General features: G+C 37.3%; 2 protein-coding genes across 2 annotated transcripts; both read right to left on the bottom strand.

Moving 5' to 3' along the window:
• Positions 1 to 7,264: 7,264 nt before the first annotated feature.
• On the bottom strand, positions 7,265 to 27,907 carry ADAMDEC1 (ADAM like decysin 1). Its single transcript, XM_012435339.2, has 14 exons — positions 27,605 to 27,907; positions 21,393 to 21,511; positions 20,414 to 20,490; positions 19,351 to 19,429; positions 17,047 to 17,123; positions 15,704 to 15,893; positions 15,419 to 15,481; positions 14,605 to 14,676; positions 14,121 to 14,290; positions 13,647 to 13,728; positions 12,824 to 12,954; positions 11,792 to 11,969; positions 9,175 to 9,260; positions 7,265 to 7,956 (listed from the first exon to the last, which is right to left on the bottom strand). Exons 1-14 carry the CDS (start codon positions 27,690 to 27,692, stop codon positions 7,950 to 7,952), a joined length of 1,419 nt encoding a protein of 472 aa, XP_012290762.2. The 5' UTR covers positions 27,693 to 27,907; the 3' UTR covers positions 7,265 to 7,949.
• A 38,388-nt stretch (positions 27,908 to 66,295) lies between these two features.
• ADAM28 (ADAM metallopeptidase domain 28) lies at positions 66,296 to 133,381 on the bottom strand. The gene is made up of 24 exons (XM_021665131.2): positions 133,333 to 133,381; positions 127,505 to 127,611; positions 118,027 to 118,103; positions 117,756 to 117,834; positions 116,572 to 116,648; positions 114,471 to 114,663; positions 101,749 to 101,820; positions 100,779 to 100,850; positions 97,144 to 97,313; positions 94,517 to 94,601; positions 90,415 to 90,545; positions 89,198 to 89,375; positions 87,784 to 87,873; positions 84,661 to 84,856; positions 81,041 to 81,143; positions 77,717 to 77,876; positions 76,032 to 76,112; positions 75,624 to 75,702; positions 71,263 to 71,371; positions 69,923 to 70,001; positions 69,218 to 69,283; positions 68,361 to 68,423; positions 67,099 to 67,161; positions 66,296 to 66,545 (listed from the first exon to the last, which is right to left on the bottom strand). The coding sequence occupies exons 1-24, from the start codon at positions 133,379 to 133,381 to the stop codon at positions 66,525 to 66,527; spliced, it is 2,400 nt and encodes a 799-aa protein (XP_021520806.2). The 3' UTR covers positions 66,296 to 66,524.
• Positions 133,382 to 144,179: the final 10,798 nt, after the last annotated feature.

Raw genomic sequence — 144,179 nt, 5'->3', positions numbered from 1 at the left:
GGGATTACATGTGCACACCAGCATGCCCGGCTAATTTTTGTATTTTTAGTAGAGACAGGGTTTCACCATGTCGGCCAGGCTGATCTTGAACTCCTGACTTCAAGTGATCCACCCGCCTCAGCCCCTCAAAGTGCTGGGATTACAGGCATGAGCCACCGCACCAGTCTCAGCCGAAGTTTTTATCTTCCTGTGCTCCTGTGCTTAGAGAGGACTTTACTATTGAATACTCTCTGGACTTTTTTTTTTTTTTAAGTAATTTACTATTCAGTTTTTCATATAACGTATCTCTGCACTCAACCCTGGGCCTTCCATTTTAGCTAAGATTATTACATCTGTTTTGGTGAATATTCTTTTGTAGGGTGAGGTCTATGTCTCCTTTGTCAAAAAGATGTCCTCAGAATAGCAGAGCTGTAAAATTCCCAGACACAAGTTCATCTTCCTCAAATTGAATATTTCTTCTGTATCTCCCTTTAACCCACAGGGGAAGGAATATTACCCTAAATAATCAAATGAATAAATAAATGATATTAAAGTTAAAAAAGTATTGATCTTTTAAACTCTCAGTTACCAGTGGATATGGGATTCCCCACCCCCCAGAGAGATAACCCCCTCCAGGGTAAAAGCTGAAAGATTCATTTGCTAAATTGAATTTCTGTACTAAAGCTGTTGTCTAAGCAAATATATATGATACCTCTGACTTAGAGGATGAAGAAGAGAAAATGACATTCAGGACAACCTGGTACAGGGAGGAAGCTATTGAGTATGGGACCAGAGGACCATCACATGGCAGGGTTTGGGAAGAGCTTCAGGATACAGAACAGGACACACGTGTAGGTCCAGATCCAATCCAGGTCGTTGGAAACGGAACTGGCTGCACAATGTGATTTAGGTATAGTCATCAGTGTCTTAATAATGTGACAAGTCAATGGAGAGCCCTGCATTTACAATCCTGTAGACAAGGTATACCAAGAAAAAGCAATATCAAAATCCAGAACCTACATAAAAGCTATTAAAATAAGTTAATTTAGCAAGGTTACACGATCGATATACAAATCAATAAAACAGAATAGAGAGGCCACGAACTGCTTCTCACATATATGCTTATTGATTTTTTTTACAAATGTATCAAGGCAAAGCAATAAAAACAGGATACATTATTTTCCAAGAAACAGTGCTGGAACAACTCATCATATATATGGAATAAATGAACATTGAACCTTACCTGACACCGTACATGAAATTTAATTTGAAATACATCATATAACTGAATGAACATCTAAAAGAATGTAAGTTCTGAAAGAAAACATAAAATAAATTCTTATCAACCAAGAAGGAATGTAGATGTGTTAGTACTGAGCAAATATAAAGCATAAAAGAGAAAAGATAAATTGGATTTCACCAAAATTGAAAATTTTTAACCTTGAAAAGATGACAATAAGAAAATGTAAAGGCAAGCCCCAGCCTGGGAGGAAATGCTCTATCTATATAAATATATGTGACATATCTGGAATATTTGCAAAACGCATATAAGACAAATAACTTGTGCCTAGAATTCTAATCCTCAAAAATGACAGTAGGTGGGCAGTCATGACCCAATATCCGTTGGATCCATTTCTCATATTGTCTAAATACGAGAAATGAGGCAAGCCTGCAGTTGCAAGTAAAATCATCAAGGAAAAAGCAAATGAACAAACCAGGAGAAGGGAGGGAGACTGTGTTGAAGGTGTGCTAGGCCACTTTTTGTGTTGCTGTAAAGAAATATCTGAGACTGGGTAATTCATAGAGGCTTAATTGGCTCATGGTTCTTAAAGCTATACAGGAAACATGGTGCCAGCATCTGCTTGGCTTCTGGGAGGCCTCAGGAAGCTTACAATCATGGTGGAAGGTGAAGGAGGAGCAGGCATCTCACATGACAAGAGGGGGAGCAAAAGAGCCTGGAGGGGAGGCGCCCTACACTATTAAACAGCCAGATATCAGGAGAACTCACTCATGATCACAGACAGCACCATGCCATGATGGATCAACCTCCATGACACAAACACCTCCCACGGGGCCCCACCACCAACACTGGGGACCACATTTCAGCATGAGATTTGGGCAGGACAAGTATCTAACCATATGAGAAGATAATGAGAAAGTAGCTTTTTCTTTGAGTAAAAGGAGATGGAAAAGGTTGATTGAACTCTAGGATAAGAGACACTGGTTAGACTAACTGTGATACTTCAGAGGAACAGATGGTGGTGCCATCTTGCCAGTTATTGCCCTAGTAATGAAACTCAAGGAGTTGAGCCCTAAACTCCCTGAAAGTCCCTTACCTGGAAATCCACCTGACAGGCCTGAGCAGGCTTCTTTCTGGCCATTTGCGTTGAAGTTACCTGCCTGGCCTGTTAGTCCGGGCAAGGGGTCTGTATCTGTTGAAAGACTGGAGCAGGTGATCTGCCCAGAAATCTTTCACCTGGACCCTTGATTCCTCGAATCCCCTTTTCCTTCTTTTCATATCCCTGGACAATAAGCCAGAATCTCCTTCGTGTTTGGCCTTTTCCTTTTGCACTCCTGAGTAGAGACAATAAACCTGTGGTCAACCATCCCCTACACAGACTCCAGGTGACAGCTGGGTGGGTCTCTGTGGAAGCCGTTGGTCACTCTCTGGAGTGACTTGGTGTGCTCAGCTTGGCTTGTGAATATGCGTGTGCCTGAGGCACATTAGCAGTGCCCCAGAGACACCGTTTCCAGAGCATATGTGTTCTTTTCTCCTTCCAAGATTCTTCCCAGGCAGAAAACTGGCCAAATCAGCCATGAATAAGAAAGGAAACTTGCAAACTCTGAGTCTCAAATTCAATTTCAAATACAAAGTGGAACGGAGATGGAGGTCGATTATTTTTTCATTCAACAGGTAACAATAGGGGGGTTGGTTCTGCTGAACTGAATGCATGAGGCTTGGCCAGGGATGCAGTTTTCAGCCCAAGAAGGTCAGCTTTTGTGCAGATGAGCTGAAGGGCCTGCAGATTGGCTGAGGGTAGAGGGTGTGGGCAGGCTGTGGTTCAGGTCCGGTAGAAGCTGTCTGTGAATCTGGGTTTCTCCTCTCTGCCGTGGTCACGTGCTCACAAACGGCTGGACCCGCACAGCCAGATGCCTGCAATAAAGCCATTCTCTGCGGCTTGTGTTCAGTTTTAGGATTAACAAAAGATGGAGACCTGGGCTCTGCTGCTGTCAACAATATGGCCACACGAGGGCGTACGAGGTCCTCGATTTTGCCCACAAAGGCCTGTCTGAGTCAGTTCCATACACCAGGTTTCAGGGATCTCCTACTCTGCCTAGCTACAGTACACCAGTCACAGCCCTTCTGATGCAGGAAAAATGCAGACGAAATGCAAAGGCAAAGAAAGGCCAAGAACCCTTGGTCCTGAAGGCCTTCTCCTCCCGCGCTGCTCTGTGGGCACAGAGACCTGTGGGGCTGAGGCAGTGGGTTCACCTTCCCTGTCACCTGCTAAGTGGGCTCCTGGTGGAAAGCCTCCATGGATGTCAGGGGCTCCTTGCAGACGGTTCTCAGGAGGGAATTTTAGGAATGAACGGGATCAGGAATTGAGGAGGAAAGATTGGGAAATCAGTAATAAAATGCAATTCCCTACCTGGAAATTAAGGAGCTGAAAGGGAACCGGGCATGATACGTAAAGACTGGCCAGTCCTTTGCCGTGAGCTTTGTCCTAAGGTCGGAGAGCTGCACCCTGGAAATGTGACTCTATTTAAGTTTGCGTGTTATCACAGTATTGATTTTTTGTTTTTATTAAGGATAGAATAAAATTATTTTTCTGAAAAGCCCTTTATTTGGCTTTGCTTTTCTTTTTTGTGACTGAAGATGCATTTGTAAGAAGGAACTCTATCTCAGGAATCGGCGTGGTGCATCCCCAGACCATGCTCAACCAGCCAGTCAGGGGCTCTATTCACAATATTTGAAAAGTTTTGCATTTTTCTCCTAAATGCCTACCTCTAATTTAAATTCGTTGGTACTGAATTTTCAAACCTTGGCTCTTACTCTCAGCTCCTTCCCATCTGTCCATGAAAACCTTGTTATGTTCCCTTTCCTCTGATTTCTCACTGTTTTCTTGTGTCCTGGGGCCCTTATTATACCTGAGCCAACAGCATTTTGGGTTTGTTTTTTTTAACCTTCGTGATGGGTGGGAGGACTTCCTTATTTTTGCAGGTTTCTCTCTTCTTGCCTCTTATTTTGTGTAGTTGGAGATACTAAAATATAGGTTAATGTGATTTCGGAATGAAAAATTCTGCCAATTTAGGGTTGTTACTAGATGGTGGTGGGTTTGTGGGTGGGCAAAGCTAGAAAGACATTGTGTGCAGCCCTCTTCTCCCGTTTTCTCATGATGCATTAGTTCATTCATTCTTTCATTTTTCTGGTGTCTTTCTGAGAGTTTTATACAGTGTGCTAAGTGGTGAGGTACTGGGCTTGTGGACACCCTTTTCCTTTTTTCTCAAACCCTTATTCTTTTGTTTTGTTTTGTTTTGCTTTGTTTTTTGAGATGGAGTCTTGCTCTGTCCCCAGGCTGGAGTGCAGTGGCGTGATCTCGGCTCACTTCAACCTCCGCCTCCCGGGTTCAAGCAATTCTCCTTCCTCAGCCTCCTGAGTAGCTGGGACCACAGGCATGTGCCACCATGCCTGGCTAATTTTTTGTATTTTTCAGTAGAAACAGGGTTTCACCGTGTTAGCCAGGATGGTCTTGATCTCCTGACCTCGTGATCTCCCCACCTCAGCTTCCCAAAGTGCAGCCGCCATGCCCGGCCAAATTCTCATTCTAAAGAAACCTCCAGGAAGAAAGTCCAGTTGAGGGATATTGTCTGGCACAAGATTCTAAATGTTCACTTGAGAATGCCTCCCTTAAAACATAGCATTTGTTCCATGCTTTTCGTCTGTTCTCTATTTGAGTGTATCACAGCAGGTAAAGTCCTCTCTAAAATGTCCTTATTCGTGGATATTTTTCATTTGGTATTGACTTTCTTAATCTCAGCCTGCAATGTTATCTTCTAAACCATGCCTTTCATACAATGATCTTATTTTTAAACTTTTTTGTATTTTTTAGTTGATATATCATAATTGTACATATTTTGGGGTCCATGTGATATTTTGATCCATGTATAGAACATGCAGTGATCAAATCAGGGTAATTGGGGTATCCATCACCTCCGACACTTATTTTGTGTGTTTCTTTTAAATTTGACTTCTGTAAAAGCTCAAAATACTTGTCTTCCTTTTTATATGGCCACAGTTTAATTTCTTACTTCCTTTTCCAAAAAGCATTCTACTACAGGACTTCCCTCATGAAGGTCCTTTCTTTGTTCTGATTTTGTTCCCTCTTCCACCTTGCGATGTCACTTTAATCAGCAAACTCTTCATCAGTTCTCCATTGCATCTTCATTTGTCACCATCCACAGCAAAGCAGTCTGATCAGTGAAATTTTCCATGTGTTGCCTCCTCCCTTCCCGTAGCCCCATGCCAACACCTGTGCTCTTCTTGGGTCTTCTCTGGGGTGACTGAACTCTGCATTGACCTTATCTAGCATCCTCACTCACTGACGTTCTAGGGAAGCTGGTTTCTCAGACTTTTCTTTGGATGTGTCATATCTTTCTGGGTTTGAATGGAGTCCTCTGAGTAAGTACACACATGCACACACGTGCACAGATGCATATGGGCATGTATCTGACATATCCCTTGGTTTCTGTGATGTCTAAGGCTTAGTTAGATTGGTCTTTTCATCTAGTCTAATTATTAGAGGTACATATTTTTTTTTTCATTTTGTTTCTAGATCAAGATAATAACCACATTTAAAACATTATGGCATGACCTCTGGAGCACTTCATATATATTTTTCTCTTGGCCAGTTGTGAATGCTGTGAGAGCTTCCAGAGAATCCTATGTGCTAGGATCCAGTGTGCTTAAATCCCAACACAATGTTGGGATTGTGTTAGAAACCTAACATCTTTTTTTTTTTTTAATGATAAAGTCTGGGATCTTATTGTATTCATCACCTGAATCACGTACATTGTAGCCATTAGGTAATTTTTGATTACCTACCCCTCTCGCACCCACCCACCCTTCTGCGTCTCCAGTGTCTGCATCCCATACTCTACGCCCATGTGTACACGTTATTTAGCTCCTACTTCTAAGTGAGAAAATGAGGTGTTTGGCTTTCTGTTTCTGAATTATTTCACTTACAACAATGTCCTCCAGTTCCAGCCATGTTGCTGAAAAACATGATTTCATTTTTTGTTATGGCTGAGTAGTATTCCATGGTATATATATTCATTTTTTTTAACTTTCATTTTAAGTTCAGGGGTACATGTGCAGGATGTGCAGGCTTGTTACATAAGTAAACTTGTGTCATGGGGGTTTGTTGTACTTTCATCACCCAGGTGTTAAGCCCACTACCCATTAGTTATTTTTCCTGATTCTCTCCCTCCTCCCACCCTCCACCCTCCAATTGGCGCCAGTGTGTGTTGTTCCCGTCTATGTGTCCATGTGTCTCATCATTTAGCTCCCACTTATAAATGAGAACATGCCCTATTTGGTTTTCTGTTCCTGTGCTAGTTTGCTGAGTGTAATGCCCTCCAGCTCCGTCCATTTCCCTGCAAAGGACGTGATCTTGTTCTTTTATATGGTTGCATAGTATTCCATGGTATATATGTACCAAATTTTGTTTATCCATTCTATCACTGATGAATATTTATGTTGGTTTCATGTCTTGGCTATTGTGAATAATGCTGCAATGAACATACACATACCTATGTCTTTATAATAGAATGATTTATATTCCTTTGGGTACATATCCAGTAATGACATTGGAGGATCTAATGGTATTTTAAGTTCAGCGTGGTCATGAAGGGGGAGACAGGGCATCCTAGGAGGCCCTTGGTTTCAAAGTCCAATCTTTAGAAATAGGTCTAAGTTTCTAGTCTCCCAGGATCAGCGTCTATGGAAATTTAGGTGACTTTTATCAATTGTTAAAAATTATTTAGAGAAGGAAACCTCAAAGAAGCCTAGTCTTCCTGTGTGAGTGGCCTCACATCATTCCATTTTGGGCATTAAAAGATGATGCGACCTCCTTTTACCAGCTCCATATAGCATTGCTTGGCTATCTGTGGCAATATTACCGAATTACCAGAGCGACAATTTCCCAGTGATGTGAGGCTTCAACACCTAACACAAACCTTCAAAGAAGCTTGAAAATATCAGTTTTGAAAATGACCACACAGAAAAGCCTCAAAAGTGCTTTTATTGACATTGCAGTTCATTAAATCATTAAGCCTTCTTTGCTGGCTCAATTAAATGGTAAGAAATGTAGACTAGTCAAAATAAACTTCATATATGATGGTGAAGGAAGTGTATATAGGATTATACATGATAAAATAAAAAATGTTTACATTTAATCATTCTTAACATGAGATAGAAATATACTACACTTTCAAGCAAAAGGCAAGGTGAACACAGAGGAATAAGATAAAAGCTGAATTCTGTTCTTTCTATTGCCAAAGCCTTCACCCATCAAATGGTATTTTTTTTTATAGGCCATACTAGTAAAATGAAAGAAGCATTAAAGCCCAGTACTTGTAATTTAAAAATTCTGGATTAACTGAATAATTCAGCAGTGCGTTTTAAGGTGCTTTGATCAAAGGCTACTTTCTTTTGCTCCCCAAAGAGCAGAACTAAGTCCCAACTTCATGATCTTTAAAAAAAAAAAACATGAAAGATTAGGCCTAAACAAACAGCCAAGGTCTATAAGTACATCTATTTACCTGTTTCCTGAACCAATAACAATATAGAAAGTAGAATGACAAGTGAAAGACCGATATGTCTAAATACAAAGGTGAAAATTCACAAGATTCCTGCACAGTTAGAGATCTTGGTCCTTGTCCTGGCAAGGTAGCATCTCAGTGAAGTAGATTCACTCTCTGATTAAAGGAAAAGTAAAGTTTGGAAGCCAGGGTTATTATAAGTTACAAAATATTATGTAAGAATGATAATGAAAATGTATAGAATTTAAATTATGTGAATAACAATTCATATTATTTGAGACAATATCATTAACTGTATCTTATAAGTCAAAAAAAAAAAACAACTAATTTAACTGGATTTGAAGTTCCACAGCTAGTTTTTGGCAGAAAAGACTAGAATTTTAATTTCCTGAGTCCACCTTCAATTTTCTTTCCATGGTTTAAATTGCTTATCCTGCACAGTAAGGGACATGTTCACCTCGGGTTCCAAGCCTCTAAATAGCTGGATGATTTTTTTATTTTCATTTTAATTGCTATGTTTCTGGCCTGGGCACAATTTCCAGAATTCCCTGGAGAGTGGATTCATTCCTTGATTCCCAGTGGGCTGTATTAAATGGTGCTTGGTAAATAAACAAGGCTTGGTCCTTATCTTTGATCTTGCCAACTCGTTCCCAATAAAATGATAGCTGATGGTGCTTGAGTAAATTATTTTCTTTGTACTCTCTCTACCGTTTCAATTTCAGAAAAGATTAAGGAAAAAGGAGTAAAAAAATGTGTTGAGTCTTTCCCCTATTTTTGATTTTTGTTGTTGTTGGCATTTTTATATTTAGAGATTATTTTTCACTGAAACAAGTACTATATTCCAAGTCATTGGGTTCTCTAGTCCAACTCACATAGGAGATGTCTAAGACATAGAGCTAATGCCTGGATTGTGACTCATTGAGATAGTTTAAAGGAAATAAAATTGTCAAATCTTATAGCATGTTCTTAAATGCTATTGATTTTCTGACAGCATTGCAAATTAAAACTATCAGCTTTTAACCAAGAATAAAATGAGCTCATCAACTGAGGCTGTTTTAAAATACACTTTTCTATTTTCATTTTAGTTTGTATTAAACTTATCCCTATGTAATAGGAATTTAAACAGTTTTGGGCATGGATTCCAGCAGCCCTAATCTCACAGATGTCAAAGTAACTACTTTCTCATGAGTGCTTGTCCACACATCCTTAGTTATATTCATAATGGTTGCTAGTTTTAATCTCCAAAATTGAGTCATTTCAAAAATATAAAATACATTGTGTTTTAGTGTATTATAGAACTCAGTGGCATATCTTTCTCAAATCTGAAATAAAAGTGAGAAAACATTTTGGAACAAAGAAAACAAAAGGTCTTACATGGTATGGTTTGAAGTGTCTCCCTCACAGTCAGTTCCAGACTTCAGTTTACAGGTCAGGGCTTCGCAGCAGAGATTGGTGCATTCCTTCAAAGCACAAACACAATGGAAAAAGGTGGTTCAGCATTATCTTCCCATAGATTAGGTGATAGAATTCTGGTACAAGATGGCAATGAAGTTTTATTTTTCAACTAAATTACTCTGATAGACAAATTCCAGTGAAAATAACCAAGGATATTGAAAAATAGAAAAAATTATTATCAGCAATGAAGACTACCCCTTAAAAGGTGAGAAATAGAATTGTTCAAGAATTCTTCAAAAATAAATTTTGTCTAGATATATGATGTGTAAGTCCAAAATAATTAAAAAAATGAACGTACTCAAAGGAGAAAGAAAGTTAAGAAAATAATTTAGGAAAACTTTGAAAAGTGCAGGAACTGCATGAAGAACTTTGTATATAACTTGCCTCATAAACTTCAAAGGCAAATTGTCTTTCAAGGCAATACTTAATATTGTGAAAATATCGGTGCCCTTCAAAGTTAAATAGATGTTTAATGCATTTCCATCAAATCTCAACTGCATTTGCGGGCAAATTTGCAACAACAACAGTAATAAAAAACAATGAAGAGACTTGACATTAAGATGCATTGTCAAGTTGCAATCTTTAAAATAGTCTGATGCCTAGGAGAAATATCTAGACAGAATGCTTATTTTTAAAATCTAAAAAAAAAAAAAAAAAAAACCCTAATTATGTACCTAGGAATAGCAAACTGGCAATCATATCTGTGAGAAATTAGATAATTCAATAAAAGTTACTATATAAAGCATATATACTACTTTTTAGATAATAAAACAGTTATTTAGATATTCAGTTGTTCCTAAGCCTGAACTCTCTAGTTTTATTCAATTACATAAGAAAAAATATCAACGAGGTATGACAGTAATACAGGAGTTGACTGATATGCTTCAAGAATTTTAGATCTTACATTTTGTGTATACAATGGTTCTCTCTCAGCCTCTTCCTTCATCCTTTCCCCCTTTCCTCTCTATAAATACATACCATTTGCTTGCTGAAACCAGAAGTACCTAGGGTTATGAATATCTTCTGTTGTCTTCCACCCAAGAAACCATAGATGGATGGAAGCAAATAAGAACGAGACAAACGTAACTCTAATTTATTATCAAATGTCAAATCTTTTGTAAAAATCCATGCCTCTTTATAATAAACAGAACATTTACAACATTCATCACAAATGATTAAGTTATGCTGTGTAGTCTTCAGATGTAATCTAACCACCTAAAATTTCTCAATAAATAAACTGCAGCATAGAGAGTTTTGATGCTACGTTCATTGTCACAGAGCATCGTAAATAATGGATCCTTCTTGTCTGCATCCTGCTCCACCAATGATTAGCTGTGTATCTTTGAAACTAGCAACTTTTCTGAGCCTCAGTTTGTCTCTAAATTTGGACAATGACAATATTTATCTTGTATATTTCTGAGTTAATAGAAGAGATGGAGTATATGAAAGTAATTTTCAGATTTTCTTATATGTGCAAATCTCTTCAAATAGGAATCCTCCTATTTGTCTTAAAAGAAACTTGTTAGGACAACAGAAATATCTTTTAGAAAACAATCGGATTCCTAGTGATCAGCATTCTTTAGAGTACACAAATGCCTTGAAGGAGTCTGATTTATATAAATTAGCAGAATCATAGTGCTTATTCTGGATGTTCTATGTTAATAGTCCATTTTTCTACAGATTTTTGTGATTGTTTTTTCTTTTCTTCTTTCTTCTCTGTTTTGTTTACCACATGGTTTACACACTGGCTTGATGTGAAAAGACCAACTCTCTCTCTAAGTAGAACTTACTTCTGGATCTCTAATTGTTACTCCTCAACAAACGATCAACTGTGACATTACGTTTTGGAAAGATCATAAGTGACATTTTATAGTTAACAATTTACTTCTTTACATTCAACTTTATATAATTATGTTAAAATCACGTCCTGGTTTTTGAAATGCCTTTCAGAAGATTACTAAATTAACACCCATCAATGATAGACTCAATAAAGAAAATGTGGCACATATTCACCATGGAATACTATGTAACCATAAAAAAGGATGAGTTTACGTCCTTTGCAGGGACATGGATGAAGCTGAAAACCATCATTCTCAGCAAACTGACACAAGAACAGAAAACCAAACACTGCATGTTCTCACTCATAAGTGGGTGTTGAACAATGAGAACACAGGGACACAGGGAGGCGAACACCACACACGGGGGCCTGTCGGGGATGGGGAGCTATGGGGGCAATAGCAGGGGGTGGGGGGTTAGGGAAGGGATAGCATTAGGATAAATACCTAATGTAGATGATGGAGGGATGGATACAGCAAACCACCATGGCACGTGTATACCTATGTAACAAACCTGCACGTTCTGCACATGTACTCCAAAACTTAAAGTGTAATAATTTAAAAAGTGAAAAAAAAACCACAAGTGCAAATCTACTTTTTACTATGATGCCAAGTTTGTCTTTAGAAAGAATTCCCAAAAGAACATTGAAAAACAAAAAACTGCACAATTCTTCTGCCCCCGTAACTCTAATAAATAATACCTTAGGAGAGCCACAGTCACAGTCTTCTCCCACTTCCAGAAGGTGGTTCCCACACACTGGTGTTGTCATTATATTTGTAGGAATAGGCGCTTGCAGCAGACACTTTGGTTTCTGAGATAAAAGGTATCTTTCAAAATGTGAGCGGCAAGATGTACTGAAATCCTTTGGGAATTTTGAACTGTAATCAGAAGAAAACTCAAATATGATACACAGTGTGGTGCCTTCTGTGTGATAAAGGAACACGAGACTCTGACTTATCTAACTGTATTACTGAGCTCAATGGAAATTCCAAATTTAGCAACCATTTAGGACTGCATTGCATTAAATGTGGTGGGGGGTAGGCCATGCATACTATGATATCTGGAGATTTTTTCATAGAGCTCAAGTCATAGAGCTGGAAGGATTTCAATTTCCATGTGGCCATTTAGTATTGTTCTAAAGGACAGCAGTGATGGCCATCACCATTTGTTATTATCTACTCATTTTGCATTGAGAAATGAGGGGCAAGAGATGATAATAATGAACCAGTGAAGGGAATTAGTTGCAGGCTTCTGGACTCTATGGAAATATTTCTCTTCTTCTTTGTAAACATTTCAAGAACAAGGTATGTTTTATTTATTTTTCTATCCCAAGTATTTGCAAAGTGCCTGGCGTTCACAGGCAATTCATAAATATGCAAAAATGGATTGATTGGCTGATTGATGATGGAAATATAAGAAGATCCTGTCGTCATCTTAATGAGATTAATATTTTTAGAAACTATGGTTTCATTTTAAGTTGATATTACTTTAAGTTAAAATTGTAAGGTCACCATACTTGCAAGCTCTATCTTGGCATATTTGGAAATCATTCTTTAAGATTTCCAAATATGCCAAGTTAGTTGTTAAAATTTGTGCATCGTGAGACTAAAGGTTGAATTAATGAGATGCACAACCTTTGGGAAAAATATGCCCATTCAACATCTCTAGACTGCATCTGAATTCTTTAAGATTTGGAGAACAACTTTCTTCTTCTAGGATGGCAAGCTCTCACCTCAGATACTGATTCATCACACAACTGCCGGAGGGACACTTGGTGGTGAATGGAACATCAAGCATACCAAGGACATGGCCCAGCTCATGTGACATCACTCCTACAAGGGCCACATTATTCTTTCTTTTAGCCTAGAAAAAAGGTAGACACATATATTTCTTTTTTTATCCAGTTCTTCCCAATGTGCAGTACTTCAAAAATGGCTCGAGTGATGAAAACTAGTAAATCGTTAGCTCCTTTGCCTGTCACTATGTATTGCAAAATGTTGAAAGAGCATTTGAAGTGGTTGGGTCCTATGAATACAATACATTTTATTCAATAAATATTTGTTGCACTAATGGATACTAAGTTCTCAGTAAATCATGGTGAAATTAATTACACTTTTCATAGGAAGTACTCATAGGCACCATATCAGAGGTCTCCAAAACTTATTGCTGTGATACCTATGACATCGGAATGCTTGGCCATATAACACCTGTAAGCACCCTTCTTCCTTGTCTAGCCTCTCTGGCCATAGATACTGGGGATGACTAGTGTTAGTCCAGGCCACAGAGGGTACCTGGATTCCCTTTCTGTTCCAATATTCCTACTCCGATTTTCTAACATGAACTGAAGAAGGACAGGGAACCTTCTAGGAAGGCTGATGTAAGGTGATGTTCTGTTTGATAATCCAAGGGGTCTTCAGTGCAATGACCTACCAGTAGTATCCTTTCTACTTTCATTCATTAAGGAAATGTTCATTTTGCTAATTCTATATAAGGTGTTATGGTGGCCTTCATAGAGAATATAGAATCACAGGGAGCCCTACTATGAGTTTACAAACCTCAATAACAGCAACTGAAGATGGAGAACACAGGGAATTTGAGGCTGCCATTCCCACACGCTGATTGCTGAAGCCAATCCCGCTGTATGAAAGTTACAGATACTACAGTCACAATCTGAGCCTTTGTAACCACTAGCTTCTGTTAATTATGTTAATGAATCGCCTCACTGACCTAGCCCTTTTATATTCACTGAGCCCCCCAAAAACTTCTATTCCATAGTGTTATAATGACCACAGATGGTTATCTTATATCCATGGGCTTATTCCATCATCTGATTACTGATCCAATAATCTTACAGGTGAATTGCTACTGGTAGATTGTCAAATACTCTGAAACTTGATAAGTTGCTACGGTGGAATGTCAAGCACTCTGACAATTGATCAGGGAAATATTACAGAGAGGAAATCCCTGCTAAGGAAGCTTGGGTATAGCTATCCATTCTTCCTACATTTACCTGGCCAGCATGTGCTCACCTGAGGAGCTGAGCATGGTCGTGGATCTTCTTCTTCCCCAGGTTGGAACGGTGCCATATCAGGAAGTTGTTAAATGTGGTGCCTGTGCTAGGCACCACATTTATCTTATCCCCATCAGACCAGATTTCCATACCTACCAAGGCCACGTGAACATCTATGGTGTTATAAATCTGTGGAAAGAGCATTTATCCTCATAAAAACATTCAGGATTCCTTTCATGTTTGAGAGCTTTTGCTGACCACAAGTGATAGATAAAGTGGTGAATCACAAGTAATGAATTTTCATTTTGAAAGTAAAAATTTTAAAAGTTGACTTTGTTGCAACATATGTGATTTCACCTTGATGAGGATCCTTGTTCTGCTACAATTTCCCTGAACTGTTGAACTCAAGGCATTTGTGACCTTTGTAACTTCTTGTTGGTGAAATCATAGGGAAGTTCCAGGTGTCTATGCAGAAACATGAGGTTTACATGATAAGGTCTTACCACATTGAGTAGGTTCATCACATCAAACACAAAGCTTCTTATGAGAGTTAGATTCTCCTTATAGCTCTTATACTGTAAAATACAAAACACAAACTATAGTAAAACGGCAAATTAGTCTGAGAAGCTGATGGCATAGAGGATTTCACATTTTGAGAAAATTATGCATTTCGATATAATTAATATCTATTCATTCCATAATTAAATTATGTAAGACTGTGTTCTGGCAAATTCTATTTCAAATGTTAAGAGTTTTTGATAAAAGTTAGACATACATGTGAAATTTTAATGTTCTTCATTTTTAAGTTGAATAAATCAAATTAACAATTTTAAGGTTTTTAAACCAAATCATGTGACTAAAATTTGATTACAAAGCAGTATTTGCTAGATAGAAATGTAGATTCTAGCATTTTCCTTTGAAAATGCTTAGAATCAATATAATTTCTAAGTTATATAGAGTTTTGTGTTGATTTTATATTTACATACTATTTATTTAAATATATATTTAATTTATATTAAGATATAAAATATTATAATATTTTAATGATACATTCTTTTCATGTTTCATTTCATGGTTGATTTCCTGTAGCTATCTGGTATTCAGTATATTGCCAATATCTAAATATTTTGGTGGCAAATGGATATTAAAGGGATGAGGAGATAATAACTATTGCTGGTAAGGCAAGTAAACAGCCAAGACACCCAGGTGGACAAATGCCCCATTATTAGCTAAAATAGGTTATTGCTTGTTTTTGCTTGATAAGTAAACTTAAAAGTTGACTTAACTGGCTGAGAGGCCCGCATGTTTCATACTCACAAAGGCATTATCCAGCACCAAATACAGATCAATGTATTTCTGTGCCCGAAGAAAGTCTTCTTGCTTTACAAAGAATAAAAGAACATTGTTAATTATTATCTTTATTCTAAAAGATTCCAAAGCTTAAAAGGAGGCTTTTATTTTCCTAAGAGAGAAGATAAATAGAAAAAGAAGTAAATAAATTATAGGCTCAACACATACTACTCATTTCTAAGAATAGTATTATATTGCCTATCTCTGCTGAGACAGTTGAAGTCAGTGATGAGGTTAGGGAATGATATTCACCTCTGGGCTTTTAAGGGATCTAGACGTTCGAACTGGGCCTTGTTCCCTGCCAGTGCTCCTCACACTGGCACATGTGTGGTTAGCTGGGTCTCGTTCTTCCTGGTTAGATGTAAAGATGGCATGTTCTTTCTGGTCTGTGCTTTTCAGAGGTTTTATCAGGTATGTTTGATGGTGATGTGTGAAGTATCCTCTGGGAGACATAAAGACTTTTATTTCAGGATTCCTGACACACAGAGTCATATTTGCTGCCGAGAATGGATTAATGTCTGCACCTCCATCACAATTTCACACACAGCCTTGTCATTCATAGACCTCTCGGCTAACTTTTGTTAATCTAAGTTATAATCAGTATTTGTCAATATAAAATGAAGCCTAAGTTATTTACCAAGAGAAGTCTGAACAAGAATTATGAAGATGAAGCAACCCCAAAGAATTTGGAGTTTACACCATAAGCTTAGTAAATATTTTTCCTTAGTTTATTGATTGACTTAACAAATATTTATTGGCAGATCCTAGGACTGTAATAGAAAATAGAGTAAGAAAATATTTAGATAGGAAGAACCCCAGAGGGAGGTATGAATGATCAGGTCAGCCAGAGTAACATGCTGGGATTAGAAGTAGCTTAAGGAATCCCTCTTTCTATGATCATAATAGTTTGATAATTTGTTCATAAATAGAAGGTGACTCCATATAACAAAATATTACAATGCCAGCATGACTGTTAAAAGTTATATCCCTGAAGGTATTTCATGACGTTAAAACTTGTCACGTGTATGAGCCATGTGGGAAGAACAATGTGTTTTATTTTTTATGTCAACCCTGTGAAAGAAACATTTGTCTGTATGTATATAAGGGTGCACACATGACACAATGTTACTAACAGTGATCACTGAGAGGTCGACTTTTGTGGTAGTTGTTATTTTCTTATTTGTGCTTTTTTAACTTTCCAAACTTTCTCTCATTGACAAGAATCATCTGTGTAAACAGAAACACATAAACTTCTAAAATTAAGTTCAACTGTGACAATTTCAGTGTAGAATCTTAGAAAACAGGAAGTAACTGTTTTAGAGAGTAGGGTGGATACACACGGAAGTAGATTCAGATATCATCAAGGTCCAGAGTGTAGCATTCTTGTTTTACATTGCTAGGCCTGACTTCTCCTAGAGCGGCAGATTATAAAATGATTGTCAGGGCAATACTTTGTTCTTCACCTAAACCGCATATATTCAGCATTCCAGCAGTGAATAATTTACCAAAATAGTAAGAAGACAATATCCAGTAGCACTTAATTCTGTGTAATAAAAAGCTGCTTGATCTTGAGTAATTTTGATAGTAGTTCATACCTCAATCCATCGCAAGTACTAATGCTGGCAACAGAATTCTTTTCATTTAGGATGCTTCCTTTATAGTAACAGTGTTCCTGGAGTGGAAAAAAGAAATTATGCTTTAGAAATGTGTGTGTGTGTGTGTGTGTGTGTGTGTGTGTGTGTGTGTAACTATGAGAATACATGTAGTGCAGTTGCAAGGAAGTCTACCATCTTGAATATGTAAAAAAGTTCTTCAAGTACTGACTGTGACCAGACCAATTCCCAGAAATACAAAGAGCAAGAACCTCAGAGCTTTTTGGAATTGCTTCACTGGAAACTCTCTATATTTGGTGGCTGAGCTATTTTTCTGACATTAATTTACACTACGAAAGAGTCCAGGGAAGTTAAACCTAGGTAGGCTCACAGTGGAAGTGGATGAGTTTTCTGAGAAGTAGCCAGTCCTCTTGGGATGTATAGATCCCAGTGGGCCCTCAGGTTTGGGAGCCAATGCTCAAGGATTTGGCTTCCCTGTGCTGAGTCCCAAAGGCATTGTGCATTACAAATAAGTAAAACGAGACATCTATTTTTCTAGACTGGGGAATCCTCAAGATTTGATACTGTCACTCCTGAGCGCCTCAGACTGATTTAATCACTGTTTTATGTTCTATTAGTAGAATCCCTTTATCAGCCTCAAAGACCTAAAATTATTTGCCTGCACATAGAGATTCAGACATGACTGTTGGCCCACATCAGCAAAGTTAGGGGGCCACTTTTGTGGAGTGATCTAAAAAAGATAATGAAAAAACTGCCGTGCAAAATAAGTTCACCTGCCTCGGGGTCTGAAATTCCAGCTGTGGTCTTTTCTCCCTTTTTGGAAGAGATCTTGTCAACATAAACATTTTCTCATGGGCTGGGCGCGGTGGCTCAAGCCTGTAATCCCAGCACTTTGGGAGGCCGAGGCGGGTGGATCACGAGGTCAAGAGATCGAGACCATCCCGGTCAACATGGTGAAACCCCGTCTCTACTAAAAATACAAAAAACTAGCTGGGCACGGTGGCGCGTGCCTGTAATCCCAGCTACTCAGGAGGCTGAGGCAGGAGAATTGCCTGAACCCAGGAGGCAGAGGTTGCGGTGAGCCGAGATCGCGCCATTGCACTCCAGCCTGGGTAACAAGAGCGAAACTCCGTCTCAAAAAAAAAAAAAAAAAAAAAAAAAAAAAAAAAAAATTTCTCATAAAAGACTTGAGAAGATTCCTCATTAATGTATCATCATCAGCTATTAACAATTGAGCATGAATTAATTTATCAGACACTGTCTGCTGAAGATAGTGTTAGCAAAATTTCAGATGTTCGTGAAATAAGTTTTGATGAGCATAGGGAACTAAGAGCCATTTTGTGGCAGAAATCTTTTTTCTTTTTTATAGAGAAATACATGTTTAGGGTACCTTGGAGGATGGCCCTGAGAAACTTATCATGAACATGAACACCTCTTGATTGAGATTTGTATTTGCTTCCTGATCCTCTATTCCATGATTCTTAATGTCTGACATTTGGCCCTGGTATTATCTACAGGATGATGGTTTAATCAGATATAAAAATATTAATTATATAATTGATATTCCATTGCTAACCTCAGGATAAATGCATATACCTCCAGAAAATAATAAGTAGTGATGTGAAGTTTAAGTACCTATAGAAGAGAATTCTTCTAACCTATGGATAAGATGGTCTAGGGATAAGCGGACTTTCGGTTGCTTTTAAAAATGTGACACTTGGAAGCCTTCTTCTGCTGCGCCTATGTTTTAAAAGCCAAATGTGATTTTCTTTAATATTGTCTCACTGGTCACAGATGAGCACCTTGCTTTCAAGTCCTTTGATTATTATTTGAAGTTGTTCTTGGACCTCTGAATTTTATAAAATAGTTGAGTTCTTTTGGGATCCCTTGCACCAAGGACACAACTTCCACAGAACCTCTGAAGGATGCTGGGGCACAAATATGCATAAAGGACCATAGCATTCAGGGAGAAGCTATTAACTGCTGTGGAAGTAGGATGAGCCCCATACCCTGGAATTTACCTCAAGGCTATGCATCTTGAATCAGCCTTGGACATATGTTCTTATACAAGTAATGAAAAGCTACATCAAATCTTTGAGTTTGTCTGAGTAGAAAAAGATGTTTAAGTTATCAGAAGGTCAAGGAAGAAAGTCATTTATATGTACCATTCTTTTTATCTTACACTTTGTATATAATTTCCTAGGAAATCAACCTTCTTAGGTAACATTAGCACAAACTAATAACATCTAAAACTCAACAGAGTCCCACACAGTGTTTGGATCCTACCATGTTCTCAGGCTTCTTGGTGATTTCCTCTCCTCTGGGTGAATAAAATGTTTCAGTGTATTCTGGCCCCAGGAGATGCCTGTAGAGAGCAGAGAGCTGAATGAAACGTTCTTCATGCAGAAAGGTGGAACTTCCTGACATGAACTTCAGCACTAAAAGAGTAGTAATGTCTAAAAGTTTGAGACCACCCTGGCCAACGTGGTAAAACCTGTCTCTACTAAAAATACAATAATATTAGCTGTGCATTGTGGCAGGTGCCTGTAATCCCAGTTACTTGGGAGGCTGAGGCAGGAGAATTGCTTGAACTCTGGAGGCAGAGGTTGCAGTGAGCTGAGATTGTGCCACTGCACCCCAGCCTAGGAGACAGTGCAAGACTCTGTCAAAAAAAAAAAAAAAAAAAAAAAGGTAATAGTGTCTAAAATAGCTAAGATTCTGACCCACTGATCCTCTTCCAACATTGGAGCTTTCCTGCTGAAGCAAATCAGGGAGTTCTTCCTATTAAATCTGAGATAGGAAGTCCCCTCATCTCCTTCTCATCTGCAGATTCCCTATCATCTTCCAATTAGTCATTTTGAGATTTCTTGCACCAAGGACACAATCTCCATAGAACCTCTGAAGAATGCTGGGTCACAAATATGCATAAAGGACCATTGCATTCAAGGAGAGGTTTACTAACTGCTGTCAAACTAGGAGGAGCCCCATCCCCTGGAATCTATCTCTAGGCCATGCATCGTGAATCAGCCTTGGACATATGTTCTTATAAAGGAATGGAAAGCTGTATCAAAGTCTTGAGTTTACCTGAGTAGAGAAAGATGTTCAGGAAGTTCCCAGAAGGTCAAGGAAGAAAGTCATTTACATATGCCCTTCCTTTTGTTTTACACTTTGTACGTAATTTCCTAGGAAATCAGCCTTCTTAGGTAACCTTGGCACAAACTAATATCACCCAAAGCTCAAAATGTCCCATGTCTTCTATGTCAACTCACATTAAATGGATCCTCAAAAGGATTCCTCCCCAATTTCACAATATAATCCCCTGATGAGACTTGTAGGAGGTAAAACTTACTTGGTTTTTTGTAGGGAGAGAATGACTTCTTCTCCATTTAAGATCATCTGATATTGAACTTCATGATCATATCTTTCCTGCAAACATTTAATTACATCAAACAATTTATATTTCTGAGAATAACTAAAATAATTATAATGATATATGTAGTATGTATTAAAACAATTACAAATGCATATGGGATAAAAGCAGTTCTCTTGTGTTTTTAAAATATGTAAGAGAAAACATAGGTTATACACTAAGATGGACTTCCAAAAAGTAAAGTAATGTAGTAATAACACCTATAGATTAAACTAACTTTAATACATGAGATAGGGATTTATCATTTGCCCTAATGTTTAGTATATGATCCCGGGATCACCCAGGGAATCAAAACAAGGTGTATATTTTTCTCACTTTAAAAACAAACCAAATACACTTTAAAAAAAAAAAAACAAACAAAAACAAAAACTCACAACCCACTAAGAATTAGGTAAAAATTATGAAATGAGGGAAATATTTGCAACAATGTAATAGTCAAAGAATTAATATCTTTAATCAATAATAAAAATATTGTGTTAACTACTGATACAAAGTTTAATTCTTCACTATTGACAAAATGGCTGAGGGAAAAGACAATTCACTGGAGAAAAGGGGTGGTGTGAGGGGACACCATGAGCTTGGTGAGGCTGGCGAGGAACAACATCTCCATTAAAGATGGCTGACCTTCCTGGGCTGCTCTCCTCACCCTCAGATTTGGAGACATGTCTAAGCAGCTTTATCCTTTCTTATCAAGTGAGGCTGTTGACTCTCTGCTGCTTAGCCATAGAGGCATTCTGAGAAATTGTGTGTGGTCTCCTGAACCAAGGGGAGTTGTATATATGGGCTTCAAGGTGAAACTATTAGATGTCAACTGTCACATCACTTCTGTTAGTAAAAAGGCTTTTTATTGTCTCTTCGGATGATTGTATCATCTCCCACAGTCATTCACCTTGCTTACCTCTTTGCCATGCTTCTCTGTATGGTTGTTCTCAATCTCCCTTTTATGTAAAATGTGTAGTTTTTTAGGAGAAACTATTTCATGGAGCATTAATTCAGGTGTCTGCTTTACGGCTATTGCTAGAGAAAGAGAAATAATATTCACATGAAAGATGTCAAGGTTTCAGTTTTAGTTGTGTTGTATTTTGTTTTTATTTCTTGGGTTGCTAAAAGGGCAGTAAAGACTGAACTCCTATGTAGACAGCAAACATTACCAACAACCAGCTGATTGTCCTACTTCAGCTTTGATGACAATGACTTTTGTGTTTTTGCTCTCTCTCCCCCCATTCTGAAAAGACATGAAGATTATAAAACAGTTCTTCAGATGAGCTCTCAGTGTATGCAAACTCTGGACCACCATACTCAGAAAGGACAGGTTGTGGATTAAGAACAGAGGTTGTGTGAGCCTAGAATTCTGCCTGTAGAAATCCATTTTCTTCTTGCTTTAGAGTCCTCTTAAAAATCGTGAATTTTTCTCTCAATGCCCTCCAAGACTTTTTATTTTTTTCTTTTTTATGCCCTTTTCCCGCTGAAGTACAACCCCTGACTATACACTCTAAAAATAAAGTTTTTCATTTGTATATAAGCCTTTATTTTTAGGCAAGATGAATCTACTAGCAGTTATTTTATTCCTCAGTTTGACAATAAGCTATGATGCTTTTTCTCTCAGCGTGCTCCCTTAAGACTTTTGATTTCAAAGAAATAAAGATTTTGTTGTCCTCTCTTTGAAGAGTTTTAAAGCCTCAGAGAGGAAGTAGGAAGATTGTTTATAGACACAATGTTCTTCTTGATGTACTTGAAATTACATTATATAGACAGATTTTCATTGTTTACAAATAGTAGAAAACAAATGATCTTGGAGCCAAAAGATGGGGTCTTATGCTTTTAGCCAAATGACCTCATAGAAGTCACTTTAGTGTTTGTTTGTTGTCTAAGGTATAGGTTAGTGTAAAACTTGAATAAGATATAATATATAAAATCATTTAGCACCCTCTTAGGAAGAGGGCAGCATGCTTCTTCTCTTTTCTCTTTTAATTATTCAATCATTCATACAAGTTTAGTCTTATTTCTGAATGCTCACATTTTCACACACAGATTGTGTAACACCCGATAGACTCTTAGAAAATTTGGGTTTTACTCTGTGTGAAATGGGGGCCACTGGAGAGTTTGGAGCAGGGAAGTAACGTCATCTGACTTTTGTTTAATAAGATTGCCCTGTCTAATTTGTCAAGAATGTCATGCAGAGAGGCAAGAGTAGAATCGGAGAGATTATTTAAGAGGATATTGCAGTAATCTAGGAGAGAGGTGGTGGTGACTTAGATGAAGGTGGTATCAGTGGAAGCAGTGAGGTGGTCAAATATTGGATGTATTTTAAAGATGAAATCAATAGAATTGGTGAAGGATTGAATATAGAACATGAGGAAAAGAAGGGAATCAAGGATGACTCCATATATTTGCCTTGAGCAAACAGAATTGCCACTGACAGACATGGGGAAAGGTGAAGGAAGAACAGATATGTGGAAAAGGTTCTGGGTTCCCCTGTGTTGTTTTGAGATGTCTTCTAGGCATCTGTAGAGGACAAAGCAACTCGATCTTGGATACTAATCTGCCAAGTTGGCTTCTGATTAATCCCTGTTCTGGGAGCCCTCCAAGATTTCTAGTGTATCTATTGTTCCTTGTGTAAGAGCAGATACTTACCATAAATCTTGCCCTCAGGTCAAACAACTGTGATGTCATCACATCTCGACTGTCCGGTACATCTCTTCTGAACCACCCCTCCCCTACAGTATTAATGCCCTGGATCTGGAGAGTAATGGAATAGGGGTCTTGTCTCGTCACCACCCAGGACACAGACATGGCTGCTCTTTGTAAGTCCCTATTAAAACTGTTTTTCTAAGAACCTGGATTTTTTAGCCTTTTTCTTTGGCCTCTCATTTTCCTTCAGCTTTGGGGCAGGTTTGCACAGACCTGCCCCCACATAACAGCATCTAAGTGGATTTGTTGAAAATAAAGTGTACATTTTAATGTGAAAGCAAAAAGTTGGGAGTTGTCCTCTTGTGGATGGTACTTCAAGCTAAAGATTAGTCACCAAATGAGTGAACGCTGCTACGAAAGAGCATCAGGCAGTGATCCCTGGGGTATTCCAACGTTAGGAAATTGAGAAGAGGAGGAACCAGTGAAGGAGGCAGTGTGAGGTAGGACTTCTCCAGATGAAATGGTGTGTTTCAGGCCATGGAAAAGCAAAGAAAGAGGAAGGAGAGAAAGAAAGGGAAAAAATAAATGAGAACATGATGCCCCAAAAATGACCACTGGCTTTCACATCCTTGAAGCTTTAAGAGCAGTTTTTGGTGGAGTGTTGAGATGAAAACACTGTAGAAGCAGGATAGAAGAGAATGGGATAAGACTAGAGAGAAAGTATATAGGCAGCACCTTCTGAGAGGTCAGAAGGTTCCGCAGAGCCTGCGGAAGACTAGCTAAAGGCAGCTTGTTCTAGAACCCTGAGGCAGAGGGCAGGGGTAGGTATAAGGGAGTGTGGGGGAATTTATCTTAAACAGGCTCGTTTAATTATGTTGACCAGGAACTGACTATTCGCGTGCCTGACGTTTCCCGAAAGGGGAGCAATAAATGTTAATTACCTACAGGTTGTGTTTGCTCCAGGTTTTCGGCATTGTGCCTGCACTGAATAAAAGCAAGCGGCTCCAGCTTCTCGGAGCTGCTCTCTGGCCCCAGAGCCGGGCAGTCGCCTCGCTGCTCTTACGCTGCGTACCTGTGGATACTCATTTCATCCGTCAGTCAGGGTCTCTGGAACAGACCCTGCAGATGGAGCCCCGTTTGAGGAACGCTGCAACGAATCACGACGGAACCCTTGAAAACTGAAGTGACTGCCCAGTAAGTAAGTGGCGCCCGCTGGGGATTTCCAAGTTTCGGGGGGATTTTCAAGCTAGGGTTTCATCATGGGATGACAGTTAGCAGCTCAACAGCAACACTATATAAAAATATTAAAACAGCTGCTTAAAGCTATCAGGGCATTGGTCTTGGAGGCTCAATTAAGGGACTTAATGCAAACTCTTGTCTTCCATAACCCGTGGTTCCCAGAAGAAGGCACGTTAGACCTAGAGCTCTGGGAACAAGTGGGAAGAAATCTTAAACAGCATCATGCACAAGGGCAACAGGTCCCAGTGACATCTTTAACTTTATAGGCCTAGTTAGGGCTGCTTTGGCCCTGCTCTACACGGAAGAGCCCATAAAGGGAAGGGAGAAAGAACCATCATCTACCTTATAACCCACCGCCTCCTCCTCCCTCAGCACCACCGTTACGGGGTTAAGGTGCCATAGAGGAGAGAGATTTTCCCTGAGACCCCTGCCCCAGTAAATTGGAAAAAAGACAAGGGATACACAACAGTTACGAGACCACATCTTAGGCAAGTGGTATTAGAAGGAGAGCTCTTGGCCTGCCCAGTGATGCAAAGCCAACCAAGCAATTGGGTACATGAATCCATTACTTTCCACACTTAGAACAAAATAAGAAAATGCATTTAGGGAAAACCGAGCTGCTAGCCCATTTATGAAAGGATTGATTGAGGCCATAGCAAACAACTTCCATATGACCCCATGGGACTGGTTAGTGCTACCTAAGACAGCTTTACAGGCCAGTCAGTACTTCTCTGAAGGGCAGGATATGATGATTTCTGTGAACAACAAGCCAACCAGAAGCAACTGTCCAGGCAAAACATAACAGCTGCTCTCTGGCCACTAAGGCCAGGCAGTCACCTAGCTGTTCTTACACTGCATACCTGTGTCCCAGTACTCATTTCATCTGTCGGCCAGGGTCTGCGGGACAGGCCCGGCAGAGGAGAGAAAATTTAGCATGGTAACTGGCAGAAGAGAAAGAAAAAGGATATTCATTTTAAGTTGGGAGAATTTTTGTATGCTGGTGGGAACGATTCCGTAGAGAATATGGAATAAAGTAGGAAGGAGGGGAAATACTAGGTCAGTGTCCTTGTATGAGGAGGGATAAGATCTAGAGGACAAATGGAGGTGTTAAGCCAGCACAGATAGGTCACTTACGGGAGCAGAAGGTAAGGCTGATCATACAGGGAAAAGGGCAGTAGATTGGTGAATATGGTGAAACACCAGCTGAAACCTCTGGCAGTCCCTCCCATTTCCCCCGGAAACTTCTTGCATCGTTTATACACATAATGCAAAACAAATATAATGCTAAAGTTCATTTTGTTTAGCAGTTCAATGAGTACAAGTTTGTTTGAACATGATGGTTTTATGCACTATGAACAATAATGAAAAGATTTTATGGAAGTTCCAGAAAGTTGTGAGCTTCAAAGAAGAATGATTAACCAGATAAGATTATTAACCTGATAAGATTGTATATGGATAAACATAAGAACATTACCAGGTATAAAATTATCTAGCTAACTGCAATCTAATGAATATCTTCTAAAATAATAGCTTTTATTGTTAACTGTTGGGTTATCTAAAGTAATGGTTTCCAAAGTAATAGGGAGAAATATTTAAAAATTCAGGGCTACTTGGGCACTATGGGCTTCATGGACTATCATCAAATTCAGAAACATTTTAGTGACATTTTCAGCAGAATTTTGAGAGAACAATAGTAATACAAACAAGTTTCTCTTTCTAGAAATTCAGCAGTGAGTATTTTGAGGTCTCTGTGAGGAATGAGAGAAAAAAGATGTGTAGAATTTTTTTAATTTCAATTAAACAATTCTATTTCATTTTATGTTGTGTGACTTTTCTTTAGGCACAATTAATTCTCATCAGACAGCACAGGCACAGCTGTTCAGTTGGTCAGTTACTGTTTTCTTTTTTTTAATAATGCAGTTATGATGCATTATATCTGATTTTCATTTAATAATGCAATTATATAGGATTTAGCCCTCATTCTATTTTAAACTCTTCCCTGTCATTCATCCTGGCAAAGTCTTTGACCAAGACTTTGTGTCTTTGGATAAATGATTGTTTCCTCATGCGGTAGAAAGTATCAAAGGATTCAAACTTTATTCAAGATGATATTGGAGATGATTAGGAAGTTCTCTTAAATACATGAATTTGATTTTTGGCCAGGAAGTTAGTTCCATGTTGTCATTGGGATGGTATGTTTTAGAAAAGAAAATAATAGATCTAGCAGGATTATTAAATAAGAAATACAATTCCAGAGACATCCTTGCTAAATTATTATGCAAATCGCAAAGTGTTGACTATAAGCCTGTCTATATGTTAATATGGATTGAATAATTGGATTTGAAAAGACTTCAGTGAGCTGTGTGTATACATGGCATAATCATTAGTTTAGTAATTACTCTATTTTATCTTTCCTTTGGGTATATTATTGATGTTGGACAATGTGAGAAATGAAAGAGAATATAAAGGCTAGAGCCAGCCCTTTGTATGCAGCTTTTGCAAAGCAACATTTAGGCAAGTGATAATTTTGTGGGGAGCTTGGACAACTCCTCAGTTACATACTTTACCTTTTTCAATATAAGATTTAACACAAATATGTTCATACATGGAAATGTGCAGGTTTACAGCTTGACTTTTAACATGCTTATCATGTGACTACCAGTAAAATAACCAGTGACTTGAAAATTATTTGTGGCATAATAAGAGTGTATATAGTGGTCGGCAAACTGGTTCATCTAAGAATAATCAATCTCAAAGGGTTATTTTTCTGTAACTAGTCATTTTGACCCTGTCATTCTGCTTTTAGGAATTTTTCTCAAGGAAATATCCCAAAGTGTAGATTTTTTAAACAGCCTTGATTCATGAAGATGTTAATAAAACTTTATTTACTAGAGAAAAGACACAATGAATGGAACAATATGTAGCTTTTGGTTCATCTATTTTGGAAAATATTGTGCAAACATAAAATTTATTGCTTATTAAAACATATAAGATTTTGAGAAAATATGACAAATTTTAGAATGCATGTTTCATATAGTGGGTTAAAATACCTTCACTCAAAATTATATATATATATGTATATATAGTTTGCTTTTGCAGAGAGAGAGGTAGAAAATACATCCAAATGCCAATGGCAGTGATCTTTAGATCACAAAAACGTGTGCCATTTTTTTCAAAGGCATTTAAGCATTCATCAGATAATTTGACTTTTATATAAAATGCTGATGTTATGGTACTTACCTTGAGTTTGGACAATGAGCCAGAGTACAGACAGCAGGACCCCAGACATGGTGGCTACTGCAGGTAGCTGAGAAAGCTCATGCAGCATGAAGCTGTGGTTTCCCCAGTGTCGTCTTATCTTCCCCAATTTATCTTTAGAAGTTGAACAAGAAAATGAAAACCCCCGCTTTTCGTGTGAGATTGGGGAATGTTCTTTAAGAGTGTTGGGAAACTGTCAAAAAATTGCAGTGTCAACATCATGAGGATGTTCCTCATTGAGAAATATTTATGGCTGTGGTTATAGCTTGTTAAGGACTCACATCTGGACAGTGTTTGCCCTTGGCGCTCCTATAGCAGTGGGAATGTGTGAACTGAGACTGAGGTGCTTGCAGGCATTTCTACATACTCAACAAACTGGACCATCACGATTGCTATTCATTATCCTTATGGAAATCAATCCACATATTTAGAACATATATCAGTATTCTGTACATATTTTGAGAAACTGTCACAGTGAACACAGAATCTAAAAAACAAGTACCAGGCAAAGTCCTACAAACCAAGATAGTGCAAATATCTCTAACGTTCTGTCTCCTTATGTGTCAAAAGGGAATGCTGATAACATCAACTACCTCAAGATTCTTATAAAATTCATGAGTTTGCACACACACACTTAAGCACAGGTATGTAAAATTGTAAAGCAATGTGCATGTATTAAGAAACATGTACAATAAATTTAAATTACCTTGACAGTGCTAGCCTTAACCAAACTATACAATGCATGAAATACGTTTGAAGTGTACTTTATGAGTTCTACCTTAGAAAGTAACAATGTTTCTCTGACCATAATATTGTACATTTTCCCGATCATAATAAAGTTTATTATGGAAAAAGAGTTGGTTGTGCAATGACCTAACATCAAGAAATAACTTCTGTTAATATTTTTACAATTTATTTTCATCTTTTTATGCAGGAAAGAAGGAAAGAAAGCTAACCTTATTATACAAAGGGCTTAAGAAACTTACTTTTTTTGTGGAACTATAACACAAGCATTCTCATGACGTTTAATATTAAGACATCATTTTAATTCTTCAGAAAATATCATAATTTGTACATATGCATGTGTTGAGTGTCCATGTAATATGTAGTTGTATATAAAATAATTGACTTTTTAATTATTTCTTCAGGATAAATGTCTTGAAGTGCTATTATTTAGTCAAAAGGGTTAATCAACTTGAGCTTATTGATGTACATTGACTCAGTGCTTTTCAGAAAGTTAGGGCCAAATTAAATTTTCATGTGTAGAGTTTTCCCAATCCAAAAACCCATACCTTCTAACTGCTGAACTTACTTTTCACTGATACATTTAGGAATTTCCTAGCATCTGATTGGAAGTTTAAAAATCCCCTCTCTATGTCTATTCTTCATTTAGCTGCTCTTCTGCCTTCTGTTAAAATAGTAGCATTTTCTCTATACTTTTGCATTTCTCTTTCTGGTCCAGAAGATAAACCTTCTTCTTATATCCTTTATGAGCCACCATTAATATTTTAACAAAGTGTAATGCTGATTATGTCTCTATCATCAAATAATAAAAGAATCCTGGAATGGTGAACTCTTATCAGTGCCCTACACTTTGCCACCTTACATGTTGTTGTCAAGTATTTTAGTTTATCATGATTTACCATGATTTTAGTTTATCATGTTAATAATGATTACACATTGTTGTTATTTTCTTGTGTGTTTTCTACAGATGTTTGAAATTACTCATGTGTATCAACTTCTTTTATCGCAGGTACTTTTAGCAGTAGTTCTTTTTTTTTTTTTTTTTTAATTAACTTTCTTCTTCTTTAAACATGTTATTATTTCCATAGGTTTTTGGGAAACAGGTGGCATTTAGTTACATGACTGCGTTCTTTTGTGGTGATTTGTGAGATTTTGGTGCATCAACTGAGCAGTATACACTGAATCCAATTTGTGTTCTTTTATTCCTTACCTGCTTGCCATCCTTTCCCCTGGAGTACCCAAAGTCCAATGTATCTTTCTTAAGCCTTTGCATTCTCATAGCTTAACTCCCACTTATGAGTGAGAACATAAAATTTTTGGGTTTCTATTTCTGAGTTACTTCACATAAAATAATAATTTCCAATCCCATTCAGGTTGTTGCAAACACCATTAATTCATTCCTTTTTATGAATAAGTAGTATTCCATCACATATATGTATATGTATATATATGTCCTTATAAATATATATGTGTATAAAGAAACTGTTACATATATATGTATTTGAATATTGAAATCATATTAAAGTTTTGTTTGTGTGTGTATATGTATACATGATATATATATATACATATATATGATAGACATATATTTGTGTGTGTGTGTGTGTGTGTGTGTGTGTATATATATATATATATATATATATATATAAAATACTTGCTGACTGATTGGATGTAGCCTATCCCAGTTGGAAGAGAGGCAGAAGAATCTGGAATGAGTTCTAGGGTTCAGCTTGAGCCACTATATAAATCTTCCAATTTGGTGTCTTGATGGAAGTTGCAGTTTGTTAATCCATTAAAAACACAAGATACATATCCTGAGGCTGAGGTACCCCTCAGAATCACAGCATCTTGATGATAATAGATGTTTAAAATATTTGAATACAAGAACACCATGAAAAAATTTTGAAAATTAAACTCTCTGCGTAAAATACAGATGCTGTTTATTAGATAGTTGAATATCAGCCTATAAATTAGAACCGTGGGAATAACAGTGAAGAAATTGTTTACCCAATGCATCTGGAGGGAATAAGAAATAAAAAATATACAGAACCTTATGAATACAATATCCAAGTATTCACTAAACCTAGGATTTAATTTATGACCCTAAAACTAAGAAATCATGACCAAAATCCTGATTACAGAAATTTTTATTCCCATAAAGCCTGTGACTTACATTGTTGCATAATAACATTTTTGATGATTTGGGGCAGATGTTTAAATGTTGTCTAACTACGAATGAAAATAGAACAGCAACGTGGACAAAATTATATCTATATCTACATTTATACATATATCTCAGTTGCTTTATCTAGTCACTGAATGATGGGCATTTGGGCTGGTTCCACATTTTTGCAGTTGCAAACTGTGCTGCTATAAAGATGCAATACACAATGCATTACCACCTTACTCCCTCAAGAATGGCCAATATCAAAAAATAAAAAAATAATACATGATGTTGGTATGGATGCAGTGAAATGGAACACTTCTATACTGCTGGTTGGAATATACAGTAGTATAGCAACTATGGAAAACAATGTGTAGATTCCATAAAAAACTACAAGTGGAATTACCATTTGATCCAGCAATCTCACTACTGGACATCTACCCAAAGAGAAAGAAGTCATTATATGAAAAAGATACTTGCACACACATATTTATAAATAGATTATCTAATATTTCATTAATGGTTTCTTGGAATTAGCACTTTCATCTTTTTTTTTTTAGATTTTTCTGAGAGCGTATTTATTTCATTCTATTTTTTAACAGTAGCTTAGCTGTAAGAATTAGAATTGTAATAGTAGTAATTGTTCTAACAATGGTAATTGTTAATAATTAAAATACAGCCTTTACTAAATAATAGTGAAATATATTTTCTTAGCTTCATGTATTCCGGAAAGTGCACAAAATATATAATGGTACAGTTCAGTAAATATTTACCAAGTGTATGTCCCATGCAAATACCAGTCCATTCAAGAAATTTAACATTCATAGTCCCCTAGAAGCATCAGCCTTGAGGCCTTATCTTTGGGTAGATACCCAGTCGTGGGATTGCTGGATCAAATGTTAGTTCTGTTTTTAGTTCTTTATGGAATCTCCACACTGTTTTCCATAGACTCAGCCATGAGGCTTCTAGTTATTAACAATAGTAACAGTTACTATTGTTAGAACAATTACTACTGGGGCACTTTGGAGATATTATATGACTATCTTTCAGTGTCTGTTGTTGCTGTGAATAATTTTGCTTTCTGGCTATTTACAGGAAATTAATTTGCTTATGAATTATACAACTAGTATTGCTAGAACAGTTGAATATTTATTGAAATCATATTAAATTTTGTATCTAATAAATTCCTACTATATTTATAAGGATCCTCAGATGGCTCTGATACTATCCTTGCTATTCAGATATATCTGCAATAAAGTCTAATAATGGAGACACAGCCACAAACAGGCAGTCTGTACAAATATGAAGTATTATGAATGAGGTTTGTGTATTGTGTTGAGATAGGTTTTAGAAGGGGCACATCACTTCATAGGTGGAGATGATAATATTAGCTTGAAAAGGAATAGTGGGGCTGGGACTATAAGCAAAGCCATGAGTATATAGAAAATCATGCTGTTTGCTGAAGTACATGTTTCTCATGACTTGAACATAACATAAAAAGTAATATGTATATGATACAAAACTTATAATACATTCAGGGCCCAAGTTATGGGGTAATAAATGATCTTAAAGGAGAAGGCACGTATTTGAGAAATATTTAGCTTATAAAATTGTCAGACTTGCTGATGATTGTATGTTGCCATGTCCAGTTGGAAAAGAGACAGAACAATCTGTAATGAGTTCTAGGGTTCAGCTTGAGCCACTATTTAAATCTTCCAATTTGGTGTCTTGATGGAAGTTACAGTTTATTAATCCATTAAAAACACAAGATATTATCCTGAGGTACCCTTCAGGATCACAGCATAATAATAATAGATGTTTAAAATATTCATTGAATATATGAACACCATGAAAGAAATTTGAAAATTAAACTCTGCATAAGATACAGATGCTGTTTATTAGATAGTTGAATATCAGCCTATAAATCAGAAGTGTAGGAATAACAGTGAAGAGATTGTTTACCCAATGCATCTGGAGGGAATGAGAAATAGAATATATACAGAGCCTTATGAAAAAAATATTCAAGAATTGACTAAACATAGGATTTAATTTATGCTTCTCCAACTAAGAAATGACGATCAACATCCTGATTACAGAGAATTTTATTCCCATAAAGCAACTTAAATTTTGGAATGTTGCATGATAACATATTTTTGATGATTTGGGGCAGATGTTTAAATTTTGTCTAACTACAAATGAAAATAGAACAGCAACGTGGAAAAAACTATGATCATGTCTTGTGCAGTTAACAACTTTTGGATACATGCTTTGGTCATATAACAATAGATATAAGTAGTCAGTTCAAAGATTGTGGTTGCCATTTTATAGATGACTCAAAGAGGTTTGGTAATGTATTATCCTTCTAATCACCCAGGTATGTAATAGATGTCTCCAAAGTCATTAAGGTGGGAAAAGATATGCTTGATAAAGAATTTCAAATATTTTATTGTGGGAGATCTCTATGATGCCTTCAACTGCCTCAGGGAAGAAGCCTATCTCAAGAATATGAGAGAGTAAGAGTCAGAGGTTTGAGATGAGAAGTAATATAATGGTGTCCATGCTCTGAACTACAATTTGCTGCTCAGGAATCCCTGTTTGCTTGTAACATTGGGGTAAGGGCCATGCTCCCTACTTCAGTGGTATATCAGTATATTGGAATTATCTAATAAGATTTTCCAATCTGAGCTTGTCCATACCCACCAGGAATCCCTACAAGAGAAAGCTGTGTTAATAGTAATATTAGCCAACAATTACATAGCCAGGCATTGTTCTAAGTGGCTTGCATATATTCAAACATTTTATATTCATTACAATCCTATTTAAAATATACTTAAACATAAAAAAGTTTAAATATCTTGCTAGGTCCTACCAATTTTGCTGACCCATATGATAACAGTGCATCAGTATTTCTATTTTTTCTAATTATGAACATTTTTTACCTTAAAATTATAACTGCTAAGACGTTGAAGTAACATAGCAAAAACTTGGAGTGTTATATTTAGAACAAAAATAAAGATTCAAGTTTATGCACATAAATTATACTTTTAGCTATGGAGATGAATTAAATAAACCTTTCACTAATAATACCTTGATGAGCTAGAGAAAAAATATTTATATTAAAATATATGTTTTATATGTAATATATATAAAACACATTTTTTTGCTTTTACAATTCTCACATTTCTTCAAACATATATATAATGTTATAAATATAATGTATAATATATATTTAATATACATTTATATATGTTAGAAATAAATTTTCAATTCCATGAAAGAAATAGCACTCAAACATAAATTTTCTCAGCAAGGCAATTTACTTCTATAGAAGGGTGTGTCTCGCAGATGGAGCAATGGCAAGAGCACACCTGAACAAGTAAGGGAAAGGGATCCTTACCCCTGATGCAGGTAGCCCTTACTGCTGTGTCATTCACCTATTGGCTGGGGTTGGACCACACTGTCTAAGCTAATTCTGATTGGCTTATTAAAAGAGAGCAGGAATACAAGCCAGAGTGGTGGGATGAGCAATTTCAGCAGGAAAGATGGTTACACAACAGGTGACTAAAGGTGACTCAGGTCAGAGCAGGTGACCAGGGGTAACTCAGGATGGAGCAGGTAATCAGGGGAACAGATGTAAGCTACTGATGAGAGCTGGTAGGAAGGTTGTTTACTGAAACTAGGGGTGAAAAACTTTAAAATGGAGAATAAAGAATAAGAAATTTCAACATACTTATATGCTGATTCTTTGAAGAGAAACTTAAAACTCACTATATTGAACAAATTGATTCCCAACACTCTTGAGGACAGAATCTGGTCTCTTCCACTCACCACTGTATTCTCTAAGGTCCAGCAAGTCACCACCTGTATACTCTCTTGAACCTTGTTTACTCTCTTGAACGTTTATGTAAATGCTAATTACTTGCCTAAAGATCCTTTCTCTTCTGCTGATTTGCATCCTCCTTGAAGGCAGTTCCATCTTTCTGTTGTACCTTCACAGTCCAGCACTGTTCTGAATAGATATACATCAATTTGATGTTTCAGTTGTAGGAGACATTGTTTGATCATTAGTCTGAATTCATATGACCTGTGAAGGAGATTTCTTCCTGAACATGTTACTGAACTGAACTGGGGTCCACTTGCTGGCACAGTGAGGCTGAACACTCACACCAAGATTTTGCAGGGGGAGAAAGGAGGGCGTTTATTTGCAGGGTACCATGCAAGGAGAATTGGGCTGCTCATGCTTAAGAACTGACCTCTGGATGTTTTAAAAGCAAAGGTTTTTAAAAGTGGGGCAAATTTCAGGAAAGAAGAAGTTACAGGCAAAACTGTAAATTCATACATGGATGTTAAACAGTAGTTTAATATTTATTAAACATAGTTTATTCTACCTAAAAAGGTGTGTTTAGGTGGGATATCTGGAAGTGGGGCTTACAGAGCACAGGTAGATTCAGGGATTCTGATTTGTAGGTTGGTTAAGGAATGGAAGCTCTGTCTAAAATCTTCCAGTCAGCAGAAAGGAATGTCAAGTTCTGGTCTATAGGTGTGCCTTCCTCCAGGCCCCTCAGGAAGAAATACAGAACAAAAATGTCAGAGTTCAGTCCTCAGTTCCCCCTTATTTGAGGTCTATGTGTCAATGGATTCATTTAGTGGGATCTAGGTTTCTGAAAAACACTTCAGAGATGTATGTTACTATGTTATCTTTAGTTTCTACAGGGAGCCAAGTATCTTGTGACTCTGATTTGCTTGGCTATTGTTTTAAGCTACTATTACTTTCTTGCTTATCAAGTTGCTTATTTGCTTCTCGGGGCTAGCTAGGTGCCTGTAATTTCCTTCCAGGAAACTGAAGATTTTCCTTTATTTCTATGTTTGGGAGGGGCTGGCAGGTCCCTAAAAGGGGGTCCCTGCTGCATGTCAAACTTTCTGTACAGAAAGGAGGTTATTATTGAACATCAGAGTTGTAGATAAATGTGGAATGAGAAATAAAAAGAAACATTCACCCTGGCTTAAGGCTAAAGGAGGTTCTCAAAACAGGACACTGTCTGGGGACAGTATCAGGATGAGGAAGCTTGTGGGGAAGGGTTGGTCTCGGGGTTTTAGGCCTGATTCCACAGTCTGCATTCCATGGAGGCTACTCAACCTCCCTGAGCTTCAGTCTTTTTCCTTCCACACAGTGCAATAGAGTGGTAGTGCCTGGTGAGCTATGGCACACAATACATGGGTACAAGATGATCATTTCTCGAGACCATCCTGGTCAACATGCTGAAACCCCGTCTCTACTAAAAATACAAAAATTAGGTGGGTGTGGTGGTGGGTGCCCGTAGTCCCAGCTTCTCAGAAGGCTGAGGCAGGAGAATCGCTTGAACCTGGGAGGCAGAGGTTGCAGTGAGCCGAGATGGTGCCCTTGCACTCCAGCCTGGGCAACAAGAGAGAAACTATGTCTCAAAAAAAAAAAAAAAAAAAAAAAGATCATTTCAAGGAATCCAATAATATTCAACACTTATCAGGGTTCTGGATACAGGCTTCCATTTCTTTTTGCAATTTGGACCAAGTAGCTAGATGTCCTTTTTTTTTTTTTCCTTTTTGCAAAAGACGGTGTTGGGATGGGGTAGAAGTGAATAGAAATAGCTGCCTTCTCTCTGCAGAGTTGATGAAGCATCAACTGGGATAATAAATGTGAAAATACCATGAAATGAAAACATCTATTTAAATGCAAGAGACCACGGAAAGTGATGGTTAAATTCAGAAACTCAATCTGACCCAATCTGTTTGGGTTGGCAATCTCCTGGTGCTTTTTTTTTTTTTTTGCTTAGGACTGAGGAAGCTTTATAGATGGAAGGCGAGGAGGAGGTCCAGTGGAGCTGGTGGCAGTCTGTGCCTTAGAGAAGGGGGGCCTAGCTTTGTTTAGGCCTGTGGATGGATTCCCTGTCAGTTTCAGAGGATTTGGTGACCTTGCACTTCAACTGCCCCAAACCAAAAATCAATCTGGGACTGTGCAGGGGAGGAATGTTGAACTGTATTTTGCAGGATGGAAAAGAATAAGATAAGTGAGGAGAGAAATGTTCACCGAAGAGCGTGAACTCAGTCTTAAGCATCAGCTCAACAGGTTTATTGATGTATCTTACCAGAAGTCCTAAGCAGATGAGTTAAACATGTAGGATTTATAGTCAGGCAGGTTTGAATTCAAATCTTGCCTCTACCCAGGGTCCAGGGTAAGTTACTCTTCCTCTGTGTGCCTTAGTTGTCTATCTGTATGGAAAGAATAAAGTCCCTGCCTCCAATGATTATTGTGATGATCATATATGGATATTCAATAAATGTTAGTTTCTTATTACTATGGGCACAACCGCTTCTATATTATTGGTTCAATCCTTTTAGTTGTTTGAAATCATTGGCACTTTCTAATCTCAGAGTTCTCAGAGGCAGCATGGTGAACTGGGAGTAGGTTCTGTGAAGAACAGGGTTCTGTTGGATGTGTCACTAACAGCTCTGTGACTTTGGGCAAGTTACTTAAGTTTTCTGGCCCTGTTTTCCTGGATGGTAGAAAGAAGGTTGCAGGCCAGGTGCAGTGGCTTATGCCTGTAATCCTAGCACTTTGGGAAGCCAAGGCAGGTGGATCACGTGAGGTCAGGAATTCGAGACCAGCCTGGCCAACATGGTGAAACCCCATCTCTACTCAAAAAAAATGCAAAACATTAGCGGGGCATGGTGGTGGGCACCTTGAATCCCAGCTACTTGGGAGGCTGAGGCAGGAGAATCCCTTGAACCCAGGAGGCAGAGTTTGCAGTGAGCCAAGATCACACCATTGCACTCCAGCCTGGGCAACAAGAGTGAAACTTTGTCTCAAAATAAATAAATTAATTAAATTAAACAAAAGAGATTTGCATGTTTTCAACAAATACCTACTGAATACCCAGGATGTTCAGGACATGTGAATGACTCAAAGAAGTGGCAGCTGCAGACATGATGGCCAATGTGGGGAAGGGGGTTGGTGGGGCTGGCAGAGATAGAGGACTCTGTGTGAAACCCCAGTGAGGGGGCAGGACTCAGAGTTTGTGGGTACTCTCCTCAGGGGTGTAGGAGGAAATGGAGAATCAGGTGTAGGGGTCAAGGGGAACTTCAGTGAACTCTGATGGTTAAATGAAAAATCAACTTGCAAAAGATTAATTAGAGAAAAGGAATACAAATTGATTTAATGTATATGCGTGGGAGCCTTCAGAATGACACACAAATAGACAGGGGAAATTGTTTATTTTTATGCTTAGGTACAATGAAGTATGGATAGCCATGTAGAAATACGATTGGACAAAGTGGGTGTGATCTGATGCTAACAGACTGAGTAGGAAACCGCGAGGCCTGTCTAGATCCTTCCTGGACTCTGAGTGTGCGTTCCTTCCTCGTGTGTGGGGGGCAGGCCCTCTCTGGAACGGGGGTCCTATGACCTACAATCAAATAAGGTAGGTCTGATAATTTCTTTATGGCCTATTTTTACACAGAAAGGCAGAGGAAGTTTAGAGTAATATTTTTAGGTTTTATGACTGGCTTTGGAGAAGGGGTTCTGGTTTCTATGACTGGCCTGGGGGACAGGAAGGCAGGAGGTGAGAGAAAAACTTCTGCTCCTGAGGCCTTTATTTGGGGATATTGTTTTCTGAGTCCCAACACTGTTGAATAAGTAAACACCTGGATGGCTGAGCTGATTATAAAATAGACATATGTAACCCAGGACTGGGAGCGGGAGGAGTCTGGTTGGTTTCAAGGGTGGAGGTGGACACGGGAGTCAGCATCCCCTAACGCCCTGGAGGAATAGTGGGAGGAGGAGGGCAGCAGCTCTGCAGCGAGCAAGGAACCCCAGCGCAACCCCAATCCACTGGGCTGGGGGCTGCACCTGCCACGCTGGGGTTGGCCCCAGGTGAGTGGGGTGGGGGCGGGGCGTCTGCAGCCTCGCTGATTGGCCAGCCGCGCAGTCAGGTGCCTCCGGAGCCTCCGGATCCCGCCCCGTGGCCGCCAGTCTCACCGCAGGTTGGTCCTCAGCTCTGGCTGATTTCCCAGGCTGAGAGCTGGTGCTGATCAGCCCCTAAACCACACATGCAGTCGGGCTCCAGCCAGTTTAATTTCTGGCTGGGAATCAGCGAGGAAACTGTGCTGCCCCCACACCCTTTTCCTGTAGATGTTGCTGTAGCTCGCCACACACCCAACACACACCTTCTCCTTTTCCTACACGACTCCCCTCAGAACCCCCCATCTCCCCACCTTCACCATTTTGGGGGGCAACCCTTCCCTTTTAATGTCATCCCATCCACTGCCAAGTACATTCCGATTTTTAAAGAGGCGTCCTCTAGGTTGACATCCTGTCATAAAGAGGCAGCGTTTGACCTTCCCTAGTTACCACGCTGTCGATTCGGCTGGTGTGGATGGAAAGGCTCCCACACTCACTCCTCCTTCTGTCTCTTAAAAAAAAAAAAAAATACCCACCTCCCCTTTCAAATAAAGCCGGAGAGAGGGAGAGGGAGGGAGGGAGAATTTGACGCTGCATAATTTAAAATTGCACAGCCTAGAGCCCACAAAACCGAGCATGTAATTACACACTTACTAGAGGTAACAGCAGTGCTGGTAATTATTCTTTACACAGGGGAGACCCTGCTGATATCCCATAGTCAGAAAGTGAGAACTACAATATCTTTAATACCATCCTCAGAGACCCTCATAAGCAGAAGAGAAGTATGAGAAAGCTCACAAGGTCCACAGCAATATCTTCATTGCGCCGGAATGTCAGGGGCTTTAGCACAACAGAAATCAATAGTTTCTAGTTCATTTTTGGTACAATTTTTTTTTAATGACCTAACCTGAGAAAGTACAGGGAAGGCAGAGGTATGGAACAGCAGGAAACAAAACCTCCTTAACCGAAGACCTGTCTGTTTAGACATGTCACACAAGTCAGTTTAGGAGAGACACGTTCTTCATCTGAGCCTCACAACTGTGCAGCTGGACCGAGGTCCTGGTCCCAGAGTGCTTTGGGTCATAGGTAAAGCCTTTTCATTTAAATCATGAACTGGTCCTTCTACCCGTGTTTCCTGATTAAGGCAGCACCTTGACTTACTGTTGGCTATAAAGTTATGCAGTATTAAATCTCTAAAGAGAGGAGATTAATATCCAGGCATTTCTTTCCAGGCACTTGGCCCTTTGCTGCTCCTTTCTCCCTACAGACAGAAAGTGAGTTGGTTGCATTTTAAAAAATAAGAAAAGACCAAGCATCAGTTGAAACACTGAGAAATTTAAAGCAACAGTCCGTGATGCCACACAGTGAAGTAAAGGGTGTTTGACTTTTTTTTTTTTAACCCAAAATACAAGTTTAATACTCGAACTTGTTTTCAAAAGGAGATGACTGACTTTTTTTTTTTAACCCAAAATACAAGTTTAATACTCGAACTTGTTTTCAAAAGGAGATGACTTTGGTGTTTGCACCTCTACGCTAACCACAGAAGGTGACAAATGGTTACCTAGTTCTACTCTGTAACCATAGCCAAATTCTTACGCAGTTGTCTCTTAAAAATGCTTCATGATTGTTTGCAGGTTGTGCCGACATCCTGATTTGACAATGTGCATTAATTCAGCTGGGCTAATAAACCAACTCAATTGGGTCCATTTTTCAGTAGAAATGACGCCAATTTTTGCTTGGGGCTTAGGGGAAGGACACTCTGATTGACCGATTATTTACCGTGTGCCAGGCGTAAGTGGATAGATGCATTTCTGTACATTAGTCATTTCAGACTCATAGTGCTCCTGTGGGCTTTGTAGCATCCTCCTATTTTAAATATGAAAAAAACTGAAACTCAAACAGGTGAACTTGGTCTGGGTCACACAGCTAATAAAGATGGAAGAGCAAAGAGTCCACTCAGATCTGTCAACTTGGTTTGGACAGAGGTGTATTACATTGTTTGATTTTACCATTCAGATAATATGGGCAGGCCAGTGAGTTTAAAGGGGTGGGGAGCTCAGAGCGGGGAGGTCCTTGGAGATGCTTTTGCAAAATGTCTTTTGGTGAGGACATCACATCACAACAAATGAACAAAGAACACAGTGGCCAGAGGAGTCTTTGGTGACTCCCCAGGGAAACCAATTCTCAGGGAGGCCGATTCCAGGCAGATCTGCACCTGGGGCTCAATGAAAGCAGCAGTTAGCTATTAGGCCACCTGAAAAGAGGGAATTGGAGGGCAGACAGATGTTTTCAATGCATGAGTAAAAGCGAAGACACTCTCGCGAGAAGCAGAGAACTGAAGGCAGAAGTCTGAGGGGCTGAATGGAGTTGCGTCTGCTGGAGGTCTTCAGATTTCAGGTACACAGGGTTATTTGGACATTTCAGTGATGTTAACTGGCTTTTTGGTTTGATCTGGGTGGCGGGGGGAACATGAAGTCCCTGACGCTGCTAATTTAAATGGGCTGTATTAGCCGACTCAGGGTGGGGACCACAGGTATGTAAAGGCCTCGTCAGCAGCCGCCATAGAGCGTTTGCTGTGAACCTCCCATGGCGGATGGCTCTGATACTCTGTAATTTCTGCTGCTTTTGAGAAGGGTGCAGCAGACTTATTACTTATTAGGGCTTGTGCCTGAACCTTAAATGAGAGTAATCAGCAGGACCATCTCTGTGCATGCTGGTGAGGAATTGGAATTTGTCTTTTGGTCTGAATCTCTGTTTACATCCACTTCAGTGACCCCTCATGACTGTATTCTCATTGGTAGAAAAGGCTTCAAAGGACCAGGTGTGGTGGCTCACACCATTAATCTCAGCACTTTGGGAGGCTGAGGCAGGCAGATCACCTGAGGTCACGAGTTCACAATCAGTCTGGTCAACATAGTGAAACCTTGTCTCTACTAAAAATACAAAAAAAAAAAAAAATTAGCCAGGTGTGGTGGCACACACCTATAGTACCAGTTGCCTGGGAGGATGAGGCAGGAGTTCACCTGCTTGAACCCGGGAGGTGGAGGTTGCAGTGAGCCGAGATCACACCATTGCACTCCAGCCTGGGCTGCAGAGTGAGACTCCGTCTCAAAAAAAAAAAAAAAAAAAAAAAAAAAAAAGTCTTTAAATAAGTCTCAAACCTTTGGAGAGAAGGATGCATGATAGACAATGTGATGGATTTTTGGGGACAAGGGACTTGTCCAGCATCCTCTCAACTCACATACTGCTGTAGCTTACCCACTGTCCTTTGTCAATCAGTCCCCATCTGTGCTTCAAGAGCACAGGCTTCTGGGAGAGAAATACAGGAGCAAGCCTGCCTGGGAAGGGAGGGGCCTGTGTTAGGGCCTAGTCCGGGCTGAAGGTCTGGAGCACAGAAGTTCAGCAAGGCAGGAAGCTTGACCTTTGCAACCGGAACAGTTTGGGATGCAGCTGCTCTCCGGGCCTTGGCTGTTTGAACCTTGATTCTTTTGTACTTTCTGCCCCAATGATCAGTGGCCCCAGGAGCTGGGATAGCAGGAGTTAAGGAAAGGAGCAAGGAGATTTCCTGTTAGGGACTCATGCCAGGAATGTCTTCAGGTCCCCATGGGGGAGAGGTCACTGGAGACAAGGCCTTCTAGGATGGCCAGTTGAGGCTAGTGACTAACACACAAATCCTCTCTCTTAACAGATCCACAGTTATCTGTGAGAACTAGCAAATTGAGAGCATAGGCTTTGGAGTCAAATTCATGTGACTTTGAGTTCCAGCTGGGCTATTTCTCAGCTGTGTGACTTTGAGCAAGTTATTATCTGACACCTTTTTTTTTTTCACCTGTGAAATGACAATAAAACTCTCTCCTTTGAGGTTGCTATAAGAAATAAATAATAGATGGAACTTAGGAGAGACTCAATACTGGTTTCTTTCACCTCTTCTTTCTCCATCAGTTGCCCACTCTCCACTTTTCCCTCCCCAAATTACAAGGCATGAAAAATTCAGGGAAAAGAGGATCAAGGGAAGTGATACACCAGTGAAACATTGCTGGATGGAGGAGTCGCAACTTCAGGGCTGGGATCAGTCACCCCACAGGAAATCGCCTTGGCCTGCCTGTTTCATTTCTAAACCCAGATGCAAATTGAAGCCATCACAACATGAGAGATGATAGAAACTGCAGCAAATATTTAAAAAAAAAAAAAAAAAACTATCAATACCTCTTTGCCACCTCTAAGATAAGAGAGGGCACATGGGGAGGAGGGTGAGGAGAAGGGATTATTTTAGAATCATTTACCTCTTGTTGCTATTGTTAAATAGCACTCCTGGCATTCCAAACTGAAAGTGGTGTTGGCACTCAAGTTTTTTTTTTTTTTTTTTTTTTTTAAGACACAGTCTCATTATCATAGTTCACTGCAGCCTCAACCTCCAAGACTCAAGCAATACTTTTGCCTCAGCCTCTTAAATAGCTCTCTGCCTGTATGTTATTTTATTAGTAAAATGAAGACTATCAGTGAACACCACCACACCTGGCTAATTTATTTACTTATTTTTAGTAGAGATGGCAGTCTCACTACGTTGTCCAGGCTTGTCTTGAACTTCTGAGCTCAGGTGATCCTTCCACCTTGGCCTCCTAAAGTGCTGGGATTACAGGTGTGAGTTACTGCACCAGGCTGGGTGCACAAGTGTTTAGGTCATCTAAGGCTGTGGGTGACTCATACACCATAAAGTGAAGAGAGTAAGGATTATTAATAACCAGAATTGCCCTAGAGTGAAGGGTTCCCTTTTCATTTTCATCCTTCAGAAAGATGGAGCTGCTCATGGCTCCTTTTTGGCCTTTTTGTGCTTCTCTATGATAGCGGGCAGGTTAGAGAACATGATAAAACACATGACATGCCATGTCTTGGGTGTTTTATCCTCTGCCTCCCACCCCCGCCTACCCCCGAACCTTCCCTCCTTTGTGCAAATCTGTTTTCGCCACAGGAGCACATGCTGTCTCTTCTAGCTACAACACTACTTGCTAATTCAACGATTCATCTTTAATGAGGCCCCCTGCCAATGTTTAAATAGCATTCAGAACAAAGAAAAAGCAGTATTTCCAAAACAGCTGCTTCTGCTGCATTCTCAAAGCTCATCTCTCAGAAAACCAAGAAAAATACCTTGACAGATGATGGGAATATATGGCTATCATAGATACACTATCCATATATCTATAGATGGATACAGATACAGGTAAAATACCCACTTTTATGATGCCAGAGATTTCGAATATAAGCATCCTAAGGAGTTTTGTTGGCTTTAGATAGTGCTAACGTAGGGAGGCTTTTCTTTATGACTTTTTGTTTCTTTTCAGAATCGTTTGGGAAACACATTTAGTAGTGGAAAGAGCATGGAGTTTGGAGTTAGCTAAATCTAGGCCCACCTTTGAGCTCTGTCACTGACTAGCTGTGTAAGTGGGTAGATGATGGGAGCTCTCTGTCCATATGTTATTGGTAAAATGAAGAGAATGCTCTCTTCCCTTCTGGGTATATGTCAGCGTGACTAGCACAATGTTTGGCATATAGTAGAGATGCAATCATTTCTTTATTTTATTTTTTATTTTATTTTTTGAGACAGAGACCTACTGTGTCACCCAGGCTGGAGTGGAGTGGCACGATCTCGGCTCACTGCAACCTCCACCTCCCAGGTTCAAGTGATTCTCATGCCTCTGCCTCCCAAGTAGCTGGGATTACAGGCATGTACCACCATGCCTGGCTGATTTTTTTGTTTTTGAGACAGAGTCTCACTCTGCCACCCAGGCTGGAGTGCATTGGCACAATCTTGGCTCACTGCAACCTCCACCTCCTGGGTTCAAACAATTCTCCTGCCTCAGCCTCCCAAGTAGCTGGGATTACAGGCATGCACCATTGCACCCGGCTACTTTTTTGTATTTTTACTAGAGACAGGGTTTCACCATGTTGGCCAGACTGGTCTTGAACTCCTGGCCTCAAGTGATCCGCCTGTTTCGGCCTCCCAAAGTGTTGGGATTACAGGCGTGCCACTGCACCTGGCCATTTCTTGGTTTTAAATTCGGGACCTTCTAAAATCATAAAGCATGAGTAGAGTCTGAAGGACTCTGTGCCTGTGTTTCTGGAAGTGCTGCTCCAGGGGCCCCAACACAGTAAGTCTTCACAATAGCAGCCTCTGGACTGTGCTCATCAGTCCCACATCTTTGAGTAAGAAAGGATGAGCATCATGTAGAGAAGGAGGCTTGGGAAAGCTCACAGTTGTCTTTATCGGTTTTTAAAATGGAGATTGAAAGTAATAGAGACTAGAAAAACAGTAAATAAACCCAAGGAAACTAGAAGAATAGAATGAATGTGTTTCAGAAAATTAACAAACTCAGGCACAGAAATATGGTAGAATTCATTTAAAACCATACAAGTCAAGGTTCTTTGAAAGGGGGAGAAATGTAAACTTTGAAAAAGAATTAAGAAAAAACATTTAACATTAGGCCTGAGCTAATGTATAGATGCAAATGAAGAAACTTTTAAATTATTGGGGAAAGTTGAGGCAGTGTTGAGAGAGATGTGAAGGAAAAGTAAGGGAATGGGAGGAGGAAGAAGCCAGGCTTGTCCCTCTCGCTGCCTGTCTGGTCAGTTCTTCCTTGAATTCCATCTGACGCTTTATTTTCCTTTACTGCTTTAGCCATCTTGAAGTTGATTTCTACTGTGTACTTGTAACTAACCAACATTGCTAATACAGTTGTGAAAATAGCAAGTTACAAAGCAGTTACTTTAATATGACCCTATTTTTGTTAAGGAAAATTGTGTGTAAATGTCTGTAAAACAGCCTGGAAATCTATACCCTAAAAGTGATAACCATCATTACTTTTGGGGAATGGGATTATGAGCGCATTTTATTTTCTGCTTTTTGCTTGTATAATTAATTATGCATGAGCTGTCAGGATAAGAGGGTTGTTTGGACTTGTGTGGATTAGTGGGTTTTAGATGTCTTATTTATCTTGTTGGCCTTTAAAAGAGGGATGTTAGAGCAGTGATAATATGGCTGCATAAGGACCAGACTGATGTAGTGTCACAACCAGGGGGTGACATAAATGAGATGAGAAGGGGGAGCACCAATCAGAAAGGTCAAAAGGCTAGACAAAGGAGCCAAGCAGGTGAATCCAGGGTTCACAGATCCTGTTAGAGAACTGGTCTTTATGTCTGATTGCCAAGAAACAAGGGATGCCTACAGAGTTGTTGTAATCAGGAATCATTTGGTTGCAAGGACAGAAATATTTTTAAGCTTAAAGTTTCTAAAGAAGACTTCATAAAACGATACAGGGACATCACATTGACCCCTAACTGTGTAACTATGGCCTGCTATTCTGTCTATGGCTCTGGGTGGCCTCTCCTTACTACTTTCTGCAGCTTGGATGTCTCTCTGAGCTCCAAAGCTCCCTCCTTGACGAGAGCAGGGAGAGAGTCAGCCTCTCCTATGCCGAGCTTTCATAGCACATTCCACTGTGCGGCAGTTTGCTCTTTCTTTCTTTCTCTCTCTCTCTCTCTCATTCTTTCTCTTTCCTTCTTTCTTTCTCTTCTTTTTCTTTTCTTTCTTTTCTTTGTCCTTCCTTCCTTCCTTTCTGTTTTTTCTCCCTCTTTCTTTCTTTTATTCTTTCCTTTCTTTCATCTCTGAGCTCATTAATGTTAGGAATGAACTTTTTCCTTTCTCCTTCATCAGTCATCAGAAAGCTACTCAGTAAATACTTGTTTTGAATGACAAATAGGACAGTGTGTTTGAAAGTACTTTATAAAATGAAGTACTTTATAAAGTTATCATAATCACAAGATAATATTTTGTTGTGCTCTTTCAAAGCAGCCTTTCTTGCATTCTTACTCCAGGCCTGTTCCTGGTATAATATCCAGGCAGGCCAGTTGCAGAACTAAAATTAAATTTACCAATCCATCTCTTGGAATGCACTGAAGTCAGATGAGATGAGACATGTGGAACCGCCTGCTCCCATGCCTTCTGCACAGTAGCTGTTTACACTTGGTTAGATCCCTGAGGAGGGTCCAATGGGAACATGCACAAAAAAGAATCAGGTGTTCACAGTGTCTTCCTGTGGCTCTGGAGGCTTTTAATGGGGAGACTCCAGCAGCTTGGCCTCATTTGGGCCACAGTCCCTCAAGGAGCCTTAATTTCCATATCAAGCTCCATCACATGACTTCTTGGTTTGTGTTTGACCTTTTTCATCTTCTCCCATGATTATATTTATTTTAATGTTCAGAATCTGCAGCTACACATACCCCTCTTTGACACTTGTCCTTCCATGTGGCATGGCTCATAGACTGTTTTAATCATGCAATATAATCTTCGTCTCTTTAGGAGCAGGCTTAGGTAGAAATTCCCACTGAAATAGTGATTCCACCATAGCCTTGCTCAGTGGCTTTTAGGAACGTTCTCTGTTCATCAGGACTCATCTTGGCCATGAACTTTTACCTGTAGAGCCCTAATTCCCATAATTTCCTTCAAGGAGATGTTAACAAATACTTGTTGAACATTAATTCATACCCCACCAGGTCTCTGGAGTTGCTTATTTTGTTTTGTGATTACTAAACCAGTGCCCCCGTATTCAGGGGGCTCAGAGCGTAGGGGAAAGACAGGCAATCCTAGAATTTGTCTCAAGCCAGCTGTGGCAGTGAGGTAAGGTAGCTCACTTCCAGTCTACTCTTCATTTGCTTTTCTCTGAAACAAAGTGTTGAAAGATCCGAACACACCTTCCGGCTTTCCTAGCAGCCTGGGGTAAGTGTGTTCTGGCTGCAGTTGTGGTCAGTGAAACATCACGGAAGCAAGGTGTCTTTTCCTTTTCCCTCCTCCCGCCTGTAGTGAATGTGGGGCTTGAGCTTGGCAGCCCTCTCTAAGGCTGGCAGAGAGGGAGAGGGGAACTGCAGATGATTAAGAGTATGTGTAGAGAAGCCAGCAACTTTTTCTATAGCTTTGCCAGATACAAGAATATCATCAGCATATTTAAGAAGGGATATTTTTTGGGGATGACAACTTTTTCTAATACTTGTTCTAAAATTTGACTGAAAAGGTTAGGGGAGTCTGTGAACCCTGGGGATAAGACTGTCCATCTATATTGTTGCTTCTGCCCTGAATGGGGATCTTCCCACTCAAAAGTGAATATATCTCGACAACCTTCACCCAGGGCACATGCCCAAAAAGCATCCTTCAAATCTATTACAGTACACCATTGATGATTATATGGAATCTTGCTGAGAATGGTGTAAGGCTTGGGGACAACGGGGTGGGTAGTTTGAACTATTTGGTTAATAGCTCTAAGCTCCTATACCAGCTGTTATGACCCATCTGATTGCTTGATTGGAAGTATTGGGGTGTTATAAGGGGACATGCAGGGCTCAAGAAGCCTGTCTTTAATCGTAGTTTTCAACCCTATCCTGCCTTATAGGTGAATGGGGTATACTGTTTTCTCCTTACTATTTTCCTGGGCTTTTTTAGCTTGATGTAGATTGGAGGGATGCAGAGTTCCCCTCAGTTCCCTTTTTTTGGACCAGACATTAAGATTAATGTATTTTTCATCTGCAGTGGTGAGTAGGTTTAATGAGGTGAAGAATCCTCTTGGGCTGACTTGTAGACCTATGCCTAATTAACATTAAATACCTCCCCAATAAATTGGTCCCTGCTTCAGGGATTAATAAAAACTGAATATGAGTTGATCAATCCTGGTATCTAACTTCTGTGATTTCTAATTTTTTTGCTTTAAATGCTTCTTCTTTTACCCCAGAGATCAAAAGTTCTTTAGAAGATCTAGAAGATCAGGCAGTATTAGATATGGGAAACAGAGCAACGAGTTGCTCCTGAATCTATTAAAAAGGTGATAGGCTCATGCTTAGGTCCCACTTCTGAATGTATCAACGGCTCCTGGTGGGACTCAAGATAAAAGAGGCAGAGCTCCTAACTCCCCTATTCTTCCGTGAGTGGAAGGGCTTCTTTCTGCTTTCTTAATTCGGGACATTCTGTCTGCACTGACCTGTTTTTCTACATTTTTAACACCTATCTTGCCCTTCCCTCCTCTCAGTTCTGAAATTCTCTAAATTTGCTCCCCCATACTTTTGGGAAGGCCTGGTAAACAAGGGTCTTGGTCCTCTAGACAGAGGCTTAGGTGCCCTAAAGGAGGCTTTGGACCCTTTATAGTCTGTGGCCCCAGGGAAGCTCTATTTAGAAGCACATAGGTTTGGAGCCATCTGTTGGAAAATGGTAGCATAAGTTTTGTCTTTTGTTTCTGCTTTTCTTCATCTCTCCTCACATACATCTTTTGAGCTTCTCTGAGATGTTCACTTAGGGCACGGTCTTCTCAATTCTCTATTCTTTGTAATGTTTTTGAAATGTCTGGCCAACTTTTAGTGACAAATGGGAGCTTTAACATTCCTTGCCCAAGAGGATCTTCTAAATTGAGGACTGTATATTGTCTCATTTGCTCCTTTAGTTTGTCTAGGAATCTCATAGACCCTTCATCCATTTCCTGTTATATAAAATTACCCTGTCTTTAATTACTTTAATTATTTTTCTGATATTTCTTCCTTTGTTTTTTCATATATTCATGCTCTTTTATGACTTTAAAAATAAAGATCATAAGTAACTCATTGATTTACTTCAGTGACTTTATTAGAAATCATTTGATCTCAGTAGGTGTGTTTGCCCATTTCTTCATCAATACCACACTGTCTTGATCTGTAGTTTTATTTAAAACAAAACAAACAAACAAAAACTTAAAACCAAGTAGTGCATGTAATCCAGTGTTCTTACTTACAAGTTTGGGCTCTTCTGTGTCTGTTACATTTTCATACCAATTTTGATTTCAACTTGTCAGTTTCCAATAAGAGCTTACTAGGATTTTGCTTGTGATTGCATTGAATCATTGAATCAAATGGGTAATAATCGATATTCTAACTATATTGACTATTCTGATACCTAAACACATGTATTTCTTCACTTAGGTCTTTTTAAATATTTATCTTGATGTTTTGTAGTTTTCAAAATAGAGGATTTGGATAAATTTCATAAACATTTCTAAATATTTTTTTGCTTTTTCATGGCTGCATAGTATTCCATGGTGTATATGTGCCACATTGTCTTTATCCAGTCTATTATTGATGGGCATTTGGGTTGGTTCCAAGTTTTTGCTATTGTAAATAGTGCTGCAATAAACATATGTGTGCATGTGTCTTTATAATAGAAGGATTTATAATCCTTTGAGTATATATATACCCAGTAATGGGATTGCTGGGTCAAATGCTAGTTCTATTTCTAGATCCTTGAGGAATCACCACACTTTTTTATTAAAGAATTTCTTTGCTAATTTTTGTTTTCTTCTGAAAAATTTTCTCTATTTGATCTCTACAGTTTGCTGATTTGCTCCTCAATTTTTATCTATCCTGTTGTTCATTCTACCTATTTTATTACATTTTTTTATATCTGAAATTTTCCTTATGGTTTCATATTTCAAATATCCGTTATGTCTGTTAATATGTGTATTATTTTTGGCTCCTCTCTTTTGATACTTGTGCTTAGACTGGAATCTGTAACCCAGCATATTGTTTTTCTTTTCAAATGTTTGTGTTTGTCAATTATTCTGGCAAGCAATGTCATTTTTGCGTGAGACTTACTTATACTGCTAAGCAGTGCATACAGAGGACAGTGCATATCAGATATTATCAACTGGAAAAGCTTAGGTACCGAGACCAGCTCAGCCGTAGAGTCCCCCACCCAGGTGACGCTGAAGGAATTGAGAGGCCGACACCCAGATAGAACAACACAGTGGGACTCTGGGTGTGGGGGCGGGGTGCAACAGCCTTCCCAGCTGTGAGCCTCAGGGGCTGAGAGCATTCTGGGCTGAGGGTCTTGAGCAGACTCTGAGCCACATAGTTATTCTCTCTCAACAGGTGATTATTATTAACAGACAAGTATTTGGTATTTTCTTATAACACAAAATATGCCAAGTAGGCAGCTGGTGCCCACTTACCGCTGATCACAGACAAACTAAAAAGTATTCTCCACGAGGGAGCCACAGGGGCAGGGTCGGATGTCCCATGCTTAAAGAATTCTTTTAAACAATGTATGACATTTATATATTGTCCTGCCACTTTAGAATGCCCCAAATAGTTTTCCACTTGGTGGGGGGGTGGGAAGCTAGGTTTTCCTTGCCATCTTTCTTCCTAGCAAACAATATATTCTATCATACACTCAGCATTTCTTAGCAATCATACACTTAGCATTTCTCAACACTTAGGGAGCTGGGAGTTGATGAAACCTTCTCACATAGGTCAAACCTGGGGACCAGAAAACCAGTCAGTCACTCCCTACCCAGAGATAGAGCTCAAGTCCGATTTTCAACTTTTGTCTTTAGAAAAGCAGAATGAGCAACACAAAGTTACTCCTTTTGCAGGTTTAGAAGTGGGTGGAGTGGGAAAGCAACTGCCAGGGATTAGTTTCATTTTACCTGGTGTCACATTGCACAAGGTTTCTCTTTTGCCCTGAATTTATCCCAGAGTCGACTCTAGGACTAGCTCTAGCTTCTGCAGGTGTGCACCCAGCATTGTGTTCAAGGCAAAGTTGGCAAGTGGCCAGAGAAGCACAGTGATGCATTCTTTCTCTCTCATAGACTTGCTGAACTGCCTTGCGACCAAAGCCAAAGCCACACACACCCGCGGTACAAAAATACACCGACCGCTCTTTCCATATTCTCTAGGGGTTTCTTCCCGTTTCTCAGTGCTTGTGGGACTAAAGCAAAAGACAACTGTGGAAAATCAGCAATTTGCTTGACTATTGAATTCTTTTTAAGGAAGGTAAATATATACATGTTTTCTTTTATCATTAAATTTACTAACGACATCATTCAGTTGAGTGGGTCGTTAAAACCCCCTTTTTAGGATAAAAGTCAGTTGTATCAACCTAGCTACCTTTTTTCTTCTTCTCCATTTTGTGTTTTAAGTAGAAAACAAAATTCGAAACAGTTCATGTGGTTTTAGTGGTGAGACACTGTTGCACAAAGTTTCACAAATTGCTGATGCAGAGGTTACTCAAGGTCATCTGAGTCAGTATTTATAATATCTATTTGTGAAATTATCTCCAGTTGGAACAAGGTAAAGGGTGCTGGGGCTACTTTAGAAGCATGTGTCTAGCAAATAAGCACATGAAAAATGCTCAACATCATGTGTCATTAGGAATTTCAAGTTGAAGCAGTAATGAGATACCACTACTTAGTGGCCAACATTCAGAACACTGGTGACACCAAATGCTGTTGAGGATGTGGAGCAATAGGAACTCTCATTCATTGCTGATAGAGAAGCAAAGTGGTATAGCCACTTTGGAAGACAGTTGGGTAGTTTCTTAAAAAACTAAACATATTCTTATCAAACAATCCAACATTAGCCCTACTTAGTATTTACCAAAAGAAGTTGAAAACTTACGTCCACACAAAAACTTGAACTGTAATATTTATATAAGCTTTATCCATAATTGCCAAAACTTGGATGCAAATAAGATTACCTTCAATAGGTGAATGGATAAATACATTGCAGAATGTAGGGGTGAAAATTTTACATGTACCCTTTAGATTTTTTTTTTCCTCAACTAGTGCTAAAGATTAAATTGATATAAAACAGATCAACAGAAGAAAAACCTACAAATTTTTATAATACAAGTTTTATATGGCATGGGAGCCACATAAAGCTCCCAGGAAACAAAGACCCGAAGAAGTGGCAAAACCTACATGCGTTTTTATTATGTTGAACAAAGAGAAGCAATTGCGTAAAGTAACTACATTATATGGGGAGGCCAAAGGAAGATCATTATTTTAACATGATCTTCCCAGCTACATGATCCTCCCAGCTAACTCCCCATTGAAGGATGTTTCATTTCTCCTGATACAAGGATGACATCACCCATATGGGATTTTTTATCTCCTGTTTTCAGAAAGAAAGGTGGATGATGGGAATGCCCTATTCTTGGGTCTGCTGTAATTAAAATGCCTTTAGTTTGAAGTCATCCTATGTCAAGGTGGCATCTTTTGAAGTGGTATATTCTGTTACACTCAGGTACATCCAGACAATGCAATTTTACTCTGCCCTAAAAAGAAATGAGCTATGATGCATGAAAACACATGGGCAAACTTTAAATGCCTATTGCTAAGTGAAAGAAGTCAATCTGAAGGGCTGCATATTGTTTGATTCCAATCATATAGTATTCTGAAAGAAGTAAAACTATTAACAGTAATAGGAACAGTGATTTCCAGGAGCTGGCAGAGACAGAGGGATGAATAGGCAGAGAAAAGATAATTTTAAGGCAGTCAAACTATCCTGTATGATACTATAATGGTGGATACATGTCATTATAAACTTGTCAAAACCTATAGAAGAGAAGATACACCAAAAATAAACCCTAATTTAAACTATGGACTTCGGATGAAAATAATGGGATAGAGTTGTCAATTATATGAAATATATTACTCTGGTATGAGATGTTGGTAGTGGGGGAGGCTATGGCGGGGCAGGAAAGAATCTCTGTACTTTCTGCTCAGTTTTTTTCTAAGTACCTAAAACTGCTCTGAAATACAGTCTGTTTTTAAAAGGCCATGCCTTTTGTGCATGGTCATAGGAATGAACCTCAAATGAATGAAAGAAGAATCAGAGTGCTATACCTGTTACGAGTTTCCCAAACTGCTTTGCATTCTGCTACAGTCATGAACATTTTCTTATTTATGCTGTATATTTTTATACAAAGTTTTTCAGTCACCAAAAGAGAAACGGTAATCTCACATCTGAAGATTTCCTTTTCTTCATTATTTACAAGCTGATATTTTTAAGATTACTTGCCTTTTTAAGACATTTTACTTTGTAAAACTGCCACTAGATCCAGCAATCCCATTTCCGGATATCTACCCAAAGGAAATGAAATCATTTTATGAAGACACATGCACATGCATGTTTATAGCAGCACAACTCAAAATTGCAAAGATATGGAGCCAACCTAAATGTCCATCAACCAATGAGTGAGTAAAGAAAATGTGGTGTGTATACACCATGGAACACTACTCCACCATGAAAAAGAAAAACTTATTTTAAAGCAACTTGGATGGAGCTGGAGGCCTTTATTCTAAGTGATGTAACCCAGAAATTGAAAGCCAAATGTCATATGCTCTCTCTTATAATTGGGAGCTAAGCTATGAGGATGCTAAGCTATGGACTTGGGGGAGGTTAGGAGGGGGATAAAAGACTACACATTGGGTACAGCTTACACTGCTTGTGTGGCAGGTGCATCAAAATCTCAGAAATGACTACTGAAGAACTTACCTGTGAAACCAAACACTACCTGTTCCCCAAAAAACTATTGTAATAAAAATAAAACTGAATCATTTTATTCCAGGTAAAGTCAGAGGCTTTAGCAGTACCACCAATTAAATATCTCATATTTGAATTTTATGAAAATTCTTAGGGTAAAAAGTTGACGTTACAAACATATTTTTGAATCTGAATTTTTTGTGATCAAATTACTTTTGATATTGTGGATACTAATTTTCATGGATAATTAAGATCAATAATTATGGCATATAATTAATCTCTTAATAGTTGGGATAAGATGGTGGTAGCCAACTAAGGCTGAAATATTTCCATTAAATCTTTGGCTCTTAACCAAGATTACACAGAATCATCTCTAGAAGTTATTAAAATACTGATGTCTTGATTCCTTTTCTCTGTGTTCAGATTTTGTTAGTATAAAGTGGGGCCTTTATTTTTTTCAAAGTAATCTATTATTTTGATCCTCTCATTTTGTCAAGAACCATTACTACGTGAAGAATTCTTTCAACATTATGTTTTAGAAATTATACCTTACTGGTACTTCTTTTATTCCATGCTGGATTGATTACAAATAAAATAATTATAGGGTAAGAGAATAAATATTGTCACATCCTACATGTACTTTAGTCACTGGAAAAGATCATCCAATATGCCTAGGAATTATTCTATAGAAAAATTAATAGATTCAGTTTCTCAAATAATCAACTGAGATTTTTAAAAAATTATAACTAATGATTAGGCAGTGATAAAAAAAAATGTAACCAATATCACTAAACCACTGTGTTTTCAGATATTGAATTCCCTCAAAGGAAAATTTAAAGATGCTATGATGTATATTTAAAAAATCTTTTAAGTATTCTAAGTAGGTGAGAATAACTTTTACTTGTTCAGTGATGATACGAATAGCCAAGTTATTACTTGGCTTCCAAATTCATGATATGCAGCTCAGTTAGAAATAATTACTCCATTACCGTGAGCAGGGCTGAAAGTTACTGATGAAAAGGTTGAGAGGGTGCTCTAATTTGAGCCTATGTCTTGCTTACTGCTGGAATTTATTTATGACTGTGTGTGACTGCAGTGTGGTTAGGGCAGGCAACCAACATTCTGTACCCATAAAGTGCAGAGGGGATCCCGGGTAAGAGTCAGACAAAAGGTACAGACAGGTTCTCTAGTTGGATACAATAGCAACACCATCCTGAGTACATATCTTAGGTCTCAGAAGCAGAAAGAGCTGTGCTCAGTCTTATCCATTCATTTTTATTCACTGGGCTGACTGATTCTGTTTTGTTTATGTGGTTTTGCTGTCCTCCATGACGGTATGTTTGTTCTTACTTTGTAGACACTGTGACTCTCGTATAAATCCTGCTTACTTCCCTTGTTTACTTTTTCATGCATTCTTAGTTTGGAGTACAGCTTGGAGCTCATTTTTATCAAAAATACAGGGCCATATATTTTATATTTCACAAGTCTCATCCGACCCATAGCTTTATGGTTTCTATACCTTTCTTGCTTTCTTGTTTTCTAGTTTTCTTAAATGTTCGTTTTTTGGGGGGGTGTTACAGTTTTCTAGATCTCCTAAATTTGTGTATCCTTGAAGAATGGTATATATGAATACTTAAACGTACTCAAAAATAAGTAACAATTTTTGGTTTTCTATAGTCTTGATGATCTGCTTGTAGTTTCCTGAACATGTCATGGTCCTTCTGGAATTATGACTGCAAGGCTATTATTTAACCCCATTATTTTCTAGAAGATTTTCTTTTCTCTTTTTCCTTTATAGGTCTTATAAGCTGCCCTCTCTTGATAAATATTTCTCATGCCCTCTCTTGATAAATATTTCCTCTGCTTCCTTGTACTCATATTTTAGCAGTTTAGCTTTATGTCAGTGATTATTTTTATATTTATGTGAGTCTCTAGAACTAGGATGTGAATCCTTGGACAGCAGAGAAAGAGGTTAATCTTTGTAGCTCCAGTGTCCACTTAGTAAATGGAGACTTTGTAAATGTTAGTATTACAGAATTAAAGAAAACGACCAGATAAGTGTAAATTACACAATGCATTCAACTCAGAATTCTGATGGAAAAATTTTGTTAGTTGATTTATTGAAGTCTTACCATTTTCCAGGCTCTCTGCTAATCACTAGTAACAAGAATAGGGAAAAATGAGAACTGATTTTCAGGGGCAGTCAAATCTTATGCCCCTTGATTACATCAGAATGGCTATTAAAAAGTAAACTACAGGTGATGGTGAGGTTGTGGAGAAAAAAAGAACAATTTTACATGGTTGTGGGGAGTGTAAATTAGTCCATTGTGAAATACAGTGTGGAAATTCCTCAGAGACCTAGAGGCAGAAATACCATTTGACCCAGGAATCTCATTACTAAGTATATACCCCCCAAAATATAAATCATTATAAAGATGCATGCACATATATGTTAATTACAACACTGTTCACAATAGCAAAGACATGGAATCAACCCAAATACCCATCAGTGATAGACTGGATAAAGAAAATGTGGCACATAAGCACCGCGGAATACTATGCAGCCATAAAAAAGAATGAAATCATGTCTTTCACAGAGAAACGGATGGAACTGGAGGCCATTATCTTTAGCAAACTAACGCAGAAACAGAAAGCCAAGTGTAGCATATTGTCACTTATAAGTGGGAGCTAAATCATGAGAACACATGGACATATGTAGGGGAACAACAAACACTGGGGCCTTTCAGAGGGGGTTGGGAGGAGGAAAGGATCAGAAAGAATAGCTAATAGATGCTGAGCTTAATACCTGGGTTATGGGATGATCTCTGCAGCAAACCACCATGGCATGTGTTTACTTACCTATGTAACGAACCTGCACATCTTGCACTGAAGTGAAAATAAAAGTTAGAAATAAAAATGTAGATTTGACTGCAACTTCAGATATATTTTCACTGGAAACATTACCTAGAAGAATTTGTTGCTGGAGATAAAGTAGAATTCTCATACTTAATACTATAGTATTAAATGTGCCTCTCTGTGCAAAAGTATTTTGCCATAGGCGGTGTGGTTGTGTGGAAGGAAGAAAGATTCATACACAAGATTGTTGTAAATATTAAGTGAAATGATACATGCACACATAAAAACACAAATACACACAAACAACGTAAGTCAGAACGTGCTCCTGTGTACTTTCGTTATTACCTTTTGATATTCTTACTTTGGAAAATAATCAAATTTGTAATTGGCTGTGATTTTATTTTTTCTAAAAGCTGTGTGAATTCAGTGCATGTTAATTTGCCCAAAATATGAATCCAAGGTCTTTGCACAATGCAGTCTCAAATCTAGGATGGTATTTGATTTGGCCTGGAAGTTCTGACTGAGATTCAACTTAATATAAGATGAGAAAATCAAACAGGATTATGGAGAAAACTCTAAAACACCTCAGAGGAAGAATAAAAGACCAAGGAAAACAAAGACTTGGCTGGGCACAACAGCTCACGCCTGTAATCTCGGCACTTTGTGGGGGCTGAGACAGGAGAATGGTTTTAGTGCAGGAACTTGAGACCAGCTTGGGAAACACAGGAAGACTCTGTCTTTAAAAGACATTTAAAAATTAGCCAGGCGTCATGGTGCATGCCCACAGTCCCAGCTACTCAGGAGGCTGAGGTGAAAGGATCACTTGAGCCCAGAAGGTTGAGGCTGCAGCGAGTCGTGATCATGCTCCTGCACTTCAGCCTGGGCAACAGAGCGAGACCTTGTCTCAAAAAGAAAAAAAATGAAAATAAAAAAACTTACCAGTGAAATATGTACTAACAGTAAGTAATTCTTTCCCCAAACCTTACTTTCTGCTCAATGATATATAACACAATAGCCTGTTCAGAGAGGGTCTCAGTGCTGATAAACTCAACAATAGAGTCCTCCTTCAGGTAGGCACTGATGCATGCATGTTACCTACTTTTCTAGACGATGGCCATTTCCCTCTTTTCTCTTTTTATTTTCATGCTGCCCTTACATGTTTCTTAGAAAATCCTCTTTGGATATTGGCAAGTCATACATTGTTAATTTCATTTTATAGATGAGTAAATATACAGATGTTAAAATGATTGAAATTACTTGCATCAGGCTAAAGAACTAGCTTTTGGCAGAGCAAAGAGGACTGTCTACGCTTTCACTTCTGTGTGTGGCTTACCCTCCCACACCATAAACTGACTTTTCTACCTCTTATTCTTTTGTCTTAATATTTCTGCTACATTTTTGTTCCCTTTATTCCCCATTTGAGACTGCAGCTTTCCAGTGAATCTGCTCAGCCCTGCCATGGGCACGAAAGAACTAACAGAGTCTTGCCAGGAACTGGCTCCTGCATGCTCCATTTCAATTATAGTTACAACATGTCTCAGGAGATGCATGAATCTCAGAGAGCTACTCCACAGCAGTTAGAGAGATCCAGGCCAATTTGGCCACACACATTGATTTACAAGGGAAAAGAGTTATTGCTGAGACACAGCACTTAGCCTGTGAATTGAAGTTTCCTCTGAGAAATACAACAACTTCTGCAGTTCAGCAGCTGATGCCTTCTTTCTAAAAAGCTATTGGGACATCAGGAGCAAACAGTTATCTCTAGTCATATTATCATCATTTTATTTTTCATTTAGATAAATTTCTGAACTTCCTTAAATTGTGGTTCCCATCAGGATTGCACAGCTAAGATTTCAACATTGAACCCATGCCTGTGCTTGGTCAACTAAGCCCAAGAAAGCAACTTTGGATGTGTTTCTCACTAAGAAGAGAATGGCAATAACTCTGATTTAAATGAAGTTCTAAAATACTAGGAATAAAGTATGTATAGTTATAAATTTTAAAATAGATTTGCCATCAAAAAAGGGTAAATTAAAAATATAAAGAAGGAGAAAAACAATTTTAATTTGAATGACAACATGGAGCAAAGTGAGCAATAATCTTTTAATATTTTATTTTCTAGTTGAGATGGCTGGAGATGATTTCAGCCATCTCAACGAGAAAATAATATATTAAAAGACTATTAGGTTATTTAGCCTTAAAATAAATGAAATTCTGATACTTGCTACAACATGGATGAAACTTGAAAACATTATGCCAAGTGAAATACTTCAGACACATAAAAGGAAAAATACTGAATAATTCCATTGATAGGAGCTACCTAAAATAGGCAAATTCAGAGGCAGGAAGTGGAATAGAGATTACCAGAGGTTGAGGGAAAAATGTAACGAGGAATTACTGTTTAATGGGTATAGAGTTTCTATTTAGAATGATGAATGAGTCCTGGAAATAGATGGTAGTAGTGGTGGTTGCACAGCCATCCATCATAAGTAATAGTGGATGTACTTAGATCACCGAATTGTGTACTTAAGATAGGTTAAAATGGTAAATTTAATATTATATATATTTTCCACAATAAAATATAATATTTGGGTTAAAAAAAGAAGGATTCAGAATGAGGACTGGAGAACCAAACTTGGTAGCAGTGCAATTAGGAATTCCATATCATGGAGCTGAATAATTAATGCAGAATGACTGTCTCACTCTTGACACCATCACTCAGCTGACACTGATGACACCATTTGCAGTAGACCAGCTTTGAATCAGCAACTGGCCCCAGGCTGAAGACTTCTTGAGGAACTCACCCTTACTATAGCATCCTGCATCACCAAAGACAATTCTCCTTTATATTACATACTTCTGATTCAAAATTCTGGGATGGTGCAGCTGAAAGGTAGATCCTTGTCCATAATTATGTCATTGGTGCAAAAGAGGCTTCGCCAGGTGCAGTGGCTCATGCCTGGAATCCCAGCATTTTGGGAATCAAAGGCAGGCAGATCACTTGAACCCAGGAGTTCGAGACCAGCCTGGGCAACATGGCAAGACCCCTTCTCTACAATAAATATAAAAATCAGCAGAGTGTAGTGGCACATGCCTATGGTTCCAGTTACTTTGGAGGCTGAGGTGGGAGTATTGCTTGAGCTCAGGGGTTTTCAGTCACAGTGAGCCAAGATCATGCCACTATACTCCAACCTGGGGCAACAGAGTAAAATCCTGTCTCCAGAAAAAAATAAGAGTCTGGTAAGAACATGCATAATATTTCCAGTTGCTGCTGTAAATAGCAAAGGAGCTATATCTCCACCAAGATACACAATGTGGGAATCCTCTAAGCAAGGAAAGGTGTTAAAGACAGGCAGATATTAAGAATGAGAATGCCTATGCAGAAACACTTTCATAAATTACTAACAGATATTTAAATTCATATGAGCCTACTAGAGAAAAATTTTTGCAAAGTATAGCAAAAAAGTTGGAAAACTTTTAGGGAGCTATCCAACATTTAGAGTACTATCCAAAGGAAATAAGTAGACGTAATAGACCTTGGGTGTGGTGGATCCCACCTGTAATCTCAGTGACTTGAGAGGCCTGAGGCAGGAGGATTGATTGAGTCTCGGAGCTGGAGACCAGCCTGAGCAACACAGTGAGTCCCAGACTCAAAAACAAACAAAACAGAAGACCTTGTTTTTGGCTGCACAGATCCCCATTAAGCACAGAACTTATCCCCCAATTGTTGGCAATGCCGCCTGCAGACAGCCATCAACTTTGACTAAATGGAAAATGCTTTCACTAAATAAAGTCATCTTGCCCAAAGTCACATCTCTTTTGAGAGTGACCTGTACCTGTGACTAGTTGACATGAGGGATGAAACCTTTTCCCCTTCGTCTCAAGTTGACTTCATTCTAAAGGATTGCCCAGGTTCAGGGCTCAGGACTGGGTGGACCAGCTAAAGCCATCTTTGAGGCAGCATTATTCCCAACTCCTCCTGCCTAATTCTGCTTCCTCCCATTCCATTAAATAAATGGTGGGCCTGATCTGAAAGCACCCCCTTATAAACTTCCTGCATGCTAAAATCCATCTCCAATTCTGTTGCCCAGGAATCCAAACTGTGATACAGAGAACTGCCTGAAGATGGTTTATACACCATTGTTCATCACTGTGTTGTTTAGCCATAAACATTTTTGAAAAATGACTTCATTGTTGAATCAGATATTAAGTATTATTTATAAAATACATTATTATGCAGCCATCAATACTATCTTACAGATTTCAATATTAGTAAAATTAAAAGTAATAAAAATAGCATAAATATTAATATTTAAATTATATATGAGGCAGAAAAAAGTCATATTCCTGAGTGTTAATATAAATCATACTTGGTGAATAAGATAGGAAAAGTTTTTCTTAGTACTTTCTCTTGTTTCCCAACTTTTCCACATTAAGCATGCATACATATTTTTTTTTTTTTTGGAACAGAGTCTTGCTCTGTCGCCCAGGTTAGAGTGTGGCACGATCTTGGCTCACTGCAACTTCCGCCTCCCAGATTCAAGTGATTCTCCTCCCTCAGCCTCCCAAGTAGTGGGGATTACAGGCACCTGCCACCATGCCTTGCTAATTTTTGTATTTTTAGTACAGATGCAGTTTCACCATCTTGGCTAGGGTGGTCTCGAACTCCTGACCTTGTCATCCACCCTCCTCAGCCTCACAAAGTGCTGGGATTACAGGCATGAGCCATGGTGCCTGGCCAAGCATACGTCTTTTTACAGAAGGAAATTAATTATTTTATATTTGTGATTTGTCCAGATTTTAAAATAACATTGTCAAACTATTTAAAGTAACAAATAGTTTTAACTTTGTGTGAGGTGGGAGCAACATAAATGACTTAGTCATTTAATATTTGAGATGTCAGATATATCCTAAGAATATGGACTTTAACGTGAGGTAAGGGAGATAAAGAGCATAATGCTCACAAGAAGTTGCCTTCACAATAAATTATATACCATAATCTTCATGCTTAGAAATTTTTTAAAATTTATTATACTTTAAGTTCTGGGTTACACGTACAGAACGTGCAAGTATGTTGCATAGGTATACACGTGTCATGGTGGTTTATTGCATCCATCACCCTGTCATCTACATTAGGTATTTCTCCTAATGCTATCCAACCCTAATCCCTTCACCACTGCTATCCCTCCCCTAGTCCCCCACCCCTGACAGGCCCTGGTGTGTGATGTACCCCTCCCTGTGTCCATGTGTTCTCATTGTTCAGCACCCACTTGTGAGTGAGAACATGTGGTGTTTGGTTTTCTGTTCTTGTGTCAATTTGCTGAGATGATGGTTTCCAGCTTCATCCATGTCCCTGCAAAGGACATGAATTCATCCTTTTTTATGGCTGCGTAGTATTCCACAGTGTATATGTGCCACATTTTCTTTATCCAGTCTACAATATTATTTGTTCGGCATACTATTAACAGTATTAGTGATATTGTATTAGTGTTGGGCACCAAGACCTAGTTACTAAAAAGTGTCTAACATTGTCAAGGGAAGGTCTTTTTCTGGAAGCAGCAAAAGAGACAAGGTGGATTCAAGGGCAGATGTGCCAATGTGGCTACAGGTTTTGTTAGAGGTGCTTTCCCTGGAGTTGGAATCTTCCCTGACAAGGTGGATCTCAGTATCTCCAGCAGAGCTGTGCCACTCCTGGCTTGGCCCTGATAGACCAAATTGGAGAGAGAACAAATTTGAGCAGAAAAGAATATGCAAGACTTGCTCATCACCCCAGCCATTTCCATATTACATCCAGATGCTAGTGTTGGCAAATTATTTAGCTTAATCTCAAGGGATAGATTATATGGGCAAAGACATATAATGAGAGGATTTTAAAAGCCTGATATTAATAACACTAGATGCACCAACTGAAAAATAGCAATGTAACACTTCTGAAATAATGGTGTCTTTGAAAGACGGGGAACATACTAGTCAGGTGGCTAAGAAAGGATGTATTTCTGTGGGAAGCAGTAATAAAGTTTGCTTTGTTAATTTAATTTTTAAAATGAGATCTGGAAATGGAAGTTAAAAACAGTGAATTGGTTAGCCTTTATAAAATTACACTGATAGGAAAGAAGAAAATGTTATTAAGCAAACAGGAGAAACAACTATAAAATGCTTTGAAATGAGTAAAGAGAAGACTGCTAGTACAGAACATAAAAAGCAGTAATTTGGAAGATAAACTTAAGGAATTATCCAAAATACCAAGGAAATACATGAAAGTGAGAATCTGATAAATGAGAATACTGGCTATGAGATTTAAAGCCAATAGTCAGTGCCTGTAAAGAAGAGAGAACAAAATTAGCCGGGCATGGTGGCGTGTGCCTGTAATTCCAGCTACTTGGGAGGCAGAGACAGGAAAATTGCCTCAATCTGGGGGAGGTGGAGGTTGCAGTAAGCTGAGATAGTGCTGCTGCACTCTAGCCTGGGCAACAGAGGGAGACTCTGTCTCAAAAAAAAAAAAAAAAAAAAAAAAAAAAAAAAGAATGAATGGAAGAGACTAGGAACACAGAGAAGGAAAGGAAGAAATGTTTTGCAATGATGAAAGTCTATTAAATATAATTGTTAGTTTTACCTAAACCTGTCTGGAGCATTTGAAACATACAGTCTGGATCTGTGTCCAACTCCCCAAATCTCATTTTGTAATCCCTATAATCCCCACATGTTGAGGGAGGGATCTGGTGGGAGGCGACTGGGGGCAGCTTCCCCCATGCTGTTGTCATGACAGATCTGATGGTTTTGTGAGTGTTTGACAGTTCCTTCTTCACACACACTCTCATGCCGTCCACCATGTAAGATGTTCTTGCTTCCTCTTTCGCCGTTATTGTAAGTTTCCTGAGGCCTCCCCAGCCACATGGAACTCTGAGTCAGTTAAATCTCCTTTCTTTATAAATTACCCAGTTTCAGGTGGTATTCTCTAGCAGTGTGAAAATGGACTAATACAAAATGTTTGTTCTCTACTTCTTTGTATCAACTGTCTATTGCTGCATAACAAATACCTCTAAACCGTAGCAACTTAAAACACATATTTATTATAATATAGTTTCTGTAGGTGTGAAATCTGGACAAAATTTAGCTGTATCCTGTACTTCAGGGTGTCTCACAAGGCTGCAGTCAAGATTCAACTGGGAAAGAATCTACTTCCAAGCTTATTCAGTAGTTGTTGGCAGATGTCAATTCCTTGAGGGTTGATGAACTCAGGGGGCCCCTCCTCTTACTGGCTGCTGGCAAGAGGCCACCTTCAATTTTTCACCACATAGTAGTCATTACTTCCAATGTGAATAATAAAATATTAATAATCCTCTCCATATCCTCAGTTTGCAACCAACTAAAATTTGCTTTCTTTTTCATGCATACTTCATTATTTTATAAAAAGCTAAAACTATTCCCAAAGCCCATATAAAAGCAGTAATTTGGTGAGGTGTAATAAGTATCTAGACAACACTATGTTATCTCAGAGTAACTGGATAAGAACATAATTTAACCTAATAATTTCACTGTTTTAAAAAAGCAGAGAAGGCAAAAATCGTGATTAAAAAAGCAGGTTTGGTGGCATATCTGAGGTGGTTACATGTCAAATAGGTGGAATTCTCATAAAGTTAGAAAGTTGCAGATGTAAGTGTGGAAACAGTATTGTGAAACCAAAGTCTGTTCTAAACTCCTCTGCAGTTCAGCTCAAAGGGAAACTTTGTAGGACTTGGGTTCAAAGTCCTATGATAAAATAATGGTTTCCCTTTCATTGTATTGCAGTTATTTCTCTTCATATAAGAATTATGATGTTCCTGCATCAGGGACCTACTGACATCATTGGAACTCGCAGGAATGTTCATATGCCACTGCTTGAGAGTGTATGGTTTATTTTTGCTTAGGTTGTGGTACTTGGCTAGTTGAAGAATCATAGGTTTAAGATTTTCATTCCATCAGTATAAAAACTGATAAAGGCGAATCTGTTACTGGGGACAGATACTAAAATTAAAAAAACAAGCAAAAAGTTTTCGTGAATTGGTCACAAGTACATAATAGCTTTCCAGGAAATAGGGATTTATTTCTGGTTCAGGAGAGGGTCTTCCAAAACCTCACAGGGCAGTTAATGCTATACATTTTAAGTTGTTGTGCTATGTCCGACTAATGACCTAATGTCTTCTTGTGCAAATGCCACATGGAAAGAAAGGCTCTAGCCTTAACAGTGATTTGAACAGTGGACTCTGGATTTCCTGAGGATTGAGCTTCACCTTTGAGGCCAGAGTGAGCTCATCTAGAACCTCATACTGCAAGGGTAAATGAACCATAAAGTTTCTCATGAAGAGACAGGCCTGTGGGGACCAGTTAAGTGATGGAAATGGGTGAAGCAGACACATACAAGAAAATCTGTACCTGTGATGTTAAACTAAAGCATGTTCCCTGATTACAGAAATAGCTACTTTACTAGTTAAGATGATCTCTGTTTAAAGGGAAAGAAAATTTAACTCAAAATGGCTTAAACAACAAGGAAAATTAATGGCTCATATAACAAGGAGTACTATGAAAGTGTGAGGTAACTCCAGCTGTCATTAATCTACCAGATCAATGACATCATTGAAAGGTCAGGTTTTATTCTTTTCTTCTTTGTGCTGTATCTTCTTCAGCCTTCCTAATCGCAGTGTGGAGTGCAGCAGTACCAGATAGAGTATTCAGATGCCCATATCCAGAAAAAAGGATGAGGAAAAATTTTCCAGCAATGTCTTGACATAACTCCTTTCTCATCTTTCTGGGAAAAAAAGGGGGAGGATTATAAAATCATCTCCAAGGCAACCACTAGTGTGGGAAAATGAGGTTATTATAATTGACTTAAATGGATAGGATTTTAACGACGAGATGAAGTTAGGATATTCTTTCCTATAAGTGAGCAGCTGAACAAAATTAGGGTTCTAAAAGCCAGGAAGAAGGGGGTTATTTTGCTGGCAACCCATAGTGTTTGCTACATTACCTATCAACTAAGCTGATGGTTGATATAGGCAATGTGATTCTCTTGTTGAAAAAGAGTCGGATTACTGTTTGATTACATCCGACAAAGCTGGGAATCTGGATGTTTATGCAATATCTCTCAATTTGTAAATATTAGCAATACATTCAAAACATTTGAAAGTACTATGTGTCCAGTATCATTCAGACCAAATAAAATACATTTGCAGTCCAAACATGCCCTGCAGCTTACCAGTTTGAAACCTCTGGTTTATTTTATTAATTTAACTAAAATTTTCTCAATTTAGAAAGTGAACACCACTTTAACCATGCCAGTAATTACACAAATATATATGATAAAACATTTTTAAATTCATAGTTGTACTGAATTGTAGAAAACTTCAAATGATATAGCCAATAATGATTTCAGAAGCTAATGTAAGAAAGAAATGCACAACACACAATGTTTACATCATTTTCTTAACTGAGATTCTAATTTGACAAGTTAATGGTTAAAATGATCAGGATGTTGCTACTCATTTAATAATGGATGTACAATTTTTCTCTTATTCCTCCAAGATTAATGTGATGTATTTTGTTTTCATTAGAGAATGAGTCAATTCCTATTAAATAATTTAACTTCAGAGATATTTCTTTATAATCATCTTCCTTCTTATAAGTATGGATAATTGAAATTTTAAATTCATGCAAAGGTTCTCAGGCATATGTCACTCTTGAAAATTTTCTTCAGTCTCTTCAAAGTATAACATGAATCAGAAAATGTTAACCTCCTTGAGTCAAGAGCAATACTAGTGAGAAATAAGTATATATCTCTGTCATTCAGATTTTCCAGTTTTCCAAGTTGATAATTTGGCCATGAGTTCTTGCTAGTTGTTACTTCATGCTTTTGGATTTGAGCCCTAAAAAAGATAGAACTTTTAAATGATCAACTTCCTGCAAAAATTTAGATATTCTCTATTATGAAACTTTGAACTATGAAGAAATTATGTGAAGTCACAGTTTCTATTTCATAGGTTATTTGATTGAGCAAAAATGAAGAAGTGGAAATGCAAGAGGATAGGAAGGGAGTGAGAAAAACACCACACTAAGACGTAAATATTTATCTGGTAATTAGAATAATAGGGAGAAGGTAGGGAACCAGGAGAAGAGTTACAGAATACTATACTTATTATTCTATGGGAGATTTCTTCTCATATTCATCCTTGGGGAATATTTCTGAGAAAATAGATAATAGTGGTGTCTACATAACTTTCTAGCTGAGAGACCCTTCTAATTTCCCTCTTTTTAGTTATTGGCCATACTCAGAAGTAAGACATTAATGTCAGCTCATCTCCAAATCATGCAGATACTATTATTTGTAAATTTCTTCTAAAAAGACATGGTGGGCCTTCTCTCCTTGATAGCAGGAAATTATAATACAAGAATATAATAGTTTGTCTATAGATCTCTTACCTTTGGTGTAGACATTGGATTATCCTTGAAAACAGTAGAGGGAAGTGCTTTTGTGTCTTTATTCTACATTAATTATAAAAACAATGGCATGTCATTAGAATGCTATGCTTGTCCCATCTTAGCTATAGTTATTTCTTCAATGAAATTATTCCTTACCTCTTTTTCACTCATTTAAATTCTACCCAACTTTCAGGGTCCAGTTCAAATTCCAACTTTCAGTCAGTGAATATTCATCCTACTTTAACTACTTTGAACCTGTTGACTTTCTCCTCACCATATTTTTCTTGTTAGTGTCACTCATCTTGGGTGATACTACAAATAATAGAGGAATTAAGGGATCCTTTTTTTTTTTTTTTTTTGAGACAGAGTTTCACTCCTGTTGCCCAGGCTGGCATGCAGTGGTACGATCTCAGCTCGCCACAACCTCCACTTCCTGGGTTCAAATGATTCTCCTGCCTCAGCCTCCCAAGTAGCAGGGATTATAGGCATATGCCACCACACCTGGCTAATTTTGTATTTTTAGTAGAGACAGGGTTTCCCCATGTTGGTCAAGCTGGTCTCGAACTCCTGACCTCAGGTGATCTGCCAGCCTCAGCCTCCTAAGGTGCTGAGATTTCAGGCATGAGCCACCATGCCTGGCCTAAGGGCTCCATTTTTATATCACTTAATTTCTCACTAAAATGTGAAATTTTTTGGGAAAAAAAAAAGGAACTGAAATTTAGGTCTTGCTCATTTACCCACAGCAGAATACCAAGCACAAGAAACATACTCAGGAGCCTTTTAATGACTGAATGTCCTGTACTTCTTACTTCATGAGCACCTGATTTTTATTGCAGATTTGCCTCTATCTGACCTATTTTTCATACCCTACCTCCTACAGAAAACTGACTAATAATAGGTCTTATTCTATCTACAATATATATAAAGTTAATTATCACATAATAAAATTTTATCTCCTCCTAAGCATCTAGAAATGAATCTTTGAAGGAGCCATTTACCTCACCCAGCAGAGATATTTATCATTTCTCAATAATTATGTAACAGTAACACTATTTTTTCTAATAAAAAAGGAAAACCTATGCTAATTTATACATAGTAAGTAGGCTTTGCTTTTTTAGATATCCCTGGGGCAAATGTGCTATGATATCTCAAGTTAACCTCAAAAGCACCCATCCTGATAAATAACCCATGGATTGGGAGACAGTACTTACAATGAGCAGAAGAGATACTTAAAAAATCACCAGTGACCATCTGATACTTACAAGGAAAGAAGATGATATAGGTGCAGGAATCGGTGGTGGTGGAAAATCTGGCTTTGTAATTAGCTAGGAAAAGGATAAAAAAATTAAATGCAAAAATAGAGTCCTGAAAATAGGTGTGCATAAAGAAAAGGCTTAAATCATTTTCAGAAATGGATAAGCCACGACCCTACCTATGACAATATTTTAAACGTATGCATTCACTTGCTTTCATTTAGTTGCACACACACAATTGAGACAGAAGTCCAATGCCAACAGATATGTGATGAAGATGATAACTGTAAACCGTATGTTTGCATCACCCCACAATTTCATATGTTGAAAACCTAATCCCCAGAATGATGGTATTTGGAGGTAGGGCCTTTTGGAAGTAATGAGGTGGTGAGGGTGCAGCTCTCATAATAGGATTAATGCCCTCATGAGAAGAGGCACAAGAGAGACGTTCTCTGATATGTGAGGATACAATGAAAAGGCAGCTGTCTACAAGACAGAAGGCAGCCTCACCAAACACTGGCTCAGCCAGCTCCTTGAACTTGGACTTCCCAGTCTCCAGAATATGAGAACTAAATATCTAAGTCACCCAGTCTATGCTGATTTAGTTACAGCAGCCTGAGCCGATGAAAACAGCAGTGGTACCCTATTAAGTAGATTGGTTCTCTTGTCCTAAGTTGGCATGGAGTAACATACATGTTCACATTTTATATTTTCAAGTTTTGCAGAAGAATTTGTATTTTATATTAATATTCACGTAAATTTCAATATTGTCCTGAAGAAATAATGGAGCATTGTTGACTATGACTTTCACCCATATTTCCTGGAGATTGAACTAGGGTGACATTTAAGAGAGGTTGCTAACTCACAAAAGACGCTGGGGGCTCATTGCCTTCTAATGGCAGATCATACACATGGGCCTTCATCCAACTCATCTAAAAAGAAGAATGAATATTTCAAAATGAACCATTAGTTTCATAGGCACAGTTTTTAAGTAAGCAGTCTTTTTAAGGAATGGAAGCTTGGAACTAAGCTGACACCAAGAGACCAGTTAGAATCACAGTGGTGCAGCTGGTATATGCTACAGAAGTATTTTCCAGAGCGATAATGAAAAGTTTTCATCAGTAAATTATTACCAGTGTTATTATCGTTAACTAACATCAGCTAAAATCTTTATATTTACAGGACATGAGTAGGACATTAGGGCTCTACATATTATATGTATTATACAGGCATACATATTTTTGTATCTACTGGGCAATTTGCAAAGAAATAACCTAGAATCGGAGAGCAAGAGGGAATGTGTGTGTGTGAGAGAGACAGACAGAGACAAAGACAGACAGACGTCTTTCTGCCTTCTTTGTTCTCTTTATTCTGTTTGCATTTCATGAACCCCAGCAAAGTAGCCTCTGCATTTTAGGGACTCTGTTTTGCATTTAACAAAAGGCAATGGAGACTTTTCTGAATGTGTAATTGCAAAACGCTGCTGGGTAGAAATGATAGGTAGGTGGTCTAAGAGTGTGAGAGAAACGCAAAATGGGGCCATGGTAATCACAGTCCAAACTATAATTCACCTCTTGGGGTTGGACGGCCTTTACTCTCTGGGGTTTCCTCTTCTGTTTGTGTGATCTGGTCCCAGTGGTAGATAGTGGCCTGTAATAGACAAACACATTACGTCAATTGACTTAGCAGCTCCTTCAGCATGACAGGGAAACTCAGTACGAGATTCCCAGCTTCCTTTTCCCACTGTGTCCTTCTTGTCTTTTATCTGCTCCCTGGGTCATTTTTCAGCCTTTACTTCCCTGTCAGCCTCCTTCATTGTCTTGTAATTCATAATCAGTACATGTAATTTTCTTTTTGTTCTCTATAGAACCCTGATTTCTAAAAATGATAGTGTTGAATCCAAATCTTTATCTAAATTATGTTGTTTTATTAATATCTTATTCATTCCATATTAAAAGAAACTCATAGGTGAATAAATCAGTCTTTAAAAATCCATAAAAAACAAAAACAAAAACAAAACACTGTTGTGGTAGAATCATGTGTGTAAGATCAACCCAGGCTCCTCCACTTACTCTGCATGACTGAAAGCATGTTTGATAACCTCTCTGAGCCCGTTTCCACTTCTGTCAAAATGTGAAATTCATAGCCTTGCAAAATTGTGTAAGGATTAATATAAAACCCTTTTCATATGTGAAATGAAACTACTAATAACCACTTTGAAGTTCTTGAGAAGTTTAAATGAGATAAGAAGATATAAAATGCTTAGCACAGGGTTGGTGTGGTGGCTCATGCGTGTAATCCCAGCACTTTGGGAGGCCGAGGCGGGTGGATCATTTGAGGTCAGGGGTTCGAGACCAGCTTAGCCAAAATGGTGAAACTCTGTCTCTACCAAAAATACAAAAATTAGCCAGGCGTGGTGGCACGTGCCTGTAATTCCAGCTACTCAGAGAGCTGAGGTAGGGGAAGTACTTGAACCCGGGAGGTGGAGGTTGCAGTGAGCTGAGATCCTGCCATTGCACTCCAGCCTGGGCCACAGAGGGAAACTCCATCTCAAAAAAATAAAAAGAAAAAAAATGGTGTGGGGCTTAGCACAGTGCTTATCATATAGTGATCAATTAATTCTAGATATTCTTATAGTAAATTCAAAAATCAGTCAAAATGAGAGTTCATATCACTCTTATTGTTAAATATAAATACAATGGCTAACAGAAGAAAAAAACCCATTTCTTGCTATGAAGGATATCTCAGTTAAAAAGAAACCCGGCTTCTGGTCCAAAAAGACTGTATATGCATGTATTTCTGAATATTAGAAGTAAACCAAAATTCACTTGGAAAGGGTAGGTTATACCCTTGAATTTTAAGTAAAAAAGGGGTCAGAGAGTCTCTACAGCAATATAAGATAAAGGGTCACCTCTGATCTTTCTTCTGCTTTTCTCTGGAGCTCTGGTGCCGGATTACTATAGCAACCACCAAACAAATGACTGCCACTGGGAACAGCACGCCAACCACAATGGAGAAGTCTGCAGCAGAGAACAGGGGCCCACTGAGGACTGCAGAAACACACATCTGCCCATCACGCTAGTCCTTGTTTCTTTACTTAGCACATATTCCAGCTACCCTTTTCTCTAATGAATATACATTCCCTGGAAAACCTCCCATAGCCAGTAAAATGAAAATGTATTTTGATCAGCATTATTATATTAATATTTAGAGAGAAGAAATATACATAAAATCTATAGGAAATATTTAACATGAAATAAGTAAAAAAAAATCATAATATTGAGAACACTTAGAAGGGATATTGTTTGTTAACAACTGGAAAATGAGCTGGGGGAATAGAAGAGAATATACAGTAAGGAAGATGACAAGGAAGAAATAAAATATTTTGAGAAGCAGTCTTGAAATAAAACAGAAAAAGAAACTAAAACTTGGAAGATATATTCTTGTTAGTAGAAAAAAAGAAGCTGAGGTATGATTAAGAGAATTGATAGACAAATAATTGAGTGTTTCACTGATGTTGGTCCACAATGGAATTAATACGGACAGAAAGAAAGTTACGTGACCTCAAGAATGAGGAAATGGTTTGAACAAATATTCCTGGGGCCCTGTGGTGCTTTTTCTTTTATTGATGAATTTAAATAATGAATGCAAAAACTTCAGTCTTTTGCTATCTCAAGTGTTCATTTCTCTTACAATAATCTGAAACCACAAGAGAACAGGAAGTAAAAGATTGAAGAGCAGTGCCAACAGTTACCACTCTCATTACTAAAATCAGCAAACCAATAGCAAGATTAATTTTTGTATTAATGCAAGAAAAGTTCACAAGTGTGAGCACACACACACACATGCAGATATAGGCACATCAGAAGCAGAATTCTAGGTAAGACGATGACTTCAGTTCAAACATTCACTACTCTCCACATTCCATAAAATTCCTATCCAAAAAGTCAAAGGAAAATCAAACAGTGAAGCATTCTGTTACAGTGTAGATACCTTCAGAATGAAAAATATACACTTGGTTGCACTAATGTCAGAAGTGCAACTATTTTCGAAGAATGATATTTTAGCAGAGGAAATAAATGGGACTTGGCAGTACTTCAGAAACACCCTGAACTTGAGAAGACATAGTCTGGAGCTAAAGTTGGGACATAGGACAGATGGAAGTACAACAAACAGTAAGGTTTGCAGGTGAAGACAGAAATCACTGAAGAGTAAGTGCAGCCTCTTCTTGTTTCTGGTAATGGTGGACTAGGAAACCAAGACCAACCCTCCCGTTAAAAATAATCATTGAATTATTTGCAAACAAAAGCTTCCTTAAAATAAAAAAGCACTTAAAAGTTAGATAAAATTACTCTGTAGAGATTAGTGAGTGGGCAAGAACCTAGAGAGAGAGAAAAGAAAGTGATCCTACACAGAAGTTCAGAAATGCAGAAAGAAATGAGAATGAACCAATAGCAAACCCTAATGGAAACTGTGGACTTAGGGTGATAATGATGTGTTAATGTAGGTTTGTGGAGTATTTGCACTCAACAAATACTCCACAGGAGTGGGGGATTGTGACTGTCAGGGAACCTGTGCAGGCCGGGTATATGGCAACCCTCTGTACTTCCTGTTCAATTTTGCTGTGAACCTAAAACTGCTCTACAAAAGAAAGTCTATTAAAAAAAAATGGGAAGTTTTAGGATAATCATTAAAATAATGTAAAAGAAATGCATAATATCCAAGTTAACAAAATAATAGAATCAATAAGTCCATATGAAGGGAGAGAAAAGGGGACATAAACAGGAAAGAAAAATAAAAACTATATTATTGTGGATTTACACCCAAGTATATAAGTAATTACATTTAATTTAAATGGATTATGTACCTCAGTTAAAGAAACAAAAAACAAAGATGTGAGAGTACTACTGAAAAATATATGTGTGTGCTTTCTTTAAGAAAAGAAAGATTTAAAACATGATTCAGAAAGGATAAAAATAAAAATATGGAAAAATGTTATTCCAGTGCAAATAAATATCAAAAGAAATACAGCTATATGGCCTCCAGGAACTGAAGATTTTAAAACGTAAGAAGATACTAGAGATACACAGAACCATTTTATATTGATACACTGTTCAGTAATTTGGAAGATGCAACATTTGAACCTTGTATGTACATAATAAGATGCTCTCAAAGTATGTAAGTGCTGATAGAGCCAGAAGTACTCATCAAATTCACAATTATAGTAGGAGAATTTTAACATTCTTAGCACAGTAATTGGTAGAACAAACAAAATATTAGGATTAATTTATATATCAGACAATTAATAAACTTGATATACAAAATATCTGGAGAATACTACAGAACACAAGTATGAAAAACTCAGTCTGATATCACTGATGAATATAAAATAAGAGCAAACAATACAGATTCTTCCAGATAATATAAATAAATGAACACTCTCCAATGCATTTTATATGACTAACATAACCTTGATACCAAAATTCAGCAATTTTTTCAATAGGAAAAAAATCACATTCCAGTATCACTCAAGAATATAAAATGAGAGTGAAACTTATCCACCAACATATAAAATATATATTATTTCTAAGTTCAGTTTATTCAAAGGTTGCAAAGTTAAATCAGTGATCACAAACCAAATGATTTATTTTGCAGTACTAACAGAGTAAAGGGGAATCATTTTAATAAATAAGGAAGTATTTTCATATGTGTGCACAGACAGAATACATACAAATATTTCAACATACTGTTAACACAGTATTTCCCTGATAGCTTTGTAATTATGCTAAGTATTAATTTAATAATAATTAGAAAATCTCCACATATGTTAAGAAATAAGATGGCTCACGTCTGTAACTGCAGCACTTGGGGAGGCCGAGTCTGGCAAATCACCTGAGGTCAAAACTTTGAGATCAGCCTGGCCAACATGGTGAAACCCTATCTCTACTAAAAGTACAAATATAGGTGGATGTGGTGGTTAAGGGATTTATGTGGATGGAAACCGAATAAATATAACCTAAACATCAGAAATAAATGTTATTCTCTTTTGGAAAGTCTAACGGTCTGAATTTGGGACACATATCTCACTCATATCTACTTAATCTCCTGTGTATATAGAACAAGATTGATTCATCACCTGCAGACAAAACCTAAGAATTTCTCTCAGTTTCTGCAATCAGAGGATGCAGGAATATGAAAAGGAGGTCAGAGGCTTATTCTAGATACCAAACTATATCAGACAGAGAGAGGAGAGTCAAGGAGAAAATGGTGAGGAAAGCAGCTCTCTCAGGAAAAAAATGTCATGACGAGCTCCCTTCTCATCATAACAATTGGAAGTGGGTCCCACTCTGGCTCCTTCCCACCCTGAAGACCTACAGGCAGACCTGCCTACCTGCCCGAAGAGCTCCCAGCCAGATTCCCCCTTCAAGAGAAGTATCTGTAGGTGCAATAGCACACAAAAATGCAGAGAAAACCCATGTGAACTAATCCAGCTCGACCAATTCCACATTCAACTAAGGATCACATATCCTGAAGAAAACTAGTACAACGGAATACAAGTGGCGTGGTGATAGAACAGAACAACCCAACTCAAAAGAAACAGATAATTCAAAGAATAGAATTGAATGTACAAAAATAATCATAGTCATAGTTGTGGTTTTTGTTTGTTTGTTTTGAGATGAGTTGCTCAGTCACCAAGCTGGAGTGTACTGGTGCCATCTCGGCTCACTGCAACCTCCACCTCCCGGGTTCAAGCGATTCTCCTGCTTCAGCCTCCTGAGTAGCAGAGACTATAGGCACATACCACCATTCCCAGCTAATTATCGTATTTTTAGTAGAGACAGGGTTTCCTCATGTTGGCCAGGATAGTCTTGAACTCCTGACCTTGTGATCCGCCTGCCTTGGCCTCCCAAAGTGCTGGGATTACAGGTGAGGCACCTCACCCCGCTTCATAGGGAGTTTTATGAGAATATTACATTTTTCCATTAAGTTGAGGCTGCTATGAAAATGGAACAATCCAAAAGTAAGAAAATTTGGAAAATTAAAATAACATTGCAAATATAAACATTGAGGAAAATTTTTTGCATGTGCAGTGAAAATAAAGACATGGAAAATAAAAGTTGTTAAGGAAATTTGAGGGATGAATATTGTGGATTCAATATCTACCGAACAGAAATTTCAAGAAGAGAAAAAAGAAGCAATGAAATCTCATATAAAATTAAGGCTTGGAAAAGGAGAGCAATTTTCTCAGGTTAGATGTGTACTGCTACCTACGGAAGACAACCAAGGAGTCATCACAGTTGGGGGGGCTCCATCCTTCCTCACATTGACACTGCAGCTCGTGGTCACACACCTAGGGGAGCAATGATCCTGTTAGTGTCCCCGCTAGACTGACCACAAACTCAAGGCCCTAATAATCCACAATAAAGTTCATTCAAAAACAGGAATAACTCAATTTCCAATCTCCAGGCTTCCATCTATCTACAAAAGAATGAATGAATGAGAGGCATTTCATAAATGATTCTCAAAAGAAATTTCTCCTTGAACTATGCTACTAGAGGGTTGGACAGACTTAGTAATTCTCATGATTTAATGCTGAAAACATTTATTTAGTTTTATTATGACTGAGCTAAAATGTCGTAAGATCCAGAGAGCTTAGGGAAACATATTTTCGGAACTTACAGCATGTCCTTTGCATTTAGATGAGCAGTTGGTTGATTTGTAGGCTTTCTCGATATCCACACATTCTGCATTAATGCAAACCTGAAAGCGATGTAGAAAACATGAAGCTGAATCCTCTCTGAACGCAGGTGAGAAAGTTGAGGTCTGTGTGAAGAGCTAGCAGATGTTGTTTAAGGTGGCTTTGCCAGGAGGCTGTTGCAGAGGAAGGGAAATGGAGATGGTGTCTGTTGCTGACGGTATCCTCTTAGTTAAACCAACCCAAAAAGATCGATAAACTCTACCTAATCATTTATGTATTTTTAAAGATTGCAACAACTCTATCCCAGAAGCAATGACTATACACAAAGTTAAGATATGAGCAATAATAAGATGATCTTAATGCCAACACGAGTGGCATACCTAATGAATCATGCTACTGAAGGGTTGAACAAACAGCACTTCTCAACATTTAATGCTGAAAACATTCCTTTAGCTTTATTATGACTGACCTAAAATGTCATAAGATTCAGAGAGCTTAGGGAAAGATAGTTTCAGAACTTACAGCTTGTCTTTTGCACTGAGATGAGCAGTTGGACCCAGGAAAACCTCATTCTGCCCTACTCCCAGTACCTTCCTCCCTTAAGGCCCAAGCACTACAATACTCAAGCCAGGTCATGCAATAATGTCTCAATGTCTTTAAATGCTTCAGCACTAGAAAACATAAGGAAATTATTATCTGAAACCTGGAAAACCCAATTAAAGATTATATTTTATGTAAAGGTTTTTGCCTTGATGCTGGCATGTATTTCAGGAAAAACTGGGGAAACAAAGAAGTTTAAATACTGTGGATAATTCTTATAGGTAAGACCTAATGTTTTAATGTCAAATTAGCCAATTTATAAACTTTTCTAAATGTTCATTCTCAGCTCCAGGGGCTCAGAGATCACGTCAATCTCATTCACCTTTTTATATTTACTTTTTAAAACTCTGTGAGCAATACCCACACTGAACCACTAAGAAAATTTTGGACCCATCATTGAATAAATTTACCTTTAAATAGCCAAACAGTTTAAGTAAGTAGATAATATTTTTAGGATTGGCTTTACCACAGGGAATAATCAGGGGAACTCTTTGGTCATGTGGATATCTTAGTAAGATAAATAGGGTAATTCTAATCTCTTATAAGAGACAAACCTCCTCATGGTCAAAGTTTGTGGGTTGGTTGGCCATTGGCTAAACAGTACTTTTACTTGAGATTAAGTTCATTATATTATTATATTATTATTAATATTAAGTTCATTATATTATTAATGATGTAAAAATCTGTTAAATGAAGCTCAGTATCACATACACTGGCACCTTGAGTTTCCAGACTTCATCTATGAAAGTTAAATGGATGCTACTCTGTGTTAACAGTGTGACAATATGATACTCTTCTTGAAATCATAACTATGAGAGTCAGTTATTTCCAAATTTCACCATGGTGTTTGAGAATGTTACTATCGATGCTTATTGCTGCTGTTACTAGGTTCTGTGACATTTTTATTTCTCAATGTTCCAAATTCAAATCTCTATGGGTTCTATTAAGGCATGGTGAACCCCAAAATTGGGAAACAAAGCAGGTAGTAAATAACTGAGAGGCAAAACAACAAAACACATCAAAGCAAAAAATACTACTTTGAGTGAAAGCCACAATTTCAGCTTACCTTGTCATGGCCACACTTAGTTCCATTGGCCACCATGCCTATTTCTTGACTTGTGTCTTCAGGATCAAATGTTTTACATGTCAGGAAGGTCACTATCTGTCCCTTCCAGGGCACATTATCTGACCCACCTTGACAGAACAACTTCCCACACATGGCATCACTGAGGAAAAGGTCAAAATTTATTACAGGATTCAAATAGCATTTTATATAAATGCAAATCAGCTCTAGGACTATGGATATTTAACTGATGGTATTTTTTCCCAGTAGCAGAGATTTTTAATTGTACTTTATACTCATTTTCCCTTATTTCTCAGTAATAGGATGCCCAAATGTTAGCACAATGCGTTATTGCTCAAATAAACAGTATCACCCAGATCCCTGTACGCCTAATTTTTGCCAGTTCCCTAACTGGTGGCCCATGAGAGGAAAACAGAATCTTAAGCACCAATCCTAGAGGATAGTCTTAAATGAAGAGGTATCTTCTATTTCTCAATGCTGTCTATTTTTGCTATTTGGAGTGTGATAGCTGGAGATGTCATCATAGACTGAAACACTTGGAAATGGAGGTCATGTGGATGATGGAGCTAGAAGATAAAATGTGGATTCCTAACATCATGGAGGGCATCTGAGAAATCAGTCTCCTTCTTGTTTCACATAGGTTACTCATTTATTTCTATAACTGGCTGCAGAATAATTCCACCAAACAAAAGCCCAGCTCTCCACTATAGTTCTGTCAGTATAAAGCTGAGCCTCCCTTGACACTGCAAGGCATCAAGTGGAGTTACTAAAGGAACTGTCTTCCTGAAGCTGCAGATTAAACTGCTCAGCACTCAATCAAGCCATTAATTTACTGCCAGCAGGACTAAAACACAATAAAATCGAAGTCAATTGGTTTATGCAGAATTCAGAAGAGGGCTGTGAGAAAGTATTCTGAAAGTGATGGAATCAGATTTTTTGATACCTCTCGGCTGTAGAAAATATGTTTGAGAAGGGGAGAAAAGCATATATTCTCTCTAAAACATGAGAGTGTGCTTTTCTTGAATCAGTTAGGTAAAGCCACAAAGGATGGCTTTAGGGCACAGGGAATTTCAGGCTAACTCTCCACTGTAGCTGATGACTATTAGGGAGTGACTTGGAGGTCAGTTTGCGGGGTGAAGGAACTGACATAAACTATGTAATGCTCATGCAAAAAGTTACATAGGACAATGGTGTGTGCACAGGCTGCAGGGGAAAGACTGCAAGACCCACTCTCTTCCCATTCACCACCTACACATTACCCTTCCTCTGGCCCTTACCTACTGCCTTTCACATGATTTCCTCTTTTGAATCTGCCCTGATTTCCTATAAAGAAGAAACCACAAGACCAGCAATAATAGTTGCTGTCTAGGCACAGATTCCCGCAAGAGATAACCCTGTATCCAAAGTATAGTTTGGTAACATCAGTCATACAGTGAAATTCGTGTCCGATAGACAAACTTTGGGAAATACTGATCTTGTATGACCTCTTGTTATAAATTACTTTGTATGAGTAAAATTTAGAGCAGGTACAAAGGTTTAATCTACTATAATTGAATTTTAAAACCCATCTTAAAATTGTGGAATTAAAAATAAACCATAGAGAAATCTAAAGTTCATCTGGTGTGCTGTTCTATGGTGCTTTCCAGATGTCAGTACTGAAACTAACAAACTTTTTAGATGAATTGTCAATATTTTCTCTTACTGTATGTTTTCTTTATGTAATTCTACTCTTCAAGCATTGTGTCGGTTACTCCTCTGGATAGATACATATTTTTACTCCGAAACATATAAGGAAAAACATTTGCTTGAGAAAGCATCTGATTTATACTGGGAAATCCCTGGACAATTTTTTTAAATCTTTTTTATTTTTCCAGGTTCTTAGGTTACAGGTGGTATTTGGTTACATGAGTAAGTTCTTTTGTTATTATTATACCTTAAGCTCTGGGGTACCTGTGCAGAATGTGCAGGTTTGTTACATAGGTTCACACATGCCATGGTGATATGCTGCACCCATCAACCTGTCATCTACATTAGGTATCATCCTAATGTTACCCTCCCCTAGCCTCCAGCCCCAAAAGGCCCCAGTGTGTGATGTTCTCCTCTCTGTGTCCATGCATTCTGTTTAACTCCAACTTAGGAGTGAGAACATGGGCTGTTTGATTCTCTGTTCACTTCTCTGTTCTTGTGTTAGTTTGCTGATAATGATGGTTTCCAGTTTCATCCATGTCTCTGCAAAGGACATGAACTCATCCTTTTTTATGGCTGCATAATATTCCGTTATGTATATGTGCCACATTTTTTTTAATCCAGTCTCATTGATGGGCATTTGGGTTAGTTCCAAGTTTCTGTTATTGTAAAGAGTGCTGCACTAAACATACATATGCATGTATCTTTATAGTAGAATGATTTGTAATCTTTTGGGTATATACCCAGTAGTGGGATTGCTAGATCAAATTGTTTTTCTAGTTCTAGATCCTTGAAGAATCATCACACTGTCTTCCACAATGGTTGAACTCATTTACACTCCCACCAACAGTGTAAAAGCATTCCTATTTTTCCACATCCTCTCCAGCATTTGTTGTTTCCTGACTTTTTAATTATCACCATTCTAACTGGTGTGAGATGGAATCTCAATGTGGTTTTAATTTGCATTTCTATAATGACCAGTGACGATAAACTTTTTTTCATATGTTTGTTGGCTACATAAAAGTTCTTTTGAGAAGTATCTGTTCATATCTTTCACCCACTTTTTGATGGGGTTGTTTTTTCTTGTAAATTTGTTTAAGTTCTTTGTAGATTCTGGATATTAGCCCTTTGTCAGATGACTAGATTGCAAAGATTTTCTCCTATTCTGTAGGTTGCCTGTTTACTCTGATGGATGCTGTACAGAAGCTCTTTAGTTTAATTTGATCCCTTTGGTCAGTTTTGGCTTTTGTTGCCATCGCTTTTGGTGTTTTAGTCATGAAGTCTTTACCCATGCCTATGATTCCTGGACAAATTTCTAACCAGATGCATTCTTTGTTCCATGTTCCATCACAGCCATTCATTCTGTTCAACAATGACTGTGCTTGGTGTCATCTGAAGCACCCGCCACGAGGTACTTGAAGAAAGCCCATTTCTTATTTGTCTTTTTAGACTCAGTAACTAGCCCACAACATGGCATATAGAAGTTACTAATTAAATGTTTGTCAAATGATTGATGACCTATTTCACTTTCCCTTTACCTGGAATAAATCAGAATGTGTAGCTGGAAGTGTACCATTGCTCTAGTCTGTGAAGCAGAAAGGTTCAGAAAAGGCCACTTACTTTGCTTTGCAGGGAATGGGTGTGCCGTCCACCTTGCGACAGTACCCGTACTTTGACCCGCCTTCATTCCTGCTGTAACATGACTTATCTGCAACCTCAGTTCCTGAGACCAGGCACAGTCAGTAGGGAAAAGAAAATAGATTTTTGAGATTCAAGAGATATTTGAAAAGAAAAGAGATTTTAAAAATTCAATACTGGCAAAGGATTTATATAATACAAAACAAGAAAAATACTATTTTAGCATAATTCCATTGGCCACTCCTAGAAACACAGGCTGCAGTAATTTGGTATCAAATGAGCTGACTTGAATTGTAAATAAATGGTCTTTTAAGTCATCTATTATTCCACAATAAACTCCGACTATGTGCCGGGTACAAAAATAAGCATCCCACATTTCATGTCTCAGGTAATCTTCCTCAGATCTCCATCAGACAAAACACATTGGTTAAGAGCTCAGACTTTAAGCAAGACTGAGTAATTGTGTGAATATGGGCAATGTCTTAACCCCTGAGTTTTCTAACATGTAAAATAAGGATAAGTATATATAATTATGTATGTATATTTAACCTTATATTTACACATAAATAAATGTGTATATGCACATATATTATATATAATAGTACCTCCCTTGAAGAGTTGTTTTGAAGATTAAATCATTTAATATAGGTGAGCTACTGAGAACAGTGTGTGGTCAGCAGTACATGGTTGACAAATACTAACCATTTTTATTGCTATTCTCAATTTATTAATAAGGAAAAAGAATCCTATTGAGTCACACAGAGAGACCTATGCTGCTTCTCTGTGTGCTGAGGTGCCCCCTCTTAAAGATCAGTAAGTAACTCTGTCTTAAACATTTGGAAATTTGAATCTAGCCTTTGACAAATAGCAAACTAAGTGAAAAATAAGCAAATACCTATGAAGATTGTTTATTGTTTTTAACAAACACTTTAAACCTGTTATGATGACTTATAAACTCAAAATATTTTAAGTTAATTTCATGTTTCAATGTGCAAGATGATAAAATCAGTTTTGTTACCTTTTTTTTGATTTGTATGTTAGTAAAATTTATCAATTTTTATTATACAGTATCTACACAGAATAAAAGAATCATTAGTCGTGAATAATCAGGGAAAAGCATTATATTCCTGATCTGAGACTTCAGAGTTATTGCTGCTAATATTGCAGAATGTATCTTTTATATATCTGGCATCATGCTATTTTATAACTTATTTCTTGCCAGTTAAAAATATGCCTGTCCTTTCCCTAGACATTAAATTGTCTAAAGCATCACAGCTGTAAGAATTGCATTGAATTAATATAGTTTAATGTATTTAATCCTTATTTTTTGCATTTTGAGATGTTTTTCAATTATCCACTATCATTAAAAAATGCTGACTGAAAAATCCTCATAAATAAATTATTTCTGAGTACAATTGCTAGAAGATGGAGTATAAAATTTTTTTTTAATTTTGTGTATGCGTTTTTCTCTCTGTAAAGATTATGCTAATTTGTATATTTACCAGCAGTGTATCAAGGGAGTTTTTGGTCACGTTTTCACTGACACTGAACATTAACATCTGTAGCAAACTTTTGCCAATTAGCAAATGTAGAAGATTAACTTGTTTTCATTCAGGTTTTGTATATTGCTGGAGAGTTAAAATGATTTTAATTTCTATGACATATTTGTATTTCTTCTTCATGATGAATGGCCTGCTTATGCCATAGTCATATTTTCAATACTTGGAATTACAACTGATTTTTAGGAATGATTTGATGCCAAAAAGAATTACTTTTAAATTACTTACAAAGTTACAAGACTTTTCAAACTTTCCAGATTAATTTAAAATAAATGCATAATCCTCTCTGAATTGTAAAATTTGGAATTTTATTTAGGCAAATTAATTTCTCTGGCCTTTTATAATGGCGGTCTTTAAATGTATGATTGAAGAGGTCTTCTCCATTTCATGATCAGATAAAGATGGTTCATGTTAATTCAGTAGACAATTGTGAGCTTTTTACTAAAGCCAGGTACTGTGCTAGGAAGCACTGGGAATACAGCTGTGGGCAGCGCAGACAATGTCCCTGTCCCAGGAAGTTTACAGACTTGCGGAGGAGGCTAATCATAGAGTCTGACAAAGGGAGGTAATAGTTAATATTGTTTGCAGTTAATATTTACTGAAAGATAATAAAGGTGATGCTCAGAACTTCACCTCTGTGCTAAAGATTTTTTTCTCCTGGTTTTTGCCTTATATTGAAGTTAGCCAAGGAAGCATGAGCCTCTTAACCAGCAAAGTCAGTTTTGTTTCCATCTTTAACCTCGCACATTCACGAAGTGGAAGCAGGATTCCTGAGGCCTGGTTCCAGGACGCCAGTGAGCTTCCTGACATACTAATGGTATTGAGCTTTGCTCCTCAACTTGTCTCTTAACCCACCGCAGTCAAAGACTGAGGAGTTTACAGGGAGGATTTTCCAGGGCTGTGTCTATTAATTTCCCAGGTTCCTGGTTTTCACAGTGCATTGTAAGTCAGGAATTTTTGTTGATTTTCTCAATCTTGTTTTAGCTGTCTTTTCAGGAATTATGAAACGTTTCTGGTATGCAATGTCCCCTTTCAAATATTTTTAGGAATATGTAGATTTTCTCTATTTTAAAATATTGTTTCAGTCATTTAAGTGGGAATCTGAAACTATTAGGAAGCGGGTATGGCAAGAAAATGCATATACACAATACACATCATATCCACAAAGTCCAAATAACTGTTTTTTTTCAAATTAAATTTTGTATCCTTTGACCAACATCTCCCTACCTCTTCCCTGTTACCCCTAGAAACAAACATTCTACTTTCTACTTCTATGTGTTCAACTTTTTTATATTTCACAAATAAGCAAGAAATTTATGTGATCTAAAATTGCCTTTCTAATAACGTTATTTAATACTATTTAAATTGCTGTTTAAATTGTCAGTTATCTCTTTAAATTAAACTTTCATTTTTCAAGTTTTCTTCTTGGTGAAATTAGAGAATATGGTCTCTCAAATTTTGGTGTTATGGACAAAGTGAGCAATTAAGAACTTTCAGTTTTCTTGACTGCCCTTCTGCATTTCCAGAGTTCTTCTTTTTTCCACCTTTCCTTATTTCTCTCCCATCCCCCAGTACTTGTTCCACCCCTAGACACACACACACACACACACACACACACACACACACACACACACACAGAGAGAGAGAGAGAGAGAGAGAGATTTCCAAGGGTTTATGATCTTAGAGTTAACAGGTTTAAAAAAAAAAAAAAAAGAAAAAGTACACACAGTGTAATCTGAATTTCAAATAAATACATAATTTATATTAGTATAATCATACCTCAAATATTGCATGGGATATACTGATGCTAAGACAAAAAGTTGTCATTAATTTGAAATTATAATTTAACTGAGCTATCCTTATTTTTATTTGGTAAATCTAGCAACCCTAAAACCAACCTCAAGTCTTAAAACCATTCCATGATTTTGAGTTCGAAGTTTCTAAGAAGGATAGGACAGAATGGTCCTTTGGCCATGATTAAACACTGTCATCTGAAATGATTTTTCTTCACGCATGCACAGAGGAAAGGGTTTGTCCTCCTACCTGGTCCCCACAGCTCCATGCACTGCTCCTGCAGTGTGGGGCACACCCCCATCAAGCAGTAGCCCTTCCCCTGATGGCAAGGGAAGCCATTGACTTGGAATCTATCATCAGGACAATTACCAGATTTGCCATCACACATTTCAGGCAGGTCGCACTCATCTTTCGCTGGTCTGCACACCATCCCAGCCTTTTTAAACTGTAGAAAAACAAAAATAGAAGGCTTTTTCTTTCCTACCTGCTTTACCCTAATATCTCAAATCAACACATAATATTTTCCATTCTGGCCTTTTGGGGCATGGGAGTTGGAGGTGTGATTTCATTTCAGTTTACACTGTTATTATAAATTAAAGCCATCCTCTGTTACATCACTTCTACCTAAGTTGTGTGTGTCACCCAGGTTGGAGTGCAACAGTGTGATCTCAGCTCACTGCAACCTCCACTCCTGGGTTCAAACGATTAGCGATTCTTCTGCCTCAGCCTCCCAAGTAGCTAGGATTACAGGTGCACACCACCACACCCAGCTAATTTTTGTATTTTTAGTAGAGATGGGGTTTCACCATATTGGCCAGGCTGGTCTTGAACTCCTGACCTCGTGATCCTCCTGCCCCAGCCTCCCAAAGTGTTGGGATTACAGGCATTAGCCACCACACCCAGCCTATGCTCTAAGTTTTTTAAGCAATCAATATTTCTGAATTTGTACTACAAACACTAAAGAAACATAATGTAGAAAAGTACAGGAAAAAAAAAAACAGGTAACAACTTAGATATAAAGAAGGGAGTTATTTCTCCCTTTGTTGAATGCATCTCTGTCAGGAACTCCAAGGAAGTTTAAATCTGCAACTTCAGAGATTTACTGATAAAGTGGATCTTTGGTATTCAAGGAGATAAGCTTACAAGCACCACATCAGCAGGCCTTGAGTTTCCTAATCCTTAATTCCTTTTATTGTAAGTTGAGCTATTTCCTTTCAACTAACTTCTTCCATAGAATGACTTATCATGAGAGAGAAATAACCAAATATTTACTTGATATGTTAACTCGGTTGTAATCAATTACTGCAAATCTTACTCTTACTTGTTCCGAGAAACCTTAGTAAAACAAATTCTGCAATTCCTGCAAAACTGAGACAGCATGTTTGCTTTTTCCACTTTCTAACAGGAGCAGATAGGTTTTCACTGCATTAAATAACTTAGAATATCTTAGTACCAGTGACAGAATCCAATCCAAATTTCAGTGCAAGCCTGTGAGATCCTCCAAATTCAACCCATAGCTCCAGCCAGACCATTTCTAACCAGATACCAGACAAACCATGCTTGTACCTTCTCTTATGTCTTTGCTGTTTCTGTGCTCTCATTTGGAAATTCTTTTCTTTTATGACTAAATCCCTTTTGTCTAATTTTTTTTTAAGTCCATTTGAAAGCGCTTTTTCCCACCAAGGCTCCTCTGACCTCTTCAATGCAAATTGCCACTTTTGTTTCCTTCATGTGCTTGGAAAGAGTTGAATTCAGATTTAGGTCATGGGGATTTGAATCTTGGCTCTGTGAGTGTGAGTGCTGAACTTTAGAAAATAGATTTAATCTCTCTGAAAATCCCTGTCCTCATCAAACATCTACTTTACAAGGCCATTGTGAAAATCAAGTGAGAATTTACATGAACAGTTTAATATCTCATTATGCTATCAACATGGCCATTGGATCACACATTATATTTTCATCTGTTTCATGTATGCATGTCATTGCTCTAAATAGTAAGAAACTGGATATTTTTTATGTACTGTAATCTCTAACAAATAACATTTCCTAAACACTCTTTGAATACTACTTAAGTTCTCAAATGTACTCCCTTTTGGATTTCTTTATTTCTTTCCTTTCTCTGACATTAAAAACAAAATAACCAAATACTTCGTATAACCTGGTATGCCATCTGCACATTCATGCTGCAGTTGTAGATCATTTAACATGTGTGAAGTTCTGTGCTAGGTGAAAGTGAAACAGTCCTTTGCCCTTAGCAGTCGTTATCATTATGGAAACAAGCAAACCCTCACCATAGAGAATGATGATACGAACAACAGAAAGTTAGATATTAAACTTGACCTTGAAGGACAAGTCAGAGAAGCACCACAGAGAACATGGCATGTCTTATTTAGAAGAATTTCACCCTGAAGTGGCTTCAAAGATTGAAGATAGGGACACCCCACACTACTGAGAATAAAACCTCTTCCACCACACACATTACTGTAGAGAGAGAAAATCAGTTTTGTGAGATTTGATCTGAGAAAGCCATGGAGCATGAGAAACAGCAGCAGATAGGAGTAAATACCACTGGCTTTGGAGCTGGTCACACTTGGGGTTATCCCACTAAACAGTGGCCATGTTTATTTTTACATTTTTTATTGTCTATATTTAAGGTGTGCATGATTTAATATACGTATATGTGGTGAAATGCTTACTACATATGTACACCTATGTGCCCACAAAAATTAAAAATAAAAAAAATTTAAAAATGATTACTATAGTCAAATTGATGTATTGGTCTCTTACATGGGGTGTGTGTGTGTGTGGTGAGAACACTTGAAATCTGTCTTAGCAGATTCCTGATACACAATACAGTATTAATACCCATAGTCATGTTGTACCTTAGATCTTTAGCCTTATTCATCCTACGTAACTGTAACTTTGTCCCTTTTGGCCATCATCTCCCCATTTCCCCAGCCTCCTTGCCCTTGGTAAACACCATTCTACTCTCTGTATGTGTTCAACATTTTTGGATTCCACATATAAGCGAGATCAGTATGCAGTGTTTTTCTTTCTGTACTGGCTTATTTCACTTAGCATAACATTCTCAGGTTTATCCAGGCTTTAACAAATAGTGGCCATATTATTTTGTTCATTTTCTACTCTGCATCTGTCCTCAGAAGCAAATGAAATAATATCTACACGAAGGGTCATTGGAAGATTAAATAGACACATATATTAAGTACTGAGTAGGTGCTTGGTAAATAGTAAGTATATCATTTCATAGAAAGAAAAATATTGTACTGCTTATTCAGTTAACATAATCACTGAGATGTTATTATACAAAAATGTAATCGTAATTATTAAAATAGAATAAAATAATAATCTTACTTGGCATTTTTCACAACATTCTCCTAAGGCACATTGAAAACTTGCTTTGATTTTACATGTTTTAGCATCACAGCAAATACTGGTACATTCCTAAAAAATATGAGAAACAAATATAAATGCAACATTACTTTTTGGTCCCAGTTCAGCACAATTTGTAACATAATATATTCATCAGGCACATGTTACTTTCGTGAAGTTTGAATATGACTGTTTCAAAATTAAAGACAAAAAAATTATAAAGCCTGAAATTTTGGAGCAACTGATGGTTTGCTGTTTATCTCAGTTCCACTTACACCATTTTTCTATTAACTACTTGAATCCGTTTCCGATAATATTAAGGAAAGACCTTTTCTTTTTGGCAAAATATGAAGAAAAAAAACTAGTTCTTAAGATTTCTGTAATTATAGAACATAATTCCTTCAACTCATCAGTTATGTATATATCTAGCAGTAAATCCAGTTGCTAGAATATCTACTGAAAAGCTAAAGATATAGCTCTTTATCTAACTTTAATACTGAATTCAACTGTGTTTGAAGCAGAAGACTTTGACTTGGTCTCTGCTTTGTTTCAGAATCCTGCCTGCACAAGGTATTGGAGAAAGTCCTCCCTCAAAAATGGTCTCTGCAGCTGTCTAGATTCCCTTAGAAGAGTGATAGTTTTAGAGTTATAACATTTTAGGCTTAAAACTGTTGCCCTTAGTTCAAATATAATCATCAACCAGGACAGACTGTTTTTTCTCATAGAGTGAATAAATACATAATCAAATAAATAATCATACTTCAAAGTTACTGAAAGGCCAATACCCTGAAGGCTTGATACATTACTTATATTAAGCATTAATAACATGGAAGCAGAGGTCCTATTCAAAATCCCAGCTGCCCTGTGAATAGGGTCAAGACAGAACTTCTGATGGTAATAACCTCTGAGTCCCAAAGCTGGAAGGGCTACACCAGATCCCTGTGCTGGGTGGTCTTGGGTTTCAGAGCTGGAAACAGATACATTTGAAACTACATCCTGGCTCCTCCATTTGCCAGCCCAGTGACCTTGACCATCAAGCTATGTGTACTCTGAGCACTCCCACAGTGCTGTGTCAATGCTTGGTGAGTCACAGTCACGTAAGAAACTTAAAGTATTTCACTCAGAAAGGGAGAGAGGAGGACACAAAGCCCAAGTTAGTAAATAGGCCTTAAAAAAGGTATGAGGACCGAACACTGGGAGAAAAATTATCAATGTCTGTTCAGCAGTACAGGATTCCCTGTGAAAAAGATTTTCCTGGAAAATACCTCCAAATGGACATATCCAAAATGAGCAAAAAACCTACAGTGTTGTAGTGGACCACACCTTCTTTTAGAGTAGTTTATCTTCTTAGTGATAGAAAAACAACTAGATCGTTTTAGAAAGTAATTGGTGGTACCTCAGAAGTCCCACAATCACAGTCCTCTCCCATTTCCACCAACTGGTTCCCACAAATCGGGGTGGATATGATATCTGCACGCAATGGAGCATTGAAGAGGCAATTTGATAATTTATCTTGAAAAAACTTGTCGTAGCTGACACGGCTGCAGGAGCTGAAGTCTGTGGGTATATGGAAGCTGTGAAGATAAGGAAAAACATAGTCCTGCTTAGCATATGGGAAGCAGTATCTGAAATTCGGCACAATTACACCCACAGCCTGCCCCAAAAGACAAAATCCAATCCACTGGCCAACTGCTGATTTGTGAGCTCATTTCCATGCCTGAATTAACCCACTTGTGTGGACACAAACACTTCCAACTTCATGAGAAAATATAGACCTATTTCAAAATGTAGCATCCAAGCCACTTTTAATTTAAAAAATGACTCTGACTTCTCTGGATAATCTTAGATCATTTTGGGGTTGTGAAGTCCTACAGGTAGCAAAATAATATTGATTTACATGTCTCAGAATTCACTTTGCTTTAGAGGAATTCCTATTGATAGGATCTCTTCATCCCACATATAAAGATGAGGTTTAAAACTCATAATGGAGGAGAAAGATAACTTAAGCTCTGTAACTGACATGCAGCCATATGCTATTATGTGAAGGGGCTTTGGAGAATAACCCTAGCTTGAGTGGGTTGAGGGAGAAAATGAAAATAGAAAAGAGGAAATAAATAGTTTATAGAATGAGCTGTAGGAATAGAAAAGAGGACATGAATATATAAAAAAGATTGTGAGATTTTTAAAGATAAGATTGCTGAAAATTTTGCCTAAATCGGGGTAGGAATGTGTGATGTCTTTTCATAGACTGTCTTCATTGTCCTATAAGAAGTTTCTTCTTTAATTAGATTTTTATTCTAGAACCCTTTTCCGACCACCATCTATTTTGAACTTATGGAAAACCTAATAAATGCTAATAATTTTTCTGAAGCCAGGTCTTATATAGATAAGATGAGGATAAAATGATGAATTGCCCCCAGAGCAAAGAGACAGTATTTTTAAATTATGTCTTAGTTATTGAAAAATGTTACAGATAGATGAGGTGGCTTGGCACAAATGCACATTTATTTAATCACTCAAAAACTTGAACACGTTGTTGCAGATGACCTAGAGTAGTAGAGCCCAGTGTGGATCAAAACCAGGGCTACACAGCATGCCCCCAGAGAGCCTTACCTCAGTACTTTGTCCATCACACATCTTGTAGAAGGGCACTTGCAAGAATGGTTGTCATGAAACATTCCAAAGTTGTGGCCCATTTCATGGGCCATTGTCCCTGCAACTCTAAGAAGATTGTCACTGTGGTCCTAAGGTTATGAAAGAAGAAATAGATACTCTGATTTTCAAATGGGCTTACAATTTAGTCTACCTGTTCGTGCGCTCTGTCTCTCTGTTTCTTTCTCTCTCTGTGTGTGTCTGTGTCTCTCTCTTTCACACACACACACACACACACACAACTAAGTAGAACTGAATGCACGTCACAGTATGTATGGTCTGCCCTTTGCTCTGTGAGTAGGTTCCTATAATGAAGGAAATTGTTCCGGCTTTCCTTCCATGAAAGATGATGGCAAATTTACATCTACAATGATAAGAAATAAGAACTTTTTTTTTTAAGTGATCGATCTCCCTTCCCTATGACTTGTCTTTTAGAAGTCCTCGATGCTCGGCCATTAGGGATCTAAAATTGTTTGTCAACCTAGCACTTAGCTTTATTTGTATCTTTTTCAATTCCATTATTGCCAAGAGTAGACATGAGTCAGTTAAAAACCTCCGCCATTGCATGAAGTCTAGCCTATGGCTAACTTGATCACCAGACTGTTTCTGGTTTGAGGTGCTTGTATTCAACTCCGAGCTTGCAGATAAATTACAGCTTGCAGCTATAAATCATCCAGGAGCAGTAAAACAATGCAGGAGAATCATTGCTGGTTAAGGAGACAAGAATCTGCCAGTAACATCCACCTATAGAAGTCTGATTCTCTTATCTGCTTCATCTCAAAGAACTAGATGTAAAGTTTGATAAGGGACAGTACAAGATTGGCAAACAAGGCACAGCTGTGTAAGTTGGGAAGTCAATACTTACACTCTTTTATTCTTTCATTCTTTTGAGATGAATGTGGTAAACTCTCCTAGATAGCAATATGGACCTCTCCAAATGGGGAAAAATGCAAGCCAGAAAGCCCAAGAAAAATTAAAATGTGTTTAGAGACTTTTCAGATTGTGTATCTGACTTTCCTTTAAATTTATAATTTCTTTCTTTAAATAACTGTTTTCCTAAATTAAGTGATTTATGCCCTCGAATGACCTCCATTCTGTCTTCCCCCTCTCTAAATCCTACCTACTTTTTGAGGTCCATCTCTTTTTTTTTTTTTTTTTTTTTTTGAGATGGTGTCTTGCTCTTGTTGCCCAGGCTGCAGTGCAATGGTGCAGTCTCTGCTCACTGCAACCTCCACCTCCTGGGTTGAAGCGATTCTCCTCCTTCAGCCTTCCAAGTACCTGGAATTACAGGCGCCCACCACCACACCCAGCTACCTTTTTGTATTTTTAATAGAGACGGGGTTTTGCCATGTTGGCCAGGCTCGTCTTGAACTCCTGGCCTCAGGTGTTCCACCTGCCTCGGCCTCCCAAAATGCTGGGATTACAGGCTGACTTCCATCTTAATGCAACTTTTCTTGACCATGTTAATCTTTGTCAACACTCCTCTCTTATGAATTCCTAGCATTGTTTTCAATTCTGTAAAGTAGCACTAAGCAACCTACTATATGTTAGAACTGTTGCTTTAAGTAGGCAAGTTTCTTTTCCAATTTTATGACAAGCTATTTCAAGTTTGAAAATATGTACTTTACTACTTCTGCATATCCATGAAGCCTATTATGAATCCGGACTCAAAAGATACTAAGAACTATGTTAATTCCATTTCTACCTAGGATGTAGAAACCTGGAAAGAACATTTTTACACTAACAAGGACAAGGCAGATAGACAACTATAACTTCCCTTGAATCCACCAGTAAGTTTGGGTTACAGGTCATCCAAAGGTCTGTGAAAATATATTCAAAATGAAAGTACGATAAAGCCTTCCTTAGACAGACAAAACTGAAAGCATTTACTGTATTATAAGGAATGTTTTAAAAATGCCCTTGAAAGGACAAAACATATAATACTAGATAGAAATTAGGATTTTTATAGAGAAGTAAAAAGTGCTGAGAATGCAATAAAGTGATGGTAAATATAAAACTTTTTTAAAAATCCATTTTAAGTTCACAGGTACAAGTACAGGATTGTTACATAGGTAAACTGTGTCATGGGGGGTTGTTGTGCAAATGAAAACTATTTTTTTATTTTAAATTGCAATGAAAGATGGATCTCTAAAGCAGAACTAGTAATGTATTGTGTATTTTTGGTGATATGAAGTTAAACATATGATAATGGCACAGTAGATGGGAAGGAAGAGTTAGAGACATACTCTTAAGTCTGCACACGACATGTGCAGCAGTGTACAACTATTTCAAGGTAAACTGTTGGGTAGAGATGCATGATTAAATCCTCAAGTAACCATTGAAAACAGTGTTATCAATAAAAGCTAAAAATGGAGATAAACACAATTATTTTTAAAAACTTTTTTTTTTCCTTAAGGCCAAAAACCAAAGACTACATGGAATAGAAAACACCAAGAGGGAACATTTTTAGTTCAACAATGTCAATTATTATATTATATATAAATGATCTAAATTTAACAAATAAAAGACTGTTTGTCAGATTTGATGAAAAAGTCAAACCCAAGTACATACTATCTACCAGAAATCTTCTCTAAACATAAAGAAATACACAGATTGAAAAGTAAAGGATGTATTATCCTACATTAGTCACAAAATGTTGAAATAACCATAATAACCAACAAAATAGACTTCAAGGAATATTTTACAGATACATATTTCAGGATCCTGACACGATGAAAGGGTCAATTTTCCAAGAAGACATAAGAACTAGACTTATCTATACAACTATACGTATCTATCTAACAACAGAACTTCAAAAAACATGAACTAAAATCTTAGAGGACTGAAAGAAGAAACAGGCAAATTTATAATTATACTTGGTTACTTCAATGTTCTCTATCAATTAAAATTTAAATGACTCAAATAATACAATAAATTAACTTGACATGATTGACAATTAGAGAAAACACCATTCAGCCACAGGAGATAATTATTTTCTAGTTTATAGGAAGCACTGACCAGGATCAAACCTGAAAATAACTACAAATATTAAAATTCTATGAAGTATGTTCCCAAACCCAACAGAATTAAACAGAAAATCAACAATAGAAATTATTACAGCACACTTAAATGTATGAGTCAAAGAAGAGATTAAAAAATATTTTTGAACTAAACAAAAATAAAAGCACACATATCTAAATATCTTGCATAAGCAGTGCATGGTGGGAAATTTATAGCATTAAAGAATAAATTTGATGCAGAATGAGCAAAAGGATGGAAATAAAAACAGAAATCAATAAAATTGAGAGCAGAAAAACATAAAGAGCATCAATGAAATCAAACACTGCTTTTTTTTTTAAAGAAGATCAATAAACTAAGAAACCCCTAGCCAGACTGACCACAAAAGAGTACACACAATAATAATAATAGGAATGAGAGAGAGAGGATGTCATTACAATCTGCAAATATTGAATGAATAAAAAAGGATATTAACAACAGATTTTTGTCATCTTTAATAAACAGCTTTCTTTAAAGACATAAACTACCAATGTTCACTCAAGTAGGGATAGACCTGAATGGAAGAAATTAAATGTGTAGTTAAAAATCATTCCAAAATAAAACTCCAGTTCCATATGGTTTTACTCATGTATTGTATCAAACATTTTAGAAAGTAATAATACCGACTGTACTTCAATATTTCAGAAAACCAAACACGTGGAACCATATCCCAACTCATCCGTGGCTAACTTTACTATGATAATAAAACCTAAAAACACATATTACAGGAGAATAATATTACAGACCAATAATACTCATGAATATAGATGCAAAGACTCTAAAGATATATTAACAGGTTGAATTAAACAATATATTTAAAAGATAATGCATTATGACTATGCTGCGTTTACCCTGGAATGCAAAATTAGTTCAACATTTGAAATCAATGTTATTTACCATGTCAACAGACTAAAGGAGAAAAACTATCATGATCTTCTCTACAGATTTTTGAAAAAGCATTTGGTAACTGTAAATGATAGAACCAACAGTTTATCATCATACAAACCTGAACAATGCCAACAGAATGATAAGGAGAGCACATTGTAGACATAAACGCAAGACCCACAGTCGTTCCAGCAAGTTCTGTAGCTCTGCAAGAAAGGAATAAGTTGATAAAACAAATTATGCTTAGCTTTATTTTTATAGGCAATTCATCCAAAACTCTTAATGGTTAGCAGAAAAACTCACTGTGAACCATCACTCTCATATTTTTCTTCAGTTTTTGAATTTGCATAAGGCATTTTTCTATAGAATGGCTTTTGTATCACTTAAGATCCAAACACCTAGATATAATCATGTTGCATAGTTTCTGTTGCTTCTGATTATAACACTTTTCATTGTAAAATAGATCCCTTGTGAAGAAAAAGAAAGGCTTTTTTTGATCCTAATGTTTGTGTATATCTTCTTTTGATATTAGCATTACCACACATGCTTTGTTTTTATTTATATTTTATTCATGTATTTTTTAAATCATGTACTTTTGTTCTACATTAGCATTGTTTTAGCTATAGGAGGTTTAGAGATTGGGCACATTTTGAAAGCATTTGTATTATTGATCATTTATATTATTCACATAATTTTTATACTGGAGAAGGGTTGGAATCATTTGCACTTATGTAGATAATGTGTTTTATCTTTAGTAATTTTAATTTTCCTTTTTGGTTCCTTTTAATTTTTCTATTAATCTTTAGTAATTTCATGCTGTTTCCTTTTAGTTTCTTGGCTATCTGTACAAGATCCTGGCTCTTATTTGTATCTAGAAATTTGCAAAGTTTGCATCAAGTTTTTAATTTCCTTAGAAGATGCGTTTACATGGGAAATTGAACCTGTATTTTCCCATAAAACAATATTAAAAATAGAGAATATCAATTCTGCTATGTAAGTAAAATGAGAAAATTAGAAAGCCATCCAACTTTCCATTTCCTGCAGGTTTTATCTCTCTAATCTGATTTCAGATACTTATTTTAAAAATATATTTTACATTATGCATATTTAAAAGATTTACGATATCTGTATTCTCTTTTAAAATTATATCATAAAGTTATTTACACTTTATTCTACATTTTTGTGGTTTCAATTCTCCCCACTTGGCCATTTGCGAAAAATAACAATTCCTTTATTTTGGAGTTATCTATTTTGGTATATCTTTTAAGTGAATAGAGTATATTTTGACACTACCATTTTTACCTACTTATACCTAAATATCTTTTGTTAATTTGGTAAATGGTAAGACTTGAATTGCATAACTGGAAGAACAAATATTTCCTTTCATTGTATCTTTAATCTGTTTTCATTTTTTTCTGATCTCTTCAAGGAATGTATTCTTGGCATGTATCACCATTTATTTTTACCTATACATTTATCATCTCATCTATTATTTTTAACCTTCTACACTATTACTGTACAGTGATGGAATATTCAGCAATTTGTCTGGCTCTGGTGCCAGGCTGGTAAGAGTTCAAGTCCCTCACTACTTACCAGCTATGAGACCTTGGAAAGTCACTAAGCGCCCCCAACAAGAATGGGCTCTTGAGTCTAAAACTCACCTCTCTAAGTCAAGAAATTGTATCAGCTACTTTCCAAAGATGGCCCCCTAATGAACCAGCCTTGCAGTATTCTCAGCCTGAGCAGCGCCTTCCCCTTGAATCTGGATTGGCCCTACAAGTTACCCTTGATTAAGAGACTGTACCAGTAGTGACACCCTGTGACTTTTGTAGTTAGGTCATAAAAAACCTTGATGCAATATCTTGTGCATCTTGAAATGCTTATTCTGAGAAAAACTAGATACCTAATAATAAGTCCACCTACTCTAAGACAGCCATATGGAAGGAAGCTCAAGTTAGGCACATGAAAGGCGATATAGAGAGAGACATGACAACCAGACTCATTGTTTAAGCCAGATGAGCCCAGATGCCAGTTATATTAGTGAAGAAGCCTTATTTCAAGCCCAGAAATTCTGGGCTCATTTGTTACACAGTAACAGATGACTAGCACAGAAATATTAACTAATTCTGGCAGGACATAGTTCACTGATTTCCCATGAAATTCGTGGTTTTCTTGGGTAACAGACTCTCCAGTAACTTGAAGTCAATTCTTACTGCTTCCTTCTATCTAATTTCAACTAAATATTACCCAACTATCCAGCAGCATTTTCTTGACTCTTTTGAGGTACATGCTCCAGTCTCATAAAATTTACAGCCATTAGATTTATTTCCCATATTGTTCTTAACTGGTCATTTCAGCAGGAAGTAAATTAGGGAAAATGTGGGGTTACAATATAAAACTCAATTTTTCTTCTAATAATATCTTAGAGGTTTCTTCTAACTTGAGCCTAAAGTCAATCAGTTCTTTTTTAAACACTAAATCAAAAACTCTTTTACATAAACTTGTCTTTTCTTCTTGTATACCCAGTAAAAACAAATTTTTTGTGAATCATTGCTAAATATTTGGCCCTGTCTTTTCTTTGAAAAAAAGAGAATATTTGGATTCAAAATAAGTATATATTTGACATAGAATCCAAGTAAGTGCTTTATAAATGTCTACTCCCCTATGTGTATACCTCACTTTGCCAAGGCTCAGAAAAGCTACCACCGAATACCACATAGTGTGTGATGAAGGAAAATCTGTACGTACGTGATTAACTGAGCAATATCATGATGCTTTCTTCTCGAGAGAACACTCCCCCTCCACTTAGAAAGATTTTCCAAGGTGAAGCTTGCGTTTGGGGTTATCTTTATCTTATCCTTGTCAGTCCAGATTTCCATACCAACTAAGGCCACATGAGTATTGAGCTTTTTATAAAGCTGTCCAAACACAATATATGGCAAAGAATGACTTATAATGGTGATATCATTTTTAAACATTTTCTATGTATTTTATACTTTTAAACATTTATAACAGCAGTATATAAAAACCTTATTTACAAGCATATTTGTGAAACAGAATGTATCTATTATTTTGTAGACACTAAACCTCCCTTTCAGACCAAAAACAGATACACTAATATAGTTTAGGTCTGTAAACTCCTTTTTGTGGGGAAAAAGGGCCCTATTAAGACAAAATATTCCTCCTTGTGCTCCTAAGAAATACTTTAATTTTGTGTCAGTGGCCCATGATTATAGCTTCAGTTGCCTACATGTTTTTCAGTGCCCCTAGAGTCAGAATATTTGAGAATTTGCAAAGTTGGCTCAGTGCCAGTAGAGGCATTCGCAAAGTAACACGATACGATGAAATGTTGTACATTGATGCATTTACAATAAGCTAAGTAGTTGCTATAGTTTAAATGTTTGTGTCTCCTAAAATTTAAATATTGAAATCCTAAACCCCAAGGTGATGGTGCTATTAGAAAGTGGGCCCTTTGGGAGGTGATTAGGTCATGAGAGTGGAGCCTCGTGAATGAAATACTGGTTTTTCCCTTCCATCATTTAAAGGCACAGTGAGAAAGCAGATGACAATCTTCACCAGAAACCAAATTTTGGTGGAACTTGATTTGGTTCCTTCCCAGCCCCCAGAACTGTGAGCAGTAAGTTGCTGTCATTTATGAGCTACGCTGTTTATGTATTTTCAGACTGAGACAGTGGTCCTCTAATCTTAAACATAGATTGAACCAAATAACCCACAATGCATATGGGATAAACTTTAGAAATAATGAGTTAAGCTTATGACACAATATGCTTACTCCAAGGATAAAAGCTGAAATTACTACTATAGTTTCTAAAAGTGCACAGTGACAGACATTCTCACCAGCCACTTTCTGCTAAAAACCTTAAATATTTGTTTTTTAAAAAGATAGTTTGGTAAACAAGAAAAACCTTTGAAGAATGCAGTTACTGAAAGTGAAGTTAAAAATTCAGCCATGTTATCATCCTTCACTTGATTATTCCTTCAACCTCCTTGTTCCTTTCTTGCTTAATTTTACTCATCTCACAAAACTTCAATCCTGGTTAAAAGCAACTTGCCCCTACATGTCTCCTCCTTCTGCCCTTGAACACAAGGGAAAACACATCATTTTGATTGCTCACTTTAAAGCTGTGACTATTAACCTCAAGTAGTTCTTAACACTCTCCGGCAAAATTGCTGTATTTTAAAATTCCATTTACAAACTGTTTTCTGCACACCTTTTTTATACTCTTCTTTCTTAATAATTCCAACATTTTCTTTAAATCAGACTTTCACAGTTGTCCTTGCTTCCCCATTCACTGAGAGTTTAAGAGCAATCTGAAGGAAACGTCCATAAGCTCCCACCACCAGTCTATCTCCTCACCTATTCTTGTCCAAACTCCCCGCACCTCCCCATCTGCTATATGAATGAACAACCTCTGAGTGTAACGCCAGTTTCTCCACTCATGTACTAAATGCCTCATATCTCCTCAACTCGAGATTATTCCAACTATTCTTCTGTCTTTCCTACATTACCACTGTTTAGCCCTTCACAAATTATTCCCATCAGCATAGAAAATAAATTAGGTTTTTCACATATATTGACTATGGTAATCACTTCCCTATGTATATGTGTATCATATATTACGGCATTATGTTTTACAACAAAAAATTAGAGCATTTATAGGATACCACAAAGAGACTCATTCATTTCAAAATAAGTATGCTAACTATATATCCAACGAACAGAAAACTAAGAATTAGTATTTAATATTAAAGATTGTAAAATCATTTTTAAAATATTTTGGAAACTAGAAAACATAATCATGTCTAAAGAACACAGTCAGCAGTTGTATGACTCAAATGGGTTTGGAAATCTGACAAATCTATATTAAAACTTCATGGCTATTCTTTTCTCACTTTGTGATCTTAGGTTACTTTGTTTCTGAGAATATGTTTCCTTAGTTCTACATTAGGGGTCTTCTAGATATACAATCATGTCATCTGCAAATAGAGACAGTTTGACTTTCTCCTTTCCTAATTGAATACACTTTATTTCTTTTTCTTGCCTGATTGATCTGGCCAGAACTTCCAATACTATGTTGAATAGGAGTGGTGAGAGAGGGCATCCATGTCTAGTGCCTGATTTCAAATGGAATGCTTCCAGCTTTTGCCCATTCAGTATGATAATGGCTGTAGGTTTTTCATACATAGCTTTTATCATTTTATGATACATTCCATCAATACCTAGTTTATTGAGAGTTTTTCGCATGAAGGGCTGTTGAATTTTGTGGAAGGCCTTCTCTGCATCTATTGAGATAATCATGTGGTTTTTGTCTTCGGTTCTGTTTATGTGATAGATTACATTTCTGGATTTGCATACGTTGAACCAGCCTTGCATCCCCGGGATGAAGCCTACTTGGTCTTGATGGATAAGCTTCTTGATGTGCTGTTGCAATCTGTTTGCCAGTATTTTATTGAAGATTTTTGCATCGATGTTCATCTTGGATATTGGCCTGAAGTTTTCTTTTTTAGTTGAGTCTCTGCCCAGTTTTGGTATCAGGATGATGTTGGTCTCATAAAATGAGTTAGGGAGGATTCCCTCCTTTTGTATTGTTTGATAGTTTCAGAAGGAATGGAACCAGCGCCTCTTTGTACATCTGGTAGAATTCGGCTGTGAACCCACCTGGACTTTTTTTAGTTGGTAGACTATTGATTGCTGCCTCTACTTCAGCCCTTGTTATTGGTCTATTCAGGGTTTCAACTTCCTCCTGGTTTAGGCTTGGTAGAGTACAAGTGTCTAGGAATTTATCCATTTCTTCCTGGTTTACTGGTTTATGTGAGTAGAGTCGTTTGTAGTAATCTCTGATGGCAGTTTGTATTTCTGTGGGATCAGTGGTGATATCCTTTTTATCGTTTTTTATTGCATCTACTTGATTCTTCTCCCTTTTCTTTTTTATTAATCTGGCTAGCGGTCTGTCTATTTTGCTGATCTTTTCAAAAAACCAGCTCCTGGATTTACTGATTTTTTGAAGGTTTTTTTGTGTCTCTCCTTTAGTTCTGCTCTGATTTTATTTCTTGTCTTCTGCTAGTTTTTGGTCTTCAGCATTTTCTTAGTGAATTTTTGGAAAACACAATGCACCCAAATAAAACCAGTTTTTATGTCCTCTTATACCTGAGAATAGTGTGGCAGGTAAATAAGAAACGTGTTGGTTTGTGGCATTAATATTCATGTTCACATAAGTAGCAAAAGTTGTGGTCATGCCAGTCAGACACATCAGTCTCAGAGGCCTTGTCTTTCCCTCCCTGCTTCATGTGCATTCATTGAGAAACCCAAAGGCATCTCCTAGCAAACTGTTTCAAACTGCAGGTAATAAAATATGTCTTACCATGTTGACATAATTAGCCATCTCAAACACCCTCTTTCTGATCTCATCGTGATTCTCATTGTACTTTTTAAACTAAAAGAAAAATTAAGAAAGAATATGGACATTGATAATTAATATACTTGGAAGGTTAAAAAGGTAACTTCTCTTATGTTATTATTGATTTTAATTAAAGATTAGTTATTAAAGTTAATTAAAAGTTAGAATTAAATTGATACCTATTCATCTAGCTACATTAAAGCACTTTGAGAGTGAATAAGATGTTTCTCTTCTGAAGTACTAGTTCAGTATAAAGCTCTAAAGAATTATTTCAAATGTATTTTCACTTAAATTCTATGACTTTCTAAGCTGTGCAGATTTAGCAAAAGGAACATCTTATTAATTTAAGAGGTAGATATATGGACAGTACATGAATTAAGCACAATAAGTAAGGTCAGAGCTTTAGGGCCTGAGCTAATAGTTGACTTAAATTTCCATACATGTGTGGATTCCACATTTAGAAAATCCAGTATATGAAAATGCACTGTTATATAAAACAGTGACTATCACCAAAGATTTGCCTTTTCAGAGAATTCCATTCACTAAGCTTTCAATTGACCAATATAAGCTTTTATATTGTATCCCTAATGAGAATAATTTCTAATTTAAAAATGATTTAACAACTTAACAAAAGGAAAAATGACAGAAGAATTTAATTGGAAACTAAGTTAGGTGCTATAAAGTCAATAAGAAAATAGCATTATAAGTGCCAACAATTCAATGTATGCATATCATATCAATTGCCCTGATATCTCCAAAAGGAAGAAATCATGTCAGCTTAATTACAAATGTCAAATTTCATAGATTTAGAAAGTTTGTAACCATATCTCATATTTGTGATTCTTTAAATCTCATCCAGACCTTTCATATTTCATATAATAAACATATGCAGATGGGAGTTTTGAAGTACAACATATTTATCTCATATGCTTACCTCACCATTATCCAGGACTAAATAATATTCTATATATTTTTCTTGTTCACGAACCTTCCCATCATTAAATTTCTGAAATGTAAAGAGAACAATTACCAATGCGACATCTTTTTCCACACAAGTTTGTCTATTATTTGACATGTGTAATTTTATAAGCTGTTGGTTGATACCTGTTTGATATCTGGAGTAAAGGCAGACAATATTAGCATTTTAACACTAATTCAACAGGCAGGATTATCTACCGACAAGGCTCAGAATTTTGGAGTTGAAGGAGCACCGCAATATTCTGGTCTGTCTTTCATTTTATCAAGGGGTCTAAATTATTATGTTACTAATAGGTGAGCTACAAATAAAACCAAAGTCTGTCTATTGTTTTAAACAGTAGACTTCTTCACCATCCTGGAGCAAAATAGAGAAACGTTGACTTCAGCATTTTCCTAGTGTTTTTAGTTTGTTTTTTGTTTTCTTTGGTAGCCTTTAATTCACATCTTCATGTAATATCTGCTCCTTTACCAATGGTGCAATGTAGAGACACCATTGTTTCTAGTCTACTTTGTTCTCTTCAGGCAGAGTTGAATCTCCTTTCCATGTTTCAAACTAACCAATGCTCTGTTCCTTTTTCTCTCTCAAAAAGAATAGTTACCTAGTGGATTATCTCACTGAAGAGGGGCAGATACATTATTCTTACTAAATAATAATAGCCCATCAAAGTTGACTGGATTGCATTTCTGGAAGTGCATGTCTTTTAATAGGTAGCTAAAGTTCCATTACAAAGAACAAATTTCTGAAGATAGACTTTTAGATATTATCTAATGAGATATGTACTTACTTCCTACTGTTCATGGGAACAAAATAATTATTAGCATTTACTATACAGTGAGAGTGCTCTGGTAACTACAAATGCAGCAGTGAAATAAACATGGTCCATCTGCTGATGGAGCTCATAAGAGACAAACATAGATGTATCAGATGGTGACCAGTGCTATGTGGATGATTAAAGTGGGCATGTGATATTGAGTTACTAGGTAGTTATTTCAGAATAGGTGAAATATTCTAAAGAATTAGCCCTGGGGTCAGGGGGAGGATCCAAGATGGCTAAATAGGAACAGTTCCCCAGTCTAGTTCCCAGCAAGAACAGTGCAGAGGGTGAGTGCTCACTGCATTTCCAAACAAGTTTTCACTGCCCACAGATCATGAGATCCCCGGGCCCAGCTGGTAATGGGTGGGCACACACAAACTCACACATGTCTGGGCAGCCATTTCAACTGGTGCCTGGAATGCCTGGGAGACAGCTGCCCATTCAACTGAAATGGAGGGGGCTGAGGCAGGGAGCCAGGTGATCTGGCTGAGTGGCTACGACCCCTACAAAACAAGCAATCTGAAATGCTCTGGATTGAGAGTTTTGCAGCAAGTGCAGCTGGACCCAGAATGGTCCAGCCCAGTGAGGGGAAGGGCATCCCCCACTACCGAGGCAGTCCGCCAATACCCAGGCAGTTCACACAGCAGCTGGGGAGAGCCTGCGGCAGCTCAGCAACACCTCTGCTGGCAGACTGTGACTAGACTACTCTGTGTGGGGCAGGGTATCTATGAAAAAGGGCAGCAGCAAGACAGGAACTTATAAATAAAGCCGACCTTCCTAGGACAGAGCACCTGGGAAAAGAGGTGGTTATGAGTTAAGCTCCAGCAGACTTAAAGGTACCTGCCCAGCAGTTCTGCACGAAACAACAGAGCTTCCAGCACAGCACTTGTGCTCCTATAAGGGACAGACTATCTCCTCAAGCAACTCCCCAACCCCCGTATACCCAAAGAGACACCTCATAAAGGAGAGCTCAGGCTGACATCAGGTGGGTACTCATCTGGGATGACGCTAGCATAGGAAGAAACTGGCGGCAATCCTTGCTGTTCTGCAGCCCCTGCGGGTAATCCCCAGGCAAGCAGGGTCTGGAGTGGACCTCTAGCAGTCCTGCAGCAGAGAGGCTGACTGTTGGAAGGAAAACTAAGAAGCAGAAAGAAATAGCTTCAACATCAATGAAAAGGACATCCACTCAGAGACCCCATCCAAAAGTCACCAACTACAAAGACCACAGGTGGATAAAGCCACTAAGATGGGAAGAAACCAGTGCAAAAAGGATGAAATCACCAAAAACTAGAATGGCTCTCCTCCTCCAAGGAATCACAACTCCTTACCTGCTAGGGATCAAAGATGGATAGAGAATGAATCTGATGAATTGACAGAAACAGGCTTCAGAAGGTGGGTAATAACAAACTTCTCAGAGCTAAAAGAACATGTGCTAACCCAATGCAAAGAAACTAAGAACCTAGAAAAAGGGTTACATGAGATGCTAACTAGAATAAACAGCTTAGAGAAGAATATAAATGACTTGATGGAGCTGAAAAACACAGCACAAGAACTTCGTGAAGCATACGCAAGTTTCAATAGCTGAATCGATCAAACAGAAGAAAGGATATCAGAGATTGAAGATCAACTCAATGAAATAAAATGAGAAGGCAAGAATAGAGAAAAAAGAGTGAAAAGAAATGAACAAAGCCTCCAAGAAATACGGGATTATGTGAAAAGACCTAATCTACGTTTGATAGGTGTACCTGAATGTCATGGAGAAAATGAATCCAAGCTGGAAAACACTCTTCAGGATAGTATCCAGGAGAACTTCCCCAGCCTAGCAAGGCAGGCCGACATTGAAGTCCAGGAAATACAGAGAACACCACAAAGATTTCCTCAAAAAGAGCAACCCCAAGGCACATAATCGTCAGATTCACCAGAGTTGAAATGAAGGAAAAAATACTAAGGGCAGCCAGAGAGAAAGGTCGGGTTACCCACAAAGGGAAGCCCATCAGATTCACAGTGGATCTCTCGGCAGAAACCCTACAAGCCAGAAGAGAGTGGGGGCCAATATTCAACATCCTTAAAAGAACTTTCAACCTAGACTTTCATATCCAGCCAAACTAAGCTTCATAAGCGAAGGAGAAAGGAAATCCTTTACGGACAAGCAATTGTTGAGAGATTTCATCACCACCAGGCCTGCCTTATAAAAGCTCTTGAAAGAAGCACTAAACAAGGAAAGGAACAACCATTACCAGCCACTCCAAACATGTACCAAATGGTAAAACCCATTGACGCAATGAAGAAAATGTGTCAACTAACGGGCAAAACATCCAGCTAGCATCAAAATGGCAGTATCAAATTCACACATAACAATATTAACCTTAAATGCAAATGGACTAAATGCCCCATTCAAAAGACACAGACTGGCAAATTGGATAAAAAGTCAAAACCCATCAGTGTGCTGTCTTCAGGAAACCTATCTCACATGCAAGGACACACATAGGCTCAAAATAAAGGGATGGAGAAAGATTTATCAAGCAAATGGAGAGCAAAAAACAGCAGGAGTTGCAATCCTAGTCTCTGATAAAATAGACTTTAAACCAACAAAGATCAAAAGAGATAAGGGCATTACATAATGGTTAAAGGATCAATGCATCAAGAACTAACAATCATAAATATGTATGCAGCCAATACAGGAGCACCCAGGTACATAAAGCAAGTTCTTAATGACCTACAAAGAGACTTAGACTCTCATATAATAATAGTGGGAGACTTTAGTACTCCACTGTCAATATTAGACAGATCAACAAGACAGAAAATTTACAAAGATATCCAGGACTTGAACTCAGATCTGGACCAAGCAGACCTAACAGATGTCTACAGAAATCTCCACCCCAAATCCACAGAATATACATTCTTCTCAACACCGCATGGCACCTACTCTAAAATTGACCACATAATTGGAAGTAAATCACTCCTCAGCAAATGCAAAAGAACGGAAATCATAACAAACACTCTCTCAGACCACAGTGCAATCAAATTAGAATGCAGAATTAAGAAACTAACTCAGCACCACATAACTTCATGGAAACTGAACAACTGGCACCTGAATGTCAACTGGATAAACAATGAAATGAAGACAGAAATAAAGATGTTCTTTGAAACCAACAAGAACAAAGACACAACTTACCAGAATCTCTGGGACACATTTAAAGCAGTGTCTAGAGGGAAATTTATAGCAATAAATGCACACATGAGAAGCAAGGTAAAGGTCTAAAATCAACACCCTATTGACAAAATTGAAAGAGCTAGAGGAGCAAGATCAAAAAAACTGAAAAGCTAGCAGAAGACAAGAAATAACTAAGATCAGAGCAGAACTGAAGGAGATAGAGACACAAAAAATCCTTCAAAAAATTAATAAATCCAGGAGCTGTTTTTTTTTCCAAAAGATTAAGAAAATATACTGCTAGCCAGATTAATAAAAAAGAAAAGGGAGAAGAATCAAGTAGATGCAATAAAAAAATGATATAAGGGATATCACCACTGATCCCACAGAAATACAAACTACCATCAGAGATTACTACAAACAGCTCTACTCACATAAACCAGAAAACCAGGAAGAAATGGATAAATTCCTAGACACTTGTATTCTACCAAGCCTAAACCAGGAGGAAGTTGAAACCCTAAATAGACCAATAAGAAGGGCTGAAGTAGAGGCAGCAATTAATAGCCTACCAACCAAAACAGTCCAGGTCCAGATGGGTTCACAGCTGAATTCTACCAGATGTACAGAGAGGAGCTGGTAGCATTCCTTCTGAAACTATTCCAAACAATAGAAAGAGAGAATCCTTCCCAAATCATTTTATAAGACCAACATCATCCTGATACCAAAACCTGCACAGACTCAACAAAAAGAGAAAACTTTATGCCAATATCCATGATACACATAGATGCAAATCCTTCAGTAAAATACTTGCAAACAGATTGCAACAGCACATCAAAAAGCTTATCCATCACGATCAAGTCGGCTTCATTCAGGGGATGCAAGGCTGCTTCAACATATGCAAGTCTGTAAACGTAATCCACCACATAAACAGAACCAAAGACAAAAACCACATGATTATCTCAATAGATGCAGAGAAGGCCTTCCACAAAATTCAACAGGCCTTTATACTAAAAACTTTCAATAAACTAGGTATTGAAGGAATGTATCTCAAAATAATAAAAGCTGTTTATGACAAACCTACAGCCAATATTATATTGAATGGGCAAAAACTGGAAGCATTCCCTTTGAAATCCGGCACTAGACAAGGATGCCCTCTGTTAACACTCCTATTCAATATAGTATTGTAAGTTCTAGTCAGAGCAATTAGACAAGAAAAAAAAGGCAGGGGGGTATTAAATTAGGAAAAGAGGAAGTCAAACTGTCTCTATTATTTGCAGATGACATGATTGTATATTTAGAAGACCCTATCATCTCAGCCCAAAATCTCCTGAAACTGATAAGCAACTTCAGCAAAGTCTCAGGATACAAAATCAATGTGCAGAACTCACAAGCATTTCTATACACCAATAACAGACTAACAGAGAACCAAATCATTGGAGAACTCCCATTCACAATTGCTACCAAGAGAATAAAATACCTAGGAATACAACTAACAAAGGATGTAAAGGATCTCCTCAAGGAGAACTACAAAACACTACTCAAGGAAATAAGAGAGGACACAAACAAATGGAGAAACATTCCATGCTCATGGTTAGGAAGAATCAATGTCGTGAAAATGGCCATACTGCCCAAAGTAGTTTATAGATTCAATGCTATCTCCCATCAAGCTACCAATGACCTTTTTCACAGAACTGGAAAAAAACACTTTAAACTTCATATGGAACTAAAAGAGAGCCTGCATAGCCAAGACAATCCTAAGCAAAAAGAACAAAGCCGGAGGCATCACTTTACCTGATTTCAAACTATACTACAAAGCTACAGTAATCAAAACAGCATGGTACTTGTACCAAAACAGAGATATAGACCAATGGAACAAAACAGATGCCTCAAAGGCAACGCCACACATCTACAACCATCTGATCTTTGACAAACCTGGTGAAAACAAGCAATGGGGAAAGGAGTCCCTGTTTAATAAATGGTGTCGGGAAAACTAGCTAGCAGTGTGCAGGAAGCAGAAACTGGACCCGTTCCTGACACCTTACGCTAAAATTAACTCCAGATGGATTAAAGACTTAAACATAAGACCTAACTCCATAAAAACCCTAGAAGAAAACCTAGGCAAATCCATTCAGTACATAGGCATAGGCAAGGACTTCATGACTAAAACACCAAAAGGATTGGCAACCATAGCTATAATAGACAAATGGGACCTAATTAAACTCCAGAGTTTCTGTACAGCAAAAGAAACAATCATTAGAGTGAACTGGCAACCAATAGATGGGGAAAAAATTTTGCAATCTACCCATCTGACAACGGGCTAATTTCCAGAATCTACAAAGAACTAAAACAGATTTACAAGAAAAAAAACAACATCCAAAAGTGGGAGAAGGATATGAACACTTTTCCAAAGAAGACATATACGAGGCCAAGAAACACATGAAAAAATGCTCATCATCACTGATTATTAGAGAAATGCAAATCAAAACCACATTGAGATACCACCTCATGCCAGTTAGAATGGTGATCATTAAAAAATTTGGAGACAACAGATGCTGGAGAGGATGTGGAGAAATAGGAACACTTTTACACTGTTGGTGGGAGTGTAAATTAGTTCAGCCATTGTGGAAGATAGTGTGGTGATTCCTCAAGGACCTATAGATAGAAATTCCATTTGACCCAGCAATCCCATTACTGAGTATATACCCAAAGGATTATAAATCATTCTGTTATAAAGACACATACACATGTATGTTCATAGTGGCACTCTTTATAATAGCAAAGACTTGGAACCAACCCAAATGCCCATTGATGATAGATTGGACAAGGAAAATGTGGCACATATACGCTGTAGAATACTATGCAGCCATAAAAAAACAATGAGTTCATGTCATGTGTAGGGACATGGATGATTCTGGATACCATCATTCTCAGCACACTGACACAAGAATAGAAAATCACACACAGCATGTTCTCACTCATAGGCGGGTGTTGAACAATGAGTACACATGGACACAGGGAGGGGAGCATCACATACAGGGGTCTGTTGTGGGGAGGATAAGGGAGGGACAGTAGCGGGGTGGGGAGGTTGGGGAGGGATAATATGGTGAGAAATGCCAGATGTAGGTGACGGGGGGATGGAGGCAGCAAACCACATTGCCACGTGTGTACCTATGCAACAATCCTGCATGATCTGCACATGTACCCCAGAACCTAAAGTACAATTTAAAAAAAAATTGTCCCTCAAGTAGATGTATTAATGAAAATGAGAAGTCAGCCAAGGAAAGATAAATTGGAGGACAGTTCCAGCAGGGAGAAAATCTAGTAAATAGACTTTAAGGTGAAATGGTATTGGCATATTTAAAGCATAGAAAAAAAATGCTAGTGTTTTTTATAACATAATGGGGAGGTCACCAAGAGATGGGACATAAAGAGTATGAAGAGACAGGAGAGGCCAATGGAGACACAATCCTATAGGGGTTTGTGGCCCATGGTTAGTTGCATGGCTTTTATACTAAATGTAATGGTAAGACATTAGAGGGCTTTGGACAGAAAAGGGATGTGATATGATTTACAATAAAAACACTGTATCTATTGTGTGGAGTCTGGATTCTGTTGAACTGGGATGGGAAGGTCAGGCAGAGCCTGTTGCCATGGTTATTATGAGATGGTACCTTGGGGTAGTCATAAAAGGAAGCAAAGTAAAAGATCTGAAATATGTTGGAGGCACTTGCTGTTGGATGCCATATAAGGAGGGATTGAGAAAAAAGGGAATCAAGGATAGTTTCTACATTAGTACTTGAATAAATGATGAGTGGTGGTGTTAAATGAGATGGGGAGAATGAGATAAAAGTGGGTTTTGTTGACAGTTTAGAAATTGATAGTTCTTTCTGGGGCATACTTTAGGTTTGTGATATAAGATGTCTAAATGGCTATATTAAGTAGACAGTTAATTATAACAGTCTGGCCTTTAGGAGAGAGGCAGAGGCTAGAGATATGCATCTGATGGCAATTAGTGCACAGTTCCTGTTTAAATAAGGCACAGGACAGGGTGAGATTACCTGGGAAGAATGTGTAAGTACACCAAAGAAAAGATCCAGGATTGAGCTATTTGAGTTTCTCTAATATTTACCAGTCGGTCAGAGCAAGATGACAGAAAGGAAATGAGAAGGAGTAGCACTCCTGAGGTAGAGGAAAGCCAAAGCAGTGAAATGTCCCCAAAGCAAGGCTCTTTCACATAGGCACCAAGGAATGGAAATGGAGGGCTAAGAGGCCTGTACAAGCAAACCCAGGAGTTGATATTCTCAGCAACATATAGCTAGGAGTTCCACCAAGTTCTGGCCAATCAGAGGAGGCCAACCGTTCAAACCGTGTTCAAATAAGGCAAACACCAAGCTGTAACCAGTGCAGCTGTTTCTGTACCTTAGTTCTTTTTCTGTACATCATTTTTCTGTCCATAAATCCTCTCCAACCATAGAGCACTATGGAGTTGCTCCAAACCTCTTCTGGTTCTGAGGGCTGCCAGATTCTCAAACTACTATTTGCTCAAATAAACTCTATTAAATTTGTTTACAGTTTGTTCTTAACAGTCCTTATATTGTACATTAGATCTTTCGACTGCTTTACCCTGCACATTTGCTGCTTGGAATACTTTGACTGATATCTCCCCATTTCCTGTCCCTACCTAGACCCTGGTAACCACTGTTTTATTCTCTACCTCTATATATTTGACAGTCACCCCTACTTTTTAAAATTCCTATGCATTTTGTTAATCGTTTTCTTTGCTGTGAAGAAGCTTTTTAGTTTGATATGGTCTCTTTTTAAAGATTGTTTACTTTTGTAACTTTAGCTTTTGGGTATGATATCTAAGAAATCATTGTCAAGGTTAATGTCAAATGGCCTTTCCACTCTATTTTCTTCTAGAGTTTTATGGATTTAGGTATTACATTTAGGTATCTTATTTATTTTTATTTGATTGTTATGGTATAAGAAAAGGGTTCCATTTCATTATTTTGCATGTGGATATCCAGTTTTACCATGAGTCTATTTATTGAAGAGACTGTCCTTTTCCTAGTGTGTCTTTTTGGTGACCTTGTCAAAATTTAATTGACCATATATGCTTGGATTTATTTCTGAGCTTGCTATTCTGTTCCACTGGTCAAGGTGTCTGCTTTTATATCATCATCATATCATTCTGATTACTATATCTTTATAATATAACTTTAAATCAGTTAATACAATGTCTACAGCTTTCTTTTCTCAGAATTCCTTTGGCTATTTGGGATATTTTGTGGTTCCATACAAATTTTAGTATTGCTTTTTTCTTATTTCTGTAAATACTGTCATTGGGTTTTATAAGGATTGCATTGAATCTACATATTGCTTTGGGTAGTATGAACATTTTAACAGCATTCTTCTAATTCATGAACACAGGATGTTCATTTATTTGCATTTTCTTCAATTTCCTTCATCAATGTTTTACAGTCTATAGGTTATATTTTTCTAGGAATTCATTTATTTTCTCTAGGCTATCAAATTTATTGACAAATAATTGTTCATAGTAGTCCTTTACTATGTAACTACTGTGTGCTGCTCTTCATCTCCTTAGTAAAATGTATTCCTAAGTATTATTTGTGTTGTGAATGGAATTATTTTCTTGATTTCATTTTTGGCTAGGTTGTTATTTGTGTATAGAAATGTCACAGATTATGTATGTTGATTTTATATCCTGCAACTTTATTGAATTTATTAGAGCTAATGGTTTGCCAGTGGAGTCATTAGGGTTTTCTATATATAGAATCATTTCATCTGCAAATAGAGATAAATGTACTTCTTCCTATCCATGTTGAATGTGTTTTTCCTTTTCTTTTCTTCATGTTCCTAATAGTACTTATGTTACATGTTTAATAGAAATGGTGAGAGTAGGCATCCTTGCCTAGGACCAGAGGAATGGCTATTTCTCCTTTCCAATCCAACCCATTGATTATGATGTTATCAGTGGGTTTCTATAAATGGATTCTAATTTTAAAAAATAAACTTAAATAAGGAAAAAGAAGAGTGGGCAGGTAACCCTTATTGTTTGGCTTGAGACATATTTTAAGAGTTTAACATCATTCTAGCTTCAAATAAAATAATGCAAAAGTGTTCTTAAATTTTCATTATTGTTTAATCATCAGCAGCTGCATTGCACACTATCAACAGTTGTGTGGTTGCTGAAAGCCTGCGATTATGTGCATTTAACCACAACTTTCCTATCACAACTTGAATCCCAACTAAGCCAAGGACACAGTTATATATTAAATGAATTTCAGAAGAAAGCCCACATATTTAAGTGAGCACTTATTTCCATGAAGAAAGAACAATGTAAGAACGACAAAAGCTCTGAAATGTAACTGGCATGTAAAAATGTTTCCTGATTAGGAACTATCAACTTGGATTTAGTTTTGGGAAAACATGGTCCTAGATGCTATAGGATATTTACAAATATCCTAAATCAAGGGAACTTGTAGCATTGTATGCAAATAAAATAAGGTATATTTGACTGCTAAAAAATAAAAATAAATAAATGACCTTTATGATGTTGAGGAACTTCTGTGCCTAAACACTTCAAACTTTTAATCAAGAAAGCATGTTGAACTTTAATGCCTTTTCACCAATTGATAACATCATGTGTGTTTTGTCTTTCAGTCTATTAACGTGATTGATATATTACATTGACAAATTTGTGTATGTTAAGTCCATATGCCAAAGATAAATTCCATTTGATTATGATGTATAATCTTTTGGATGTATTGTTGAATTTGATTTGCTAATATTTCTCTGAAAATTTTTTCCTCAATGTTTGTCAGAATTCTTGGCCTGTAGTTTTCTTTTCTTTGGTGTCTTTGTCTTAGCTTAGGTATAAAGGTGATACTGGCTTATAGAAAGTGTGAGGAAGTACACCTTCTAGCTCTATTTTTTTAAAATTTATAAGCATTGGTAATAATTAGTTTTAGAATGTTTGATACAATTCAGCTCTAGAATCATCTAGTTCTAGGCTTCCCTTGTTGAAAGATTTTTAATTACTATTTCAATCTCCCTGTTATTGGTCTGTTCAGGCTTTCTACTATTTTCTGATTGAACCCTGATAGGTTATATTTTTCTAGGCATTCATCTATTTTCTATAGCCTATCAAATTTATTAACAAATAATTGTTCATAGTAGTCCTTTAAGATTTTCTTTAATTTGAGGCATTTTTTGTAATAGCTCCACTTTAATTTCTGATTACATATATTTGAGTTTTCTCTCTTTTTCTCTTAGCCTAGCTAAGAGTTTGTCTATTTTGTTACTATTGACATGGAATATGTTCTTCCATCTTTTTACTTTCTGCCTATGCATGTCTTTAAAGCTTAAAAGTGTGTCTCTTGGAGGCAGCACATAGTTGGACCTTGTTGTTTTCATCCATTCAGCTACTCTTTATCTTTTGATGGATAATTTAACCTATTTGCATTCCTTGTAAGAACTTATAGGTAAGGATCTACTAATGCCATTTTGTTTTATAGGGTTTTTTTTTCTATAGGTTCATTTTTTCCTTCTTTGTTTATCTTTGTGATTTGGTGATTTTTCTGTAGTGCTGTATTTTTATTCTTTTCTATCATTTGTATCTTCTATAGATACGTTTTTCTTTGTATTTACCATGAGGTTTACATAAAACATCTTAGAGTTGTAATGGAGTATCTTATATTGATAACAATTTAAGTTCAGTCATGTATGAAAACTCCAGACTTTTATCCTCCCCCTGACAATTTATACTTTTAATGTCACAATATAAATATTTTATATTATATATTTCTGAACAAATTATTATGGTTATTATCTTTGATTCATTTTATTAAGTTTCATACTAGAGATACATGTGATCAACAGAGCACGTAAAAGTATTGGCGTATTCTGGATTTGACTATATATTTCCATTTACCAGTGAACTTGCTGGTAGAATTTAAACCTACAGTAAATTAAACTGACCAGAAATTTTATTTTGGCCAATTCTGCCCGGTGCTTACAGAGTCTGAGACCATTTGAAAGAAATGATTGGATTTGAAATAAATCAGGGAAATAAAAATGATATCAACAAGGAAACAAAAGTAATGTCAACAAAGATATTTTAATATACTTTACAGTCTAAAACACAAAACTATATTCATTTTTCTCCTAGGACTTGAAGCAGAATTCCACACTTAAAATAATATTCTATGTTCCTGTAGGCAGATTCTATGTCTGTTTTGCTCATTTCTATCTTCCCAGCACCTGTGACGGCACTTTGAGAGAGATTTTTTGAATGAATTTATGAGAGCAGGATGTTTTATTTCAAAATAATAATAATCACTTCATAGCTTTTTGGCTAAAATTAAGAGCAAATTAATAATAATACTTTGTATTTTTGTGGTTTATTGTAAGCTACATGGAATACTGTGACAGATGCCTGCTTCTAGAAGGCAGTTATATTTTACACTTATTTTTAACCTTTGTAAATTGCTGATAATAATAATTGATAATAGTTAATTCCTAAGTACTTGTTAAATGAACCATTAATGTCTAGCAATATTTAAGGATTAGTGTCTCTATAACTTACAAATTTCAACAATGACGATAGTTTCAGTAAATTGCACTGCTAATTCTGGAAAGCAGGGCAGAATACATGAGAACATTTCAAATAAAAAACAAAATTACACGTACTACTAGTCTGGTGGCAGGTAGGGCAATGTTCTGCTGAAAATCATGGGTCCACAACACATCATCCATCCCACAGGTGCTGTTATAATTATTTTCTTCAGGGTCATACTTGAAGAGTGCATGCTCCTGTTCATCCCGATTTATGGGGCTTAAAGGTTCAATAAAATATCTTTGATTCCCCTGATTGAAGTAGCCCCTGAAAAACAATAGTTTTTTAAAGGGTTCTGGCTTCTTAACAAAATATTATCGCATTAGGTTCATACAGATTTATAAGATCCAAAAGAAGACCTTTAAAATTCCTAGTCATTATCAAAAACAATTTAAGCTTATGGCAATAAAATACAGTAAAAATTACAGCAGACGATACCTTGGAGATTATCTAAAGATTTTTCTACAAGAAAATAAGACATATTAGGGAGAAGTGATTGCTGCAATGTTATGCAGGCAACCATATCAGTTGCCTAGAATGAATCTTTCCTGACACTTGGTCCAGCATTCTTCCAGTTTTAATACTATACTTGCTCTAAAGGTACACCTAAAATGAAAGAGACTTTAGAGTTTTATAGATAAGTGTTAAAATACTGGCTTTATAACTTATTCATTGTGATTCATTGGGACAGTTCTTTAAACTCACACGCCTCAGGTTTGCCACATTTATTTGTCATGATACCTACCATGTATGGTGATAGTAAAGATTAAAAGTGAGAACATGTAAAGCACATGACAAATCCATTTCTTCTCTATTTTATCTGGTAAAGCCTTGAACCAGGAGTAATTCAACCAATATTCATTGAGTACCCATTATTCATTAGGCATTAGACTAAGGATAGACAGTAAAAATAAAGTCATGATCTCTTTTCTTATGGATCTTATGTTCAAATGAGGAAGATTGATGTGTATCAAATAATCACATAATATATACAATTACAGAGTAAGTACTTACATATAATTAGAATAGATAATTGGTGTGAAGAAAACGTATGAGTATATAATCAACTAAATTAAGTGTACATAAAATTAGATAATGGCAAGAGTGGATGTAAGAAGATAAATTATGTGCTTTATCACAATGGTCTACATAAGGAATCACGGTAGATGGACTAGGCTGTTGCAGAAGAGACAGAATGAACAATTTCAGAAAGTATTTAGAAGATAGAATCAATAAGACTTGGTGAGGGATTGAAAATGCAGGGCTGAGAGGCAAGCAGACCTCAAGGAATTTAGGTTTCTGAATTGGGCAAGTGATTATTTGATTATACCGTAAAGATAGAGAACATGGAAACAGTACCAGATTCAAGAGACAATCATTAGTTGGGTTTAGAGCACACTGAGATTGAGGTTTATTTAAGATACCCAACTGAAAATATGACAAAGATTAGATAATCAAGTCTGGACATCAGAAGAACCACCTTACTGTGGACAGATACATGGTGTATCATTAACAGACAGAAATGTATGTCATAGTCATGGATAAGACAATCTAGAGAGAGAGTTAAAAGTGAGGAGAGAGTCTGGGTGTGGTGCCTCATGCCTGTAATCCCAGCAGTTGGGAGGCAGAGTCACACAGATCACTTGAGGTCAGGAGTTTGAGACCAACCTGGCCAACATGGTGAAACCCATGTCTACTAAAAATACAAAACTTAGCCAAGCTTGGTGACAAGCATTTATAATCCTAGCTACTCGGAAGGCTGAGGCAAGAGAATTGCTTGAACCCAGGAGGCTGAGATTGCAGTGAGCTGAAATCGTACCATTACACTCCAGCCTGGGTGACAGAGAATCTGCCTAAAACAATAAATAAATAAAGTGAGAAGCAAGAATAGAGAGCAGCTCCCATTCCCTAAAGATTCTTAGTCCATAACTGGGACTCAAAACCCTGTATTTTTAAAATGAGCTAACAAAAATGCCTTTGAAAACAATTCAGATATGTAATTTACAAACTGCTATCAAGAGAAGTGGTGTTTCTTCAAATTTCAACATTTTATGGCCCTTAGGATGCATATTCAACTATAGGAAAATTAATGATATTTGGGATTCATCTGGTTTGTTAGATGTATACACAAATACCACAATCACGGGCGCATGCAAAACATTCCCGAAGTCTTACCTTAGACCCCTACATGTGCTGATGCTAGCATCAGAAACCTTTTCATTAACAATATGTCCTTGATAATAACAATCCTCCTAAAAGAAAAGGGGTTTTGTAAAGAGAAGTACATGTGAATTTTAGAGCCACTGCTAAAGTTGCATTCGAAATTGTGAAACAGGATTTTAAATGCTTCAAACCATATTCTGCTGAACAACAGTAAATTCAGAGATGTTTATTAAATAAAAGCTTTCATATAAGTTAAAATTGTTAATGTAAGTTAATGATCCCAAAATGTTTACAAGGTATTAACCGTCAGTGTTGACTAGGATGAATGTTAATAATATTTAGAAGAAATACATTTGGATATGTCAGTTTTAAACCTGACCCCTTAAAACACTGGGCATTCATTTTTCCTTTTTGCTGATTTCTCATTAACTTTTTCTAGCAAAGATCAACAAGTTTTTTTGCAAAGGATGGGTTATTCGGCTTGGGTTTTTGTTTTTAATTTCTTGATTTATCTAAAGTGTTCTGTCAGATTAACTGGATCAGCACATTTCTAGCCTCCATTTGGAGGAAGATGCCCTTCTTAACATTTTCTCATGTGGGTGTTCCATGAAGGATCTTTCTAGTTTGGGATAGATGAGGTGCTGGCCCATGTAAACTTGTATTATTGCTGTAGAGGAGACTGCTTGCAGGGCTTCTGATGGAAAATGTAGTTCAGAAAAAGAAGTAATGGTGCATGACACCTCACATGGCTACACACTGTCATCTGCTCAGTCTAAGAAAAGATCGGCCGTGAACAGGAGTCAAGAGAAATTGTTTAAGAAAAATAATTCTGCAATTGCCATTGAGGAAATAGTCTTGGTTTGAGAGACCAAAAGCCTAGAGAAATGATAAAATTGACTGAGAGAACCAGCAGTATGTAACTCTTCACTCTTAAGAAAATAATGTGTTCCTTCTACCCACCCTCCTACAGGAGTCCTTAAAGGCTGCAAAAACTTACCAGAGTTGCCATGAAACGGTTTTGTTGTTGTTAAAATATAAAAAAAGAAAAGTGGAAGATCAATTATGTAATTACTACTGTTGAAAAAAGTACTAATGTTATAAATGCAGTTTCACTTCTACTTTTTGCCTGGCAAGGACACTGCCTTTAGGTCTGTGGGTAAAACCCCTATTAAAGAATTGAAGAGAATCTGTTATACCATAATTTGTGGGCTTGTGGTGATCTCCTTTCCAGTGGAATTATAATATGTTTCTGTGTAGCCTGGTGCAAGGAGATTCCTGGAGAAAAAAACACAAAGATGTTGTGGTTACTTGTGGTGGTTGCAAAGTCCAGTGAACTTCTCTGGTCATTTGAGAGCAAAAGCTGATTAGTCCAAGTGTTTGTGACCCATAAGCAGTAACAGACTCAGCACACTCTCCACATGCTGCCTTGCTCTTGCCGAGGATAATATCAAAGGTAAAGATACTTACTTGTTTTTTTTCAAATAAAGCACCGCAATTTTTCCATTAACTGTCATTTTATACTTTAATTCAGTTTCAAATTGTTCCTGCAAAAATGTACAAATACTTACTTATAATTAAAAACAGACACAAATATTCATTTGACTATTATATTTCTATCTCTGTACTCATTAGCAAGCAATATCTGCTTTTTCAGCAGTATAATACCAAATGCTTTCCTCTTCTCCTTTTAACAGATCAAACAACCCTGGCAACTAAATAGACAACTATCTGAGAGCCTTATATCCACACCCATCCATCCACCCATCCATCTGTCCGTCCATCCATCCATCCCTACATTTTACAAGTATTGTTTGAGGGAATGCTGGTTCTTTGCAGGACACTGCTAGGTTTTGAAAATTCAACTCTAAGCAAAAAACATTGTTACCTACTGTCAGAGAGCTTATAATCTTGTGAAAAGACAGAAAATGAGGTGAGTTACATGCATGATAATGGATGTATGTACTAGGATCTCTAATGTCTTACGGACAGGAAAGGCTTTTTTGAGGAAGTAATGTTTAAGATGAGACATAAATTACCCAGGTGAAGTAAGGGAAGTTATCTGAGTAGAAGGAATTGTATACAAAGAGGCCTAAAAACCTCCATTGCATTTCATGATTTTTGGTCTTGAGGTCTTCTCAAGACTAAATAGAACATCAACTATGAAAAACATAACAGGGATATATACTGTAATGTGAGAAAGAACCATCAAGAAGAAACCGCAGTCCCAGGTATTTAGGAGGGAGAAATATTACATCACGTAAACCACATAAAAGGAAAATTATTTTAAACTTAGACTTAGGTATATAAGGAGAGCTATTGAGGACTACATAGAATTATTTTAAAGAAGATGTTTTTGGGGACTTACTATTTGTGTACTCTGGGTTCTGAAGTACGCGTCAAAAGAAGTAAGATGCACCTTGATTTTGAGAGTACTCATTAGAAGGAAATGATTTTGGTTTTACTTAGTAAGACTAGCTGGCCACAGAAACCTATAGATGCAAATTTTCTTTAAAAGTAATGTCATGGGTCACATTTAGAGTTTGATTTGTAAATCAGGTTATTGCTGTGGTTGCACTCAATATCCAAAAACTTATTGGGAAGTGCCTGGTTATTGTCATTAAAGAGGTCTAAAGGTGGTAGACGAAAGGTGGTTGAGAAACACATTACGGACTGAGTTCTGTTTCCTCTGTTGTGTAGCACCTTCAGTCAAGCCTTTCTTCTCTCCCTTCCCCTCTGGCCAGGATGGTATCTGAACTCATAGAGGTACAATGTATGTTACAGTCATCAGATCATGAGTACTGTGCTGGGATTTAGCTGTCTCCAAAGTCAGTTGTTAAGGTCCATACTGTCCTTAAAACTTCAGTTGTTGAGGTCTGCTCTGCTGTTAGTAATCCCAGACTATAAATATCCCCCATTGTGGGCCTAGATAAGCAGAAGCTGATAGACTCAGCTTATTTTCATGGATGACTGGAAAGAGCCAGGGCATTGAACATAAAAGGGAGAATAGTCATAACCTTTTATCGTTCAGGTTTAAGAAAGGCTAGCTAGAATGAAGCTGTGCCAAATATGGTCTTCTACCAGAAATGGCCTTCCACATATCTGCTTCCTGGCAGCAATGGATTTTTAGAAGATTTAGTTACTAAAAAAAACTTTAGTTGAAGGTTGTTTTAGAAAACAATATATGCTTTTGGAGTGGAGTTTTAGTCCACACTGGCATAAAGATTATGGATGGAAGGAAAGATTGAGGAAGAAAGCCAGGGATGTCTGTGAAAGAGAGTACACTGGGTAATGTATAATCATACTTTTGAAAGAGAGTTCCCTGGTGGAGAGCAAGGTCTGAGGATAAGAAGTGTGTTCTATTTGTGTACTCTATGGGTTCTGAAGTATGTGTCAAGAGAAGTAAGATGCACCTTGATTTGGAGGAGGAAGGAAGGAAATGATTTTGGTTTTACTTAGTAAGACTAGCTGGCCACAGAAACATATAGATCCAAATTGCCTTTAAAAGTAATGTCATAGGTCACATTTAGTTGGTGTATTGGGAAAGCCACAGTCTTAGATGGTCCTGGGATGGAAACAAATCTGTAACGTCATGGTCATGTCAATGGGCACACAAGAAATATCAAGAGCAGCTCTGGAAGACCTAGAGGGGCTCTTCATTCTAGCAGTTCAACAGTTATTCAAAACATACAGTAAATCCATGAGCTCTAGAAACCCTGCTAAATCAGCTAATGGGTTTGAAAGAGTTCCCAGTATGAGGGAGGAATTGTGCTGTAAGATATTTTCTTTTATAACATGGGTCAGTAGCAAGATAGTTTGGGCTTCTAAAAACATGTACAGTTTGGATGCTGAATTTGTGAAGAATAGTTACTGTCTTTAAAGTGTAAGTTCCTAGCATCAGGAACTTTCACTGAGTTTATGCTGAATATGTATCTATGCAGGTTTATGAGTTCTACACTCCAGTAATACTCGTTCATTTGTCCATTAGTTTACTTATTCATTGGGTCATTTATTTAACACATACTTATTTAGTCCTTCTTATGTCATTCATATAAAATACAATTGTGAATATAATCATGAATAAAATATTCAAAGTTCTACCTTGTTCTTTACCTCCAGCCCCTAGAAATTTTTACACAGTGTTATTTCAATCTAGCTGAAATACTAAGCAATGTGTCCTGTGTGATCAATGCAGAAAGACGGTGTCACACCCCTGGCATCGCTCACAGGTAAAGCCAGTGCCTCAGTTCTCTGGTTGTATAATAAAACAACACAGGGCACAGTTGTATAATGATAACTACAAAAGTCCCCCATCTTTTCACTGTTTCAAGAACTGGAGTACTTAATCTAGGATAAGACCTATGAAGCATATACGGGATACAGAGATCCCCTTGATCATAAGGGTGGCCCACTGCACTATGAATTCTAGATCGTTTCAAATAGTATTTGCTAATCAAGTCTTTGCACAGGGAAGACCAATAGTCTCAACACAGAAAATGCAAAGATAACTCCCAAGAACTTGGCTTGTACCTGGAGGACAGTGTTGTTATTAGTCATAAGGTGTGCCTGAGAGACTACAGAAGACTCTATGCCAATGGAAATCATATACCTGTTGTGTGACAAAAAAAGATGTCACTAGCTTCTTTAGTCTGTGTTTGTAAAACAAGTATGACATGGCAGAACCAAATAACTCCAAGAGGGCAGGATTGAGCTACGAGGCATGCAGCAGCATAGGAGCCTTAGGTCTGTGAATAGGACAGAAGCTGGAATCATGGGGAGATTGCTGCAGTTTAGTTCTGAATGTTCACAGAGTGATATCAAAAGCCACATGATAGGACTGCCAGATAAAATACAGGATGCTAATTAAATGTGAATCTCAGATAAACAGAATATTTTTTGTTGATAAATATAAACATAGAATACTTCTTTAAATACATATGCCCCATATGACAATTGTGACATACTAATCAAATAGTTATTGTTTATTTGAAATTTAAATTTAACTGGGCATCCTATATTTCTATTTGCTAAATGTGACAACCCTGCACATGGAGGAGTTTAGAAGATGTGAGAAAGAATGGAAACTAGCGATCAGTGACTAAGAAAAAGAAATGCAAATGCACTAACTAGGAAAATTAGATTCATTCTGCTGTAATGAATCTTTATAATGATATCAGAAATGTTGTGTGGGATATACTAATACAAAAAATTTTACTGTTTGTCTGAAAATCGAACTTAACTGGTATTCTGTGTTTCATCCAGAATACAGATGAAACATAGCAGCCGTACCATGTGACTTTTGATATCTTCCTGTGCACAACCGGAACTAAATCCTAGCGGAAGTTACTGCTAACAGTTTAGCCACATAGTTATTGTGAGGTAATTCAAAGGTCTTACCTGACACCTGAGATATTAAAGAGTAAACATAGGAGGGTTCTATTTATTTCTGAGATGCTGTGGAACCATTCAGTGCTCATTCCATTATATTCATCAGGCCTGATAATATATTCTCTTCTACTCTCTACAACTAAAGGAAGCAGGAGAGGACTTGGAAATGTAACAGATGAAACTAAAAAAAAAATTAAAGTAAGATTTTCCACTTAAACATTAAAAGGTTCTCATTACTTAGGTAATTTTTTCTTCAATTATCTGTAGTATTTATTTTAATACTCTTACTTCCTTTAGAGATAAAATTAATATGCTTTGCAAGTATTTATTTGGACCAACAGGTATTTATGAAACAAGTATTTTTGTTCTAGGACAAGGGTTGGCAGATGAGGGTGAAGGAGGAGTAGGGACATGTCAAAGACATTTAAAAAAAAAAAAAAAAAAAAAACTTTTAACAATTTGCCTGGACAGTTTCAAACCAGAAGTGAAGGTTACACTTACTATCATAGAAACACATGCACACACACATACACTTGTGAACACACCATTGCTACAGACACAAAATCAACATTTCTTTTTAAAATCAGTAGCCAAACTTTTTATTACTGACTGTGACTGGGACACAATTTCAGGATAGGGACATACTAGTATATATATGAATATGGCAAGTCAACTTAACAAAGATTATAAGGGACTCTAAATGTAGAGAGAATCTTTTAAGTAGTAAAAAATTCATTAAAAAAGGCATAGAAGGAAAAACAAGCATATTATTAAGAAAGGAAAAGAGAATACCAAAGTTGTCTAACAGTTTATGTTGAGAAGAAGAATTTTAAAATAAAGGATTATTAACTAGGACATGAAGCCACAAAAATTGAAAATTAATCATAAGAAATGGAATATGATGGGCTACACAGGGCAAGGCCATAGCGTAATTTTTTTTTGACATGGAATTTTGCTCTTGAAGACCATGTTGGAGTGCACTGGCACAACTTCAGCTCACTGCAACCTCTGCCTCCTGGGTTCAAAGGATTCTCCTGCCTCAGCCTCCTGAGTAGTTGAGATTACAGGTGTCCACCACTAAGCTCGGGTAATGTTTTGTATTTTTAGTAAAGATGTGGTTTCACAACATTGGCCAGGTTGATCTTGAACTTCTGACCTCAGGTGATCTACCCACACCAGCCTCCCAAAGTGCTGGGGTTACAGTGCACCCTGCCCATAACATAATCTTGAATAAGGAGTTAAAATTTGTATCCTGCCTCACTTTTCATATACATTATCCCAAAATATTTTTATAAGTAGTATCCTGATCATCTCCACTTTAAGACAAGGAATTTTAAGTTTATATTTTCCTACATTTATACAGAGAGAATTGACAAAATTTACAGGTGAACACAAACTAATCCTCTGATTTTAGATCCTATACACTTTCACTGTGGATCAGGAAAATGTAAGGTTTATGTAGCCGTTTAACCTAGTAATGGACTAGATAAAGAATGTAACTGCAATAAATATAAAGCACATTATATCGACCTCATCCATCTACTCAATCATTGCAAAAATTAATACTGTTCATCTAGTATGGGCCAGTAACTAGTCTATGGCTTTTGTTAATAAAAATATATTATATGAAGCTCAAATTTATTTTTTACAGTTGTGAAGAAATCACTTTACAGATGTGATTAAAAACACTTCACCTGTGTTTAAATTTTCCTCAGCATGTTCAGTGAAAAAAGGGTATTTGGCATTTGTGTGTGTGAGTGTCTATGTGTAAATGTTGACTTTCTTGGAAGTGTTTTGTTTACTGTGAGTCAACAACACATAAAGAGTTAGATAATTAGTAAATTTCCAGAAGGAGGCAATTAATCATTGCTTTAGTAGCTAAAGGTTGATAACACAGAAAATGCAGTGAACTTGTAAAAATTCAGCTGATGGCTAACAAGGAAAGTGAAGGACTTCTTCAAGGAGAACACAAACCACTGCTTAAGGAAATCAGAGAGGACACAAACAAATGGAAAAAACATTCCATGCTCATGGGTAGGAAGAATCAATACTGTGAAAATAGCCATACTGCCTACAGTAATTTAGAATCAATGCTATTCCCATTAAACTACCATTGACATTCTTCACAGAATTAGAAAAAATTACTTTAAAATTTATGTGGAACAAAGAAAGAGCCTGTATAGCCAAGACAATCTTTAGCAAAAAGAACAAAGCTGGAGGCATTATACTACCGGACTTCAAAGTATACTACAAGGCTAACCAAAACAGCATGGTACTGTGCAAAACATGGTGCAAAGCAGACACATAGACCAATGGAACAGAATAGAGAAGTCAGAAATAAGACCATGCATCTATAATCCTCTGATCTTTGACAGACCTTACAAAAACAAGCAATAGGAAAAAGGTTTCCTATTTAACAAATGGTGCTGAGAGAACTGGCTAGCCACATGCAGAAAATCGAAACTGGACCCCTGTGTTACACCTTCTACAAAAATTAACTCAAGATAGATTAAAGACTTAAATGTAAACCCAAAAACTATAAAAATCCTAGAAGAAAATCTAGGCAATGCCATTCAGGACATAAGCACAGGCAAAGATTTCATGACAAAATCATCAAAAGCAATTGCAACAAAAGGAAAAATGACAAACGGGATCTAATAAAACTAAAGAGTTTCTGTGCTGTAAAGGAAACTATCATTAGGGTAAACACAATCTACAGAATGAAAGAAAACATTTTATGATCTATCCACCTGATGAAAGTTGAATATCCAGAATCTACAAGGAACTTAAATTTACAAGAAAAACAAACACACAAACAACCCTATTAAAAAGTGGGCAAAGGACATGAACAGACACTTCTCAAAAGAAGACATTCATGCAGCCAACAAACATGAAAAGAAGCTTAACATCACTGATCATTAGAGAAATACAAATCAAAACCAAAGTGAGATATACCATCTCATGCCAGTCAGAATGGTGATTATTAAAAAGTCAAGAAACAATAGATGCTGTCAAGCCTGTGGAGAAATAGGAACGCTTTTATACTGTTAGTGGGAATGTAAATTAGTTCAACCATTGTGGAAGACAGTGTGGCAATCCTCAAAGACCAACAACCAGAAATACCATTTGACCTAGCAATCCCATTACTGGGTATATACCCAAAGGGAAATAAATCATTCTATTACAAAGATACATGCATGCACATGTTTGTTGTAGCACTATTCACAATAGCAGTGACATGGAATCAACCCAAATCCTCATCAATGATAGACTGGGAAAAAATGGTGGTACATATACCCCATGGAATACTATGCAACCATAAAAAGGAACAGAATCATGCCCTTTGCAGGGATATGGATGGAGCTAGAATCCACTCTCCTCAGCAAACAAACACAGGAACAGAAAACCAAACACCACATGTTGTTTTTTTAAATGGCATTTTAGGTTTTGGGGTACATGTGAAGAACATGTAAGATTGTTGCATAGGTACACACATGGCAGTGTGGTTAGCTGCCTTCTTCCCCATCACCTATATCTGGCATTTCTCCCCATGTTATCCCTCCCAACTCCCCATCCCCCACTGTCCCTCCCCTGTTCCCCCCACCAACAGACCCCAGTGTGTGATGCTCCCATCCCTGTGTCCATGTGTTTTCGTTGTTCACCACCTGCCTATGAGTGAGAACATGCGGTGTTTGATTTTCTGTTCTTGTGTCAGTTTGCTGAGGATGATGGTTTCCAGGTTTATCCATGTCCCTACAAAGGACACAAACAATGAGAACACATGGACACAGGGAAGGGAACAACACACACAGAGTTGTCGTGGGGGGTGGGGTAAGGGAGAGCATCAGGAAAAATAAGTAATGCATGCTGGGCTTAATACCTAGGTGATGGGTTAGTAGATGCAGCAAACCACCATGGATACATTTATCTATGTAACAAACCTGCACATCCTGTACGTGTATCACAGAACTTAAAATAGAATTTTTAAAAAGAAAAAATTATTAGAAAAGAATTCACCTGATGAGTCTCTTATTTTTACCAGTAAATGATACAACAAAATGGTCAGTGTCTCAGAGTTACAGAGTGACTTTGGGACTTTACTGTAACAGGACCTGAGCTACCTTAATGGCCAGAAAGTCTCTGTTGATTCCCAAAAGACTCTTCAGAGAACTTACGGATTCTCTCACATATGAAATTAATTTAGCTGCTTGGATAGGCAGTCATAAATAATAGTAACATATAAACTTATCATTTGGAGTCAAACAAAGCTTTGAATCTTAGTTCTAAAACATATTAGCTGTGTGCTCCTAGGCAGGGTACTTAACTTTTCTGAGCCTCTACTTCTCTACTTAGAAGTAAAATTCTGTAAAAATACACTTATGTTGTATGGTTGTTGAAAGGACTAAATATGAAAATATATTAATAATCCTTTTCCAACTTTTATTTTAGGTTCAGGGGATACCTGTGCCAGTTTGTTATATGGGTAAATCGCATGTCATGGGGGTTTGGTGTACAGATTACTTTTTCACCCAGATAATAAGCATAATACACAACAGGAGAAAAGGTGTCTGACATTTTAAAGAAACTGTTAGGAAGCATTTGAAGAAAGTCATATTGGAGCATAATCCAATGCATATGGGTTCCATCTGAAGTTAGTGAAACCGTTTGGTCAATAGCTAATTATTTTGAGAAAGAAGGTCACCTACAGGATCTGTTATCATAAATTTGCTTTAGAAGAAATGCTATGGGAAATGATGCCCAGTGAGGTAATACGTCCACCTAGTGTGTTAGATTTTGGAGTATTTCTGTAAACTATTATTTATGTCTCATTTATCTGTATTTTCCTGGCTCCCAGAAGAAGACTTAAGAGTGTAGGTAATTATAACATTGTTGTTGAATGAATCATCATATTTTAGCTTTCCTGTTAGAATTAATAAATGTTTATTGAGTGATTGCTGACTGAGAATATGTTGTTTCATTTGTAGTAAGAAATATGCAAACGTTAACAGGAGCCTATTTAGAAAAGACAGATAAATTTCATCTTAATGTGCATGTATACATTGCATTCACGTGTTGTATTTTGTTTTCTGTTTTAATTGTCATAGTTGTGTTAGATAGATGAGATAAGAAGATAGATTAGATAGAGATAGGTAGGTAGGTGGCATCCAATTTTCTTTCTAAGTACTTAGAATAAATTATCATAAAATGTTAAATTTACTCTGTTACCTTGGACATTTTCTTTCACTTCTCAGAAAATTGATTGGTAAAATAGGCTAATAATATAACTTTGGGTTATAGTGAAGATTTTTTAAAAGGTCAAAAAGAAATACAAATAGAGTCATTGTTATTTAAGTCCAAGGTGTAATCAATAAAAACATCACAAAGTCCACTTTGATACAGACAGGCGCACTCACACACACACACACACATAAACACAAACACACATATAAATCTCATATCTATCTCTTATCTCTCACACACACACACACACACACACACACACACATATATATATATATACATCTCAAATCAAGATTCTTTGATAAATCAAAAGCCGTACCTGTTGCTCTGGCTCTTTGATCTCTCTTGTTTTACGTAGTGGATGAAGTCTTACAGGATAAACCACTTCATAGTTCTTCAAGCCAGGGAGTTCTTTTATAGCACTTACTGAGAGAAAAGAGAAAAAGAAAAGATTTGTCCAGGTAGAACTGAAGTAGGCTAGTCAGTAATGGCCATCCTTACTGCATTCCCAATGAACGATGCTACATACAGAAGCCTGAAATGATGAATGTCAGAGTTATTAATGTGCTGACACCAGAAGAAATCAACATCAGAAACCCTCTTTCCTCTTAACAGTTTACTTTAACCTATATCTGTATCTTCTGATATTTCCCCGTTAAAAGTTTACAAGTGTCTCTCTATTTAGAGAAAGTATTTCTTTTGGATTTTTCCACTTCTCCTTAACTTTGATCCCCGTGGTGCAGGGACATAGCAGCAGCACAAGGCAAAAAGAAATGAAGACAGAAGCCAAAGTAATCCTCTGAGAAGCTAATCAGTCCCAGAAAAACTGAGTTGAAGCACTGGAAACCATACAGTGTTAGAAAAATAAAATAACTAATGTACACAATTTTTTATTTTATTTTTCTTGGATTTGAAAATGGCAATGTTCTATACTAATGAAAACAACTATGTCACAGTAAGAAAAGGCTCCAGTACTAGGTTTATATAATGTGGTGGCATAAAATACAGATAAACCTTCATTTTACATACAAACATTTTAAAATGAAAATTAGGGAAGCAGATAACTCAAACAGAATCACAGGCCTGGAAGAACTTTTTGAGCCTGTAGTCTCATTGAAAGAGAACTAAAAAGTGATTTGATCCAACTTATCTGCATCTTAAATGCTCTTCTCCATGTTGTTTTTAGAAGTCATTTTGTTTAATTTTATTTTGAGACAAGGTTTCACTCTGTCACCAAGCTGGAATGCAGTGGCGCACACATAGCTCACTGCAGCCTCAACCTCCTGGGCTCAAGCCATCCTTCCACCTGATCTTCCAGAGTAGCTGGGACTACAGGTATACACCACCATGCCTGGCTATTTTTTTTTTCCTATTAGAGAAGAGGTCTCACTATATTGCCCAGGCTGGTCTCAAACTCCCAGTCTCTAGCAATCCTCCTGGCTCAGCCTCCCAAAGTACTGGGATGACAGGCATGAGCCACTGCACCTGGCCTGGAAGTCATTTTAGAGAGTTTTCAATTTTTTCAAACTTAACTTTAGATTTTCTATTTTCTTTTTGATTTGCCCATGTGGTCTCGTCTCTGCTCTGTGTATAGTTAATAGACCTGCTTCTTAGATGCAGAAGGTGGGTGCAGGCTTAACCAGAGTGTAGACTGCAATAGCAGAATGGGGCCTAACTCAACAACTTCCTAAGACTGGAACTGGAAATGTTTGATTCTCTTCTCTGGGCAAGGACTAGGAGGGTCTCAAACATAATCTCAGCTCATTAAAGTACTGAAATCTAAGTTGTATGGTGAGATACATTTATGTTACTTTGGTTGATCTTTTAACAAACACAACGGAGGCACTTAATAAGTATTATTTATTGCTTACCTAGGAGGACTGTACACTTATACCAGTTACATCCCACAGAGCAAAACTCATTTTTAAAATTTTTTTTTTAGAAAACTAAAGCAGAAACTTTCAAATATCTTAGTGTTGTTGATTTTTTAAATCATTTGAGCGTGACTTAAATTCATTTGACTACTCGAGTCATTTACATTCAACTTTGAAGAATAGAAAAAGGGTTTAAACTGGCTAAGAACTCTTAGAGTCACAAATGGGGCATTAAAATCATGAAAAATCTTTTCTTTCAGTGGCTTAAGAGTTACTCTAAAAAAAAAATTCAAAATTACTTAAAGCCATGGCACTGACACTAGAATACCTTATTTTTTTAATTTGGTTTGACTGTTTAAATCATTTGAAAAAAGGAGGCTGATTAAATGGTTTCTCAAGCTAGTTCAAGTGATTTATGATTTATGCAAATAAATACAGAATTCCCTATAACATCTTTGAAGAGTCAGTGATCATTAATTAGGAAAGCTAAATTCTGATCCATTGTGATAAAATAAGCCTCCTTACATTGTCACACTTCAAGAACAACATCACAAGGTTCTTCAGTTCCTCATTTCTTGCTCTCACAGAGGTAATCACTGGACATCTTTTATTTCTATTAAATTAACTTTTGGTAAAGGAAAACAGTAACATCAGTTATAAAAATTTTTTGTAACTTAAGTTCAAAAACCTAAAGAAATATTAAATCATTCTTTTTCTGAGTTAAAATGTTTGTAATTATTGTAATTATTTGGCAATAATAAGATGCCAAAAGGTAAGAAAATTACTCCTGCCAGAAATTAACTGATGATATGGACACAATCCCATGCTGCCTCCTTAATTCAGGGACACAGAACAAGCATACAATATGGCACCAACATGCTGCCTGGTGTATTACAGTAGTTAATCAATGCAATTAGTCTTGTTAAAACAGAATTCACGAAGACAAATTTCACCGATGTTGCAGCCAACATAAATCTTTTAAAATGCTATATAAGCACACACATGATTCTAACAGGAAATACTAGTCCAAGCTGCCTTCATAGAATAAAATAATAGCTGCATTCCCGATTCTTTGTATAGAAGCAGAAAATGAAGTGAGTTTCCTTCTCAACACCATTCAGAAATAGTGAGAAGAAAAACAGGCCCATCTACACAACACAAATTTTCTCTCACATGCACACCGACCTCTATGCTTCTACTTAGTATCTGAATTCTAATGTTTCATGAAATCAAAAATTACAATCTGGCTCTTAAATATGGGTTCAAAATATGTAAGTTAGCTATGAAATTTATTTCCAACTTTCCAGTGGCTGAACACTTCCAAATGGAAACAAAAATCAGAGCAAAACAAGACAACAGCAACAAAAAACACATTTATTTTCAAAGTCTTTGGCAACCTCTCAGTCTCTTCAGTTTGAAGTGAATGGATTTCCAGCTCTTCCCAAACTCTGGCAACACCATATATGCTTTAAAGAAGCCAAATAGAATTTCTCTTAAAGGCTTATTTTCTGGAAACCTAGAAGTCCCTGAAATAGTGGAACCTGGAATACAACAAATTACACAGCCATCACAGGGATGTAACAGACCTAAATGTTTAGCTCACCCATCTTCAAGTTTAATGGAGATGGCGCTGCCTCATCCCCACTGAATATCAGGTTAATTATTTTGAAGCCTGAGGAACAAAACACAGCTAACCGCCATCCAGGGATTACACAAATCGCAGGTGTAACACAATACGTTTCTCCTAATTCATTTTAATACTTCCCACAGAACTCACATGCTGGATTAGTTTTGACTAGCAAACCCAGATCAGGAAAAGGAAAACTGTTATTTTGGTTTAGATTGGATAATTATTTCTGACTGGTTTGAGTTTTAGAAAATTAAAAGCTCATTAACATTAATATGATAGACATTAGTCTGGATTGTTACATTATTTGTTCATGTGTTTGGGGTCATTCTGGAAATAGGAACATTAGTATGTAATATTGATGTTTTCATTTTTGTTCAAATGTGTTTAAAACTGTTGAAAGGAATATCTTCTTTCCAAATTGAACATAACACATTAAACCCTGAATTAGGGTTTACGCAAGGATATTGACTTACATTCTGGGATTTCCTGCATCTCCTCAAACCATCTTGTGGTTTTAAACTTCATACATTAAAAGTGAGTACAAACAAAAGAAAACAATGCATCTTAATTAGGTCTATTATTTTGACTATTTAGATTAAATTATGTATTTTCATTTCAGTCTTCTAGTCACCTTATAGGGGCAAGAACTGATAGTTTGAAATAAAATTTCAAAAAATACTGTACCACCTGGGTATTCTGTTGTAATATAGTAAGGACCTTTCTCCTTTATTGGTGTGTTCATTTACATCTTCACCTCACAAACACCTGTCACATGCTTTTAAATATGTGTTTTTCCTTTTCATAGGATGAAATCCCATAAGTCATTTTTTCTCAGGGGATTATGAGGCTCACAGCAAACAACCAGCCTTATTTTACAACTGGTTTTTTTATTTCAACCTTCTGGGAACTGAGCAGAAGTCATGGTCAGAGGGGCGCATACGTAGTGTTTCGATGATGGGGGCAGAGTGCAAAGAGGAGGAGGTGGGAAATGAAAACTATTTTACATCTTAGGTTCTGACTGAAAAGGCAACCCAAATGGGGATCATAACAGGGATAGTTTAGCGGCACTAAAAAGGGTGTCTAAAAAGACACCCTTAATAATACAAGCTAGAAGTTAAAGGAGGGGTGACATCACACTTTTAGGCATGAAGTCAGAAGAAGTTGCGTCTCTTGGTGCCCTGTTGTGCATGCACATTCGGGTAGCAGAATTGGTTGGTGTGCCCAATTGCACGAAAGGGCTATAATGTGCATGGGCTCCAGTGTTAGCCATGTGACTCGGCTAGTGGATCCAGCTTGATCTTTTTGCTCTTCACAAAGCTAGTGCCAAAGCAGTTCTTGTATTTCTGCCAAGAGGGGGTTCCAGAAAAGCTGTTGGTGATAGCATTTTTGGAGAATGGAGAGAAAAAAGATTTCTATTAAGTTTAACTCTAAAAGGAATTTCAGGTCAATTTTAAATGGCTGGCATCAGTTTTATATATTTTTTTAATATTTCAGGCTCATTTTACCAAAAGAGAACTGGTATAATGTAATACCGGAAAAAATAGGTATCAAGGCAAAAGGCGTTAGGGATGAAGAGGATCACTGCACAGTGGTAAAAGGTTCTGTTCAGATATAGGTATATATTATAGAAAGAAGTAAAATAACCAAATATTTACAGATACTAGGTTAGGTGAAATTTCTATAAGTCTTGAAAACAAATTAGAAACAAGTCAGAAGCAAGAAAATCATTTTTAGCAACCAAGTACTAAGCAGGTGAGTGGAGGAAGAACAGCTTTTCCTCCTGAAGCCTATACCTGTAGTCGATAATCTGCTCCAATTCCCAGATCTCAGCAAACATTCTAAGACCCAAAAACAGTTTTACTAGGGAAAAATTCGAAGCACTGCAGTTCATAGACTGACTTAAATAAGCTCTGGAAATAGAAATAAGCTGAAGAATTATGATACCCAATCTAATTTAACCAAAATCTAATTAGAGAATTTACCAGAAAGTGAGAGACACGCTAGACATAATTCATTGTTAGGAAGCAGTATTTTTCTCCTTTCGAATTTTTAAATGTTTGATATAACCAGCAAAATAGAAGAAAGTTATCAATTTAAGCTTAACAGCAACATTGTTTTGTTAAGTAATATCACAATACCTCATAAATAAAAAAATTATTTATTTCCACTTAGTCACATTTATTACTAATAATAAAATGACTATATATAAATATATGCACTCAGAGCCAAACTGGCCCCCATAATAATAGCAGATATTTTCCTAAGCCTTCTACATAGCAATAGCCAAATCTGCCACATCTTTATCATTCTGAAAATAACAAGCTAGTTCTGATGAATTCCACTTTTGCAGTCAAAAATCATATTCATGATTTAAATTATGCTGTATGAAATTGTCCCTTTTATTTCCATATATTATTGGATAAGATACATACATACTGGTTCAAGACCTCTTGTTGCCTCTTTTTAACATTTTCTTTGTATCACTCACACCCTCCAAACAACAGGTTAAAACCAGCCCAACTGGTTAGTAAAATTGTTTGAGAAAAAAGAAAAAAGAATATTTTATACAATAAAACTATGAGGAGACGATGAAAAAGTTGACTAATGCATTCAACAGACCCTGAAAAAGAGCTAAACACGTACCTAGAACAGGAGAAAGGAGGAGACTGACCGTCAGGAGACCTTGCAACATGCTGGGTGATTCCAGGAGCACAGTGTCTGTTCTTGCTCAGATGGGTGCTGCTAGGTCTTTCCCTGCCTCCTCTCCAGTGAGACTGAACGAAACTCCCTGGTTCATTCTTGTCTCTGATTCAGGAAGTGTTTACTAAAGGTGTTGCACAACCTCGAAGCTGTGGTCCTGCAACAATGGCACAGCAGGCAGAAGTCCTGGCTGCCTCTTGGCTCTAAGATTCTCTGATCTAGACTATTGTTCAGTCTCCTTCTCCATACTTCCTACTCCAAAGTAGTATATTTCTTACATGTTACTATAGCCAAATAAGCTATAAGAAAATAGGCAACTACATTAATGAGTCCTGAAAAATATGCCAGGCATTTATCATTTTTATATTATAGATATTTAGATACTATATATAAATATATATATGTTTAAATACATTTTTATATATATAGTTGTCAGAAAAAAGTTATTAATGTAATTTCCCCCCCACATACATAATGTGGTTCTGTAAAGCACGTTCTAATTCAACCTAATTACTATATAACATTCTGTTGTCAATTATTTTGTGTTGTATTTTCACACAAGGGTGCTCTCTGGAAGCTTTATCCTGAAATAAGAATGTCTGACAGCATAAGCACAAGGCTTCTTAGATCCCTGGGGGTATTTGTATCATAACTGACAATTGGGAGTATGGAAAAAGGATTCAAGACCCAAAGGATAAAATTTTTGGATCTGTTACTGGTGGTAGAAAGGCTAAATTGGGCATGTCCAAAAATCATACTTATAACCAATAAAATATCAGTTGAGCTTCTTATTAAGTTTTGAGTACTGATATAGTTTGGTTGTGTTCCTACCGGAATCTCATCTTGAATTATAGTTCCCATAATCCCTGTGGGTTGTTGGGGAGACCCAGTGGGAGGTAATTGAATCAAGGGGCTGGGCTTTTCCCATGCTATTCTGTAGATGGTGAATAAGTCTCAAGATCCAATGATTTTATAAAGGGCAGTTCCCTTGCACATGCTCCTTTTGCCTGCCACCATGTAAGATGTGCCTTTGCTCCTTCACCCTCCACCATGATTGTGAGACCTCCCCAGCCATGTGAAACTGTGAGTCCATGAAACCTCTCTTTCTTTGTAAGTTAACCAGTCTTGAGTATTTCTTTGTAACCTTACGAAAATGGACTAATACAGGTACTCTGCTAAATCTACTGTTCTTATTATTTTACACTCCTTATGATACTCATGTATTACACATTTACAATCATTTTGTAGGTGAAAAATTGGGGTTCAAAAGGCAAAGGGATTCAAAAGATTAAGATTCAATTGTTCTCATTGTATAGATTAATAAGATTAAGCAGACAAAATCACCTATTCAGTAATTGGTAGAAGTAGAATCTGAACTAGTTGTTGTCTTGACTCTTAGTCATATAGTCTAATGCTTTCCCGTGGCTTAGCTAACTTGTAATCCCAGTTTTATTTCTATTGATAAGATCCTATAGAATAAAAGTAACTATGGAATTCTTAAGGAATAGAAATAACATTGGAGACCAGTTATTACCACAAAACCTAGTCCTAGTCCACAAAAATCATGCATCATTTTACAGATTCTGAAGCACACTCTCATATTAGAGGGATTGCAGTGATGATTGATGTTTCCAAATGATCATAAAGTCATCAACTAACAACCACAAGTAAATTTCTGAGTTATTGAGCATTTTAACCATCAGAATTGCAATTCACAGATTTCTTGCCTCTTCAACCCAAGTTCCACTGCATTGTCTTTTCCAGGGAACAGAAAGAATACTTTAACTTTTTAATTATTACATGTTTTTTTCCTCCCTTGATTCAATGTCATTTCACTTGTAGTGATTATGTGTCAGACACTGAGATTGCAGTTGAAAAAACACAGTCATGGCCAGTGTGGTAGCTCAAGCCTGTAATTCCAACACTTTGGGAGGCTGAGGTGGACAGATAACCTAAGGTCAGAGTTTGAGACCAGTCTTGGCCAACATGGTGAAACCCCATCTCTACTAAAAATACAAAAACTAGCCAGGCATGGCTGTGCGTGCCTGTAATCTCAGTTATTCAGGAGGCTGAGGTAGGAGAGTCGCTTGATTGCTTAATCCCAGGAGGCAGAGGCTGCAATGAGCTGAGATTGCACCACCACACTTCAGCCTGGGCAACAGAGCAAGACACCATCACAAACAAACAAAAATCAGAATCACTTTCTTTGAGATGTTCACAATCTGGTGAGAAAGGTAGTTCAATCACCATAAAATTGTACAGAGTGAGTACTATCTATAAATTATCACAATACATTGTGTTTAATGTTTCAGTATATTTGTCAATAGCAGTCAGAGGTCTACACCAAGCAGGGCAGGGAGTGTATCCTAGAGGCAGGAGTTCTGGGCAAAGGACTCCATATTCCATTAATGGTGCTAGGATAGCTGGTTAGCCATATGCAGAAAAATAAAACTGGATCCCTGAGTTATACCATATACAAAAATTAACTCAAGATGGATTAAAGATTTAAGTGTTAAGTCCTCAAAGTATGACAATCCTAGAGAAAAAAGAACAAGGAAATTACATTCTGGACATTGGCCCTGGGAAGGAATTTATAATTAAGTCCTCAAAAGCAACTGCAACAAAAACAAAAATGGACAAGTGGGGCTTAGTTAAAGAGCATCTGTATGGCAAAAAAAAACTATCATCACAGCAAACTAATAACCTACAGAATGGGAGAAAATGTGGGCAAACTACACACCTGACAAAAATCTAATATCCAGAATCTATAAGGAAGTTAAACAATTGAACAGCAAGAAACAAATAACCCCATTAAAAAATGGGCAAAAGGCCAGGTGCAGTGGCTCACACCTGTAATCCTAGCACTCTGGGAGGCCAAGGCATGCAGATCACCTGAAATCAGGAATTCAAGACCAGTCTGGTCAACATGGTGAAACACTGTCTCTACTAAAAATACAAAAATTATCCAGGTGTGGTGGCAGGCACCTGTAGTCCCAGCTACTTGGGAGGCTGTGGCAGGAGAATATCTTGAACCTGGGGGGAAGAGGTTGCAATGAACCAAGACTGCACTACCAAACTCCATCCTGAGTGACAGAGCAAATACTCTGTCCCCCTTCCCCCAAAAATGGGCACAAGAAATGAACAGACACTTCTTAAGACATATAAGCAGCTAACAAACATGTGAAAAAGTGCCAAACAAAACTAATTATCAGATAAATGCAAATCAAAACAACAATGAGCTCCATCTCACACCTGTCAGAATGGTGATTATTAGAAAGTCAAAAAACAACAAATGCTGGTGAGACTGCAGAGAACAGGAAACACTCAAACAATGTTGGTAGGAATGTAAATTAGCTGAGATACTCTGGAAAGCAGTTTGGAAATTTCTCAAATTAAAATAGAACTGTCATTTAACCCAACAATCCCATTGCTGGATATATAGCCAAAAGAAAATAAATTATTTTACCGAAAAAACACATGCACCCGTGTGTTCAATACAGTACTCTACACAAGAGCAATGCATGGAATCAAGCTAGGTGTCCATCAATGGTGGAATGGATAAATAAAATGTGGTACATATATACTGTGGAACACTATGCAGCTATAACAAAGAATTAAATTATATTCTTTGAAGGAACATGGATCAGCTAGAGGTCATTATCCTAAGCAAATTCATGCAGAAACAGAAAACCAAATACTGCATGTTCTCATGTACACATATAAACTAAATGTTGGGTACTCATGGACATAAAGATGACATCAGTAGATACTGAGGACTACTGGATAAGGGAAGGAAGAGGGGAAAGGGCTGAAAAACTAGCTATTGGAATCTATGCTTAGTACCTGGGTGGCAAGATTATTTGTACCCCAAACCTCAGGGGTGCAAATAATCATGCAATATATCCAGACGGATATGTACCTCCCTGAATGTAAAAGTTGGCAAAAAAAATAATTATGAGAATAAGTAAAGATGATATGTTATAGCACATTAGTTTATGGCTGGTAGTGTTTGGTTTTGTTGGAGTAAAGAATGTCTGGGAGAATGGGAAGATATCTTGCAAGTATACAAGTTCATGCTTGACTTGAACCCTGTGGTGAATGGGCATCACTGATGGGATCTGATGAGAAGTAGTGTAACTTTCCTGCTTGCCTCTTTAGGAGAAGAGTGCACCGGAAATGGTGAATGATGACAGTCTGCAGGCTGATGCATGTGGCATTTTAAATTAGCAATAGTTCTTCGGTTCTGTTCAATTCTCTTGTAGTTGTGACATGCCTTTGATCACAGATTCTTCCAGTAATCATTCTCATAAGTGTTTATCATTCTTCATAGCCCAGAGTTATCTTTATAATGCCCTTTACTGTTAAAGAATTTATACCAGTCTCTAAATGAATTTTATTTTCTGCTTCCCTGGTTATTTCCTCAAAGATGCATCAAGCAAGCATAAAAGTTGAATTTGGACAATCAGCTTAATTTTATCCTTTGTTCCTTCTGTTAACTACAGCAGTATCATTTATATCTTTAACTTTCATGACTTGTCAAACTTTTTACCAGAATATAAAACATAAATGGCAGAGAAGATCTACAGAGTGAAAAAACATGTATTTCATCATGTAATACACTCAGAGGGGTACAGTAAAATGGGAAAAAGCATAAGCTAGCACTCAAAACCTGTGCTAAAACATTTTAGCAATATTCTCTACGTATAATAAATTACAGGAATAATGAATGCATATATACATATCATTACTATTGTCTCACACACACACACACACAGAGTCATGGATCACTTAATGGAATACAGTCTGAGAAATGTGTCATTAGGCAATTTTGTTGGTTTGTGTTATAGTATATTTATACAAACCTAGAGTAGACTACTACACACCTAGGCTGTATGGTACGGCCTCTTGCTCCTAGGCTACAAACCTGTGTAGCACGTTACTGTACTGTATACTGTAAGCAGTTGTAATACAATGGTAAGCATTGCATAACTAAACATGTCTAAATGTAGAAATGATAAACAATACTATAATCTTATAGGACCACATCATATATGCAATTCATCAATGGCTGAAATGTCCTTTATGTGGTACATAACTGTATGTAGGTACACATATAAATATACATGCATATGCACACATAAATAAATATAAACCCTCCCCCCTTTTTTTTTTCTACAGACAGTCTTACTCTTCTGTTGCCCAGGCTGGAGTGCAGTGGCACAATTTCAGCTCACTGGAACCTCTGCCTCCTGGATTAAAACCTCTTTCTAATATATGCAGGTATGTGCCACATAAATTACATTTCAGTCATTAATGGATTGCATGTATGATGGTGATCTATCACCACATATAATTGTATGTATATATGTATATGTGTGTAAAAATATAAATATATTTAGGATAGTATTTCAGAAAGAGAAATAATGCTGCAAGTTATCAGTGCTGCAAAAGGAGGTATGGAATGGTATAAAATCAGATTTAAATTTAAGAACAATTACCTTGACAGCAGTGTAGAAAATGACTCTGAAGTCAGATTAGAGCTGAGAAAAGAAACTAGTTGTAAGTGAAAATGAAAGTAAGAGTCTGAATTTAAGCAGAAGCAATAGGGATGGAAAGAAGGGGAGAGGTTTGAAAGAGATTTATTAACTCTATTGGTGAGATTTGGTTACTAAGGGGGTGCTGAAATTTAAAAGAGGCTTTATTCATTAAATATTTAGTGTCTGCTATGTGCCAACTAGGGCAATAGGTTTTGGGGATTAGGCTTTGAACATGGAGATAAAAACGTATACATGCTTGGAGATTAGAATCTAGTTGGAATGAGAATGTGAGCAAAATAACTGCTATGAAAAAAAATAAAACTAGGTGACGAGTTCTAAACAAACATCCATTGCTCACTCCTACTGTTTCCTGCCTTTGAAAGAGGAAGCATAACCTCCTGGCCCTTTTCTGATCTTTCTCTTATTCTGCCAAGGCAAGTAGAGGGACCTATCTGCCTGGCTTTTGGTGGAGCACATGTGTGCTCTGCTCCTCCCTCCTTAAGTGTCCAAGGGACAGTGGAGAACTGTCCTCATGTGGAACATAGCCAACCCCATGGACTTCCTGGGACACGTAGATGAGCCTACTGAATTCTGGGGACCAGTGCTAGCAAACATGCTAGTCCAAAGTTATAAACCAGATTTTGGTCATATCCAGCATTAACAATTACAAAGGGACATTTTAATCTTTATTTACCTTGCCTGCTTTCTCAGATGTTTCAGAGACACAGTGAGGAAGATGAATGTTTTAAATTGCTTTATCTTAAACAACAAGAAGGAGTAGGAAAGAAGGAGAGCTGGAGCTAGTTATTCCTCTTTTGAGAGGTAACAGATGTTGGGTCTAAATTATGAGAACGTAAACATAAAAAACATGAGGGAAGAGCATTTCAGGCAGAGGGAACAGAAAATACTAAAGATTGAGGCTGAAAGACACTCAACATGTCCGAGAACAAAAAGAAAATCCATGTGGCTGGAGTGACTGAAGGAGAAGGGAAGAGTCAGTGGGAGATGTGGGGAAAGGGAACAAGAATGTTTAGTCTGAAAGTAGCTCATGTCAAGTGCAATGGGAATGCACTTGACATGATGGTGGAATTTCAGCATGTTTCTTTCTATTTTTAAATTACACTTTAAGTCTTGGGGTACATGTACAGAACATGCAGGTTTGTTACATAGGTATACATGTGCCATGGTGGTTGGCTGCATCCATCACCCCATCATCTACATTAGGTATTTCTCTTAATGCTATCCCTCCCCTACCTCCACCCCTCCAACAGTCCTTGGTATGTGATGTTCCCCTCCCCGTGTCCATGTGTTCTCATGGTTTAACTCCCACTTATGAGTGAGAACATGTGGTGTTTGGTTTTCTGTTCTTGTGCTAGTCTGCTGAGAACTATGGTTTCCATCTTCATCCATGTCCCTGCAAAGGGCATGAACTTATTCTTCTTTATGGCTGCATAGTATTGCATGGTGTATATATGCTATATTTTTTTTAATCCAGTCTGTCATTAATGGCCATTTGGGTTGGTTCTAAGTCTTTGCTATTGTGAGTAGTGCTGCAATAAACATACCTGTGCATGTGTCTTTATAACAGAGTGATTTATAATTCTTTGGGTATATACCTAGTAATGGGATTGCCTAGTCAAAAGGTATTTCTAGTTCTACATCCTTGAGGAATCACTACACTGCCTTCTACAATGGTTGAACTAATTTATACTCCCACCAACAGTGTAAAAGTGTTCTTATTTCTCCACATCCTCTCCAGCATTTGTTGTCTCTTGACTTTTTAATGATCACCATTCTAACTGGTGTGAGATGGTATTTCAATATGGTTTTTACTTTGATTTCTCTAATGACGAGTGATGATGAGCTTTTTTTCATGTTTGTTGGCTGCATAAATGTCTCCTTTTGAGAAGTGTCTGTTCATATCCTTTACCCACTTTTTGATGGGGTTGTTTTTTTCCTGCAAATTTGTTTAAGTTCTTTGTAGATTCTGGATATTAGCCCTTGGTCAGGTGGGTAGATTGTAAAAATCTTCTCCCATTCGGTAGGTTGCCTGTTCACTCTGATGATAGTTTCTTTTGCTGTGCAGAAGCTCTTTAGTTTAATTAGATCCCATTTGTGTATTTTGGCTTTTGTTGCCATTGCTTTTGTTTTAGTCATGAAGTCTTTGCCCATGCCTAGGTACTGAATGGTATTGCCTATGTTTTCTTCTAGGGGTTTTATGGTTTTAGGTCTTAGGTTTAAATCTTTAGCCATCTTGAGTTAATTTTTGCATAAGGTGTAAGGAAGGCATCCAGTTTCTGCTGTCAGCACATAGCTAGCCAGTTTTCCCGATACCATTTATTAAATAGGGAATCCTTTCCCAATTGCTTGTTTTTGTCAGGTTTGTCAAAGATCAGATGGTTTTAGGGGTATAGCATTATTTTTGAGGCCTCTGTTATGTTCCATTGGTCTATATCTCTGTTTTGGTACCAGTGCCATGCTATTTTGATTACTGTAGCCTTGAAGTATAGTTTGAAGTCAGGTACCATGATGCCTCCATCCTTGTCTTTTTGCTTAGAATTGTCTTGGCTGTGTGAGCTCATTTTTGGTTCCATATGAAATTTAAGGTATTATTTTGTTTTTTCAATTCTGTTAAGAAAGTCAGTGGTAGCTTGATGGGGATAGTGTTGAATCTATAGATTACTTTGAGTAGTATGGCCATTTTAATGATATCGATTCTTCCTAACCATAAGCATGGAATGTTATTCCATCAGTTTGTGTCCTCGTTTATTTCCTTGAACAGTGGTTTATGGTTCTCCTTGAAGAAATCCTTCACGTCCCTTGTAAGTTGTATTCCTAGGTATTTCATACTTTTTGTAGCAATTGTGAACGGGCGTTCACTCATGATTTGTGTCTCTATTTCTCTGTTACTGATGTATAGGAATGTTTGTGATTTTTGCACATTGGTTTTGTATCCTGAGACTTTGCCACAGTTGTTTATCAGCTTAAGGAGATTTTGGGCTGAGACAATGGGGTCTTCTAAATATACAATCATGTCATCTGCAAATAGAGACAATTTGACTTTCTCTTTACCTATTTGAATACGCTTTATTTCTCTCTTGCCTGATTTCCCTGGCCAGAACTTACAATACTATGTTGAATAGGAGTGGTGAGAGAGGGTAACTTTGTCTTATGCCCATTTTCAAAGGGAATGCTTCCAGTTTTTGCCTATACTGTATGATTTTTGGCCATGGGTTTGTCATAAATAGCACTTACTATTTTGAAATATGTTCCATCAGTCCCTAGTTTACTGGGAGTTTTCAGCATAAAGGACTGTTGAATTTTGTCAAAGGCCTTCTCTGCATCTGTTGAGATAATCATGTGGTTTTTGTCTTTGATTCTGTTTATGTGATAAATTATGTTTATTGATTTGTATATGCCAAACCAGCCTTGCATCCTAGGGATGAAGCCAACTTGATCGTGATGGATAAGCTTCTTGATATGCTGTTGGATTCAGTTAGCCAGTATTTCACTGAGGATTTTCGCATTGATGTTCATCAGGGATACTGGCCTGAAATTTTCTTTTTTAGTTGCGTCTCTGCCAGGTTTTGGTATCAGGGTGATGTTGGTCTCATAAAATGAGATAGGTAGGATTCCCTCTTTTTCTATCATTTGGAATAGTTTCAAGAAATGGTACCACCTCCTCTTTGTACCTCTGGTAGAATTTGGCTGACTGCAGCACGTTTCTAAAATTTATCCACAGGGTGAGAAAGAAATAAGGAGTGGAAGAAAAGAGACCAATTTAGAGCCTACTAAAATACATTATCCAAGAAACAATGGGTCAGTGAGGCAGCAGTGAAAATCGAGGTCAGGGCTCAGGTTAGGGACATATTTAGACAGTAAAGATGCCAACGTTTGCTCATGGCTTGATTTTCTGATCTTTGTATGGGCATGTGAGTTAGATAATTGCCTTGTTCCCTTAGAGCTGAGATTCACACAAGAGAACAGGTAAGGGGAAAAAATGTGTAAGTTTAGTTTGGGACATACTACATTCAGGCAGGATATTCAGTCATTAATTAGAAAAGTGTGTTTGGAATTTGGGATGGAGATCTGTTTTTAAAAAATAATAGATAAATCATAAACATATTTGTCATGATGTGTTCTCTGGATACTTACATTCAAGAGCTTAAAATACTTTCAGTAGTAATTACTAACAACCTTCAATTTATATGAATAAGAAACTGTGTCTTTTTCTTTACATTTAAGTTCTGGGGTATATGTGCAGGACATGTAGGTTTGTGACATATGTAAATGTGTGCCATGGTGGTTTGCTGCACCTACCAACCCATTACTTAGGTATTAGGCCCCACATGCATTAGCTATTAATCCTGATGCTCTCTGCACCCCACCGCGGCTCCCAATTTACTAGTATTTCACTGAGGATTTTCACATCAATGTTCATCAGGGGTATTGGCCTAAAGTTTTCTTCTCTTGTGTCTCTGCCAGGTTTTGGTATCAGGATGATGCTGGCCTCATAAAATGAGTTAGGGAGAAGTCTCTCCTTTTCAATTGTTTGGAATAGTTTCAGAAGAAATGATACCACCTCCTCTTTTTACTCCTGGTAGAATTCAGCTGTAAATCTATCTGATCCTGGGCTTTTTTTCTGTTGGTAAGCTATTTATTACTGTCTCAATTTCAGAACTTGTTATTGGTATATTCAGGGATTCGACTTCTATGTGGTTTGGTCTTGGTAGGGTGTATGTGTCCAGGAATTAATCCTTTTTCTTTCTAGATTTTCTAGTTTGTTGCATAGAGTTGTTTATAGTATTCTGTGATGGTTGTTGGTATTTCTGTGGGGTCATTTTTTATTGTGTCTATTTGAGTCTTCTGTTTTCTTCCTCATTCTAGCTTGCAGTCTACCTATTTTATTAATTTTTTTCAAAAAACAGCTGCTAGATTCATTGAATTTTTTAAACTTTTATTTTGTTTATTATACTTTAAGTTATGGGGTACATGTGCAGAATGTGCAGGTTTGTTACACAGGTATACAAATTCCATGGTGGTTTACTGCAACCATCACCCTGCCATCTACATTAGGTATTTTTCCTAATGTTATCCCTCCCCAATCTTCCCACCCCCACTATCCCTCCCCTAACTCTCCAACCCCGCAATAGGCTCCAGTGTGTGATATTTCCCTGCCTGTGTCTGTGTTTTCTCATTGTTCAACATCGACTTTTAAATGAGAACATGCAGTGTTTGATTTTCTGTTCTTGT

This window comes from Aotus nancymaae, unplaced genomic scaffold (assembly GCF_030222135.1).
Source record: "Aotus nancymaae isolate 86718 unplaced genomic scaffold, 86718_ANA_hifiasm-v0.15.2.pri h1tg000079l, whole genome shotgun sequence".
Lineage (NCBI taxonomy): Eukaryota > Metazoa > Chordata > Mammalia > Primates > Aotidae > Aotus > Aotus nancymaae.
Note: the sequence above shows the minus strand (reverse complement) of the source record. Positions and strands in the feature narration are given on the sequence as shown.

Coding starts and splice junctions, on each gene's coding strand:
- ADAMDEC1 (XM_012435339.2), bottom strand. CDS start 27,692: ATGCTGCATGAGCTTTCTCAGCTACCTGCAGTAGCCACCATGTCTGGG. Junction 14,291..14,604: donor TGATGAACCTACTCAATGTG/GTAAGACCTTAT, acceptor CTCTTTCCACAG/ATTTATAACACCATAGATGT. Junction 13,729..14,120: donor GACCATGCTCAGCTCCTCAG/GTGAGCACATGC, acceptor ACTTTCATACAG/CGGGATTGGCTTCAGCAATC.
- ADAM28 (XM_021665131.2), bottom strand. CDS start 133,381: ATGTTGCAAGGTCTCCTGACGGTCAGTCTCCTCCTTTCTCCTGTTCTA. Junction 100,851..101,748: donor TAGTCCTGGATAATGGTGAG/GTAAGCATATGA, acceptor TTTTTCTTTTAG/TTTAAAAAGTACAATGAGAA. Junction 67,162..68,360: donor CTATATCATCTTCTTTCCTT/GTAAGTATCAGA, acceptor TAATTAATGTAG/AATAAAGACACAAAAGCACT.